Here is a 141,758-nt window from a genome sequence, read left to right as displayed (position 1 = left end):
TCCGTGCGCTCCTCTGGTTCTCCAGAAGTGGCTTAGTCATGCTGGCCACATGACCTGGAAGCTGTACGCCGGCTCCCTCGGCCAATAAAGCAAGATGAGCTCCGCAACCCCAGAGTCGGCCACGACTGGACCTAATGGTCAGGGGTCCCTTTACTCTTTACCTTTTTACAAGCCCTGCTGTCTCTCCTCACTGCAAATGGGTGGAGCAGCTGCTGGGAGTTGTAACAGAGCAGTTTTGGTGATCATTGGGCGACCTTCAAGTCTCAGCCTTGCCTACTTTACAGGGATGTTGTGCTAATAAACAGTGGCGTAGCGTGGGGGGTGCAGGGGGGGCCGGCCGCACCGGGCGCAACATCTGGGGGTTAGGGTTAGGGGCGCAAATCCACGGGTTAGGGGGCGCAAATCCACAGGTTAGGGGGTGCAAATTACTTGCCTTGCCCCGGGTGCTGACAACCCATGCTACGCCTCTGCTAATAAAGGAGGAGCACAGAATGCTCCTCCTTTACCTCTTTGGACAGGATGGGAAAATGCAATTCATAAATGATCTCCAAACCACTGCAATAAAAAAGGAAATGTGCTCTGTGAGTCCATAATTTACGAACACACACACACAAATAAAACAAAAAAAGCACCTCGGGGAAGTGCAGAGGTGCAGGGAATGTTCTTTGATATGTGAACATACAAAAGGGTAAATGAACATTGGGAAATGCTTAAAATTACAGAGTCCTATCCGTTGGGGATAATTCAGACTGAAATTTCCCCAGATATCAGAAAACGTTATTTATGTGTGCAACAACTGCGGCCTGTGTTTTGTTAATCCCAAAATGGAATATGAGTCAGGACCCAACCAAAGAAGAATCGCAACTTAAATTGACAGAATATACACAACTTGCAGACTTGGCATATAGAATAAGAGAACAAGAACGTACGTTGAAAGACGTTTGGAAAACGTTTGTTGAATATATAGAAAATAATTGTGTACAGCTGAAAACGCTGGCAGCATTAAGATAAATTCAACAGTGTAAATAAGTTTTGATGAATGCAATAATGGAAAACCGATTGAGAATAGTTTTTGTAAAATATGCAGGGATATAAGATACGTATATAAAATGGAAAGAGAGGAAGGGAAGTCACGGATATCTCAAGTATGTGAAATGTTTATCTGAAATTGTAAAACAAAATTTAATAAAAAATTTTTTTAAAAAAATAAGCGCCTGGGTTTCTTAAACGTTCTGCCTTCATCTTAATCCCGCCCGGCGAGGGGAGGGGCGTGGAGGACCAGCTTCCCTCGCGCCGCTCTGGGGAATGGATGTCCATGGTCGGGCTGGGCGGAAGCGGTGTCAGGAGACCGGAAGCGGAAGTGCGGGGCTCCATTGGTTGCCCCGGTGCTGGCATTTTTTTTTGTTCCCCCCACCTCTCCCTCCCCAAGTCCCCTCGTGATGCTTTCTCTGGATTTCTTAGACGATGTTCGGCGGATGAATAAGCGGCAGGTGCGCGCGGACGCCCGGAGGGGACGGGGTGCCGAGGGCCACGAGGGAGGAGGGAGGGAAAGAGGGAAGGGAGGGGGGAGGGAAGCGGAGCTGCAGCCCGGGAAGGGGGAGAAAAGGGAGGGGGAGGGGAGCCGCAGCCCCGATGGGGGGAGGGGTTGTGCAGCCTCGTAGGATCAAAGGCCTGAGGGGGTCGCCTTGGGGGGGGGAGGAGGATTAATTAATTTAAACCCCGCCTTTTCCCCTGACAGGGACCCAAGGCGGCTTGCAGATAAAACCAAGAAAAGCTAAGAACATAGGGGAGGCGGGGGGGGGGGGGAATAATTAAAAAAACAATTAAACATTAACAGAATCAAAACTAGACTTTGATATCCTTCCCTTCCTTAATGGCAGAACTTGGAGGCAGCAAGGAGCCACCTAATGATGGAAAAAACCTCACTGGCCGTAGATTTAGGACAGGCAGCATAGAGCCGTGGTTCTCAAACTTTGCTCACACCACACCAACTTTTTTATTCATTATAAATACAGTGGTACCTCGGGTTAAGTACTTACTTTGTTCCAGAGGTCCGTTCTTAACCTGAAACTGTTCTTAACCGGAAGCACCACTTTAGCTAATGGGGCCACCTGCTGCCACCGCGGCACAATTTCTGTTCTCATCCTGAAGCAAAGTTCTTAACCCGAGGTACTATTTTTGGGTTAGTGGAGTCTGTAACCTGAAGCGTATGTAACCCGAGGTACCCTGTACATTGGACAACACAGCTAGGATTGTCCTCGGTATCACATGGTGCTCTTGCTCTCATTTTGAAAAGATATCTGTGCACATTCTGCAAATAAAAAGAATTATTTTGATACAGTGGTACCTCGTGTTACGTACCGCCCCCCTTATGAATGCTGTGGGTTACGTGCTCCGCTAACCCAGAAGTAGATGCCCCTCATTGCGACCTTTGCCCCGGGATGTGAGCAGAACTCGCGCTCCGGCGGCGCGGCAGCAACAGGAGGCGCCATTGGAGAAAGTGCGCCTCATGTTATGGGCAGTTTCCTGTTACGAATGGACCCCCGGAACGGATTAAGTACGTAACACGGGGTACCACTATACTGTGCTAAACTACACTGAAATGTTTGAATGTTTCTTTGATTGCCCTTGAATCTTCCCACCACAACTATGAGAGCCACTGACATAGAGCATAGGAAGCTGGGAGTCAGGATTCTCATTGGTCCATCTAGCTCATTATTGTCAGTACTAACAGGCAATAAGTAGTTCTTTGAGGTCTTCAGGCAAGGAGCCTCCCCCAACCTGAAGATGCCATTGCAGATTGAATGTAGGACCTTGCGCATGCAAAGCAGGTCCTTTGCCTGTTGGATTGTGGCTTTCCCCCCTACGCAATGGGCCCTCTTCACATAGCACACGGAGCTTCCTTCTGCTAGGTTGACACCTGTATGTTTATCTAGCTCAGTGGTGTCTGATTTGACAAGCAATGGATTTCCAGAGTCTTTCAAAATGAGCTGCTCCCTGATCCTTTACGGTCTTGATTTGCAGTGAAATCCTTTTTATGATGGTGTGCACTGTCAATTAAAATTGCATGTTAGGGAGGGAGCGTACTTCAAGTCGTATGCCACTTGCTGTGTGCAAAGCAATTTTACTCAGAAGTCAGTCATGTCTAAGGTGGCAATCTTAGGAAACTTGATGTTACATGATGTGCCTCCCCTGGCTTACAGCCTGAGGCTAAACATCTTTATTTAGAAAGAAACCCCATTGATTTCAATACAGTATGTGCTTATAATTGGCCTTAGATGGCTTTGAAATGGGGTTTGGCATATATCTTCAACCTTTTCCAACCTTGAACTTACCTTTAACCAAGCATGAATTTGGGGACAGATTTCTTAATCTTTTACCAAATATTTGCATCATTGCATGGTGATAATGCTGTTGTGACCCACCTTGGATCAGACTTGCTCCCACTATGCTTAAAGGTTGGTTTGTCCAGGTAAAGGATGCTTTTTCTTTTTGCTTGGCTCAACTGGAGATTAAGAGCAAACAGATTGTAGATAAGGCTATTTGGAAGTAAGGCCTGCTGTGTTTAGTGGAGCTTGCTTCCATTTGCAAAGGATTGAAGCCATGTAATATGAACTCATGCTTGTTTATTTAGAAGTAAGTGCTATCAATTGAAAATAATTTACTTTCAAGTAAGTGTGGCTAAGATTGCAGCTTGAAGGTGTGGTGGGAAGGGGCGCTGTCATGCAACACTTGCATGAAGCAGTGTTCAGCTCCTGGACTCAAGGTGATTTGCTATCAGTAGATACAGGAAGAGTTGAGCTGTTAGCACAGAGCGCCTATAAAACCACCCAAAGCCCCAACATTCTGCTGCAAGATTGGAAGTCCATTAATTGGCCCCTGTGCAAAAACTAGCCTTCAGTATCCCCCAAGGAGACAGCAGAGCACTGAAGGGCAAGTGTGACTAACCTGTTTTGGGGCAAAGGGCCACAAAACCCGTGACTGACCCTCCAGGTCTGACGTGTGATTAGTGCAAATTGGGCATAGTCATTAAAATTCAGATCCAGTATGTTGACCTCCAGACAATATTGAGTCTCAGAATATTTAAAGCTGCCAATTTAAACCACTTTACTTGAACTGGGTTCCACTGTTTTAACAGTGCTTGAGAATTCAAATGTAATTGTATGTCCGGGCAAGCTGCTGGTTGCACTCCACTTACTCCCAAGTAGTGCTGTTGACAGTGATGGGACTTGCAGACGAAACAAGTTTGCCAACTACAGTTAGAGGAAGCAGGGTGGGCTTTTTGGAGCGGGGTTTCTCTTGAGAGAGATCTTTGTGCCTGTGTATCTTGGGCAGTGGGGTGGCTTTTGTGTTCTCAGTGCCTACCTCACCCTTGTCCCCTTCACCCCCTCCCAGCTGTATTACCAGGTGCTGAACTTTGGGATGATCGTTTCCTCAGCGCTGATGATCTGGAAGGGGCTGATGGTGGCAACGGGCAGTGAAAGCCCCATCGTGGTCGTGCTTAGGTAAAACTGTGCTGGGAATCTCTGGTTGCAGGGTGAGACCTCAAGGACTGCTGGAGCTCAGATAGCCTGGAATGGCTTGTCTGGGCTGGAGCATCTTCTGGGCATGGCCTCTGCCAACCAGCACAGACCCTTTCACCACTGCCATCTTGACAGAAGGGCCTAAGAAACCCAGAATAGCAAGAAACTGCTATTCAAACATCTGTAAAAAAGCAGGGTGCAAACCCTAAAATATTCAAAAGCCCACCACGTAGGGGGTGCGTTTCTTGGGTGACAGAGTGCAAAAAGGCCTGTCCTTTATTAAGTAAACTGTATTTTTCAAGATAGGCATTACACTTTTAATATAGGGAGGGAGAGATCGTTTGAAGAAGAGAGTAATTAGCCCTTGAGGGGAGGCATTCTAGGAATATGAACATATCTATTCATATGAAGTCAGCTCCTTGGGCTATCTAGTCCAGTGTTGTCTAGTTTAATGGACAGCAGACCACAAAGACTTCCAGTGTAATACTTTACTAGACATGCCTCCTGAGGCCCTTTTAATGGGATTGGGTTGGGCTTAAAATTGGGGCTACAGAGCAGAAAGAGACAGTAAAGCTATCCAGAGTTCTGAACTTGCATTTTGCTGTGAGGTAGGCCAGACCATCTCCACTGGTAGCCACTTGAGCTATGGGGTTTCTGATAGCTTGATTATAGTAGTAAAATAGTTGGGCTAATGCTGGCAGATCTTCATATACTCCAGGATAGATTCCCAGGGTTACCTAGGTCTTCTACAGCTGCCTTTGAAGCTGCTACTCTAATGGAGCCAGCAATGTGAATAATAAGTACTAAACTGTTACGTAAAAGGGAAAATATGGACCCACAGCTTGAGAAGAACCAAGATTCGTTTCTTGCTACCCACATACTAATGCGTATGAAATGAAAAGAAAGGCTGCCAAGAGATCAGTAGTCCAAGTCAGCTGGCAGGGAAGACTAAAAGGCACAATAAAGTGTGCAGCATCCTGGCTTCCTCAGTACAGACTGTCCTGAGAGAGCTGGTGGTGTATTTCTTTTCTGGCTCTTTTAGCTGCAAGGATAGAAGGCCTTGTGAATTTTTATCTCTCTGCCTTCTGCATGCAGTTGAGTCCACTTAATGGGTAACCTTCAGCCCTCCAGATGTTCTTGGCCTCCAGCTTCTGTGCAATGGCCAGGGATGGTGGGAGTCCTGGTCCAACAGTATCTGGACAGCACAGGTTCCCCATCCCTTCTTTAAACATTAACAGCCATGCCGTGAGATGGACTCATGGAAAAGAGTGTAACATGTCGAGGACTCCTGTAGAGCTCATTACTTCTTGGAAAAGTTCCCATTGTCAGGTGTGGCAGTACAGTAAAGGAGCTTCAGATGGGCTGGTTTTTATAAACAGGCAACTCCCCATTTGCGCAGGGGTTGCGTTCTGGGTCATAGCACGATTGTGTGAAATAGCTTCTTCTTAGTGGAACACCGATGGAAAAGCCTTTATACACCTTGTTCTGCCCCCTTTTTGTGACATTTTAGGGTCACTTCCTGGTTCAACATGATGCACGCTTGTGCGGTTGCGCACATATTGGACACACCTAAAACATTTGCTGCCTGTACTTACGATAATATGTCTATACCAGCTTTCTTTGTGATGCAGACACAAGACACATAACAACAAACAAAATGAAACAATACCCTAACAATAAAACTGATTAAAATATAAACAAAGTCCTTAAAGATGGAACCAATCCTAAAACGCTTTAATTAAAAAAACCACACACACTGAAAAGGAGCAGTCTTAGGATACCAAATATACCCATCTGAGATTGTTGTTCCACAGTATGGGGCCACTACTGAGAAGGCCATCTCTTGTGTTTCTATGAGCCAAACCTCCATCAATGGTGGGACTATAAGAAGGGCTTCAGATGCTGTGCAATTTTCTCTAAAATGTTTATACAGGAAGAAGCAGCTCTGAAGAAAACCCTGGTCTTAGACAGTAGGCCGATGTTCCCCAGTTTGGGGCCATTCAGATGTAGTTGTTTTCTGTAAGGGATGATGGGAGCTGTAGACCCAACAACATCTGGAGGGCCCCAGGTTGATGAAGATTGCAATAGCCAAATAATATTCCAAAGCTTTATCCCTAAGCTTACATCCCATATGGCTAATGGCTTGCACTATCTGCAGATCTTCTGCCAGAGCTTGAAATGAGACACCAGGAGACTCCCTCTTTGTCTTTGCTTTCCTTGTCAGAATGTCAGTATTTCCTGGCAACTGGAGGCATAACATACAGATGCACAATGCTTACAAAGTTCAGCATCTCTGCCTGCACTAGATCAATTATTGTAAAATTTGAAAGGTTAAGGATTTTGAATCACTTTGCCATTTCCCAGACATAAGTAATGACCTAGCAGTGCCTGGGATAAAATAATGCTGGTGATGGAGAGAATCAATAACAGCCCCTTACTGCAGCACATGAGGAATTAGATTCCCGGGAGTTTTCATTTGCATGCACATGAAGATTCCCGCTGTATTTCATTCTTAAAGTGATAGCTGGTATAGTTTAGTCCATTCTAGCAGTCCTGTAGCCCTTCAAAACCACCCTGGGTGATGATATCTCAGGACACAAACGCTGTGCTCATTAACCGATGGCTTTGTCTTCCAGCGGCAGTATGGAGCCTGCATTTCACAGAGGAGATCTCCTGTTCTTAACCAATCGTATCGAGGAGCCAATCAGAGTGGGCGAAATCGTGGTCTTTAGGATAGAAGGAAGGGAAATTCCAATAGTGCATCGGGTTTTGAAAATTCATGAAAAGTACGTGTGCCTTTCTGGATGGCGGTCACTGCAAAAGTCTGTTGAAATGTCGCTTTATGCTGGAATCGTTTTCCAGACAGCGGCTGCGTTCAGATGTCACATTACCATGGTTTAGAGGATAGAGAACAAGTTCTGTGCTTGTGCAATCCCTTCTCTTCTATGCTCAGTTTCATTTGTTACTTTGTGGTTTGAACAAACTGCAGCCTGCTATCGCATCTAAACCATCAAGCTGGCTTGAGCAAACCCTCTGAACCAGGAGTGCAGTCATGATTTGATCCTCATTTTGAAATTGGTTACTGATTCAGATCAGCAAATTAGTTTGGCTAAACCTGGAGTAGTTTTATTAAGTCCAGTGATTGAAGAGAAGAGGAAGCTTCTTCCTGATCCTTTAAAGATCACAAGATAAGGGTGTGTGATGTCTGAAAGTGTTTGGCTGCCTTGGAAATAACACAGGAAATAGCATTCTGTCCTTGGCTTAGTGGGGGTATTTGCAGTTCTGGAATAGCTGTGGAATCTAAACCATGGCTATTTTATGCTTCGTCACAGTTTATTGGATGAATGCTACTGTTCCGGTCCCCCTGTTGTCGTCGTCCGCTGAGTTTATTAGACTGTTTTATTCTTTTAACCCATCTTGCATCCTATGTTTATAAGAAGGCCTCTCACATCTATTCTCATAAAAGTATATATGCAGTGAGCAAATAAATTGTCTGTCTTTTTGATAGGAACTACTTTTAATGTGATCCCCTCCCCAGTTGCTTGATTCGATAACATTTTCACTGTCCTTTAGCTTTGCAACATCCCTTAAAACCTGTAGTCTGGTGGACCTGACAGAGTATCCCAATTGTGTGTGTGTGTGTGTGTGTGTGTGTGTTTGTGCAGGAGTGCATGCAACATGGCTGTCTAAGACTGAAGGTGCATAATTTATATTCTAGTTGCTTTGGGGTGTCTCATGGGAAGTGACTAATAAACAGAATGAAAATCAATAATGATAATTTTGTAGAATCTCTCCCAGAATTGCATCCCATTCATTTTCTCTCTCTGGGACAGGCATGTTTGGTTACATTTTCGACGTTTGCACACATCTGTAACCCTGTTGTGCAATGGCATCCTGTCCAGAGGAATGAGAGGCACACCAGGTTTTTTTTTTAATTAAAAAAAGTTGCTGGATTCTGCCTTGGTTGTCCTTCAGCAGCTCCTAACTCTGGTTTTTCCTCCCTAAGACAAAACGGAGACATCAAGTTCTTGACGAAGGGTGACAATAATGCTGTTGATGACAGAGGCTTGTACAAGCAAGGCCAGCACTGGCTGGAGAAGAAAGACGTGGTGGGGCGAGCAAGAGGGTAAGCTATGAGCCAGCAGGGGACGATGTGTAGCATACCTTGCATGTTCAATTTCCAGTGAAGCTGTCAGTCTTTACCTCACATTTCTTAACATTCCTCTTTGTTAAAAGTAAAAATAAACAGCACCAGAAGGGGAGGGGCTGGGGTAGAAGTTCTCCCTCAATGTGCTAACTTTTGACTTGCAGAATTTGCGGAGAGCAAGCATGCAAATGTTGCATTCCCCCACCTGCTCTCTGAAATGGTACCATTTCAGGAGTCGGCCATCTTGTTTTTCCTCCATGTGGCCAAAGCCTTGTCCTATCTATCGAATGCATCTTCAGAACCAACAGTCAACCCAATGTGTGTCTAACAGTGGCATAACCTCTTTCTTTTTAGATTTGTGCCATACATTGGAATAGTGACCATCCTTATGAACGATTACCCAAAATTTAAGGTATGATCTTCCACTCAGTTCATCTGCTGGAGAAATTATCTCCTCCCTTAGGCAGGAAGCTTTTATGTAGAAAAATTGTTAGCAGGATCTCTGCAGTTCTTCCCACTTGTGCAACAGAATTCCTTCCTCTCCTCCCCCTGTATATCCCCTAAATTGGCTCTGAGGGTTCCCCCAACCCTGTGGAGCTGGGGCGGGTGGGCGCATGGGGAGAGGAAAAGGGACAGGAAGTTCCATTGTGCAAGATGAGTGAGTCAGATACTGTCCCATCTAGAGATCCTGAGCCCCTTTTAAACAGATCAGACGGTGTGCTTTTATTTTATTTTTAATTTTTATCGGAATTTTATTTACAACATAACACAAACCCCCCACCCCACCCCCAATACACAAATCCACCCTAATTAAACGTGAACATAACAAAAATACAGAAGCTTTTCTACTAGGGATAACAGACACGGGTATAGCAAGAGAAGATCAGAAAATATTCCTCTATGCCACAGGAGTGGCAGGGATCCTAAATGCTAAAAACTGGAAAAAAGTGTTGGCTATTTGCAGTATAGTAGCGCAGAGAGCTTGCTGGGGAGACCATGCATTAAAAAGGGACTCAAAAAATAACTTAAACAAGCTTTTAATTACAAAAACAAAAACTCCATTTACACTAAATACATCAACAAACAAACATGACCCAACCACCAACCCATCCCCCAGGGTAATGGGAGAGCTAGGTGCTGCCCCTTATATACTACACCCAATTGCTGACACAACAATGATGAACCTTTACATTTAAAGAAACCATTCAACAAAAAGAAGCTGTGCCAACAAAAAAGGAATGGCAAGATAAACTGTTAGAGTATATTGAACTGGCTAGATTAGCAGAGGCAATTCGAGATCACACTAGACAAGAGTTTCAAAAGCATGGGGGGAAAGCATGGGGAAAATGCAGAGAATACTTCACAAAACAGTGCCTTAAAATACATACCTGTACTTGTTTCAGTTAATGTCTGCAGGAGACTTTGTGGATATTTATGTTATAAATGGAGAAATCTTAATAATTATTCATAAAAGAAACCGTTTATAAGAAGTAAATAAGGAGGCCAGATGCAGGATAAAGGAAGTCTTTTATTTGGTTGTTTGTATTGTTGTATGTTATGCTCACTGTATGTTATGTTCAGATCAGACAATGTGAATCTGCTTCTAATTATGTGATCACAGTGTTTGAGCATCCTCTCCGCCACCCCCTTTGCAGAGCTTGGAGCTTTGCTTAACTCTTTGGGCACGGAGTGGGGGTGAGGAAAGGCCAGAATACTTAAGGTGGGGAGGCATTGATGAGGACTTAGCATGATAGGGAAAGCCAAGGAATTGCAGCCCATCCCACACTAAGACTTGTTCTGACTTCCAAACGGATAAAGAAACTCTACATATTCTAGACGTTTTCCATTGCATCTCTTCAGGCTTGCTCCTCAAGGAGGTGAGGTGATAACCCTGTGCCTGGGATGTCCCACTTCAGATTGGGGGGTGTGTGTTACATGATTAATCCCTCCAATAAAAAATAAATCCCTGAACATAAAAAAACTAGCACAGTCAGGGTGAAGGCTAAGCTAGAACCATTTCTCCTTTGACATCTAGCGTTTTGTGGAGAGAGAGAGAGGAGCAGGGGTGGGTTTGGTCCCATCACGTAAACCCCACCTGCAGTCTGAAGGTGGTGGTATGGTCCACTGTCCAGGTATTAGTTTGCCACCTTGATGAGCATTATTATTATTATTATTATTATTATTCCACTCTATACCCACAGGTCTCAGGGGGTTCACAGGATAAAATCACAATATAAAAAACGAAATTACATAATCAAAATAAAAACAATATCCCCCCGGAAAAAAACCAACCCACATTTTTAAAGGCATTACAGTTAGGTTTTTTGTCTTGGTTTTGTTATGCTGGGATGTTGTGATTCTATGATATCTTGAAAGCCTGTCTTCCATTCTATTCTACAAATCACAATTGTGCATTCTTATACCTAAGCTGTAAGTGTGTTTGACAGCTCAAATCCTTTTTGTCTTTCCCCCCCACAGTACACTGTCCTCTTTCTACTGGGCTTGTTTGTGCTGGTGCATCGAGAGTAGCCTGCCACCCAGGGAGGCCAGCTGGAGATGCCATTTGCTCTTGAGTAGACAGTGAGGTGTGATGTATGTACATTTCACTGCTTCTTAACCAAGTTCGGTTTGGCTTTTGTTTTTGTTTTTCAACAGCCGTGTAACAGGAGAGTCGATCCCAGTATTTTGAACAGTTTGTCACATTTTAGCATTTTTGTACATCAGTGAATTTTTATATTAAAAGATTTAAGCCAAAGCATCTTGTCTTTCTGTGAGCTTATGAGTTCTCTCTTCCCTCTTGCTTGGTCACATTAAGTTAGACGGGAGCAGGGCTTTGGCGACCAGCTTAAGGGCACCACAAGTGGATGAATCCATGGGGCAAGCAGGCTGTATCCAGATCTGAATGAAACATCGTGAGGCACCCATAATCCCTATCATACCTTCTGATTTTAAAACTGTAAAAGTGTAGCAGCTTCTAAGGTCTCCTTTGAGAACTACAGGTAACAGCATCATGTACTTGACTTGGCATTTGAATAGCCATGCTTGTTTTACCTGGCACAATACAATTCTCCTCCGCCACCACCACCTTTCCTTGCGTGAAAGGCTCCAATTTTTGTGGCGGATTTTTTTTATATGTTTGCAATAACTCCCATTGGGACAACGCAGTCCCTGCTTTGTTGTTGTGGAACATTATTTGACACAGCATGCAAAAGCCAGCTGCAGTAGGAACATAAGAAGCTGAAGCACTGGCAATCTAGCTCAGTCCTGTCTCCATTCACTGCCAGCAACTCTCCAGAATTTCAGGTGGGGTTTTTCCCCCAGCCCTACCGGGAGATGCTAGAAATTAAACCTAGAGCCTTCTGCATGGAAAGCAGACGCTCTGCCACTGATCCATGAGGCATCATTAAGACAACTAGGAAATTGTTTTAAAATCTGTGCCCTGCCCCTCCCACAAGAAAGCTTCAGGATACAGTGGTACCTCGGGTTACATACGCCTCGGGTTACATACGCTTCAGGTTACAGACTCCGCTAACCCAGAAATAATACCTCAGGTTAAGAACTTTGCTTCAGGATGAGAATAGAAATCATGCGGCGGTGGTGGCGCAGCAGCAGTGGGAGGCCCCATTAGCTAAAGTGGTGCTTCAGGTTAAGAACAGTTTCAGGTTAAGAACGGACCTCCGGAACGAATTAAGTACATAACCAGAGGTACCACTGTACAGTCATACCTCGGGTTAAAGTTGCTTCAGGTAGAGTGTTTTCGGGTTGCGCTCCGCGGCGACCTGGAAGTAACGGAACACGTTACTTCTGGGTTTCGCCACATGCGCAGATGCTCAAAATGACGTCACGCGCATGCGCAGAAGTGGCGTATCGTGACATGTGCAGATGCAGGTTGCATTCTCTTCAGGATGCGAACAGGGCTCCGGAACGGATCCTGTTGGCATCCAGAGGTACCACTGTACTTGCACAGGACACAGTGAGATGTGCATGGGCAATGGTGTACAGCCTATCAAGAAGAGGTACTGAGTTCTACCACAAAAGTCAGATAAAGACAACATGGGACTCTTCATAGAAGGACCTGGTTGACACCTGCAGCAGAATAAGATGGGAGAATCTGGAGGTGCAAAGTGGGCCATACCACTTCAGATTGGGGGTGTCATTTGTGAATGCTTCCCCCTTGTGTAAAAACAAAAAAATAAGGTAACCAGACAGAAAACTGGGGAAGAAACTTCTAACCCAGCTCATGCTTAGCTTTCTATTTGCAGGGAAATGTTTAAGCAGGGCTTTTGTTCTTTAAAGAGCAGAACAGAGTACTTTGGACTCCGCTGCTTCATTGCTGCAGGGATCTGTTGGGCGTGTAGAGCAGTTCAAGTATATTGCCATCACCAATGGCAATATACTGGTGGGTGTGCAGAAAGGGCCTTAAAAGTGTGCCAGACCTTTTGGTAGAAGCAAGAAAGTCATGTCCCTGCGCAAGGATCTTGCATTCTAAAGCCGGACAAGTCTCGACATAGCAGAGGAAATGCAAAGGTGAGGGGAAACACAAAGGAACATGAGCAAATGTAACTTCACAGACTTGGGGACAAAGATGGGTTAAGCACAGCCTCTGGCGTACCTCTTTGGGGAAGGAGCCATAGCTTGGTGGTAGAATGTATGCTTTGCCTGCAGAAATTCCTAGGTTCAATCCCCGGTATTTTCAGTTTAAAAAATCATCTGGTATCAAGTGAAGAGAGAGAATGCACTGTCTGAAACTCTGGAGAGCTACCTCCAGATACAGAGGAACAGGCAGTGATTGGTTAGATCAGGGATGGAGGGACATGTTGGATTCCAACTCGACATCAACCTCATCTGGAATGGTCAGGCATGGGGGGTTGTAGTCCGCACCTGCAGGGTCAAAGGTTGCCCATATCCCTGGCCTAGATGGACAAGGAGCCTGACCTGGTACAAAACAATCTTCGGTGTTTCTAAAGCTGGGTTCTGAGACAGGACTTCAAGGAAAAGAGACGGACCCCTTGCATTCTGGAGCCTTCACTGTGCGCTACCCAGAGACTTGCTTCTCTGCGTTCTAAAGATGTGGAGGATCCCTTTCCCCCCACAGTTTCATTGATGCTGTGCTTGCATGGCAAGCTTGGGGGTGCAGAGAAGTCAGCACACAGCATGTCTGTCCCAAGCAGGGCTGCTTGTCAATTTCCATGGCATGCCGCAGTACGGAAGCCAGGTGACCAGAGGGAAGGTAGCATTGCCTTCCGTGCTACGTACACGTGATCTCTAAATGCTGTGATTTTATGCACCGAGTCGCTTTTCTCTTTGTAGCTCCCCAGTAAGAGCAGAGGGCACTTTCTCATTAGTAACTTGACTCCTGCCCCAACAGCATCACACCTCCTTTAGAAAAGGTCACCAAAGACGTGTGTGTGCCTTAGCACAATCGCATCCTCATAGCCGTGACGGCGCCACCTCCTCTGGCAGTTTCTAACATGCTGGCTTGTCGCTTGCGTGCGCATCACCAGCTAATGTGCTAATATTCCCACATCTGTCACTTTGCAGTGAATCTGGAATCCAGCCTGGCTTCAGGTTGAAACCCTTGGCGGAGTGGTATCTTTAATCTCTCCTCAGGGGTAGGGAACCTTTGGCGGCACTTCAGATGCTGCTGAACTACAACTCCCATCATCCCTGGCCATTCCCCAAGCTGGCTGGGGCTGATGGGAGTTGTGGTTTGGCAGCACCTTTTCGGGCCAAACATTCCCTACCCCTGCCTTAGGTGGTACAATTTGGAAGCAGAAAGAACGCCAGTGTGGTCCAGCAGTTAGGAGCAGTGAAGTTCAAATAACTGCTCACTGGGTCACAAAATTGGCACTTGATCAACATCGCAGCCTAACTTGCTTCATAGGCTTGCTGGGAAGATAAAATGAGGATAAAACCTTGGTACACTCTGCCCCAAAGAACTTTGAAGCCAGCCTGCAGCTGACCACCAAACATTTGATGTTGTATCTCGGACCAAGTGGGCTACTGATAAGGGCAAATCTCTTGTGTGTGCAGTTGTACCTTGGTTTTTGAACAGCTTAGTTCCCAAATGTTTTGTCTCCCAAACGTCGCAAACCCAGAAGTGACTGTTCCGGTTTGCAAACTATTTTTGGAAGCTGAACGTCTGACAGGGCTTGCTGCAGCCAATCAGAAGCCCCGATTTGGTTTTGGAATGTTTTGGAAGTCGAACGGACTTTCGGAATGGATTTCATTCGACTTCCAAGGTACAACTGTATATGTATATATAAAACAGCCCCACCCTGCAAAATGCAATGCTGCCGTCAATGCAGCCTGGTAACACCAAATTACTAGTTTTGGAGCATCTGAGACACAGAGAGAGGGAAGCTTGCAAGAACCCTACAACATAGTCTACTGTTGCTATTACATGTTGGAGGCTGAGGCTGAGAGTGGTTCACAATAACCCTAGTCTACTGCTAGAGCCTTATTGCAGATTGAAAATAAGGCAGATGAGGCTAAAAGAATAGCATACAACAACCCCGTTTGCCTAATATGTGGGCAAGTGGTGAGGAACTGGGTTTGGTTGGTGTGCCAGGTCCTCCTTCACCCTGTGGAGGTGACTTCTTTGAGGGAGCTCAACATCCATCACCTGATCTACACTGAAAGCAGAACCCACTAGCTGCACTAGGGAGTTCCCGATGGCTATGCATTTACCTGTCCACATACAATGTCCAGTATGGGGCAGGTGGGAATGGTTTTTTGGGGGAAACAGCCTTCTCTGTGTGTGTTTTATAATAGTCCTTAGATTTGCTTCCGTGCCTTTTAAAAGTACCAGAAATGTGGTCCTTTGGCTGCATCCTTTTCTTGGGCATTTGTGTGTGTGTGTCCCCTGATGCAAATGTTGCTAATCAACACCTTGTTACACTGTGTGCAGATGCTGATATTCTGCATGTAGGCAACAGCTAATTGCTGCGAAGAGAGGTGTCACCCACAAATATTGCCTAAGAATGGCACTTTTTTTTTCCCAGAAAGTAAGAAAAAAAAGCATTAAGATTCTTTTGTCCCATGGGATTTAACTGTAACGAGAAGCCTACAGCAGACTTTGCTGGCAAAGAGGCAGGGTTTGGGGAGGAGTGAAGTGAATCTTCTATCTATCTACCTCCCATCATCCTTAAGAAGCCCTGGCTGTTGCACACTTTCTCCCTCAAATATTGTTCCAGCAGCATTGTAGCCATTGCATGATGATTCTGCAATGGTAGGTAAAGCCTGTCAAAATGTGTGCAGCGCATAGGAACCACAAGTATGTTAAATGCAGGGTAAACTGTGTGTGTCAAAAGGGCCAGAGCAATCTCTAGCTGAGGCATGTAGAACTGGATCCTTAATCTTCCTCAGTCTAGGGGGGCTGACTTTGACAAATGCGCTGGGCCACCCACCTGTGACTCCTCTGAGGTCACAATGATGTCGGGTGACTACCTTTTGCAGAGCACTGTGTGTGGGTGTCTTGCAAGACCCAGCGATCAGTTCTTTCCTTGCCTGTGCTCCAAGCATTACTCTGATTTCTGCTTGCACTTGAGATGGAAGCTTCTCTTGTGATGAACTGGCAGCTACTAAATTGGGCATATTAGCTTCAGAGGTACCCTAGATACATTCTTTGCCAATGTAAATCCAAGTTCTCTGATAAGCATAAATTAAGCAGATTTTGATTCCCTTTGTATCATATAATTCTGCTTCCAAAACGCAAGCTTTGGCTGTATTTTGCTTATTATTATTTTTTTTCAGGCTTTGTATATTAAGAAATGAAAAACGAGGCTTCTGAGCTTTCTGATCATTATCGGTCCATCCCAGCATTGGAGACTGTTTAAAAGGGAAATGCAGGAGCAGATTAAATCTCCAACTACTGAAAAAATCCATCAAAATGAGTTCTAGGGACCAAGGCAATGTCCATAGCTGATCGGATCGACATTTAAAAACAGGGAGACATCAGAGCGAATGGGTAGTTCACCTTTGGCAGGCAGTGAGAGATAATACTTCAGAAATCTGAGCTGTGCTTTCACAGTTCTTAGATTCCATCAGATTTGACTGGCCCCGTGCAAAGTATTCCCAGGTGGACTCCCTCCTCTCTCAACTGGGCCCTGGGGGGCAGAACTTGCTGTGTTGACAGCATCCCAAGCTGCCCTTTGAATTTCCCACAATGCTCCAGGGTGATGCTAGAGGTCAAGGGCATTGTGGGAAATTCAAAGCATGGCTAGATCCAGCCACCTGGCACTGCTGTGAGTGCCAGACTGGGTGCAAGAGGGTTAAAAAGCATAGGGCATGCCCTGCCAGGGCAGTGGGCGTGGGCAGGTGCCCAAGGATGTCAAGTGGTGTTGCCAGCCTTGGATTAGACCATAAAGGAAACTGATTATTGCTCATAATTAAAACAAAACAACAGAAACAATGAATGACTGCTTATCATACTTGGACCGATCCTCCTGTGCTCTACAGAAAGGCACTCAACTTGTTTCATAGTCTCCCCGCATAGAACGCAGATGGAAGCCTCCTTCCAGTCTTCTCCAAATGCCAACCATACTTTCACTCACAGGTAAAGGTAAAGGGACCCCTGACCATTAGGTCCAGTCTTGGCCAACTCTGGGGTTGTGGCGCTCATCTTGCTTTACTGTCAGAGGGAGCCGGCGTACAGCTTCCGGGTCATGTGGCCCGCATGACTAAGCTGCTTCTGGCAAACCAGAGCAGCACCGTTTACCTTCCCGCTGGAGCGGTACCTATTTATCTACTTGCACTTTGACGGGCTTTCGAACTGCTAGGTTGGCAGGAGCAGGGACCAAGCAACGGGAGCTCACCCTGTTGCGGGGATTCGAACCACTGACCTTCTGATTGGCAAGTCCTAGGCTCTGTGGGTTAACCCACAGTGCCACCCGTGTCCCTTCGCTCACAGGTACAATATAAAAATATAAGAAGAGCCTGAGAGCCTGGCATTCAAATCCCCACAGCCATGAAGCTCATGGGGTGACCTTGGGCCAATCACAGCCTCTCAGCCTGACCTCCCTCGCGAGGTTGTTGTGAGGATAAAATGGGGAGAGGACCTTGCACTCCTTGGAGAAAAAGTGGGAGTAAATCAATAAAGAATTCTAATCCTGGGTCTTCTCATGTGCTCTGTAGAACGCTGACCTTTCCCAGCAGTAATGACCATCCTATTCATATAAACCTCTTGGGCAAGCAAGGGTTCGGCATGCTGTAGTTGCACAGAGACTTTCTTTTCCTCCATGCTCTGAAACAAAGTCTGATTTAACAAAGACGGGGGCATGTTTCAAGTGGTATGTAGCAGCCTTATACTGTTTCAGATCTAGATCAGAATCATCTGCACTGACTGGCAGCAGCTGTGAAGGTCTGAACTGTGGTCTTTCCTGGTCCAACCTAGAGCTAGACTAACCTGGGACCTTCTAGATGCAAAGCAAATGTCAGAGCTAAAGCCCTGCTTCTTGAACATCACTGGGCATGCAAAGCGAGACTTGCACTGAGCCAGACCATTGGTCTATTTTCCTCAGTATTACCTACATGGACTGGTGCCTTTTTGGGGATTCCAGACAGGTGTCTTTCCCAGCCCTACCTGAAGATGCCCAAAAGAACAGGAACTTTGTCCTTTTGCACACAAAATGCTGTGCTGCGGCACTTCAAACAAATCCACCCTACGTTTTTGCCACTGCATAGGATATGCCGATCTCCTGCTTCTTTTCCTCTAATACAGCCTCTTGCATCTCATCAGACATGCTTGGATGCATCCAATAATTTCCCCTGGGAATACGAGGCCGCTGCTTCCTTTGGTCAGCCTGTACTTGGTATCAGTTAATCCCAGTTCCTTAGACATATTCACTATAATCCTTTCTAGGCTCTGGCCCTGTTCACTCTAATGCCCACCTACCTCTGCAAAAAAATAATCAGCCAAATAACTCCATGCTGTAGGTGCTTCTCATTTGCCTGTACTCTGCATGCCCCGAAATCTTGGACACTAAATCCCCCCCAAAGTTGACGATCCACTGCTTGCCGAACAAGATAAAAGCATGAATAATGCAATCTTGGCTTCCTAGGTCTTCACACAGCACAGTAGGATTTTTGTTTGGTTGTTTTTGTTTTTGTTTTAAATTTAAAGCTTGTACCCAGGGAGGTCACTTCAGTGATGCTAACACAGTGGTTTGACTTCACCCCCAGAGGCACACTCCATTGTCTCCTGAGACAGACAGATGCCAACAGCAATTGTATTCAAAGTGTGTCCACACCATAGACATATGATACTGACAGTTTTGTTTTCAATTCCTTTCCTAAGGATCCCCAGTATGGAGTCTGCCCTTTCATGGTTGTGCAACCTGGGTGCTTGGCACTCTGCAGGTACAAAGGTCCCAGGTGAAGCTGGTAGTATTTCCGGTTGAAGGATCTCAGGTGGAAAGGATGGCAAAGATCTTCTGCCTGAGACCTTGGAGACCTGCTGCCAGTCCAGGCAGGCTACTGGCCTAGGCTGACCCATGGCCAGGAGGCCTCCAAAGAAACATAGATCTAGGCCTGGCATCCTCTGCGTAGGTTGCGGCTGTTGCTGCTGCAAGGCAGAATGAGAAACTAGGTGTTGTTCAACGCACCTGTAAAGCACCTGCTTTCCTCCAAAGAATTCTGGGACCTGTCGTTCCCCTCTCGTTAGGGGTAAAATTCCAGCATGATTAACAAACTACTGTTTCCAGGATTATTTGGGGGGAGGATGTGTGCTGTAAATGCAGTGGCGTAGCGTGGGTTGTCAGCACCCGGGGCAAGGCAAGTAATTTGCGCCCCCCCCCCGCTGCACTGTCCCTCCCCCAGATAGTCCCTCGCTCTCTCTCCGCACCGCACCGCATGCCTGGCACCCTCCCCTCCACAGTGGGCGGCGACCCGGCGGCTCGGATCGGATTCGCACAGCCAGCACTGCAGTGAGAGAGAGAGAGAGAGCCAGGTAGGGGCAGAGAGCTGCGAGTGCGAGCGCCCCCCCTCCCCGATTTTGCGCCCGGTGCGGCTGGCCCCCCCGCACCCCCCACGCTACGCCACTGTGTAAATGTGCATTGCATGCACTTGGATTGTATGGTGTGGACCGTAGTAATACTCACAAACCAGGGGGTTATTTCCCCCAGCCCAGCATAAAAGGTCTGCTCTCACAAGGAGGACTTTAAACATTTATTTTAACTGGGCATTGTTAACATGAAAGTGGTGGGTGGGCTGCAACAGCTTCTGGGGGGCAATCTTAAGTCACAGGTTCTCCCTTCTTCTTGAGATGGGTATTGCTTTAACCTATGTGTTAAGCCTCTGCTGCGTTTTGGGCCCCCTCAGACTCAGTCCACCCTAGAGTTCTGCCCCCAAAGTCCTGTCCTGACAGCACCTCTGCCTGGCCGTCTACATTGCAGGGGCAGCAGATCTGTGGTCCTCCCCTTCGAACAAGGCTCTTCTTCCAGCGCCTCCCTGTCCTGCCGCCAGCTTTGCCTCCTCACCTGCGCGTCTCTCTCGCCCCGGTGTCCGCGCACTGCCGTTGCTGCCGCGTCTGTCCGGAATGCCGCCCGTCCCGTCGGAGCCAGTCGGGGAGGGAGGGGCCGGGGGCGGGGCCGAGCGCCTCATTTGCATGACCCTCCCCGCCTCTATATAAAAGCGCCTCCCCGCCCTGGGCGCCCACAGCCCGCTCTGCGCTCAGCTTAGACGGCGCCGCTTAGACGGCAAGTCTCCCGCGCAGCTCTACTCACGGCCGCGCAGAAGGGGGCGCTCGCCGCGTAGCGCCTTTGCCTTTGCCCGACGGGACGGGCCCAAGCACGGAGCAGGAGACGGCAGAGACCCCGCAAGTCTCTCCTCCGCGCCGCCACCTCCAGGGTCCCTTGACTGAGGCTCCAAAGGAGACTTCTAAGCAGAGGTTCGATGGACACCTGTCATTTGGGCACATGCTGCGTCCCAGAAAGGAATTTTCCCCTGTGGTGGGTGCAGGACTCCTCGGTCGAGGTCACGGCGGGAGGAACATCTTCCCACCCGCAGCTGTCCATTTATTTATTACTGAAAACTTTTTAATTTCTTGTCACACAAGGGTCTCCAAGTGGCTGACATCGTGATATACAGTATGCCATAGAATCGTATGATACATTAATATTCCATACGACATAGTGGGAAAACAAAGACAACAAAGTCCACCCCTAAAATTAATAAAAATAATAATTAGAAAAATACTCAAACAATAAACAAAGCTATAGTCCCACCCACTAACTAGCGGAGAAACATACAAACTCAACACTGGCAACCCCCTTCTTAGTCACCCCCCTTCCAAAAAACCCACACCAATTCCTATCCAACTGTTGAGTCCCTTCCCCTCCCCAGAAGTCTGCACACAGTGTATCGAGGTGTTGATTTGCAACATTTGCATCAGGGCACCCACATGCAAATGCCCAAGAAAAGGACGCAGCTGGAAGACTACATTTCTGGTATTTTTAAAAGGCACAGAAGCTGCTGTGAATCTGCGGTTGGTGGGCCCGCATTTCGCCGCCTTGCAGAGGGAGCGGCGGCCCCAAAGGTTGAGCAGGATGACAGTCCCAGTTCCACCGGCTCTGCTGTTGTCTCCTCCTCTCCTGCTGCTGCCGGCAAGAGGTGCGGAAAACAGACGGGCCTGCCTGGGAATTTATCCTCCATGGCCACTGCTATTATCATCATTGCCATCAAGTCTCACTTTACAAATTTGTCCTTGATATACCTGCCAACTAAGTTTTCCTGCATTTGGAGTGAGCCTGAGTCCAGGAAAGCGTGGGCCACAACACATATGATTGTCTTTTTCAGTTTTATACATTTCAATAATTTTACAATCTTTTTAACATTTCAAAAGTCAACTTCCTCCCCCCTCTTTCTGCGGTTCCTTAAATTTATTTTTAATATTCTCTGCATATCCAAATTAACTTAATTTGCTCAATTATTCCTCTATATTAAATGTATACACTTTTGAAACTGCGGGTTATTACAATAATCCCGCCAATGTTCTTATCTGTTTACAGTTTGTAAATATTCCATAAACCATTTCCATTCTTTTATTAAAAGCATGTTACATTGATTTCTTGTTTTTCCCATAAGTTTCACCATTTCTGCATCTTCCATAGGTTTTTGTATCCATTCTTCTTTTGCTGGGACTTCTTCTTCTTTCCATTTTTGGGCAAGTAACAGTTTTGCCGCTGTAGTCGCATACATGAATAAATTTCTATACACTTTGGATAGTTCTGCCCCTATAATCCCCAAAAGTAAGGCTTCTGGGGTGTTTTTTTTACAAACTTAATTTTCAAACAGATGGAAGTGCAGGTTTGCGATGGGTAGGTGGGAATGGCTCAATTGCATAGAAGCAGGGTTGCCAACTTGAATAAAATATGGGGCGGGGGGGGTAAGGTAAGCCCTGCCCCGCATAATCGACGGTCATATGACATGGTGCACACACCCCATTTGAACGGCAATGCCCATCAACTTTGGGTGACCTCAACCCCTAGGAACTGGATCCCAGGCATGGAAGGTCCCGATCCCCCCAACCTGCCAGTGTTCAAGCAATGGCCATCATTTGATTGACCCTGACATGCACACGTGGTTATACTCTGAAGTAAGCCTGCTGGATTCAATGGGACTTGACTAGAGGAAAGTGCCTGGGCGCGGCCTCCTGCCCAGAATTGAGGAAGCCGCTTTGCTCGGCCAGTGCACCGGGACATCTTCTTTCGTCTGGGTTCTGCCTCGCTGGCATTTGTAGGGGAGGCTCTCGTGGCTTATTTGACGGCAGCTTTTACCACATCCTCCCATCTCCTAGGGCTACCCAATCGCTCTGCACTCTGTAGGTGCTCAGAGATACTGCCTTTCTGTTATTTCAGGTGGTTCAGGATTGACCCTGGCGTTCCAAATAGGTCTGGGAGCAGGTGGGCTCGGATCAAACGCTAATCCCTTGGATCCGTGCTTGTCCCGATTCCTTCTTCTTTTCTGCCCCCAAACCGTCCCGGGAGCAGCCAAGTGTCCCGCTGGGCCGCAAAATCGTGATAAGGCAGTTCCAGGGCGACCCCTCCCTGGGCGAGCGCTGCTAAGGTGACGCTGCCCCCGCGTCAGTCCCCGCCCCGACGGCTGGGCTATTTAAACAGCAGGAGCGCACGCGGGGCGAAGACCAGCAAAGAGGCTTGGAGGAGAGGAGCCACCTAGTGGTCAGAGGAGGCGAGACAAGGGCGTCGCGTCCGCCCGTCGAAGTCCGCTTGCTGCCCGGAAAGAGAGCCATGGCGGCGGCAGGATTCGCCAGCAGGATCCTACAAGTGGGGAGCTTGGCTTATCTGCTCCTTTTCGCCACCTTTTCTGTCTCGCCCTCGCTCGGCGGACCCATCCGGCTCCGGGAAAACCTCTGGGCTACAGGTACGACCCCTGCGTCTCCCTGCGGCGCTGGAGGGGGCGGTCTGCCAAGCGGGCAGCTTCCCAACGCAGACGGTGGGGAATGCTTGCTTGTTAATAAAGATCCTGGCAGAAAAAAGGCTGCTTGTGTGTGTGGAGAGGGGTGGGGGGGTGGGGGGGGGGACAAGAAGGACTGGAGCAGAGGCTGCAAAATTGTGCTCCTTAGCTGGGTCCGTCTTTTAGACGACATCTGAAGGCAGCCCTGTATCGGGAAGCTTTTAATGTTTAATGTTTTCATATGTGTAAAGATAATAAAGTTATGGGGCGGGCTTGGGGTGGATGGGTAGAATCTCTGTGGCCAGTTCCTTCCATCATTGAGGGCACATCTGGATTCCCTCTGTCTGAAACATCTGGAAACCAGGTTGGGGAAGGGTAGTCTAAAAGGACCTGTGGAAATGGGGGTGGGATGAGGTGAGCCTGGGGGCACTTCCTGCCACCAAGAAGCCTGTAGGTCACTCTGTGGGGTGAGAGAATGAAAATTGTATGGGATTTGGTTAGGCAGTGCCCTGCAGCCCTGTGATTCTATGGCTGAAAGTTACAGTGGTGGTGGTGATTTTTGTGCTGCATTTTAACACCGTATCCTTTAACTACAGTAAATGGCAGATCAATACTGTACATTGCTGTTTGCTTTGATTTTAAGACTTTAATGCAGTGCTGAGTTTTATTTGGGTGTGGGGTTGTTTGGAAAGCCATGCACAGAGGGTCAGGAAGCAATGCTTTCAGCAGCAAGGGAGGGGTCATCAGGTTGAAAATCCATTCTCTGTCCAGGATGGACAAATTAACAGAGCAGCAATTATTTCACCACTGGTGATGCTTGGAACTTTATTCATTTGTTTATTAATCACCTTCCACACATATGTCCCAAAGGGATGAAAAAAAAAAAAAAGGAACGAGAACAGCTAAAAACAGTTTAAAACAATGCAGGAAATAACAGATCAATTTTAAAAAAGTATTGTGAAGTAAATATCCATGGCACAGACCTGTTTGTCCAGCTGTTGGAACAAAAATGTCTTCCATTGTTTCTGGAAAGTGCAGGTATTGGGCGCCTGCTGTGCCTTGACGGGAATGCTGTTACACAGACTAACGGCAGCCACACTGACTGCCCTGCTCTGCGTTTATTTTATTTTGATTTGATTTATATACCACCCTATACCTGCAGGTCTCAGGGCAGTATCCTACCAAGCAGGATACAAACCACTCTGGAACTTGTAGGAGAAGCTCTGTCACAGACAGCAGCAATCTGCTGTGTATATAAGGGATAATGCAGTCTCTTGAGTAACCTGGTCCTGAGCTGCAGAGGGTCTTACAAGCTAGTACCAAGCCTTGAACTTGAGCTTGTATTTTTTTAAAAAAGATATTTATTAAAAGTTTTATAATTACAGAAAAAGTGTAAAAGAAAAAAGAGACAATGAAAATTTTAACAAACAATACATCAAAAATAAGGGGAAAAAAGGAAAGAAAAAGAAAAAAGAACAATACATAATAAAAAGAAAAAAAAACCACATCCAAATTCCATATCATTATCTTTCATTTACTTGTTTCCCCGACTTCCTCACACCTCCCTTTTTTGTATTCTAGTTCAAATGTTAATTCAGCAAATCCTTTCCCTCTTTCTCAATTTTTGTTCTATAAATTATCTTAACTCAATCTAACTTTAAATTTTCCACTTTAGCCCATTAACAATCAGTTTTTACTTAATTCTTTATAACATTTCTGCTAAAACCATATAACTTCATTCCAGCATTCTTCTAACATTCATTAATTTTGCAATATTTCTGTAAATATACTTTAAATTTTTTCCAATCTTCTTCCATCGACTCTTCTCCCTGGTCTCGGATTCTGCCAGTCATTTCCGCCATTTCCATATAGTCTTGAACTTGACCTTGTAGCAGGTGTGCAGCTGGTGCAAATCCCACAAAGGGCTACATGATGGCGTTAAGCAATCTGGCTGCTGCATTCAGCAGCAGCTGAAACTTCCAGACCAACCTCAATTGCACAGAGTGCATTACAGGAATCTAGTCTCCAGGTTACCAGTGCATGGACAACTGTGGTCAAGCTGTCCTGATCCAGAAACAATCATAGCTGTCCTACAAGCCAAAGTTGGGGGAAAGTACTTTAGCCACCAAGGGCACCTGCGCTTCCAGAGGCAGCTGAATCCAGGCACGGCACCAATGCGTCAGGGGCAGCAACTCAACCCAAGGCAGACTTCCTGCGTCTGGAAACCACTTTTCTAGAGACTCCAGCCTGTCAGGATGCAGACTTTATTATTCCTCACCAGGAATAATATTATTCACTGCACCCCAACATTGGTCCTGGGCCTGCTTAGCTGTTCCCAGATCAGATGTTACTGAGAAATGGGAGTTGGGTATCATCAGTGTACTGATGACGTCTTGCTCCAGATCTCCTCCTCTCTGCTCCCGATGGCCAGTGGCGTAGCATGGGGGGTGCAGGGGGGCCAGCTGCACCGGGCACAACATCTGGGGGTTAGGGTTAGGGGGTGCAAATCCACGGGTTAGGGGGCACAAATTACTTGCCTTGCCCCGGGTGCTGACAACCCACGCTACGCCACTGCTGATGGCTTCAAGTCAATGTTAAATAGCATCGGAGACAGTATAGTGCCTTACGACACCAGGGCTGCCATGGTGTGGTGGTTAAGGTAGAGGGCAGGTCACGCAATCCAAATCTCCGCCTTGATTGTTACTTAAAAGTGCTTCCTTCCTCTGAAAACTTGCATTCTGTGAAAGAGATGGCTGCAAGCTCCCTGGAAAAGTGGAAAGATGGGGTGATTTTTTTTAAAAGCGGGGCTATTTTTTTATTCATTTGTTTCTAAAGAGCACACACATGATATCCAACAAAATCCAATTTGAATAGCATATAATAAAAGGTGGGATCTGCAATAAAACGTTATTGCGTGGAGCTGTCCTTTGCAGATTTCCAGGCACTCGGTTCCATTTGCCCTGCTCAGAGGTGTATTTAGGCTCCCTTGTGCCCTTGACAAGGAGCTGTGTCGGCATGCCTCCAGCCCTGGCACCCTTGGTAAGGATGGCCCCCACTCTAAGGCAAAGTGGAGAGGCATGATTTTTGCATACACACCCCAGGCATGTGCCTTTGGCAGGGCCCAGCTTGATGAACCCTAGGTACGCCCATACCCCTGTTTGAGCCCAAATGAAGAAAACAAGTCAATGGACCAACAACAGTGGCAAGGAAGAGGATGTGGCAGTGGTGAGACCCCTTGAACCATCGTGCACAAAAGCTCTTCTTCAAAAAGAATTAAAATAAAATTGATTAAAAATTGATTAAAATTGATTAAAATAAAAGAATTAAAATTGGGCCAGCACTGTACTGACTAGAATTGGTGTCATTTCAGGGCATTTCATGGGGAAGAAGAGTATGCTGAGCTCTCCTCATGTCCAGTCTGCATTCTCAGAAAGTGCAGAGACCAACAGCACCCCCAAGGCCTTCAGAGAGGGGATGAAAGACCTGATGATGAGCGAACTTCTTAAAATACTCCTGCAAGAGAAGCTGCTGGAGGAGAACCGAGGGAAGCGTGATCCCAATGACCAGGTGAGCACCATCCTCTCTAGATGTCCTGAAGGGAACGAATGTGGTGGCTAGTGCCCAGTGGGACTGGTGGCACAGAAGACTAGGGGGCTGACAGTAGAGCCAGTGATAGGATCATAGTATGGTAGAGTTGGAAGGGACCCTAATGTGGGAATGTTCAGGGATGCAGGAGAGGATATATTGTTTGTTCAGGGATGCAGGAGAGGATATATTCCAACTTGTGTAAACAAGTTCATAATTTAGCAGAGTAACATTCCCCTTTTTAAACTCACAGCAGATACATTTGCTCAGGCTCGCTAAAGCCTCTATAATAACTGTCCTGGTATTTTCCCCTTATTCCTTTATAAAAGATAAGACACGACCCTCTTCTAAAAAAGTTTACTCACATTCTGGTCCCAGTCATATCCCAGAAGGCAGACTTAGCTTAGAAAAGTAACATACACCTGGAGACAGTCCCTTTGTAGTCTCTTGGCTGGAAGCTAAGAGAGCATCTTTGGCTAAGCACATGTTGCTTCTTCGATGCATGTAGTCAAAAAGAGAGAGATGGCTACCCTGCCGTGTGCTTTTGTTGTTACCTGCACAGGTGAGGCCATACCAACCTCTAGTCACATGCAGAGGAAGTCTGCCCAGCCCAGAAGAAAACAGGAAGTTTACCTGCTGGCTGGACAGACATTCCTCCCCATGTGTAAACATGTTCACTCTAGGAATGTTGTACTTGACAGCTCTTGTGTTTCACATCCCACACCCAAGGGTCATTTACTCCAACCCCTGCAATGCAGGAACCTCAACACGTGGCCCCCAATCCATTTTGAAGCCATACCTGACCCTGCCTAGCTTTGCAAATGTGCTAGCAATTTGATTGCTGCACCAGGTGGAGCCAGAGCCAATGGCAGGCAGAGTCAACTAATTCTAGTCTCATTTTGGAAACAGGACTGCCTGTGAAATGTGGTCCATGTTTGAGTTAGTTAACTGTGCTCAGACCATTGTGTGTCGCAGACAGTGGTTTTTTCCCCTTTAAAAGTGTTTAGGAGTACAGTGGTACCTCGGGTTAAGAACTTAATTCATTCCGGAGGTCTGTTCTTAACCTGAAACTGTTCTTAACCTGAAGCACCACTTTAGCTAATGGGGCCTCCCGCTGCCACCACTGCGCAATTTCTGTTCTCATCCTGAAGCAAAGTTCTTAACCCAAGGTAATATTTCTGGGTTAGTGGAGTCTGTAACCTGAAGCGTGTGTAACCTGAAGTGTATGTAACCTGATGTACCACTGTTTACTCAAGAAAATCACCATTTTATAGTTCAAATCAAGGAAAATAAATACAGTAAATGGACAAAAGTACAGAGATTCACAGAATGTTTAGGGGTATGCGTACCTCTGCGTGCCTCCAGAAAAAAAGCACTGGTTGCAAACACTTGTGCGATGCATTGCAGCCATCAGAGGAAACTATGTAAGGAATCTGTAGGAAAGGAATAAAGTCGGTGTCTGTATTTTATATATTAATGTCTTCTCAATGTGTTTCCCTTGGTCCTCCTCCTACTGTAGAGAGCACGCCAGCAGACCAGCATGGCAAGGATCCTGCTGGCATCAGTGGTGGTAGAGATAGCTCTGGGGAAACCCCCTCCCCTTTTCTGACACTGGGATTTAATTGCATCCCGGAGTGGGGATTTGACTGTCAGGCCAAATCCTTGCCTCTTCTAAGTTTATCAGGTGGGTGGAGTCAGTGCTTCCTAGGTTCCTCCAGCTATTTCTTGTGGGCTGGCACCAGAACCCCTCTCCCTTTAATGCAGTTTGGCTTTGTTGCACAACATCTCCTGCTTGGGCTAGAGAGCTCTCCAAGGTCCTGAACCCCACCCAGGTGCCTGATCTCAGGGATCACCAGACCCTTGCTGCTCATCGCTCTCTGGTCTAGGTAGGTTCACTACCAGAGAGGTCTTAGTGTAATAAACCCCATTTCAGTGCAACAATTTGATGTCATCTTTTTACGTGAAGGGGATGCGGGTGGTGCTGTGGGTTAAACCACAGAGCCTAGGACTTGCCGATCAGAAGGTTGGCAGTTCGAATGCCCGCGACGGGGTGAGCTCCTGTTGCTCAGTCCCTGCTCCTGCCTACCTAGCAGTTCGAAAGCACATCAAAGTTCAAGTAGATAAATAGGTACCACTCCAGCGGGAAGGTAAACGGCCTTTCCGTGCGCTGCTCTGGTTCGCCTGAAGCGGCTTAGTCATGCTGGCCACATGCCCCGGAAGCTGTACATCGGCTCCCTCGGCCGATAAAGCGAGATGAGCACCGCAACTCCAGAGTCATTCACAACTGGACCTAACGGTCAGGGGTCCCTTTACCTTTACCTATTTACCTGAAGATGTGGGTGGCGCTGTGTTCTAAACCACAGAGCCTAGGACTTGCCGATCAGTAGGTTGGCGGTTCAAATCCCCATGATGGGGTGAGCTCCCATTGCTCGGTCCCTGCTCCTGCCAACCTAGCAGTTCAAAAGCACGTTGAAGTGCAAGTAGATAAATAGGTGGGAAGCTAAACAGCATTTCCATGCACTGCTCTGGTTTGCCAGAAGTGCCTTAGTCATGCTGGCCACATGACCCGGAAGCTGTACACCGGCTCCCTCGGCCAGTAGAGCGAAATGAGTGCCGCAACCCCAGAGTTGTCCGTGACTGGACCTAATGGTCAGGGGTCCTTCTACCTTTTATTTACCTGAAGGCCTCAGAAGGGTGGCTGTCATCCTTCTAACATTGGCTGACTTACTAAACGGATGAGATCATGTCACTTCCTTCCATAAGCAGAGCAAGTCAGGGAGCCCACACAGCCCAGGAGGGGGCAAAACCCACTTTAGATGTCCAAGGTGGTGATGGAGTAGCTATACTTTTCTCTCATCAGTGGGCAAGGCCAGTTTGCTTTCTATTAGGTTGAAGTTCTATTATGTTGAAGTGTAAGCTACTGATGTCTGTGTTTTCCGTTACAGGAAATACCTTTCTTCACAAAGTACCTGGCAAAATACATTTAAATGGATGAACTGAGGAAAACACCACAGACTTGGGGGAAAGCGAGCTCCTGAAGGGCTGTTCCCAATGAAAGCATCAAGAATTGTAGTGTAAAATATCAAATTTATAACTGTAATCCTAATACTGACCTCCCCCCTTCCTCTGAAGAACCAAGTATTGACTGTATAGAAAATTCCTGGCATTTCCTTGTGCTGCAGCGGCTGGTGGAGGAGGCATGGTGAATAAATGTCTCTCTTTGCACAGGTGAGGGGATTGTTTTCAGTCCGCAGTGCATCACTGTGTGCAGCAGCAGAAAGCAAGCAGCCACAGAAGGTCTAGCTCAGAAAGGGATGGAGAACCAGATGTGATTGGGCTACAACTCTCACCATCCCCAATTATTGGCTATACTCTCTGGGACTGATAAGTGCTGCAGTCCAAGGAGATATGGAGGTTTCACATCTGCGAAAGAGAGTACTGCAGAACTTAGTCTGTTCTAAGTTGTTGACAGCTGCTGTTGACAGAATGGACTGGTCTGCAGAGGAAAGAAGGGCCATTTCTGGAGGACATGAGACACCTATTTGGGAGACAAACCCTAGCAATGGAACCATAGATGGCCCAATGACCCAGGCAGTGGGTGGTCAGATGGGTAGGTTCAGGTACCTCACCCATCTCTGCCAGTGCCTCCTCAGTCAGGGTATCTTTCATATTTCTCCTCTGCAGCCATGAAACTAGGAGTCATTGGTCTGCTTGCTGACAACAGCTTTCAGATCCCATGATGCAGTGCAAGTAAACAGATTAATTCTACACCAAATAATTCTACACTTGAATCCCTTAACCTGCACTGCAGACCTCTAATGGGTGCTTTGTGGATGTTTTCCATGCGAGATTCCAACTGCTCCCATGTGCACTTCCATATTTAAAGTAATAGGTCCTAATATTTCTTTAATAGCATATGCATCATTTGATAAGAGTTGCACTGCTTTACTGCTTGAGTAATATACAATAGGTCACAAAGTCAGTCGCCGCTTTGGTTGGCAATGCACCCCAATAGTCCTGCTCTGCATGCAGCTAAGAGACCCTCAAGGTCTCTCCTGTTTCCCAGGATGTTCTCAGGTATGGAGGGCTAATGATCACTTCTCCTTCTTCCTTCTGCTCCACCCTGGCTCAGTGTATCATAACCGAAGGCCAGAGCCATTCCCACATTTCATTCCCTTCTTATATAGGAAGCTACAGTACTGTACCTTATACCAAATCAGATCACTGGACCATCTATCTCACTAATGTCTATTGTGACTGCCAGTGGCTCTCCTAGGCTTTAGGCAGGGGGCTTTCCCAGCCCTAACTGCCAATTCCAGGGATTGAACCTGGGACCTTCTGCCTGCAAATCAGATGTACTGCTACTGAGCTGTTGGCAAACATAATAGGAAATGCCAACCATGTGTCCAAGAGACACCTTGATACCCGAGTAGTGAGGGGGAACCTGTGGCCCTCCAGATGTTGTTGGATGCCAGCTCCCATCAGCATTGTGGGCATGGTCAATAGTCAAGAGACACTGGATGTCGTAGTCTAGCATCACCTAGAGCCACACGTCCCTGCCCTACTGCTGCTCTTGAGAGATATCTGAGCCTTGGTTGGAAGTCATGCCACAGCTGCCTTGATGGCTCAGACAGAGCAGATGACCAAGCAGGAAACTTGGTTGCCCTTGATCACCCCAGATACCTCTTCTTCCCTTGGTGAACATTCCTCCTTGCCTTGTTTGAAGTGAAAATTCAGGTGCATGTGTGGAATGTAGTTGAGAACCTCTGCAGAAGATCCAGCAAAGGTTTGGGGAATCTTTGGTCCTCCGTATGTTGCTGAACTACCATTCTCATCAACCCCAGCAAGCATGCTCAAAAGCTAGGAGTTATGGGAGTCGTAGTTCAGTAACATCCAGAGAGCCAAAGCCCCCCCCCCCATTTGATCTAGCAGAAGCTGCGGTGCTTAAGGAGAAGAAATCCAAAGCAGCAGGCAAAGGCAAGGCTGTCCTGCTCTCCCATTCCAACGCTTTAGCCACAACCACTGCAGTGGTGCACATAATCTTAACGTACTTCAGAAAGCCAGGAGAGCCAACCTGGTGGCCTCCAGCCATTGTGGACTCTTAATTCCCATCAGCCTCAGGCAGCCTAGCCACTGGCCACAGATTGGGGGAGTTGTGGCCAAACACCTAGCTGGCACCAGGCTGGCTAACCCTGGTTTAAAGTAACCCAAGTCCAGTTGACCCAGCTTGACCATCAAAGGCGTAGGAAGAGGGGTGGGGGTGACATTGGGCGCACCACCCGCCCACAACTCCCAAGCCTACCCCGGGCCGCTGATGGGGGGGCGGGTGACAAAAACATTTCCACACTGGGTAGCACCTGACCTTGCTATGCCTCTGCAAACTATACATAATTGCATCAGGAATAGTACTTTATAAACCACAAGTGGAAAACTGTGGCCTTCTAAATGCTTGAACGACATATTCCATTTCCCCTGACCCTTGGGCTCTGCTGGCTAGGGCTGATAGGAGTTGGAATTCAATAATGTCAAAATGGCCACAGGCAACTCATGCTGGGTAAAAACCAGCCTTCCCCAACCTGGTGCCCTCTGTGCGTTTCAGACTACATTTTGGGGAAGGCTAGAATGAACAAAAACGCTCCAATTGAGTATCAAAACAGAAGCACTGGCGCAAATATTTCCAAGGTACAAACCTCATGATGCATCACCCAGACACATTGGCATACAACACAAATGGCTTTTACAGTTTTATTAACAAGTCAGTTTACTACACAAACACAAAATGTAACATCAACGAGCTCCGAAAGGGCCTTTCCTGGGATGTACTCACTGCTTTTGAAGTGCTACATGGAGGTTGCTGTTGAAAGAGAGCTGTGCCGAAGTCTGAGATGCTTAGGAATCAGTCAAGGTGCAAGAGGGTTCAGTTCCGCATCCTGTGTGAGTCTTGAGAGCTACTTCTGACATTCTACTTGGTGGTTTTTGTCTCCCACCAAGAGCAAAACAGCAACGCCTGCTTTATATACATTGGTTTAGGCACATTTTCCAATAAATTTTTGTTGCTCAGGTGAGGGGCTGCACAAGGGGCGGGGAATCTTTGGCCCTCCAGTTGCTGCTGAACTACAGATCTCCCACTGACCCCAGCCAGCAAGTATTCTGAGTCTTGTCCATTCACCTAACAGCACTAGCTTAACAGAACCCTTCCCTGCAGCCTGCCTCCTCTTCTGGACTCAGTTGTCCTCTGCCTGTAACTTCTCCATGCTCATCCCTTGGTTGGTGGCCATGGAGATGGACCCATCAGGGCAAAAGGGGCACTACTTCAACTGCAGTCTGCTCTCAGCTGGGTCCCCCTTTCCATCCACCTCAAGGAGCAACCACCAGCTCCCGGCCTCAGGGTTCTCTTTGGGACTCGGCATGCAGACTCCCCTGCTTCCCGCCTTACCAGTCTCACTGGGCATCAGCCACCACTGGTTGGAGGCATTACCCAAACAAAACAAGCAAAGTGCTTTCCAGTTGTTCTCCAGACTTAATAAAAACAAGGCTGCTGAACTGCAGCTGCCGAAGGCTGTGGGCAGCGAAGAAGCCCAGCTTCCAGCTCCCCCTTTTCAGGATCAGTGCATAGGACAGAGTCATTCTTCTCTGCTGGCTATGCCAGGGCAGATCACAACCAATGTCCCTGTTGGAAGAACAGGTCCGGAAGGTCCCACCACAAGCTTCGCTCTAGCTGTCCATGATGGTCAGCCTCAAATTGGCTGGCGAAGGAGCTGCCTTCGTTCGAGCATAGTGGGGGTTAATGTACACTTCTCCCAGCATCCCCTCTTCCTCCTCTTCATCCTCACACAGGTCAAAGAAGGCTTTTAGGAGGTCAGGGCAGGTATAGTGAAGCGTTATCACCACGGCTCCGATCAGGAAGCAGAGCAGCCCTGGAAAACACAGAGACGGACAGTCAGTTAGTGAACCAAAGACAGACTTTGTTGCTGGCAAGGAAGGAAGCCGGAAGGGCAGATTTGATGCATCCATGCTTGTTTTCATGCTCAGTTTAATAAAGTTGAGAGTTTGTAGAGCAGCGGGTGGGGAACCTCAGGCTCAAATGAAGTTCCTCCAGGTCTTCCATAACATCTCCCCCTAACCAGCTTTGTACCCTTCTCAAGCACTTTTGCTTGAAACTCTGATTATTATTATTATTATTTTGCTTGCCTGGATAACTTGTGCTCTTTATATGTTAATGCTTTGATCCCCAGTATTCACTTCCAATAGTTGACAGTCTATTCTTGGTAACAGTCCCCCCCCCCCAAAGATAATAAACACTGAGTTTTATGTGTCAACAGACAACCATGAATTCTCTGCAAGGATCTCCCATCCTGGGTTCTGTGCAACAATAGGGTGCCCATCCACATAACTACATGTGCAAGTAGACTCACAAGAGACCATCTGCATGGTCCATGGTGACAGCAACCAACACTGGTCCAGCGCTGCTTGTGTCATTCTCAATTCAGTGTTGGAACCGTGCACACATGCTGTAGGGTGCACAATTACTATATCATTCAGTGTGGTGCAGTGGTTAGAGTTGGACTAGGGCAGCTTGGGTCCAAAGCCCCACTTGGTGGTGAGGTTCACACCATGAAGGATGCTGCTACCCTTTGGGACTGGTAGGGTGGAAGCCAGAACATACGGCTGGCAGAGACAACTCATTAATTATGATGATGATGATGATGATGATGATTCAGGCTTTGCCCCCTCCTCTGTTATGTACTGAGTTGAATAGGATCCAAAATGCAGCAGTCTGATTGGTCCACAGGAGCCACCCAATCCAGCTCCAGGTGGAAGTGAATCCACAACCTGATTGGCCTACAGGAGAATCCCGGAATTCGCCAATCACATGGGGCCCATTGTGTAAATAATGTATATAAAGCAGCCATTCCTCCTCACCACTATGAGCTGAATAAAGAGCATGAAATCCACTCTCGACTCCGAGTATATTTCACTGGCGACGAAGGTGGGATCCCGCTGAGCTGACCGCCACACACAGCACACCCACCTGCCGCACCGCTGCCTTGCACCGTGTGGGGCACCACAGATTGAGGAGGAAAATGGCAGCAGAGCCTTCCCCTGGACTGGTCATCAATGAGAAGGCAGGCGACTGGGGTTGTTTGGGGCCAGGCAGAGGTTGCTCTGAACCCCAGCCACTGAGGAGAAGCTCAGGTTACCAGACGTCCCCATTTCCCGGGGACAGTCCCTGGATTTACAAACCAGTCCCCATCCAAAATCCATTGAAGTTGAAAAGTGTCCCTGGATTCATTGGAAAAAATCTGTGAACCTTAGGAGCAGCTCACCTGTGGCCAGCGTCAGCCAGAAGGATGCGCCATAGGCGAGCTGCAAGGAGGTGGGGCCGAACTGGATGACGCAGGAAGCACTCCTCCCGGTGGAGAAAGAGAGTAGAGCAAAGATGAGGAAGCCGCCTGTGACGAGGGTCATGTAGCCGCCATAGACGGGGACCGGCATGGAGAAGAGCATGTTAGAGACCAGCCAGGAGCAGAAGGCAACCCTGCAGGGAAGAGACAAAGCGCTCGCCATTTATCGCAGCTCAGAGGAGAAGAGACCTGCTCCACGGGCAGAAGGTCAACCGGTTTAGGGGCTGCATGGGGAGGAGAGGGTTTTCACGCTGCGGGACAGAGAAGACCCAACGCAGCATCTGCGATGGAGGGAATTCTCGGCGCAATCCATTGCGCCACAAAGTGACTGGCAACCCAAAGCTGAATGTTGGGAGATTCAGGGGGCAGGCAAAAGGGAAGGCCTTCTTCCTGGGGGCACTGTTATACAGTGGTTCCGCTCCTTCCTCCTAGGCCGTGTTCAGAAAGTGGTGGTGGGGGGGGATGAGTGTTCAGACCCCTGGGCTCTCACTTGTGGGGTGCCTCAGGGTTCTGTCCTCTCCCCCATGCTTTTCAACATCTACATGCAGCCGCTGGGAGAGATCATCAGGGGGTTTGGGCTGGGTGTTCATCAGTATGCGGATGATACCCAGCTCTACCTCTCTTTCAAATCGAAACCAGTGAAGGTGGTGAAGGTCCTGTGTGAGTGTCTGGAGGCGGTTGGAGGATGGATGGCAGCTACTGGATTGAGGTTGAATCCTGACAAGCCAGAAGTACTGTTTTGGGGGGACAGGAGGTGGGCAGGTGTGGAGGACTCCCTGGTCCTGAATGGGACAATTGTGCCCCTGAAGGACCAGGTGCGCAGCCTGGGAGTCATTTTGGACTCACAGCTGTCCTTGGAGGCACAGGTCAATTCTGTGTTCAGAGCAGCTGTCTACCAGCTCCATCCGGTACGCAGGATGAGACCCTCCCTGCCTGTGGATTGTCTCGCCAGAGTGGTGCATGCTCTGGTTATCTCCCGCTTGGACTACTGCAATGCAGTCTACATGGAGCTACCTTTGAAGGTGACCCGGAAACTGAAACTAATCCAGAATGCAGCAGCCAGACTGGTGACTGGGAGTGGCTGCCAAGACCACATAACACCGGTCTTGAAAGACCTACATTGGCTCCCAGTACGTTTCCGAGCACAATTCAAAGTGTTGGTGCTGTCCTTTAAAGCCCTAAACGGCCTCGGCCCTGTATACATGAAGGAGCATCTCCACCCCCATTGTTCTGCCTGGACACTGAGGTCCAGCGCCGAGGGCCTTCTGGCGGTTCCCTCTCTGTGAGAAGCCAAGTTACAGGGAACCAGGCAGAGGGCCTTCTCGGTAGTGGCGCCCGCCCTGTGGAACACCCTCCCATCAGATGTCAAAGAGATAAACAACTCCCTGACATTTAGAAGACATCTGAAGGCAGCCCTGTTCAGGGAAGTTTTTAATGTGTGACATTTTAATGTATTTTTAATCTTTGTTGGAGGCTGCCCAGAGTGGCTGGGGAGACCCAGCCAGATGGGTGGGGTACAAATAATAAATTATTATTATTATTAATCATGCAGTGCATGGTTAAACTATGGAACTCATTGCTGCAGGAGGCAGCAGCAACGGCCACCAACTTGGATGGTTTTGGAAGAGGACGGGCCAAATTGGAGGAGGAGGAGGAGGGGGCTCTTGATGGCTCCCAGCCACAGTGGCTATGCTGTGTCTCCATGGACAGAAGCAGTAGAGCTTCCGAATTCTGAATAGGAGCCAGTGGTGGCTTAACAGTTAGAGTGTTGGACTAGGGGCTGGCAGGATTCGAATCCGCACTCGGTCATGAAGCTCACTGGGTGACCTTGGGCCGGTCACTGCCTCTCAGCCTAACCTACCTTGCAGAGTTGATGTGGGGGTTAAATGGGGGAGGGGGAGAACTATGGAAGCCACCCAGAGCTTCACAGAGAGAAACTTGGGATATAAATGCGACAAATAATAATTTCAGTTTCTGGGAACCTCAGGAGGGGAGAGGGCTCTTGGGATTGGGGCCTGTTTGCAGGTTTCCCTCAGGCATCTGGGGTTTTCCCCAGTGAGAACAGGAGGCTGGACTAGATGGGCCAGGGGCCTGATCCTGCAGGGCCCTTCTTATGTTCTCGTGCATTATCCTGCACACCACCACCCCACTGGTGCAAAACATTTCATGGCTAAATTGACTTTAGACTTGACGCCACCTTGGAAACAGGCCTCAATTCGCAGCATCTCCACCCAAAAACTCAGCTAAGCAGCTTTTGGAAAGATCTTCTGTCTGAAGCCCTGGAAGCAGAGCCTACCAGCAAGTTGGCCTTCTTCACCCCAGTGCCCACCCCTGATGCTCCTGTGACTCCAGCACCCATCACCCCCGACCATTGGTCAGGCTGGTGGAGGCTGATGTCTGATCACTTCAAGCTCCTTTCAAAGTTCAGTGCAAAGCAGTGCTTTGAAAGGGGCTTCTGAAGACCCCCATGGGCAAAATAATGTGACTTGGTGATTGGGGGCAGGGTTCCACCCACAAGGCGATGGGGAGATAAGAGCCTGGGCTTGCTGGTCTCAAATGGTCCCCCCCCATTCCTTCTGGAGTCCCAAGATGTCTGGGGCAAGCAAGGTTGGGGGAAGGCAGTGAGGCCCCCCCCCCCCATTTAGGAGACTGGCGAGGCCCACTCACCACAGGGTGGCTGACGCATAGTGCCCTGCCATTCTGTAGAGGTGATGGAGGCCACAGGGGCTGTCCCCGGTGAACTTTTCTGCCACGTAGAGGATGGGGCTGGGCAGGCCGTGCTCCAAGCCTTCGTCAAAGTCGTTGTCGTAGTTTGCCCCAAACCACCAGGAGAAATGCTCGTTGTAGTTGATCGTTTCATTGAGCTGTTCCACGGGGCTTCCTGCGGAGGCAAGATTGGTTAGCGTCCAAGGAAGGGCTGGGTTTTTTGAAGTGGTAAGGTAAAGGTAAAGGTACCCCTGCCCGTACGGGCCAGTCTTGACAGACTCTATGGTTGTGCGCCCATCTCACTCAAAGAGGCCGGGGGCCAGCGCTGTCCGCAGACACTTCCGGGTCATGTGGCCAGCGTGACATCGCTGCTCTGGTGAGCCAGAGCCGCACACGGAAACGCCATTTACCTTCCCGCTAGTAAGCGGTCCCTATTTATCTACTTGCACCCAGGGGTGCTTTCGAACTGCTAGGTTGGCAGGCGTAGCTACGGGCAAATGAAGGCATCGTGACACCTGGGGTGGGACGTCACTACGTAGGGCACATGTGCGGCATTGCTAAATACGACGCATGCGGCGTATGTAGCGATGCCACACATGCGCTGTACATAGAGCGGTTTGCCGCCGCTCCAGTGCCATATGGACGGTGCCGGGATCCTCTGCTTGCGGCTGCAGCCGAGAATGGAGGATCCTCTACATGCAGCTGGAGCGGTGATGGAGGGATCCCAATGCCATCTGTATGGCACTGGAGCAGCGCCGGGGGCAAACTGCTATGTACAGCACATGTGCGACGTTGCTACGTACGTATGCTGTATATAGCAGTTTGTTGCCAGTGCTGGGATCCTCTGCTCATGGTTGCAGCCAAGAACGGAGGATCCTCCACATGGGGTTGCAGCAGCGTGATGGCTGCTCACACCGCCGTGGGGTGCCTTCTTGTCACCCCCCCCCCAGGCATGGCACCTGGACCTCTAAACTATGGTTATTCATGGACCTCAAGGTCCTCTGCAGGGCAGACCAGGAGAGGTGGTCCTGTAAATACTGTAGCTGGAACTGATAGGACTGTGAAATGTTGGGGCACATCCGGAAACGCGCTGTTAGGACTCCCCCCCCCCCCATGTTGGCACCCCAGACTCACCAACTAGAGTGACGTTGAGTCCTGCCAGACCGACGTGCAGCCCAATCTCTGCATGGACCTTAGCTGGGCTGAAAGACTTGTAGGTGGTGATCGCTGTTCCCTGTGCCCTCTCCCAGTCAGAGGTGAAGTGGACAGCTGCAAAGGTGAGGAAAGACTCTGTGAGTGTCGGGCGCAGGAGAGTCTTGCCCGCCCTCTTTTGGGATGGCGGTTCCCCCAGAATTTACCCCTTTAGTTCCACACGCCACCATCCTCTGCAATCACAGATTAGCAGCCAAGGTTTGCAAATGTGGGTCAGGGTCGACACCACACTTTTAAGGCACGCGGCTTCTCACAAAGAATCCTGGGAAATGGCTGTTTTACCCTGTGCAAAACTGCAATTCCCAGCACCCTGAACATACTACAGTTCCCAGGACTCTTTTTGGGGAGGGGACTTTAAATCCACAGCGTGGATGTGAGCACAAACGAAGGCCAAAGACGGAGAGGTTTGCTGAGGTCAGATGGAGAAGGGGACTCACCAACGATGACCCCTCCGATAAAAAGGCTTGCGATGACCCGGAAAAGCCAGTACAGCCTCTGCCAGCAAAAGAGAACAGAAAGTCAAAGGGGGAAAGCGGATTTGCTTTTCACTTGGGTTACAATTACATCTCCCTTCTACACGGCTCCTGCCGCCACCCAGCCCTACTTGCCATGGGGGTGGGAAGGAGGGTTTGCAAGGGGCCGGGTGGGAATGTTCCAGGGGCCATATCTAGCCCATGAACTGGTGGCTCTGCATCGCTGCTTTAAAGCAACAGTTTTGGGAGAGAGTTCAGTTTTTTAACTGAGCAGCATCAGCAGGGTCTGTGTTTCCCTGAACTAAACTCCCCCTCCCCCAGTTGCTAATTATGGTAATTAATTAAAAGCATTTCCAAACTGCTTCATATTTCAGGAAAAAAACACCACTAAGCCACGCACAGCAAGTCCAACATCCACTGAAACAGAGATACAGCCTCTAACCAATAACACAGAATAAAAACATCTAAAAGCAAATAAAGCAAGCTATCAAGAGAATTCAGACACGTAAAATGGGGTCCAATCTTAGGGATCAAGGAGGATCTGGGCAAAAAGATGCCTGAAGGAACTGACAGCTGCTGCTTCATGTATGGCAGAGTGGAGGGCATTCCACAGTCCTGGGGCAACAGCAGAAAAGCCCCACTTTGGGGGTCCCCACCCTATAATGGTTTGCAAGGTGTTCTGCAAAGTGTCGAAGGGATCTCAAAGGTCTATCCATACAGGAGCAGGCGGTCTTTAAAGTAACCCGGTCCTAAGCCACCCTGAATATGGCCCCATACCTGTTTGACAGCCAGTACAGATCCCTCTACATAGGGGTAAGATATGTGTATCTGGGTGCTGTCGACCTGTTCATCATGTCCTGGAATATAGGCAGACATGATACTGATACCTGCATTTCCCCCCACCCTTCTGTGAGTTTAAGGGGTGGGGCTCGGGGGGGGGGTGAGATCAGGAAAATGCAGCAGGGGAGAGGAGATGGTTAAACACAGCCCCCAGCAGCTTCATGACAGTAGGATGCTGAATTAAGAGTGTTGAATTAAGGCTGGACCTGGCTTCAAATCCCACTCGGCTACAAATCTCAGTCACTATCTCTCAGTCTGGTCTACTTCACAGGGCTGGGGTGAGGACAGAGCAGAGGAGAAGGGAGAGCCTTTCGCACCTGCTGCCTTGAGATCTTTGGAGGAAAGGCGGGACAGAAATGTAGTTCTAAAATCACAGTAATAATAAATACACAGCATAGTACAGTGTCTGTCTCCCCCTGGTGGTCAGACTCCTGTGAATACACCATGCCAGTTCTTTTAGGGTGGGAGACGGGGAAGGAAATGTACTCCTGAAAAGGTTGATAAAACTACCAGGATTTTATTTTTTAATGTTTCCTTTCCATTTTAAGAATGTGACATCATACCTTTGTATTCTGGCTCTAACCACTGTGGAGGCTGCCACTGAGTCTGCCTTCCCCACCGCCAGGGTGGACTTCGATAATATGGCACCCTGAGCGAGGCCAAAATTTGGCGCTTTCCTCCTAAGTATTTATTTTCACAATAATTCCTTTGGGTACAGTTGCTTTTTTATGATTCTTCTCAGCAGCTATCCGTATTACAGTGTACCTCTAGATACGAACGGGATCTGTTCCGGATCCCCGTTCGCATCATGAAGCGAATGTAACCCATGCCTGCTCCTGCGCAGGTCACCACTTCTGTGCATGTGCGTGACATCATTTTGACCATCCGCACATGCGCAAGCGCCGCAACCCAAAAGCGCTCAACCTGAAGCATATTTAACCCAAGGTATGACTATTATTAATTATTATTATTATTTATGCATTATTATTATTATTATTATTATTATTATTATGCACCCACCTCAGCTCAGCACCCTGTGTGAGAAACCTCCCGCACCACCCTAAATCCAGCACTGATCACTCCCTTTCCTTTCCTGCATAAACATTCACTCACAGTTTCATCATGCAGCTGCAAGTCTCTGTGGTTTTATGGCTTTGCACACAAAGACAGGCACACCCACACACCGCCAAATAACTGAAGATAGTTGTGCCATAGTACGGAGATGGTGCTATGCACAACAGGCTGTGAACATAGCTCCAAAGCCCTTTTCTTTTTAAATACTAATTCCTTCTAACAGCAAAGTTGGGTACCATCTCTCCTTCCTGCCACCCCTTTGCTGCCTCTCCTTTGCTCAAAATCGCAGCCTCCCGAGGCTGCTTTTCACTTAAAACGAATGCAAACGTATTGCCGTTTCATTGCAGGGATCAATAATATGCTCTTCTGAGCACAAAGGGCAACACAGGGAGCTGCCTTTCTCCAGGGGAGGAATGATCGTCAGAAGGAGTGCAGAGAGAAGAAACATCATGGTGTGCCAGTAGCAGCACAACTGAATGCAACAAAACATGTCTCTCCTGTGTTGATCTCTGGTTTGATTTCACCCCTGAAGGCTCACTCATCACAGATGGATGGCAGCAACACTCTGACCCCGCATTATCAACACCGGTTGGCAGCAGCTTCCCAGCATTTTCAGGCGTGACTCTCTCTGAGCCAAGCTAGGAGAAGCCAGGAAGCGAACCTGGGACCACCTTCTAGCAAAGCAGATAATCTACTACTAAGATTTGGTCCTCCTTCAATAACAGTACTCACCGCTCTGCCCCGAATTCCAGGAAGGATGAGCAGGAAGCTGAAGGCAATTACAAGGAAGACAATAATTACAACGATGGTATCCACATCAAAGACAAAGGGCTTCCTGGGTTGGGGGTAAAAGGGATAGATGCCATCAAAGAGCGTCATTCTGAGGCAGGATACCTGCAAGACAGAGGTGAAAGGTGAATCAAACGCTGCCCAGATCCAGACCTGCTGAGGCCTCATGTGCCTTTGGTCCCATGCGCAGATATCCTTTATGTCTCAGGTGGGCTAATTTGGCCCACCTAAAATACTGTTGCAAATCTGGGATAACAGAGTTTGGTGTGCAAAGGGCACCCATAACGGCCAGCTTTAGTGAATGTTAGAAGATAATTCATGGTAGAATTTAGATAATATTTGGGAGTGCTGAAGGGAAGATGCCTGGGAAGATAGAAGACAAAAGTCATAGAAGCAAGCAGTGGCGTAGCGTGGGTTGTCAGCACCCGGGGCAAGGCAAGTAATTTGCGCCCCCTAACCCGTGGATTTGCGCACCCTAACCCCCAGATGTTGCGCCCGGTGCGGCCGGCCCCCCTGCACCCCCCACGCTACGCCACTGGAAGCAAGTCATTAACCCTTCAGTGGAAACCATCAACCAAGCAGGCAAGCTTGGTGAGGGGAGGAGGTTGCCAAAGTGATGGGAGCAAAGGTGCATGATGTGACACAGAAAAAATGTTGTGATTTAAGAAACAGGTCTGGAGAAGGAGTGAGCAAGACAGAGGGAGGAGCTGCTTGGAGCAGCGGTTCTTGGGAAGAACGAAAGTGGGCCAGATTCCAGGCGGAGGCCAGGCAGGGAGGATCATCTTGGCAGGCAGAGACAGAGGCACAGAGATGGCAGGCAGGATGCCTTGGGCTCGGGTGCTGCACTGCTCTGGGGAATGAGCCCCTTTTGAGATGTACCGTAATACTCCGATCAGCGGTTCTCAACCTGTGGGTCCCTAGATGTTGTTGGACTACAACTCCCATCATCCCTGACCACTGGTCATGTTGGCTAGGAATGATGGGAATTGTAGTCCAACAACATCTGGGGACCCACAGGTTGAGAAACAGTGCTCCAAACTTTCTCCACAGTAGACCCAGATATAAATATGTGTACAATAAACTATATTTCTTAAAGGCACTGCTGTGCCTCGATTTCCCAATGGAAACCCCCTGGAATCCTGCGACGGCTTGGCATAGTTTGGAGGGTGGCACACAAACTTTGCAGCAATATGACGCGACTTGGAGAGATTTTGCAGAAAAGGCCAAGTGTATGTTTAACTCTTATGCCACCTTTACTCCAAAGAGCTTGAGGTGTGTCTCCCTTAAAAAACCCCAAAACAAACAAACTTAACAGCCCTGCAAGGTAGGGTAGCTGAAAAATACAAACTTCAACAGGCAGCCTGGGCAGATGGCCAGCAAGCCAAAGAAAACAGAGGTCACGCCCGTCAGTCACGGACAAAGAAGAAGGCATGGCTACTGTCCCTGCCCCAAGCCCTGCTAATAACTCCCACCTGCCCCATGGCAAAAGGTTGGGCGGCCCTTCAAATCAGCTGAGAAATGTTTGCTGACCAAGAACAGGTTTTAGCTCCATCACTGTCTGTTTCCCCAGCATCCTATAAAGTTTTTGATCATCTTCCCACGCTTTTGGAGAGGATGCCTTGGTCTGGGAAGCGCCTGGAGTTGTGAGAGTCAGTGTGATGGTTTTAACATCAGATTAGGACCTCAGACTTTGAAATAAGGAATATTATGGAGAAAGGAACTGGAAAGGTGTGTGTGTGTGTGTGTGTGTGTGTGTGTGTGTAATTGTGTGCCACATCACATAGCCCCCTCATGCTAAAAAGAAAAAGGAAAACCCAAGTTCACCTGACCTCCCTAGTCTTGAAGCACACAATAATATACAGGACACATGACAGCCGCTGTAATTTTGAGAGCTAGTTTGGGGTGATAGTTGGGCTGGAGCTGGGGAAATCAGGTTCAAGTCTCCACCCAGCTATGACAGCAACTGGCCTTAGGCAGTCACTGCCACTTGGTTTCGCCTATCTCACAGGGTTGTTGTAGTGATGAAAGACGCAACTAGAGTGGGATGAAAAAAGTAGCAATGGTCAGCTACTCAGATCTCCCACATCCTTGCTGGACATTTAAAGCACGTGTGCAGCTTCTCCCAAAGAATCCTGGAAACTGTAGTTTGATAAGGGCACTGGGATATGTAACAGTGATAAACTGCAGTTCCCAGAGTTCTTGGCGGGGGGGGGGGGGGCAGAGCTTTAAATGTACGGTGAGGACCTAACACCACACAAAAAAGTGTGTGTGTGTGCTCATTTACATCCAAGTAGCAGCGGGTCGGTGGCAGATGACAACTCGAAATTAACCCTTCCTGCTCACATCTGCTCTGTGATGCACATCTGCCCCCATCCTTCAAGTTAGCGCAGGTAGCAAACAGTCAAAATTTAAGAGGAAATCGGGCATTTTGGCGATCAGGACGCGCGACCAACGGCATTAAAAGCGGGGAGTGATATTTTTCCCCCTCTAGCCCAGCGGTAGCCAACGTGGTGCCCGCCTTCACCGCTGAACTACATCTCCCATCATACTTGACTACTTGAGGCTCAGGCGCTGATGAGAGTCCAACACCCCTTTGCCTCACCACCCTCTGGGGAAAACCCACCCGCGTCTGGAAAATCTGAGGCTGCAGACCGCGGGGGGGGGGGCGGGGGGCAGCGGTACCGCAGAATAGAGAAGCCGCTGTTTGTCCTCCGTGCCGCGGCCACGCGGAGCCCGAAACGCGCGACGCCCCACCGCGCCCTGCAGGGTTGGGCAATGGGAAATGTTCGACGGGCGGGAGCCGCTCAAGAAAAGCCGGTCGCCTTAAGAACACAAGAAGAGCCCTGCTGGGCCAGCCCAAAGGGCAGGTCCCTCTCTGCCAGGGCCAAAACAGCCGCCTGTGAGGAAGCCCTCGAGCAGGGCACGAGCGCCGCAGCGCACTCCCCAGCCCCGGGTAGGCACCGATCCTCGAGGTAATAGGGAGCCATTGCGCTTGGTAGTCCGCCGGTAAATGGGCCGGCAAGCGGTTTATAGAAAGGGAGGCGGGCTGCAGACGTATGAGGCGCGTGTCTTCCCCGACGGCAGAGCGCCGTTTTCCAAAGGAGAGGATCGGGAGGTTAAAAACACTCGGGTAAGGTACTGACGGGCACCCACTGCCCCTAAGGCTCCCTGCTGGGGCCAGAAAAAAAAGTGGGAGCGCTCTGCGCACGCTCAGAGACAAAGCCTTCCATCTCCAACGTATGGCTCGACGGGAATCCCCCCCCCCCCCCCGCGTCCCGTTTGGAGTCAAATTCACTTTTGAGAAAGGGGTCTGGCTGCCACCTTTGGAATCTCCCTGCATTAGCAGATCCCATGGCGGCTCAAACCCTCTGGTGACGGTCGGCGGGCATCTGTGAACACTAAACATCTTGCGCATCCTGTGCGCGCCCAGAGACACTCGCTTCTCTTGCCCGCGTGAGGCTGGAGGGAGTTGAGCATGAAAAACGCTTCAAAGGGATGGATTTGCTCTGTCTTACAGAATCACAGAGTTGGAGGGAACCCCCTACAATGCAGGAATTTCTCTTAGATCATACATGACAGGTGTCCATCCAACCTCTGATTAGAAGTCTCCTTTGGAGCCTCAGTCTAGGGACCCTGGAGGTGGCGGCGCGGAAGAGAGACTTGCGGGGTCTTTGCCGTCTCCTCCTCCCTGCTTGGGTCCGTCCCGTCGGGCAAAGGCGCTATGCGGGAGACTTACCGGCGTGGCTGCAGCGGCGCCGTCTAAGCTGAGCGCAGAGCAGGCTGTGGGCGCCCAGCGCTGGGCGGCGCTCTTATATAGCGGCCGGGAGGGTCGCGGGCCGGCATCATGCAAATGAGGCGCTCGGCCCCGCCCCGGCCCCTCCCTCCCCGCCCGGCTCCGACGGGACGGGCGGCATTCCGGACAGACGCATCGGCGACGGTGGTGCGCGGACACCGGGGAGAGAGAAGCGTCAGCGGCGGTGGCAAGGACGACAGCAGCAGTAGGCGCAGCGGCTCAGGTGAGGTAGACGAGGCCGGGGGCAGGACAGGAGTGTCCGGGGCGCGGGGCGAACAGCAGGGTTGGAAGGAGCGGGCGAGAGGGGGAAAGGAAGGCAGCAGGTCACCTGGGAAAAGAAGGCAGCAGGTCGCCTCCTCGTCTGCCGCGAGGATCAAGCGTAGCTCTTTTTCGTTGCCCGAAGGCAAAGATCCCGAGAAAGGAAGCCGTGGGAAGTGCGCGCTGGGAACTGTTCTTCTTAGGGAAACCTTCTTCTCCACTTCTGTGGGCTACTGAAGGTGATGGGGCCCTTTATGTGTGACATTTTAGGGCAGGCATAGGCAAACTCCAGCCCTCCAGATGTATGGGACTACAATTCCCACCATCCCTAGCTAACAGGACCAGTGATCAGGGATGATGGGAATTGTAATCCCAAACATCTGTAGGGCTGCAGTTTGCCTATGCTTGTTTTAGGGAGCAGGCTAGCAGGCTCCCATTACTTACATCATAGGAGCCTACACAAAGCAAAACACTGTTGCTGTATGTAGGTTTTATTTTATTTGTTTTTTATCTTATATGTTCAAAATGTACATCCGGTTGTTTTTTCCTTTAATTTTTTTGGGGGGCCCTAGAGAGTGGGGCCCTAAGCTATATCTTGTTTAGCTTATACGTAAATCCGGCACTGCGTCCAGCATGCACACACACAGAGGAACTTGCAGACTCTTAAGTCTTAAGGCAGTTTTATTGCCTTCTACCTACCCATTGTTACTTTGGAAGGAAAAAGAAGCATGGCTAAGTTTCACCACTGGAGGACAGAATAACAGTGCAGGCGTTTTGTATATGATGCAGTCTGGAATTTCTACCAAGTGCCTGCATTTACATGCACATCCATGCATATTAGGGATAGTCAGTGTAGGACTACAACTCCCATCAGCCCCTGCCAGCATATGCCTGCCAGCATCTGGAGGACATCACACTGGCTTTCCTTAATATTTACTCTATCTGATGCCACCCTTTGGTCTACATACTATTTCATTCAGACTTGGAATTCATTGTATATGTGCCAATCACATTTCAGGATCAACCGTGACATGTGTTGTGTGGTTCCCTTCCTGATTGCTTGGTCCAGCATGTAGCGCACTCTGACTGCTGCAGTGTAATTTTGGGGTGATTTTTGATGTGGGAAGGCCTTAGCTCAGTGGTAGAAAACATGCGCCACATGAAGAAGGTCCCAAAGACCTCTCCAAACTGAGTAAAGGGGTAGTAAAATGGCAAATGCAATTCAATACAAAAAAAGTGCAATGTGATGCATGTTGGAGCAAAAAAAATATCTTCGTTTCACATATATGCTCATGGAGCCTGAACTGGAGGTGATATACCAGGAGGAAAACCTTGGGGTCATAGTAGATAGCTCAGTGAAGATATCAACCCAATGGCCATAAAAAAAACCAAAAAACAAATTCCATGCTAGGGATCGTTAGGAAAGGAATTGAAAATAAAACTGCCAATATCATAATGCGGTTATACAAATCTATGGTGCGACCGTACTTGGAGTACTGTGTACAGTTCTGGTCTCCTCAGCTCAAAAAGAAAATTAGAGGAAAGGCAAGTTACAGGCAACATGATAAAAATAGATAACCTTATGCATGGCACGGAAAAAGTGGATAGAGAAAAGTTTTTCTCCCTCTCTCAAAATGCTAGAAATTGTGGGCATCCCATGAAGGTGGATTTTGGAAGATTTCCGACAGATAAAAGAAAGCACTTCTTCATGCAACACATAGTTAAGCTCATAGCTGTCAACTTTTCCCTTTTCTTGCGAGGAATCCTATTCGGAATAAGGGAATTTCCCTTAAAAAAAGGAAAACATTGACAGCTATGGGACTTGCTCCTGTGGTTCCAATGATAGCCACCAGCTTGATGGAGGAGAGGGGTATGAATGGCTACTAGCCATAGATCGTTGTGCTTTGCTTTCCAATGTTGTATGCAACATTGTATGCTATGGTGTACTTCCATAATTGCAGGCAGCAATGCTTCTGGGTACCAGTTGCTGGAAACCAAAGGAGGGGAGAGGCCTCTTGTGCTCAATGTTGTGCTTGCTGGTTTTCCATTGGGGTATCTGATTGGCCACTGTGGGAACAGGATGCTGGACTAATGGGCCATTGGTCAGTTCCAGCAGGCTATTCTGATGTTCTTACCTGAGTTTGCTTGCCTGCCTGAACTCTTGAGTGGTACCCAAGGTGAGGTAGCCCATGAGGTCTTCTGGCAAGTTGTGATGGATGTCGTCTTCCAGACATCCAGCTTTGCTAGTTCTTTCCACTTACTCGATGTAACACTTATAAGTACATTCAATGCTGTAAGGAGATATTTGCCTTAAGCAAGAGGTTCCACTCCGGGTGAAAACAGAAGGCTGGTGTTTTTCTAAACCCAGGATTCAAGGCCCCCCCACCCCCCCCCTTTAAATGCCTCTAACTGCATTTGCCAATCAGGTGCAATAACGTTGAAGGAATGTCCTGAATTTCTGGGATTTTTGTTTCAACACTTGCAAATGTACACACACCTTAGAATGACTCACACCTGCTGGTTATTTCAAAACATATTTATTCAACACAAATATAGTTGCTTTTTTGTGTGTGTATGTTTGTTTGTTTCTATCTACACCCTTTCAGATTCTTTTGTGAAGAGTTGTGAATGAAGGGTGTGTTGTCAGTAGCAAAAGCTGCCTCTTTTTTGCAACAGAGTTCCTTGACGTGAAACGGATGGAACTGCTTGTCTTCTGCTAGTGCGTTCACGGAACTCTTAACGTTTTGTCGTCATAGTACTGTATTTGCAAGTCTTGGAGGAGTAATAGGAAGTGCATCTATGCAGGCAGGAGTATGTTAAGATCTACCTTCAAAGTAAATGCTTTTCTTGAAAATGGAGCAAGGAAGGCCCCATCTGCACTATAAATTTTAAGCAGGATCATAAGCAGTCATAGCTTTGCCCCAATAATCCTGCAAACTGTAGTTTGTTAAGGGCGCTGAGAAATTTTAGGAGACTTATCTAACTACAGTTACCAGAATTATTTGTCGTTTAAAGTGCTGTGGTCCTGCATTAAATGTATAGTTCAGACAGCACCCAAGAGGTTATAGTCAGTGGAAGCCACTTGACCTGAAGACCCTTTTCAGAGTACAGTATGTGGGGCTCATTGGTATAGAATCCTATATACTAACAGGAAGCTCATTCTCTGAGTGAGGATTCTTAGAGTTGCCAATATGACTCCTACTAGGAACAGACACATTGAAATTAACGGGCATGACTAATATAGGTCCATTATTTTCAGTGGCTCTACTCTGAGTAAAAGTTCATTGGCTACAACCTTTATGTAGCCAAATCAGCACTTCGACACTTGCACAAGAGGGAAGTAGCGGACATACAAAACACCCTTTTTGGTGGGGGCAGGTAGAATGGAGAGAACAAAAAACATGGGGGACGAGCAATGTAATGGAGTACTTTGCAAGGGGGCATGGCTGGCTGGTTGGAATCCTGAACAGGAGCAGTCTTTGCTGTAATATTTTGTTTGAGGTTCCTCTTGCTTTGAGCATAAATATAACCCCATTTTTTTAGAGTTAAATAAATGCAAGGTGGATAGATGTCAGGACATTTACTGACTCTGGCAGCCAAAAACATAATATAGTCCCAGTGACAATATATTTGCCCAGAGCAGAGATGTAGAACTTTCTCAGCCTGAGGGCCACATTATTTTCTGGGGAACTTTCTGGGGGCCACAGACGAAAGTGGTTAGAGTAATTAATATAAATTTTACCTTTGTATAAATGGCTTGTTTCTCCGCACTGTCACACACTGTTCTCCATTCTCCATCCAGCCAAGCAAGAAACCTTGCCTGAAAGCAATGACACATTCCAGGCAGACAAAAAACAAAAAACGTGCCTGAGGAGAGTACAAAACAGGGCCCAAGAGAATGGATGTGGCCTGTGGAGAGACGATGTGGCTTGGAAGAGTCCGGGTGACCAAGCAGAGAGGCCTGGAGGGCCACATTTGGACCCAAGGACCCGGGTCAGAAGAAGTCTAGGAAGCCAAACAAAAGGAGACATAAGGGGTGGCTGAAGCATCCTTACTGGCGGTGTGGAATAGTTAGAGTGGCCAAGGGTGCTAGAAAAAGCAAAACCGTTCATATGCTGCAGTATTCACTGGAGCAGGGCGGAAATCGGTTTGTCTTGCGAAAGAAAGCACACAGATGCAAATCTAGAAAGTGCAGGCATTCATGTTGCAGTGTTGAAGTTGACCACCTAACTGGGTTCCCAGAGAAGACAGTAGAAGTTTTTAAGGAAGTTTTTAATGTGTGATGTTTTATTCTGTTTTTAATCTGTTGGCAGCCGCCCAGAGTGACGGGGGAAACCCAGCTGGATGGGTGGGGTATGAATAAATTATTATTAGTTGTAGTAGTAGTAGTAGTAGTAGTAAGGATGGATTCCTAACTTCTGTCCTCTGTGCCCGTTTGCCACACTGGCTGGGGCTGGCAGGAGTTGTGGTCCAACAATATATGGAAAGCCACAAGTTCAACCATCCCTGCACTACAGAAATGGGAAGCAATCGCTAAGCCTTTTGGCTGAGCAACCCTTTGAAAATTTAAAAGCAGCTGAAAGGAACCCCAGATCAAAGCCCTTGTGGGGTGGCCATTTGGGTGCCGAGGAGGTGGGAACCTGTGGTACACCCACTGTTGCTTAACTACAACTCCCATCATCCCTGCCCATTGGCCATGCTTGCTAGGGCTTGATGGGACTTGTAATTCAACAACATGGGGGGTGGGCGGTCAAAGGTTCCCCACTCCTGGTGCAGAGCAACTAAGGGCTGATGTCTCTATGACAGCAGTGCACCTTTGACTATTCATGTTGTTCATTTGCTGCCATCTTTATGGCATGGGAACCACAAATGGCATAGCTTTGTATACTGGAAAGTACTTTTGGGCAAGTTGGCTAGTGTCTGGGCTAGTGACAATTCTAGATTGCATTTGTTGGCTAGTAACTTTTCTGGACTTTTATCTCCTCCTTCTTTTTGAGACAGTGTTAGGACGGGTGTCATAGTGCCTCTGTCAGCTCCCACTCCTTTTACTGTCACAGCTCTTCCTCATCGGTTAAGATACCGAGCTGTGTACCCCGTGTAAGTAAATATTATCGCCTGTTTCCTTGTAGTTTGGACCTTGAAATTGGCAAGGAGATGATTGCCCAAGGCTTCTAAACTTGACCAGTAAATCTCAGCATCCCTTCCGCCCCAACCCTGCAAATATTGCTGCAATAGACTGCAAATAACCTGCACTTCCCTTTTGCAGAATGGATATGGGAAAGCCCCAGATTTTCATCTCTCTCTCTCCTCCTTCCTGCTTGGAGAGAGACTGGTTTTTCTCCTTTCTGCATTCCCTCCATCCACCACCCCTATATCTTTCTCCCACCCTCTTCTTTCCAACCACCTGACTCATCACTCAACAACCCAGTTAAGTCATAGAATCAGAGCTGGAAGGGACCCCGTGGGTCATCTATTCCAACCCCGTGCAATACAGTAGTAATAATAATTAATAATAATAATAATAATAATAATAATAATAATTTATTTGTACCCCGCCCATCTGGCTGCGTTTCCCCAGCCACTCTGGGCGGCTTCCATAGAAACCAAAAATACACTAAAATATCACACATTAAAAACTTCCCTGAACAGGGCTGCCTTCAGATGTCTTCTGAATGTCAGGTAGTTGTTTTTCTCTTTGACATCTGATGGGAGGGTGTTCCACAGGGTGAGCGCCACTACTGAGAAGGCCCTCTGCCTGGTTCCCTGTAGCTTTGCTTCTCACAATGAGGGAACTGCCAGAAGGCCCTCGGCACTGGACCTCAGTGTCCAGTAATCTCAACGAAAGCATCCATGACAGATGGCCATCCAACCCCTGCTTTAAAACCTTCAAGGAAGGAGAGTGAAAGCCTTTGTGAGCACCTTTGCACCCCTAGGTGCCTTATTGCAGATCCCATAAGGCTTTACACATAGATGGCAGGATAATGCGGTTTATTGGAAGTTATACAGAGTCTCTACTTTTATATTGCCAGAGATCCCAGGGCTGGTCAAGGCTGCTATTATGAAAAATTGTCTCCAGGTGGAGCTAAACCTCTGTTTACCACAAGAGCTGGTCAGGAAACTGCGAATTTCAAAGGGCAGCTGTGCTTTGGATTCTCACATTGTTTTTGGAAAGCATGAATTAATAGGTTTGGCCTTTACAAGTGAAATGGATTGACTTTTTTGCCCATCTGTACAGGGGTCTAGGTTTAAAAATGGGTAATTTCCACTCATCTAATGATCAGTCTGATTATCAGTGAGGGGGCATATTACATTCTGTTAAGGATGCTGAGCTTGACAGAGCCCCAAGGTTATGCCTGTTTAAGTTTTTAAACTGTGATTTTGCTGTTGTAGCCACCAAAGGTGGGGCTTGAGCTGGCCTCTGGGCTGGGGCTTAAAGGTAAAGGTAAAGGGACCCCTGACCATTAGGTCCAGTCATGGCCGACTCTGGGGTTGCGGTGCTTTTCTCGCTTTATTGGCCGAGGGAGCCGGCGTACAGCTTCCGGGTCATTTGGCCAGTATGACTGAGCTGCTTCTGACGAACCAGAACAGCGCATGGAAACGTCGTTTACCTTCCCGCCAGAGCGGTACCTATTTATCTACTTGCACTTTGACGTGCTTTCAAACTGCTAGGAGCAGGTACCAAGCAACGGGAGCTCACCCCGTCGCAGGGATTCGAACCGCCGACTTTCTAATCGGCAAGCCCTAGGCTCTGTGGTTTAATCCACTTAGTAGCTACTCCAATATAGGCACTCTCATGCCCATATAATAATAAAGTGACGCACTGTCTCATTTCTCTGACACACACCCCGCCTCATTTTGATAACTTCTTAAAGAGGACTTTTGAAAGTTGCAGGGGCTCTCAAGCTGAAACAGCATTCAAGCATGATACCACTCCAGCTGAAGTGTTCAGGGAGCTCTTTGAATTTTTTTAAAATGGGGGACGAAAAGCAAATCTTGTAAATAACAAAACACAAAACTTGCGGTGTTCTGTTTTTTGTAATAAAAACAAACCATACTGGCTACATCTCCTTTCTTCTATGGCAGTTCTATTCAAAAACTCTTGAATTGCTCTGTCTCCCCCAGCCCCCCCAAACCCCCCTTTTTAAACAGTCTGTGAAGAGAAGGATCAGACTACTTCTAGACATATCATGTCCCCCTTCCCCAAGTGGAACTCTAAAGCATTCTCAAAAACTTTGTGGGCACAAATTCATGATTGCAGATAATTGCACCCACAAGAAGTATTAGGCTCACCACACTGTCTGGTAGCAGTCACATCTACTCTCATTCGTATTCATGGTTAATTATAGGAGGAAATCTCCTGTATATAATTATTTGTAGAGGCATACTTGCATTGGCTGCATTAGATATTGGCTTAGGATCCTTTCAAAAGAGATCTTAAATTTGCTGCATAGGAGGCATGGGAAAGATGCAAATTTTCCAGCTACGTTTAAGAGTATCTGCACTCTGTCTTTGCTACTTTCTTCTAAAACTCATAGATGGTGCTCTTTTTAATAACACAATTAAAAATGGTTAGCACTTGAACATGTGTAATATGTACTGAGTGTGAAAATATATATCAGACCATGTGCTTTGCATGAGTAAGAACCCAGGTTTAAGGTAACCGGCCCTCATGGTTGCAGGAAGAAAAAGTGGAATTGCATGGTTAGTGTTTGTCAAAGGGAGCAGTGGTTCAAGTCCAAGTGTGGGGCTTATCTCCCCCCCCCCCATAGCAGTTGGCTTCCATTGCCCATCTTGAATGACCCATGCTTCCTTTCTTCCCAACAATTATTGCCCAAATATTCCAAATTCTTCAATAAGTATTGATGGTTCCACCCAAATAAATGTGCAAATGAGAAGTTTTATAGATTTTTTTCTGAATTTAAACCAGCTAAAGGAATTGGTTTCCTTCTGAGGGGCAGATTTTAGGTATTTGCAATGTATCTGCATTGCAGGGGACCAGTGCAAAAATCTGAAAAGAAAAGGGCTTAGTTGAAATGTCTAGATCTAAAATTAATGTCTCTGTCTTTGGCACTGTTTGTTTCCAGAGGGAAGCATCGCTCACTTTGTGGACGGGCAATACTACCAAGGCATCCCCTGGTGAGGTTCCACCTGAGTCATTTTATATGTTTATATGTTGCATTTATATCCCACTTTTTTCTATAAGGAACTAAAGGTTTTCCCTCTCCTTGTTTAGTCCCCACAACAACCCTGTGAGGTAGGTTAGCCTGAGAGGCAGGGCTCCCAATGAGCTTCAGGGCTAAGTGGGAATTTGAACCCTGGTCTCCAAGGTCCTAGTCCAACGCTTTAACCGCTGCACCACAAAATGGACATATGTGTATTCAGGCTTTCCAGGACTGTAAGATGCAACTCCTTTTTTATTTTTTGTCTTTCAGGAAAAACGTCCCCCAAAGAAATGTGGACTGATCTCATGACTGGAACTAAAACCTTTATTTTGGTTTGGTTTGTCCTGGCAAGTTTATGGCACTCGACTGGTAAGTCTCTCCAACTTTTCCTTGTCCAGTTAATAATTGGTTTTCCTAAAACGGATTTCCTCTTAGAGCCGTTACTTGACTGATAAGAACTTTTTTTGTTGAAGGCAAGCCTACCCAGATGTGCAATTTTATTATGTCTATTTTGTTTTAGAAATTTGTCGCTATTGTGATGCATTTCATGTCTACTTGTTTTTAATGTTCTTAAGTGTATTTCACATTGTTTTATGGAAACCGCTTAGGTTTTTTTGTTGATTTGATTGATTTAGAGGGACGCTGGTGGCGCTGTGGTCCAAACCACTGAGCCTAGGGCTTGCCGATCGGAAGGTCGGCAGTTTGAATCCCTGTGACAGGGTGAGCTCCTGTTGCTGGGTCCCTGCTCCTGCCCACCTACCAGTCCGAAAGCACATTAAAGTGCAAGTAGATAAATAGGTACCGCTCTGGAGGAAAGGTAAATGGCGTTTCCATGCGTTGCTCTGGTTTCGCCAGAAGCGGCTTAGTCATGCTGGCCACATGACCCAGAAAAACTGACTGCGGACAAACGCCGGCTCCCTCGGCTAGTAAAGCGCGAGATGAGTGCCAGAACCCCAGAGTCGTTCGCGACTCAACTTAACTGTTTACTAACTCTTGTTAGGATGGTATTGTGAGTCTTGCGGTTCACATGCAGACTTTGCTGCAGACTAGATCCAAACAGTGATCTTGTTTTTGGTGCTTTCTCAAACAGACAATGTGGCCAAGTCTTCCATTTTCTTGATCATTAACAGGTGCCCATAGCTATCAAATGATTTCCATTCCACTGGAATATAATATGTGCACTTAAGAGTCATGGCTTCCCCCAGAGAATCCTGGGAAATGGAGAATGTTAGGAATACCGAATGTTGTAAGGAGATCATTAACAAAGTACAGTCAGTTCCTATAATTTTTGGGAAGTCATGATTCTAACCCTGTGAGAAAAGGTTACAACATTTTGGGCTTTTCAGTTTACAGAGGAATGGCAAGTTAGAAGTGACATGATAGAAGTCTATAAAATTATGCATGGTGAAGAGGAAGCCGATAGATAAGTTTTACTCCCTCTTTCATCATATGAGAATCCATGTGATATCCAGTGAAGCAGAATGCTGGAAGGCTCAGGAGAGGCAAAACAAAGGACTTCTTCACATGGCATAATATAGTTAAGCTATGGCATTGACTCCCACAATTGGCAATGATGGTCACCAACTTGGACAGCCTAGGCCAGTTCATGGAGGAGAAGGCTATGTTCTAGAATGCTTCTGAAAACCAGCTGCTGGAAACCACAGGAGGAGATGGTGCCATGTCCCATGGACATCTGGTTAGTCACTGTGAGAAACGGATGCTGAACCACATGGACCACCAAACTAATCCAGCAGCCTATAGTAGCATAAAAGTACAGTGGTACCTCAGGTTAAGTACTTAATTTGGTCCGGAGGTCCGTTCTTAACCTGAAACTGTTCTTAACCTGAAGCACCACTTTAGCTAATGGGGCCTCCAGCTGCTGCTGCGCCGCCAGAGCACAATTTCTGTTCTCGTCCTGAAGCAAAGTTCCTAACCTGAAGCACTATTTCTGGGTTAGCAGAGTCTGTAACCTGAAGTGTGTGTAACCTGAAGCGTATGTAACCTGAGGTACCACTGTAGTTTAAATGTATGGTGAGCTTAGTTAAGCCATACATATATTTTCTCTTCTTTTTTTTAAAAAAAATTTAGTTTTTCAGGTTTTAAAAATGTACAGTTATCACACAACCAACATAAAAAGAGAATTCCAAAGAATCTCCTGGACTTCCCCCTTTGTGGGTCCTTATATTAACCTTTTCCTTCATCTTGTCTATTAATCCAAATCTTTTTAATCTCCATCATACCCAAAATTCAACATTAGACTACAAGTGTCATTCCAATCCTACTAATAATTTTAATTGTTTACAATGTTTTGTAAGGTAAATTATATATTTTCCCCATTCCTTATTAAAATTTTGGTCTTCCTGATTTCTTATTCTATTTTTGCCAATTCGGCATAGTCCATCAACTTAATCTGCCATTCTTCTGTGGTAGGGACAATGTCTTCTTTCCATCTGTGGGCTAGTAACATCCGAGCAGCAGTGGTCGCATACATAAATAGTATTTTCTGATCCGTTGGAATTTTGGCACCTAGAATTCCTTCGGGTTTTTTTAGAAAAGGTTATTTTGAACATATTTTTCAGTTCATTATATATCATCTCCCAGAATTCTTGTACTACCTTACATGTCCACCACATATGATAAAAGTTCCCTTCATTTTCCTTACATTTCCAGCATGTATTTCACCTGGTTTTGTACATTTTAGCTAGTTTACTAGGACTTAAATACCAACGATACATCACTTTCATATAATTTTCTTTCAATGTATAACATGCTGTAAACTTCAAATCCCAGTTCCATAGCTTCTCCCATGGTTATATATTTGAACCAGAGGGGGCTGTTGCAGAGTCCTGCCAGGTATGGCCACCATGAAGACACATTGCCAGTTCAACACATACGAAAATTTGAGCACCTTCCAAATGCCAACTCCCTAATCGGCCCTGATTTTTCATGAAAAACCGGCTGTGCTTCCAATAACTTCATTTCCTTCATGTGTGGTTTACTCTCAGGCGCCCAAAAGAATATCCACTGGGAAATTCAGCGTTACGACGGCTGGTACAACAACCTCATGTACCACAGGCACAACTCGGCAGGTGAGAGTGTCCCTGAGGTTTTCAGGCCTCCAATACTGTTGCAAATGCCATTTCTGATGCCAAGCACTGGGTCCATGTGTACGGGGAATATTGGCAAATTCTGCAAAATGGTATTATGCCGGTTCACAGATCTTTCTGCAAACGAATGGAAAATCAGGCAGGCGATCGGCATTCTCTTTTTCATTCCTCCTCACAGTCCTAAATTCACACTTTCCCCCCTCCACCGGCACCACGCTTATTGATGACGTTTCCACCACACTCATGCTTAAATAAATGGTGTGGAATAGCCACACGTCAATAAGAGAATTAATCATATCATTAAATTTGACTACAGCAAACAGCGAGTCAAACAGTGTTGTTTTGGGTGGACTGGAAACAGCCCTGCATGCAATGGGTTGAGGTGGGATATATAAGAGCCCAGGCGATCCCTGAGGTACCCTGGGTTAGGGTTCACAATGCTGCATTAAAGAGCAGGGAAGTTGTGTTCCTCCACCTGGTGCATTTCACAACTTTTTTCCTCCCAGCTGTTCACAGAAGCACATATGTGCATCAGAGTTTGGGGAGCCTGCTTCCACAGCAGGCTCACCGCTGCATCCAAGCATGTCTTAAAGGAGCAGAATCCCAGGCTCAGTTGTGGCTTCACTTTCACAAAGGGTCCAGCCGTCCATCTCCTTCCTTGTTTCTCAGGACATACTTTGCACAGCACCTAAGACACACGCTAGGGATGCGGGTGGTGCTGTGGGTTAAACCACAGAGGCTAGGGCTTGCTGATCAGAAGGTCGGCGGTTCAAATCCCCACGACGGGGTGAGCTCCCGTTGCTCGGTCCCTGCTCCTGCCAACCTAGCAGTTCGAAAGCGCGTCAAAGTGCAAGTAGATAAATAGGTACTGCTCCAGCGGGAAGGTAAACGGCGTTTCCGTGCGCTGCTCTGGTTTGCCAGAAGAGGCTTAGTCATTCTGGCCACATGACCTCAATAGGGTGTGTTGAATTTTTCAGCTTTCAGTTTCCAAAAATGACGGGTGCTAAAAGTGTATAACATCACTTGGGGAATTCAAAAGTTATTTTGGTCAAATTAATATAATTTAGTTATGCTTGGTAAGTAAAATGTCTGTAAATTCCATAGAAATAATTAGAAATGCTTTGTCCCAAGTACTTGCAGTTATATTATAATTATTTATTATTATGAATATTATTTAGCATTACTGACGTTTTCAGAAGGTAAAATTTAAATTCTTTGGTTTTCCAAAAGCAGTGTATGAGCTTCTTCATCTAACGTAGACTCACCAAGCTAAATGTTCTCCAGTCACAAAGATAGTTGCAGATTCCTCAGCCTCAGAGACATATTTTTAAGACCCCTTAACTGCAAAAATTAAGTCTTGCCCACGGCTGGCTACCGCAAGCTGACATGCTGATTTCTCACCACTAGGATCATGGTTGTCGCGGCTCCTTCCTGCGAGCTATGCGGACGGCGTCTACCAGGCCCCCCAGGAACCAAATGTCCCCAGTGCACGGAGACTCAGCCATGTGGCGGCACGAGGGGACTCTGGATCACCCTCTCAGAAGAACAGAACTGTGCTGGGCGTCTTCTTTGGTAAGCTGAGAACTCTTGAGTCATGGCCTCCATCAGCATCCATGCCACTGGGCTGCGTCTGAGGGAGGAGTGAGGCAGCAAGGCCCCCTCCATGTGTCCAACGGCCATTTGGCTCCTCCCTGATATCGTAGAATCCTAGAATTGTACAGTTGGAAGGGACTCTTCCAATCGAGTGCAACCCGCCCTACAATGGTCTTGGTCCTGTATACCTGAAGGAGCGTCTCCACCACCATCGTTCAGAGGTCCAGCTCTGAGGGCCTTCTGGTGGTTCCCTCCCTGCGAGAAGTGAGGTTACAGGGAACCAGGCAGAGGGCCTTCTTGGTAGTGGCACCCACCCTGTGGAACGCCCTCCCATCAGATGTCAAGGAAATAAGCAACTATCCTACTTTGAAAAGACATCTGAAGGCAGCCCTGTTTAGGGAAGTTTTTAATGTTTAATGCTGTATTGTGTTATTAATATTCGGTTGGGAGCAGCCCAGAGTGGCTGGGAAACACAACTAGATGGGCAGGGTATAAATAATAAATTATTATTATATAATGCAGGAATACACAACTGTCCCATACGGGGATCGAACCTGCAACCCTAACCCCTCCCAGTGTTGCTGCTTTCATGACCATTGATGATGTAGAGGCTTCCAAGAGCAGGTTCCTGAGTTTGTGCGTGTCTTCTTTCTTCCTCCTCTTTTCGTGCCATGTTTCTTAAGATTCTAAACAGCAATCATAAAGCTCAAACAGCTGGGATGGTATAAGATGCAGTAAATAAACATTTTGGCCCCTTTAGCAAATCTCCAGCAAAAGTCTTTCTTACGAAGGAATTGGCATCATTACAGGGAACAGGACTGATTTATCTGGTTTGGCCCCTCTCCAACATAGAGCACCTTTCAATCATGGAAAAAACAAAATGGATTCCTGATTTCACAACTGCCCCTAAATTCGCTTCCACTCTGGCCGTGTCTGCTCCAGACATTTACCAACCTGATGCCCTCCAGATGTTTTGGACTATAACTCCCATCAGCCCCATGCAGCATAGTGGCTGGAGCTGATGGGATATGTAGTTCAAGGCACCTGGAAGGCATCTAGTTGGGAAAGGCTGGCCTGCTCTCCTTTTCACGACACTGACATCTTGGAGAAACGAGGCGCTTGATATAGTCAAGGCCCACTTTCTACCACAAATCAGGCCTCAAATCGATGCCTGTAACTAATGGAGTAATGTGCCTAATTCTTTCAATTACAGGATTTGGGGAGGTTCTGGTCACAGAATTATAGTATTGGGGGTGAGGGATTTGCCAAGGTTTCCAGACCTTGTGACAGCAACACAGAGACTGTAATTCAAACCACAGTGTGCCCCTTTTTCTCTTCCTCTGGCTCAAACCCTTAGATCATAGGATTACCTCCAAGAGGATTACTAGGCTCTTGCATGACTGGTTTTATGTCTTATTTTAGCAATGGTCACGTTTGCCCCTCCTTGTGGATTTCTGCTCCAAACCTCAGAATTATTTGGTCACTTAGACCTACTTCCCCCTGGGTTAGTTTTTGCCAGTGTGGTCCGGGCATGTTTGGGAGCCTGGATGTTGCTAGGCATTTCTGCTGAAGGCTGAGTAATGCTTGGAGCTTAATCCCTTGGAATATGTTCAAACAAGACTGTGGATTTCTCAGAAGCCATGATGAGAGAGTAGGACGAAGAGGAAATGGGTTCTTTGACACTTCTGAGCCCCTTAGCGGTTCAGGGGGGTGGGAACCCAGGAGAAACCATTATTTCTGGCAAACCCCTAAGTTGTAGAATTCCCACTCCTCAGAGCGGTGTTGTTACCTTCCTTTATGTAGTTCCTGTCATGCGCTGAAGAGAAACACCTATTTATCTGGGCTTTTGACATTTCTGACATATATATCATAGGACCCACCCTATTCTTTTGACTAATTTGTTTTAAACCAATTTTAATATTGTATTTTTAAATTGCTGTCACTTCACTTATTGTGAAAGGTGGATAAGAAACCTAGTTTGTAATAATAACATTAGTAATAATTAATAATAATTTAACATGTTCTTACCACATTTGAACACATTTCTTATAAGCATCTCTTTTGTGTGGATACCTCTTTGGACAGTTGGATAGGTTATATTGATATTAAACATCCTTAGGTGGTGGTTGTTTTCTGCTACTTTCTTCCGTTTTCCTTTGTCAAATTTGTTATATTATTATTATTGTAGTGGTAGTAGTCGTTGTTGCTGCCGCCGCCAGTTATTTCCTTCATAATTGGCACTGGCTGAGAGCTCTTTCCAGGGTTTGTAGTACTTTCTGTCTGCTCCCATTTGGGGGAAATTGCCAAGCCTTAAAAACTGGGCTTAAAAGAGACTCAAAAAGTTTATGCACACATTATTCAACCTCACTGAAATTGATCCACTGAATAGTATCCCTTGTTACTATTGGATTGTCTATGGAATCATTGTCTGAGGAGAGGAGATTCCTCAGGAGGCAATGAGATATGATGGCATGTGGCTGGATTACACTGTGAGCAGGGCTGGCTCAAGACTTTTTGCTGCCTGAGGCAAGAAGGACAAGATGATGATGATGATTTTATTTATACCTCACACATCTGGCTGGATTTTCCCAGCCACTCTGGACGGTTTACAGCACATGAAAAATTGAAAAACATTAGACATTAAAAATATCCCAATACAGGGTTGACTCCAGGTGACTTCTAGAAGTCAGATAGTTGTTTATCTCTTTGACATCTGATGTGAGGAGAAGGCCCTCTGCCTGGTTCCCTTTAACCTCACTTCTTGCAGGGAGGGAACCGCCAGAAGGCCCTCAGAACTGGACCTCAGTGTCCAGGCTGAATGATGGGGGTGGAGATGCTCCTTCAGATATACAGGACCAAGGCAGTTTAGGGCTTTAAAGGTCAGTACCAACACTTTGAATTGTGCTCGGGAACGTACTGGGAACCAATGTAGGTCTTTCAGGAACATACTTTCTATCCAAATATGCATTCTAAAATATATTTTGATACTTTTTTGAGGTTAGTAGGGGAGAACTACATTGGCACATTTGGGGAACAGCACACTCCGGTGCAGCTTAGTCTGAGAGGTGCAGATCAGGTCAGCGTGCATTGAAACTGGCAAATATTGAAGCTTCTCTAGAGAAGCTTCTTAAGAGAAGTCGCAGCAGGTTTTTCATGGCGTGTGGTTTCAACCCCTGTGAGTTCACTAGATGTCCTGTTTCATCCACCCTCAGTTAGTTCTGTCCCTTTTGGTGTCTGCCAGGTTTCCATGTGCTCTCGGAGATTCTGGAAGCCGACAAGCCCGGCTGCCCTGCCGAGTTCCTAAACATACAGATCCCTGAAGGAGATCCTGTGTTTGACCCTGCTGGCTCAGGTGATGTTGTCCTTCCATTCCAGCGAATGCAGTGGGCTCCAGGTACAGGACAAAGCCCCAACAGGCCCCGGGAGCAGGTAAAACCCAGCTGGCTGCAAATCAGTGTATATCCCTTTGCACGTGTTTGCACAGTACATTTCGCAGGGGAAAAGGGCAAATATAGGGCGTGTATCAGAGGATTCCTGCAGTGGCAGCATTGCTGGGAGAGCAGTCAGATTCAGTCGCTAAGGGTGGTGTCTAGATGCAGAATGGAATGCTCTGCAGTGGTTTGCTCAGTTTTCTGCCCGGGATGTTTTAAAAATAAAACAGTATGCCTTTGAAAAGGGAAATGTACTAAAATGAATAAACAGAATGGGCAAATTAGGGGATGGGTTTAATATGTCCTTTTTTGCAGAGAGCAGTCCTCTGTTTGAAAGGCTATCAGCAGTGCTAGTGAGGAAGGATGGGGGAGAAATTAAATTTAGTCCACATTCAAAGGTGAACCTGCCTGCCTTTCCTAAACTACGTGAGAACCGAAATTCCAGCCATCCTTCAAAATTTGCCCTCATCCGAATTTTGCAGCTCCCCAGCTAAATAATGTGTTCAGAAATGCTTGTATGGGGGCGATGGTTGGTTGGCAACCATCTGTCTTGAGAGACAATGAAGTGCACCTCCAGGGGGTGAAGTCAAACCGCTGTGTTAGCAGCACCTCCCCGGGACACAAGCCTGAGCAGTGTGTAAGGAGATTCTGCGCTGCCCAGACACAACCCCACCCCCTCTTGGTCTCACTGATGTAGTTCAAAGGAAAGCAAAGAGACACATTGGGGGGTAAAAGTGTGAATAAAAACGCATAGACTAGTGATAACACCATGCACAAATGCATTATATTAGGGTAAATTGCTCTCCAAAAATGTGTATGTCAGGCAAAATTGCATGCAAACGGTTGTATTAGGAGAAATTCACTCTAAATTGCTGGTGTGTGTTCACAAGGACCGACGCAAATTGATATGGAAATTTGGAGTACTGAACGTAAGAATGGATAAATGCCGGGATGGAACCAGGGATCTTATGCATGCAAGGCGGATGTTCACCACTGAGCTGTGACCTTTTCCCTGTTTGCATTAGCTTATTTAAAATTTTATTAAGCAGTCCATCCAAATTTTTTTTTTTTAAAAAAAGGTTGCATTTGATGATCTTTCATCCCCTTTTGACTCCATTGACTCATTGCCTATGGAATAACCTGGCAGTATATCTATAGTACAGTCATTCTGGCAAGGGTATGATAAGCTAACTCTTCTGTCCGTTCACCACCCTGCACAAAGCTGCTTTCTTCATTGCCTCTGTGGTGCAGAATGCCTAATGGCCCCCTAGCCAAAATTTAGAAGGAACTAACCCACCTGCTCCCCCCCTCTCCCTCCCCTCTTTCACCAGCTAAATGGGGTGACAGGATGGCTCGATGGGAGTGCCATCTATGGCTCATCCCATTCCTGGAGTGATTCTCTGAGAAGTTTCTCACGAGGGAAGCTGCTCTCTGGAGAAGATGGTTTCCCAAAGCAGACAAAGGCAAACAGCTTAATGTGGAAGGCTCTGGATCCGTCCACAGGACAAAGTGGACCACAGGGACTCTATGGTAAGGAAGGTTGCCCCTTTGGGACTGGTAGGGTGAATGGCCAGGAGGACAACAGTAGGGGGCGCCAGAGGCAATGAGAGCAGATGGAGGTTGGTGGTCCAGAGCCCCGTTTGCTCTAATGAGTAATTTTGGATACAGTCTGAAGTTGAGAGCCTGTGAGAAAACAGAAATAGGGAGGGGAGAGGGTTCATCTCTTCAGGCCCTCAGCCACAGTTTTCTGCACAGGATAAAAGAAAGTTCTGGCACCTCTCAGGTGGGAGCAATTGCCATTATAAGAGAACAAGGAAGGCTTTCATGGAGAGTTCTGGCACCTCTTTTTCTAGAACAATAGCACTTATTATATTATTATTTGTGCCCTGCCCATCTGACTGGTTTGCCCCAGCCACTCTGGGCGGCTTCCAGCATATATAAAAACACAATAAAACATTAAACATTAAAAACCTCCCTAAAAGGGTTCCAGAATGTCAGTAGCAAAGAGCCCCAGTGCACAGACAGGTAGAAAATGTTGCACATCCCCTAGGGTCCTGTATCTTTTAAATGGGCGTTGGAGAATCGCTAGTTTGGAAGCGCCAGCATGGCAAATTCTGAAAGTCAAAACGGCACATCATCTGCAAAGGCAAATGCAGTGGTGCCTCGCAAGACGAAAAGAATCCGTTCCGCGAGTCTCTTCGTCTTGCGGTTTTTTTCGTCTTGCGAAGCAAGCCCATTAGCGGATTAGCACTATTAGCGCTATTACCGGTTTAGCGGCTATTAGTGGCTATTAAAGGCTTAAGGGATTAGCGGATTAGCTGCTAAAAGGCTATTAGCGGCTATTAAAGGTTTAAGGGATTAGCGGATTAGCTGCTAAAAGGCTATTAGCGGCTTAGATCAGCTGATAAGTGGCTTAGATCAGCTGTTAAGCGGCTTAGCGAACAGCTGTTAAGCGGCTTAGGGGCTTGGGAAAAAGGGGGGGGAGGGGAAAAAACCCCAGGAATTGCAAGACATTTTCGTCTTGCGAAGCAAGCCCATAGCAAATTCGTTTTGCGAAGCACCTCCAAAACGGAAAACCCTTTCATCTAGCGGGTTTTCCGTCTTGCGAGGCACCACTGTGTATATACTGTATTTTTTACTCCATAAGGCGCACCTGACCATAAGGCGCACCTAGTTTTCAGAGGGGGAAATCAAGGGGGAAAATATTACCCCCCCCCAGCTCAGGGAGCAGCGGACAGGCTGCGCACAGCCTGTCTGCTTCTCTAAGAGCTTCTTGGGGCTGCCGGGGGAAGCCCGGTTTCCTTTCCCCCCCCAGCCGCAAAGAGCAGCTCAGGGAGCAAACCTTCTCCCAGACCTTCTCCCTGCTTTTCCGGGAGGTGGGGGAATTCCCCCATCTACCGCAAAAGCCCACAGGAGCCGCGACCCTTTAAGGAGCACACGGCTCCTGCGGGCTTTTCTACGAGAAGGGACTGAAGTGACCAGTCAGTCCTTTCTCCCTCCTGGGGAAAAGCCCACAAGAGCCGCGGGGGCTTTTCCCGCCTGCCTCCCCCCTGCATTTGCTCCATAAGACGCACACACATTTCCCCTTACATTTTAGGAGGGAAAAAGTGTGTCTTATGGAGCCTAAAATACAGTAAGTGATGTCTGATAGCACATTTGCTTGTTTTTTAGGAACCAGTTTGAGAGCGGGCAATTAATAGCATACTAGTGGCAAGAGAGGGGCTTGTTCTTTTCTCCTCCAAGTCCTCTCCTTCCCCCATTTGAAGGAAGTTTAGAATTGGCTCTTTTCTCTCTATCCCCCACCCTATCCCTTCTTCTAGACTTTGGAAATGCCAAAGGTAATGCAGACCTGTTCCTTCAAGCAACTGGCATCGTCTGGTTCCGCTACCACAACGTCCTGGCAGCAAAGCTTGCCCAAGATCACCCTGATTGGTCGGATGAAGATGTTTTTCAGCACGTGCGCAAGCGGGTTATTGCCACTTACCAGGTGAGCGAGGCATGGAAGAAAGACTGTGTGGGGCCGGGGTGGCTCCCAGCAAACCTCTTTGGGCACATAAACCCCTAGACTGTCTTTTGTGTCCTCATTGTCTCTAAGCAAGGGACCATAGCTCAGTGGCAGAGCATGTGTATAATAATAATAATAATAATAATAATAATAATAATAATAATAATATTTTATTTATACCCTGCCCTTCCCGGTTCAAAAACCGGGCTCAGGGCGGCTAACAACAAATTTAAAATTGTAAAAGCAGCATAAAATACAGTATAAAAACATGAATAACAATAAAATTCCAAAATAAAAAATCAATTAGATAATCCCCAGGGCTAGCTGGCTGAATTGGTCCTACTTGGGCCAGCGAGGAGGCCAGGGGGGAATTAGATGTGGGGTCTCAGAGCGGGTGATCTTCATAAAAGGGGAGGGGGAGGTAAGAGAAGGGAAATAAAAGATCAGGCTGAATTCAAATTAAAGGCCTGGCGGAATAGCTCTGTCTTACAGGACCGGCGAAAGGAGGTTAAGTCCTGAAGGGCCCCAGTCTCATGGGACAGAGCATTCCACCAGGTTGGAGCCAACACTGAAAAGGCCCTGGCCCTGGTGGAGGATAGTCTGACTTCCTTAGGGCCCGGGACCTCTAAACTATGGTTATTCATGGACCTTAAGGTCCTCTGTGGGGCAGACCAGGAGAGGCTGTCTTGCAAATACGAGGGCCCTAAGCCACATGTTTGACATGCTGGAGATTCCAGGTCTGATTCCTGGCATCTCCAGATAGCACGATTAGGTTCCAGGTGATGGACAATACTTTCTCTTCCTAAGACCCTAGAGAAGTGGTGGGTAATCTTTTTTTCAGCCTGGGGGCTGCATTGCTTTCAGGGGCTACATGGCAGTTGTGGATAAAGGCTAGAGCCAAAAGCAGGTAGAGCAATGCATGCAGATTTTACCTGTATACAGTAAGCAAATTTCTACACACCTTGAGCCAGACAAGCAAAGGCATTCTCAGAGTTTAAAGACACATTCCAGCCAGGCAAAAACACTCAAGTAGGGTGTGAAGCAAGGGCCATGAGGGGTATGGTCTGTGGGTAAGAGGGTGTGGCTTGTGAGGTGGGTGTGGCCTAGGGAGAGTCCCAAGGGCCAGGTAGAGGCCTGGAGGGTTGCATTTTGTCCTTGGTCTTGAGCTTTTCCAACCCTGCCCTAGAGAGAGAAGCCAATTACGGTAGACAAAACTGGGCGTATGGCAGCTTCCTAAGTTGAGAGATGTTGTGGAAAATGGTATAATATAAGAGCTTATCATGGCAACCTCCCAACCCCTAAAGAAAATTCAAAAACGCAGGCAGTTGTACTGGTCCATTTTATAATATATGGACCTCCAGCTGCTAGTCATAGAATTGGAAGTCTCTGACATAATTCATGCTCATATGTCGCAAGCAATAGCAAAACTTGAAAGTCTTGTTATCACCTCATTCATTTGGCCAGAGCAAGGAGGGCCTCTCCATTACTTTGATGTTCTGGCAGATGAAGAAATGACTCCAGGTTTGGTGGTGGTGGTGGGGAGAAACAAAACTCTTAGATCTGAGATCCCATACATTCTCCTCACTCAACACCTCTGCCTATTAAGCTTTATGGACGAGTCCACACCTCAGTGGTAGCTCTTATGATTTTCAGGTGGAAGGTCTTTCTAGTCCATGACATCTAGTCCATGACATCTCCAAGCTCCTGTTTTTCTAAAGAAAGAATGATGCCAGACTATTGGTATAGCTAGCTCAGTTTTGTTCACACTGACTGGCAGCGGTTCTCCAGGTTTCAGACAGGAAGTCTCCCTGAACCCTACTTGGAGGTGCCTGGAATTGAACCCAATACCTTCTGCATGCAAAGCCTGACCCTTCCCGAAGATCTCGGACCCGTAGACCAGGAAGATCTCTGCCTGCTATTGGAAGCCTATTTTAGCATCACGTGATCTAAATAAATAAGGCTTGAACAGACCAGGGCTGGGTAGATACTGTATTTTTCCGTGTATAAGATGCCCCCATGTATAAGACGACCCCTATTTTTTTTAACCCAAAATTAAGAAATTAAGTTGTTTAGCTTTTTTGGGGGGTGGGGGAGGTCACTTCCGCCAATCACTCACCCACCTGCCCTCCACTGCTGATCGCTTGCCACAGCCACTGCCAATCGCACACCATGCTGCAGCCACCAATTGTCTGCCCGCTCACCCCCACAAACAGCCCACCTGCCCACTTGCTGCAGCCGCCAGTCACCTGCCTGCCTTGCCACAGCTGCCAATTGCCTGCCCCATTGCCACAGCCACAGCCAATCACCAGCAGGCCTTGCCGCAGCCACCAATCACCCGCCCAGTCGTCACTGCCCATCTCCTGCTTGCTGCTGCCATTAATCGCACGTCCCCCCTCAGCATTCCCTATCCATGTATAAGACGACACCCAATTTTTGCCCATTATTTAAAAGCAAAAAAGCATCGTCTTATACATGGAAAAATACGGTAACTGGTCAGTGGATTGTGGTCCATTAGGGCAAATGGGGTACTGTCCCATCGATCTTACCCAATCCCCATCTGAGTGCCCTTTTATTTACAACCAAGCAGGGGGTGGCTCTTCCTGCCATTGGCTCTGACTCCACCTGCTGTTGGTCTTCCTGTCTTCTGCCCTACCTCTCCCAGTGGGCACCAGCTACCGCAGCAGATAGTCTGACTGGGCATGGAGCAATTTCCTGTGTGTCACAGCTGCCTCTTCCTCCTTGTTTCCCTAGAACATTGTGCTCTACGAATGGCTGCCAGCCTTCGTTGGGAATGGCCCCGCTGAACCTTACACAGGTGAGGAGAAGGATTCATGGCATGTGCAAGTGGGTACCATTCAGTGGGGGTCAGTGGACTGAGCTGAGTTTGTTCTACTGTTAGTGTGTGGGGTTTGGGGAATGCATGCATATGCGTTTAAATAAATAGAAATGCACTAGAGGTTTACCCGAGCCTCTCCCGATATTTATAACCACAATTCCTTTCAGTTTTCACCTTTACAAACTTTGGCTGTTGTTTTGAACCACCACTTTCCTCTTGGAGACCTTGGTAGCAAGGAGCTAACAAGTCAAACCAAATCCAATCCAATCAATCAATAAGCAAGCATGTTAATAAACACCTTTTCTTTATTTTTCACGTTACACATTTCCATTTTAAAATTAATAATACATCCCCTTTTGTGTGGGGTGCAGTTTAGAATAATAGGGTATGTATATTAATGAATAAATATTGAGGAAAGGAATTGTAATATCAGGAATAATAAAAGGTATAAGAAGGGCTTGCTTGCATGTACAAAACAGGTAAAGGACCCCTTAATGGTTAAGTCCAGTCAAAGGCGACTATGGGGTTGTGGCGCTCATCTCGCTTTCAGGCTGAGGGAGCTGGCGTTTGTCCACAGACAGCTTTATGGATCATGTGGCCAGCAGGACTAAACTGCTTCTGGCGCAATGAAACACCATGACAGAAACCAGAGTGCATGGAAAAGCCGCTTACCTTCCTGCTACCTATTTATCTACTAGCACTGGTGTGCTTTCGAACTGCTAGGTTGGCAGAAGCTGGGACAGAGCAACAGGAGCTCACCCCATCACGGGGATTTGAACCGCTAATCTGCAAGCCCAAGAGGCTCAGTGATTTAGACCACAATAACCCAGTGACAAATAATAACTTTGTAATCAGCGAGAGAATCTGAAGCTACAATCCTATGCATTCTAACCTAGGACTTGGGAGTGCATCTCACTGAACTCAGTGGGGCTTTACTTCTGAGAAGACTGAGAATGGTTAGAAGACCACCTCACAGAGCTACAATTCTTAGAGGGGAAGTCATGAGGTAGAACAGTGTCTTAAATCTATAGTGCAGACGGAGCCTGAATTGTATTTGGGGATTCTGCATACTTCTGCACTATAAACTATACATTTCATTAACCAAACATGCACACTCTGTCCAAAAAGTGTGTTTGCACTTGACTGATCATCCATGCAGCAATGGGGCCTCATCCTGCTGTAGTTGCCATCCCTGCCCTTCATTGAGTATTGTTATTCAGAGCCATCATCTCTGTTTCAGGTTACAAGCAACATGTGGATGCTAGGATCTCACCTGAATTTGTTGTGACTACAGCACTGTTTCTGGGCACCATGGTCCCTCCTGGCGTGTACATGAGGTAGGATTCTGCCTTACTTCCAGCCTTCTTATGGACTGGCTGATACATCAGTTGGATGAGCAGACCTCTGAGACTTGGACCATGCATGTCAACTGGAGAATGGTAGCCTTGCCAGAAGACACATCTCACATGTGCAAGGTCCTAAGTTCAGTTCCTGACCACCTCCATTTCAAAGGATCTAGCAGCAGGTGGTGGGAGAGATTCTGTAGGATCACCACCAATTTGAGTAGACTCTGGAGAACCACTGCCAATCATAACAGACAGCTCTGATCCAGATAGACCAATGATCTGTCTCAATATAAGGCAGCCTTATATCTGCAAGGCCCTCTCATGTCCCAACCACCTGCCTTATCTCTGACAGTGGAGGGACATTGTAAGCCCTCTGATATTGATGCCAGTGCATGTATAGGTTTGCATGAGAGGAGGAGGTCCTTGAGATATTCTGCTACCAGGTCATGTGGGGCCTTCAAAGGTAAATAAATAAATAAACATAATAGTACTGTACCTTTTAATACCAAAAATGAGCTACCAGAGCTCATATATTTATAAAAATGTCATGGGTGCCAGCAAAAGTATTGGCATGGGCAGGGGGTAAAATAGGAAACAACTGTCACTGAAAAAAGCCCTGAATTCTATATACAAATGGGTAGTCAATGCAGATGGAATGATGCCGGAGTTACGTGCTCCAAATAGTATTTACTGGATGGCAATCTGCCTTGCTACGTTCTGAAGAGACCGCAGTTGCTGAACGCTCTTTGAAAGGAGCATGAGTGACCCTGGACAGTCCTGGTTCAAACCTCTCACTACTGTTCTCTCTTGACTTACTCACACCGTGGTAATAAGGAGAGGATTTGCCGTCCTGCCTCACAGGGTTGTTATAAGCAATATTTACGCATGAAACGCTTTTAGCTCTTAAGAAGCAATGCAATGCAATGAGCATGTGCTTATTAAAAAGTTCCCCCATCCGTCTGCTTTTGTTGATGCAGCAAGGTAATCTTAGACTCAACTTAATGGTCTTACAGAGGGCTCACTTTAGATGTTGACATGATAAGGCTGCTGTGTTCTCTTAGAATCATCGAATCATAGAGTTGGAAGAGACCACAAGGGCCATCGAGTCCAACCCCCTGCCAAGCAGGAAACACCATCAGAGCACTCCTGACATATGGTTGTCAAGCCTCTGCTTAAAGACCTCCAAAGAAGGAGACTCCACCACACTCCTTGGCAGCAAATTCCACCGTCGAACAGCTCTTACTGTCAGGAAGTTCTTCCTAATGTTTAGGTGGAATCTTCTTTCTTGTAGTTCTCTTCCTCACTCTGTTCAATGGAGCCCTGTTTGGTTTTCCCTCTCCCCCTTCTGGCTTCCCTAGGGCCCCTCCAAACATCTTTTGTTGTGCATTCACGATGTTTTGAGCTCATCATGCTATTGGGGGAGTTGTATGTGACACTACTTTCAGTACAGTTTGCACTGATGCACTATAGCTGTGTCAATAACATGTTGCACAACATACCTGGAGGGGCTCTTATGCTCATGGGTTTGGATATCATTCCTTTCCTGCTTAGAGCATCGTTTCACTTCTTTTGCTTTTCTTTCAGGAACTCAAGTTGTCACTTCCGAGAAGTGATTAACAGAGATGGCACCCGCTCCCCGGTACTCCGGTTGTGCAACAGTTATTGGAGCAGAGAGGTAGGGGGCTTGCAACTAAGCATAAATTTCTAACCAAAGGCACGTGTTACACCACTCAAACAGTGTAAATTGGTTTCTGTCGTTGGTACAGATACATCATTGGTCACTGGTAGAACATATGCTCTGCATGCAGAAAGTTCCAGGTTTAATTCCTGGCACCTCCAAGTTGAGGTGAGACTCCTGTCTAAAACCTTGGAGTGTCACTGCCAGCCAGTAATGACCAGGGATGGAGAACCTGTGGCCCTCCTGCGGTTAACAGACTACAACTCCCATCATTCCTGACAACTGTCAATGTTGGCTAGGGTTGATGGGAATCCAACAGCATTTGCAGGACCACAATTCCCTCATCTCTGGTGCAGACAATACCGAACTAGGTGGTCCAACAGTCTGCCTTGGTGCCTGGCAGCTTCCTATATCACGGGTTAAGCAGGTAACCTCAGCAAGGCATGTAGCAACTCTGGACCCAAATAATGTTTTCAGTAAGGTTGTGTTGGTCTCTATTAGCTGTGGGCCAGGCTACTGATCTAAAGATCTGAACTGGCGGCTTCCCTGCTGTGCTGCTAATCCTAGCTCAGAACTGGCAATGGGTGTAGCTTTGTGGTGAGCTGATGCTGTGTGCTGAGTCTTTTTATCTATCCTGTTCAGAATCCCAATATCAAAACGGATAAGGATGTTTCTGATCTGCTGCTGGGGATGGCTTCTCAAATTGCTGAGAAGGAAGACAACATAGTGGTTGAAGATCTCCAAGGTGGATTTTTCCTGCTTCCTTTATTCCTGCCAGTTTTTAATCCTTCTCTCTCTCCTCTCCTCTCCTCTCCTCTCCTCTCCTCTCTCTCTGTCTGTGTGTGTTTTAATTGCAAAACAATTTGATCCCTTCTACAAACCGAGAAAGGCAATAAAAAGCAAGGAATCTTTTGACCAGAATTAGTCTAGGAATAGTTACTTTTTGGGCTCAGCAAATGTGGGTTGTCATCCTAGTGCTGTCCAGATGCTGCCAGGGCTCATTTATTCCAACTTTTTTTTTTTTTTGAGAAAATATAAAGAATGGAAGACCAGGACAATCCAAACTGGTGTAGATCCCTTTGCACTCCTGTCCATTCCTCCATTATAATTACAGCCCAGGTTTTGCCTCTCTCTGCTTCCTTGTTGCAATGAAATGCAAGCAATGCATGTAATCAATTCTCTCTACATCCTTAGGCTGAAACTGGAGAGCGTGGGGACTTGGTATTGCGCTGAACTGTGAGGGATTTGCAAAACAGTGAAAGATTTCAGTGTGTTGCAAATCTCTCTGAGGCTCAGTGAAAGTGAAGGGATTTTCCACACGCAAACTTCTCTGAAAACATATGGAGCTTTGACTTCTCCCTCCTTACATAGGCGCCATGAGTGTGGTGCTGTGGGTGCTGCAGCCCCCACAACATTCCCCATGAAGGAACAGGGCACCCACAATTTTTTTGCACCGGGGGCGTTTGGGCCCGACGTCATCATGCCCAGTGGCAGAGCCTATGCGCTTGCCAAGTGCACCCCTGAGGAAGCCCAGCCCAGCCAGGCATGCTGCCCAGCTGATGAGAGGGGTGGCCAACTCCAGGGGTGATGGGCCTCTTCAGGTCTTCCAGAAGCTGCAATGGGCCCCATTGAGCCTTCCTGTGGCCGCAGTGGGCCCCATCGGGCCCTCCAGAGGCCACAACAGGCCCCCTTGAACCCTGTTAGGCCTTCTGGAGACCGCAACAGGCCTCTACCCACATGATGTCACATGTGCGCCACGCACGTGCCGTCACAGGCCCTCTCCAGGCACCCACAAAGTGGGGCGGGACCGGGTGCCTGTGCCTCCTTAAATTGGGTTAGTTTGGAAAACCACAGGACTGACCTCACTGCAAGTCACAGAAGGGAGGTGGGAATCCTTCTTCCTTGCAGTGAGCCTTAGGTTGATTTGCAAAATATTGAGACATTTCACCCTTTTTGCAAAGTTTTGGTACAACAGGGAAGTGGGGTGGAGGAACAGTTTAACTCTTTCCGCTGTTGTTCTTCTCAAATGTCCCCTCGGATCAGGTGTCCCTTACTATCAGATAGGGATGGGAGAGGAATTTGATTAAATTAAAATGTAAAGTTGAATTTACCTAATTCTCACATTGCAGAACAAAAACCCAGCTGGAACCTGGCCAGGTCCATTAATTCACCATGAACTTAGGTCCATTAGTTTCAGTGGGCCTATTATGAGTAAGGATGGCAGAGAAACTTGATTCAGTTCACATTTTGATGTATTTTTAATCTTTGTTGGAAGCCACCCAGAGTGGCTGGGGAAACCCAGCCAGATGGGCGGGGTACAAATAAATAATAATAATAATAATTATTTTAAAGCCAAGCAAACTTGATTTGCCCTTTTTTTAAAAAAAAAACAAACTAAAATTTAGCCATCCTCTAAAATTTGCTCTGCTCTGAGTTTTGCAATGGAGAGGAGGCTCAACATTAACCATGGAACCACTTTTTATTTTATTTTATTTTATTTTAATCCTTCCATCTTGATATTTTATTAAGGATTTTCTTGTTTTACAGAAGTAAGTGTAATGCCTCGTATTTTCCCCCCATGTAACATTTTTACAAATCCGTTTCATTTGTTGAGGCATTAGGGGGAGAAGAGAAAAAAAAAGAAAAAAGAAAGGGGGGGTGGAGAGAGGGAAGATGGAAGGGGGTGGGGTCGGGTGGCGGTGTTTCTATTATGTTTAATGTATGTAGAGTTTGGTGTCAGCGTTGCTTGTGTTGTTCACTTGTGTTCCTTTGGTGGTGAGAGAGGTTGGGGTTGGCCTAGGGTGTGATTGTTTGCTTGTGATTGGCTGTGGTGATCTTTGTTTTCGTGTGTGAGTGAGGTGGGTGGGTGTTTTGGATCAAGTTAGCCATATTGATTTGTATGCTGTTGGTGGATTATTGTCATTGTCCAATAATCCGTGGAACCACTTTTACATTTCCATTTACAGCTTAAAGCTGAACAGGGATGCCTTAGCACTAACTAGTTAGCACTTAGTGTTAACTAAGGAGTCCTAATGTGGAAGCAGGCCGGGTCCTTCTGGGTTCCTTCTAGAACAGATGCCCGCCTGAGCGCTCAGAGGTGCCTTGCCAAGGCTACCATTTTGCTCAATGCAGGGATTCCTCTGTGTTGCAGTGCCCTGATGGTCCTGTGTTGCACTTGTTCTCCAGATTACTGGTATGGGACCCTGAAGTACTCCCGCATGGACTTCGTAGCCCACTGGATTCATCGTGGGCGGGACCTTGGATTAACTACCTATAATAGAGCCAGGGAGTTCTTCAACCACTCCATTGCTACTAAATGGCAGGACATCCACCCAAATGAAACGGTACTCTGTCCGAGGTCTTGCAGGGGGTGGGGGCATAGATAAGCCAGGCATTAAACAGGGTGCATTTTGTCTCCTGTAAGCAGGACCATCCGTGGAGATGGAGCATTCAGTGGCGTAGCGTGGGGGGTGCAGGGGGGGCCGGCCGCACCAGGCGCAACATCTGGGGGGGGCACGCTCGCACTCACAGCTCTCTGCTCCTACCTGCTTCACTCACTCTCTCTCACTGCAGTGCTGGCTGTGCAAATCCGATCCGAGCCGCCGGGTCGCCGCCCACTGTGGAGGGGGTGGTGGTGCCAGGCATGCGGTGCAGTGCGGAGAGAGAGCGAGGGACTATCTGGGGGAGGGACAGTGCAGCGGGGGGGGGGCGCAAATTACTTGCCTTGCCCCAGGTTAGGGGGCGCAAATTACTTGCCTTGCCCCGGGTGCTGACAACCCACGTAACGCCACTGGGAGCATTTCCCCAAGTGCCTATAAGAGCAATCCTACATTTCTGTGCTGCATCCCATAGAAAATCAGACATTACCTGAGAAAATCCAGGCAGCTGAAACATTGCAGGAGAGGCAAAGCCTCACATTTTGCAGCCCTTCAACTTGGTAGAAGAGGAGCACCTTTTTGCACACATCCACTCCCGGGTTCAATCCTTGACATGATACATTTTAAGAAGCATGTATCAGATGAGAGGAAAGTTGCCTCCTTGAGTCCCTGGGGATCTGTTGCTAGTCAGAGCAGACATTGCTAGATAGAAATCCTCTGACCTACTATAAGTCAGCTTCCATGGTCCTCTTGTCACATCACTGCTCCACAGCTTTCAGGCCTGTCCATTGCCCTCTTTAAGACAGCCTTCCCTAGTCTCCAGTCCCCAGGTGTTGTTGAACTACAATTGCTATCCCCTCCCATTAGCCCTGCTATAGCCCAGCATCTGAGGGCCCAAAGTTAAGCATTAAGGTCTTTGGGAGATGTGCAAGCTCAAAAAAGCCACAGAGAAAAATGTTTTGAAGGCTTTTGTTCTTTTACTGTATGATCAGAGTGAAGCTGCTTTGGCTGACAGATTCAAAGCAGCCTCTCTCTTTCTGTGTATATGCCATACACAATTGCTTCCACCAAAGGATCCTGGGGACTGTAATTTAGCCTTCATAAAGTCCCCAGGATTCTTTGAGGGAAGTCATGTGCTTTAAATGTGCGATGTCGATACAGCCTGCCCCTCTAACTGACCAAGCAGCCTGGATAGCCTCCCACTCGTCTTGACGCAGCAACCTAACCTTGCGGCTTGTTCCCAGCTTTGCAGAGAACTTGCAGAGATGTACAGCAATGATACAGACCGCCTGGAACTGCTGCTTGGGGGCCTGTTGGAAGCTGATAGAAAGCTCTTCCGCAGCATCATTCAGGACCAGTTTCTTCGCTTACGAGATGGAGACCGGTTCTGGTTTGAAAACACCAAGAATGGGTAACAGCTAACCAACTTTTTGAAAGCATTCATAAGCATGGGGCGCATGAACAATGGGAAGGCCAGCTTGCAGAAAGAGGGAGGAAATTTCTTGCCGTTGCCACCAAGTACCAGAAACTCTAGACAGTTTCGCACCTCAATTTTACATTATATTCGTGACTCCTGGGAGCTGTAGTTTCCTCCTCACAGAGCTACAGTGTGCAGCACATTTATAACAAACCACAGTTTCCCAGGCTCTCTGGGGGAAGTCATGTGCATTTAATATTCTTTAACCATATCATGTGTATCCATACTCTGTGACAGAGGTTGGAAAGATGTGACCCCCCCCCCCCAGGTGTCATTGGACTTGAACTCTCATCATCCCCTGTCAGCAAGACCAAAAGTCAGGGATAATGGGAGTTGTAGTCCAGCAATCTGGAGGACCACAGTTTCTCTCTCCACCCTGCTCTATAATGTCTCAAATACAGCCCCCCCCCCCAGGAGTGCCGCAGATTCCCCATCCCTGGCTTTCAGATTGAGTACAGCCACTTCTCTGTCCTCCTTTCCCTCCTATTCTTGCCTCATTCTGCAAATTCACTTGCCTTCTGTCTGGGCCAAACCTGCACCCCCCCCTCCCAGGATGAGTGCAAACAAAATGTGTTGCGGTTACTGCTGTTCCTCCTCCTCCTTGCTCCTCCAGCAGTAGCAGGGCCAGGAGGCTCCAGGGATTGGCAGTGGGCCTCTTAGTAGGATATGAGCCTTTGGAAATGCTTGAAAATGCCAAGCCCCGAAGCTGTACCTGTCTAAGTCAGGGATGGGGAACTTTGTTCAGCCTGAGGGCCACATTGCCTCACGGGCAACCTTCCGGGGGCCACGTACCAGTAGTGGGCAGGGCCAGATGCAAAAGTGGGTGGAGCTTTATACCCGCCATGCAGAGGTCAGAGGTTTCTGTGCCCACAGACACACTTTGACGTATCCAGGCAAATGAGGCATTATCACAGTTCAAAGACACAGACCAGCCAGGCAAAAGCACTCCGGGAGGGTGTGGCTTTTGGAAGTGGGTGTGGTCTGTGGAGACAGACAGACAGGTCCTCCGGCACTGAGGTTCCCCAACCCTGGTCTAAAGGAATGGGCGCCCTAGAAGTTGTTGTTAAACAATGATAAATCTTCTCAGTGCAGAGGGGGCAGTGGGGCAAGCTACTCTAAAAGGAAAGGGGGAAAAGACACTGGGGCTGTAGATATGAGAGTGTTGGAAGTTCAGTGCTAATTGCTGTGTGGGAAGAATCACATTTTCACAGCAGCAGCAAATTGCAGGCTGAGTGATGGGAAAATGTATTTCTCTTGAAAGTGAGCTTGTGGAAAGATTGAACTCTCTTGACTACATAACTGCACCATCCCTGTGCAATATCTTTTTTTAAAAAAGGAAGCCAACATCGATAAGCTAATTTTCTTAAAAGTCATATATACCCAGGAGGTGCACATTGCATGATAAATTCTCCATCTCCTGTGCTGGTACAAGGAATAGTTCAATGGGGCATGGCAAGATTGTGCGCATGTTGCAAATCTGTACAAGCACAACATTTTGAATATTAGATGTAAAATGCAGACACCTGAATATTTAATCCTCGAAAGCTGCCCAAGGTTCTAGACCTTATGGGTATAAAGGCACACTTGAAAATGCAGAGCAGTGCTGACTGAAATCTCCAAAGCCATACGATTCCTTAATAGGATCTCCACTGGTTCAGGCCAGGGCTTCCATGCCCTGCATAATATTGTGATGCCCCCTACATATTGCAGAGCTTCACAAAAATTCCATGCATGCACAAACATGTTTAATTTACACAGTGTACATACATTGCATAATTCATATCTGTTGGCACAGAATTTGGATCTGAAGCTTGGGGCCATAGGGAAGGGGAAAATGGGTCACCAGTTAAAAAGGGATCATGTATCAAGTGGGCTTCTGCCCAAGACCCCACAGACGGCAACAGGCTGGCGCTTCACTTAACCCTTTTGCTGACTCCCTTTCTCAGGTTATTCTCCTCTGACGAGATTAAAGAAATTAAAAATACCACATTCCACGACATCCTGGAAGCGGTCACCGATGCAGAGTCAAAAGACATCCAGGCAGAAGTGTTTTTCTTGCATGATGGTGGGTTTTATGTTCTGGGCTGTTGACCAGTCGGTAGAGCAACCCCACAGGATCTGTTCCATAAACCTTGTCTCCTTCTCCAAATAGACCAAGACCAGAAACCATGGTTTGGTGTTGCTTCTTCAGATAATTTGGAATTAAAACTAACTACAGTTTGTCACAGTTTGGAAACAAAACAGCAAACTGTGTTGAAATGGAAAGTGAATATTTCTATGTATTCTGTTCCCTGCAGCTGTGTTAGAGAAGGGGAGATGGGATAAGCCCAGGGGTTTTTTATTTATTAAAAAAATTACATTAAGCTATGTTTGTTAGGGTTATGTCTGAATGCAACCAGAGTTTTTAACCAGACTGAATATGATCCAGATTGAAAACAATCCGCTCCCATTCAAAAGGCTTGAAGCAATTGAAATATATCAAAATTTCATTTGAAAAAAGGAATAATGTTCCAGGAGGAGATTTTGGATGGAAACCATGGTAGGGTGGGGCTTTTGGGGTTTTTTTTTTGCACCTTGTGATATTTACAGTGGAAGCATTTTTATGACATTCCATCCATCTTGCTGCAAGAGCAGCTTTATTTATTTTTATGTTAGGTGCCACAATCTCTTCAGTCCATTGTTGCAGTATGGAGTAATTTCCAGAATTTCAACACACGATCCCCTCAGTTTACCCACACCTGTAAACCCAGATCACCTGAGATGCTTTCTGTCTGCTAGAGAGATAGAGAAGCAGTGAAAATGCCATGGCCAAAGCGAGCTCCATTCCTTTTGGCCAGAGAACTTGGAGCAAGTTGGCACTTGGTCTGGATGGGAGTTGACATCAGATCAAAGCATTGCTGGAGTGGGGTGGGTCTGCGTACAAATTGCAACTACAGGGGAGGGAAATACTTGCTGCATTTATGCAATCTCCAGGAACTCTTGGGTGGCTGAGGGCCCTAGTGGTCAGTTTGGTCTAATGCCCCGGCCACTTTGTCTGTCTTCCCAGGTGCCCCATGTTCTCAGCCCCAGCAAGTGACTTCAGAACGGCTGCCTGTCTGTGTCAAGCTAACCGTACTGGATTACTTCGCAGGGAGCGTACCTGGATTTGTGATCACCATCGTTGCTCTCTGTTGCTTCCCTCTAGGTTTGTTTCAGACCAGGTTTTGCTTACTTTACATCCCAAGGAGGGGTTGGATTGGGGCCATGTCCTTAGGGGTGCCGCATTGCTATCAAAAGTTTCTGCAAAGTATGATGATGAGTCTTCCATGAGTCATTGGTACTGAGTCTAAGCTGATCTAATCAGTGGGCGACCCCAAACACTGCCAGATGATGCAGCTGTTAACCTGTACTATTTTGAGGAGAGACAGGTGTTCTTGCTGAAACTGATGCCCCACCTTTTGTGTTGCTTCTTCCAAGCACAGGTCCCTACTTTAAAGCTCTCTCTCTCTCTCGCTCTCGCTCTCGCTCTCGCTCTGCTCTGGAGCTTTCCCCATGAAAACCCACTCTTTGAAGCCGAATTGGAGCAAACAGCCATTGGGGTTTCCATTCAGTTCATTGGGCATTAAAAGGCAAATTTACCAAATTCACAATTTCCAAAACAATATTTGAACCGACGCAGTCATCCTCTGAAATTCACACTTCTCCAAATTTTGCTGTGTGGTTTTTCCAACCAAGTAACATGTGCAAACATGAACATGCTAGGATGAAAAGTGCATGTAATAAAAGCATATATTGCTGAACATAACCTATAGAAGTTCCTTATATTGGGGAAAATTGCTTTGCAAAAATGTAGGATATTAGGAAAAGCTGCCTCTCAAAATGTGTATATTTGGGGAATTTCACACTAAAATGCTGGTGAATTTTCACGAGAGCTTTTTATTAAAAATATATAATTAAATTGCAAATGTGGAGAACCAATTTTAAGATTGGAAAACTGAGAGAAACTGAAATTGCCATGTTCACCTATCTCTAGGACCAACCACCACTTTAAAAAGCACCCATGGTTTGTTTATTTATTATTTATTTCATAAAACGTATGGTTTGATCAGGAACGGGGAATATGTGTCTCCAGATGTTACTGGACCGCAACGCTCATCCTCCCTGCTGTCTGTGGCTGATGAGAGTTGTGGCCCAAAATATCTGGCGGGCACCAAGTTGGAGAAGGCTGCTTGAGGAGTTGTCCCCTGCAGGGTGCGGGCTGTGGCAGGTGCCCAACAATGCCAACCCCCAGCACGGTCATTAGCGGCAAGCAACCCTGGCAGCAAGGGCTTAGCTTCGCATCAAGGCCTGTCCCATTGGTGTCTCTGCAGTGAGTCTGTTCGTTGCCTGGATCGTTGCTGCCTTTCGGAGGAGAGCGTTCAAGAAGCTGCAGAAGAAGAAGCAAAGCCCCTCGGTGCAGGCAGAAATATCTGCAGATTCTATCCACGGTGAGGCATTTCCCAAAGCATCTGGAACCAAAGGCTCCTGCAAATGCAGAAGTAGCGGGGAAAGTCTCCCAGAATATCTTTTGTTCTTTGCTCAGCAAACAATATTATTGCTTCCTCTGTACATCTGTGCCAGGGGTGTATGGAGTGTTTGGGGAGGGCTGGTACTTCTGGTGAAGGACATGCCATGCTCCTTCTGGCGTCCCCCACCTTTGGTCCCCTGCACTTAGGTCTCACCTGTGGCTCCTGTCAGCATGTGACAGAGGCCACACCCTGGGAATGACTTTGACTGGCCAGCTAAACCAGGTGAGGGTAGCTGATGGATCTCAAACCATGTGAGTTAGGGACTTTCTCTGCATACGAAGACAGGCTCTGGTGGATTGAGTGGACGAGACCAATAATTCAGGGGTCAGCAAACTTTTTCTGCAGGGGGCCAGTCCACTGTCCCTCAGACCTTGGGGGGTGGACTATACGGGGGGGGGGGGGATGAATGAATTCCTATGTCCCACAAATAACCCAGAGGTTTGTGGCGCTCATCTCGCTTTATTGGCCGAGGGAGCCGGCGTACAGCTTCCGGGTCATGTGGCCAGCATGACTAAGCCGCTTCTTGCGAACCAGAGCAGCACACGGAAACGCCGTTTACCTTCCCGCCGGAGTGGTACCTATTTATCTACTTGCACTTTGATGTGCTTTCAAACTGCTAGGTTGGCAGGAGTAGGAGCACTTTGCCTACCTATGCAATAATTGGTCCAACAGTCAAAAGCCGGTTTCTGCACCTGCTTCAGATGGAAGTGAGGGGCAGATGGAGCTTGCCAACCTGAGAAGGTGGCCCATCCAGAAGAAGGAATGCTAAAACTATTAAAATTATTGTGCGTTTTTGGTTGTATCTGTTTCAATTTATCCCACTTGCCTCCTTGGGTCCTGCACCCAAGGCGAGAGATCAATAAATCTTTTCATTTCTCCCAGCATTTGAATGGCAAGATCCCAAGACAGACAGCTCTCTAGTCTACCTTCAGCTGCAGGAAGACAAGGGGATCAGAGTTCTGGACAGCAAGTTGGCCGTGCTGCGGAGCATCTTTCTGAAAAGCCAGCAAAAGGTGGAGACCGTCCTTTCCAACAACAAGGGCAACAAAACCTTGCTGTTGAAGATCCCCAAAGAATATGACCTGGTATGCAACTTGTACTGTGTCTGTCTGCTTGTTTACTCATTCATTAACTATATTGAAAACATTAGACTTGTTCACATGCTGCTATCTGTACCCATGGACAAGTGTTGTACAGCTCAAATGTTGTGTACACAGACTGTACGCTCCTTGGACATTGTATGTGAATAACTTTAAGAATGTGCGCAGGCCCAGATTAAGACATGCTGAAGCCCTGAGCCAGGTGTGGGGAACCTTTGGTCCTCCAGATAGCGCTGAACTGCCACTTCCATTGGGGCCAACAAGCATGCCAACAGCCCCAGGGATTATGGGAGTTGTAGTTCCACAGCATCTGGAGGGTCAAAGGTTCCCAGCACCTGCTCTAAGCTGTGTCAAGTTTAAGAGGCCCTATTCAATTGCATTACCAAAAATATGCATCATTCTAACAGAAATGGAATAGAAATACAGTGGTGCCCCGCAAGACGAATGCCCCGCAAGACGGAAAACCCGCTAGACGAAAGCGTTTTCCGTTTTGGAGGTGCTTCGCAGGACGAATTTGCTATGAGCTTGCTTTGGAAGACGAAAATGTCTTGCGATTCCTGGGGGTTTTTTTCCGCTCCCTACCCCCTTTTTCTAAGGCACTAAGCTGCTAATAGCCTTTTAGCAGCTAATCCGCTAATCCCTTAAGCCTTTAATAGCCGCTAATAGCCGCTAAACCGCTAATAGCGCTAATCCGCTAATCCGCTTGCTTCGCAAGACGAAAAAACCGGTAGACGAAGAGACTCACAGAACGGATTCTTTTCGTCTTGCGAGGCACCACTGTAATAAAAAATTATATTTGCCTTTATATACTGATACATAGATGAGGATGCAACTAAAAAACTAAAACTTTTGTCTTCCAGTAAGCATATCTGCATCTGAAATGCTTTCAAACAGAAATGCCTTCTGATTTCTTACTTAGCATATATGACTGTTGACATACAGAAAGACAATTATGCTAAACTTTAAATATAGTTTAAAGATGTATTTTGAGGTCCTTTGAAATATTTAAGCTTCAGCTTCAATCCAGCACTGAGTGTGCAGCTCAGATATTTGTGTACAGACACTGAACACTCATTAAATGTGATGTCTGTTGAAATCCTGATTTCCTATCAGCCAAAATCCCTTATTAAGCCTCAATTTAAAACAAATCAATGAACAGCAGCTGAAGCAACATTGTCCATCCATTGTTTTTAGTTGCTATGTAGAAAGATCAAAAAAGGAGATATTCCTGAGAAGGGATTTCCACAATCAGAACTTCTCCATCTCATTTATTCATAGGTGTTGCAATTTGATGGCGAGGCAGAGCGAAAGGAGTTTCTTAATCGTCTGAAGGTCTACCTTGAAAGAAATGGACTCTCTCTCCACATATCTGACATGAAGGAACAGCAGCTGCTGAAGAAGGCTGTTACCAAGGAGCAGAGAAAGGACATCCTAGATATTTTCTTCAGGCATATATTTGCCCAGGTAATCTCATAACACTAGAACTCAGGACAGACAAAAGAACACTGACTTCAGCTGGCGTACCAGGTTAATTGAATCTGGTGCCTTGGGTTGTATTCAACTAAATCCTATTCAGAGTAAACCCACTAAAAGGAATGAACCTAAGTTAGCCACTGCCATTAACTGCAATAGGTCTACTCAGAGTAGGACTAGCATTGAATACCACCCACAGTGTTCACAAACCTGGCAGCAAGGCCCTCTGAACACAGTGGGACTTGTTTCAAAGAAAGCCATGCATCGAATAACCACATGCAAATTTTGTTTTTTGGCTCTTCTTCCCTACTAAGATATAAATAGCTGCAAATGTAAACATCTGTCTCTGAGAACATGTAGAGGGCAAACAAGATAAGCGGACAGCACACACATAGTGATGATGTTATTGTGTATAATCAAGGTAATTTGCCATGTGTACGTGAAAAAGAGCCTCAATGTTTCACTGTGTTGCTCAGGCAAATGTTTCCAACTCTTTCCTTAAATAGCCCTTCTCGGGGATAGATCTGTGCATGTGCCTACCTATTTGACACAATCCTTTCAATATAGGACAGCCACTTTCAGAGTCCCACAGGGGATGTGTTCCCATCATGACTTCCTCCTCGAAAAATGCTCATCCCACCAAGAGGAGTGCATGTCAGTGACGCTGTTGGAGGTATCCAATGCTAGTCCTACTCAGAGTAGATTCCTGAAAATTAATGAAGGACTCGTGTTCACTCACTTCAATGGGTGCATTCTGGTGGTTTTTTTTTTATAATATTTATTGCTTTTTGAACAATTTAAACACTACAAATCAAGGGGGGGGGGAGAAGAACAATACAATACAAAAACACTACGTAACACTAACACATTAAACTAACAAAACCAAACAAAAACAATTTAAACAATTTAAAACACTCAAACAATTTCAATATCTTATCCTTCATTCACTTATTTCACCGACCTCCTCGCACCTCCCTTTTTGTATTCCACTTCTGTCAATTGTTTCAGCAATTCCTTTCCATCCTCCTCTGTTTTCTGTCCTATAATTATCTTAACACATTCTAACCTTATTTTACCTTTAAAATTCTATTAATTTATTTATACTTAAATCTTTACAACATTTCTACTAAAGCCGTATAACTTCATTCCAACAATCTTTTAACATTCATTAATCAATGGGTGCATTCTGTGTAGGGCTAGCACTGGGTACAATCCTATGCAAATTTGGCGTAATTCTTTTTTTTTTAAAGCCCCCCTCAAAAATGCAGAGCCTGATGAGCATGGCAAGAAGGAGCATGGTAGTTTCTTTCATTTCATTAATTTCATTTTTTTTTATCCCACCCTTCCTCCAAGGAGTTCAGAATTATGTACATCCTCCATTTTTATCCTCACAGATATACCCTGGGTGCTCAGTGAGAGCTGGAGACAGTGGCAGGCCTCAGATCTCCCCAGTGAGATTCGAACCTGCTGTCCTTTGTCTATTCCCAGCATTCTAACCCCACCTCCAAATACTGCCTCTCAAATATTGCAGTCAGCAAAAGGGTGGGGGGAAAGACAGCTAAGGCCAGCACTTCTTTTTTATATAGATAATTTTTATTAAATTTTCTGTTTTACAATTTAAAATACTCATTTTACATCCTTAAGATACCAATGACTTCCTTTCTTCTCTTTCCATGGTTCATTTTACACATCTTATATTTCTGCATATTTTACAAAAACCATACCATTCAGTATTCCATTATTGCATCCATCAAAACTTATTTACACTGTTGAATTTATCTTAATGCTGCCAGTATTTTCAGCTGCACACAATTATTTTCAATAAACGCTTTCCAATATTCTTTAAATGTAGGCTCTTCTTGTTGTCTTATTCTATATGTTAAGTCTGCAAGTTGTGCATATTCTGTCAACTTAAGTTGCCATTCTTCTTTGGTTTGGACCTTGCTTGTTTTCCATTTCAGGGCTAACAAAACATGGGCCGCAGTAGTGGCATACATAAATAACCTTTTTTGACACCTGGGTATCTGAGTCTGAATTGTTCCCAAAAGGAAGGACTCTGGGGGTTTTGGGGAAAGTACTTTTAAACATTTTTTTCAATTCATTATGGATCATTTCCCAATACTCTTTTACCCTTTTACAAGACAACCACATATGAAAGAACATTCCCTTGCACTTCTTGCCAGAAACCTTTGCCCAAGCGTGGCATGAATAAGCCATTGCTCCTTCTTCCTTACAGCAGCTTGTCCCCCAACGTGGAACTGTGTCCTTTTAATTGTTGGGGATTTCCTGCATTCTTTTTTGTTAAACATCAAATAGAGCCACTTACCGTACATAATGCTTAGATGATCCGATCAATGTTCTGAACTATGGAGATAGAAATCAAACCTTGGTTGATAAGTTATTTTGAACTAATATTTGCAGAGCGTCCCGGGTTTGTTGCAGTTCTCTTATTCCCGGGGAGCCTGAGAAGTGTTATTCCAGGAACCTCACCATGTGCTTTGTCCTTTCCAGGTTCTAGACATTGACAGATTAGACGCTGGGGAGCTCAGCTTGGAAACTTCCCAGAAAGCCAAGGAAGCGTTGAAGTGTGAGCTGAGCAGGGAGGAGTTTGCCGATGCGCTGGGGCTCAAGCCCCAGTCTGTGTTTGTGGACTCCATGTTCTCACTCGCTGACAAAGACGGCAATGGATATCTCTCCTTCCGGGAGTTCCTAGACATCTTCGTGGTCTTTATGAAAGGTGAAATTGGATATCAGCAAAAAAGTATGGGAGGGAATGGAGCCTAATCAGGGCATTCAGAATTCTACACAGGAAAACATTCCAGGTGTCCATCATGTGGACATCAAGGAACATCTCTAGTAGGAGAGACCAGCAGCCAGATGGTCAAGGGGGAATCATGTTGGTTCAGCAGGAAGTGAGTCCTGCTCAACCAACATGAGAAGCTACTGATCAGGATAATTATGGGAAGGCCATTCCCAATAAAGGCGGGAGAGAAATTTGATTCAGTTCACATTTAACAACCAGTTCCAAATGGTATGCCAACCGAAACATAGCCGTTTCTTCAAAATTCACACCTATCCAAAATTTGCAATTTGGTCCTCCAGCCAAATAATGTGTGGAAAAACCAACAGGGTAAAAGTGTGTCTAGAAATGCATATTTTAGTGAAAATAACATACAAAAATGCATTGTATCAGAGGAAATTGCTTTCTAGGAATGCATACATTAAGTGAAATTGCAATTCAAAATTGTATTCTGCACTAAAGTGCAGATAGATATTTATGAGGATTTTAAATAAAATGGCCAGCCAGCTAATGTTGGGATGTGAAGAACTGAATCTAAAGAGAGGAAACAAGGAAAACTGAGAGATCTGCGTCATCCTCATGTGTCAGGCTGCAACAATAGTCTCTCCCGCATCCTCTCACCCACCAGTTTCCTGGAACACAAATCCCCTCCCTTCAGTTATCAGTTCCTCTGAAGTTATTGTGGGGCTGGAGAATTGGGCTCTCATAAAAATTCCTTATCAAATGGGCTTTATGATAAGCATTTTTATGGTAAGTATTTTTGATGTTACTCATCTTACTCTTCCTCCACCAGGATCTCCCCAAGAGAAGTCAAAACTTATGTTCACCATGTATGATATAGATGGAAATGGCTTTCTTTCAAAGGAAGAATTCTTCAGGATGTTGAGGTATTGTCTAGTGCCGGGGAAGGGAGTCTTTTTCACCTGGAGGGCCACATTCTATTCTCCCAAGGGCCACATATCAGTGGTGGGCAGGGAAAACAGGTCAAGAAATGTAAACAGTAACTTTGTACAAAAGACCAGTTTCTCTCTACCCTCCATCCAGCCAAGCAAAGTGTGCTATCCAAATGCAAGGACACATTCCTTCTTGGCAAAAGCCCTACAGGGTGAGGAACAAGGCCAGTGACCAAGAGTGGATTCTCCAGCCCCAGTTTTGAAATTGAAATTCACACGAGGTGACAGTTTCTCCCTAGTGGATTCTGATATTCTTTTTTTAAAAAAACCAATCAATGCTCAGTACATATATGACATCTGATAGCATAAACTCTTGCAATTGAGAACAGAATGCATAATGTAAGGAAAAATGAAGCAGGTAGAGGTTGTGTTGTTAGTGACCGGAAATGCTTAGGGTGGACATCTGACTGCAAGGGTCTTAGTGAAGACTCAGATGTTCTGGACCCCTTTTCTGAACATAATTTGACTCAGTACATTTTGCATGTACCCATGCCACTTTGCCACTTTGCCCACAGCCCTTTGATTCATGGCAGCTTTTGCAACAGGCTCCTTGTTTGCTGACCGCGCTGTGTCTTCTGTTGCCTCTTAGGTCTTTCATTGAGATCTACAACAACTGCCTCTCGCGAGATCAGACTGAGAAGGTCATAGAGTCCTTGTTCAAGGAGTCAGGGTTCGAAGACAAAGAGGAGCTCACCTGGGAAGATTTTAACTACATGCTGCGGGACCACGACCAGGAGTTCCGCTTCACTCAACTCTGCGTTAAAGGTAATGGAAAAGGGAGAGCCCAGGCCTGAGCTTGCGGGGAGGGGGGGCATGGAAAGGCAAAATTAAGCAGCTGAATTGTTAGGTAAATTGGAATTTCCAGCCCTCACAATACTGGGGGAGCGTGGTTGGACTTGCAATGGAGAATCAGCCTTCCTTCTACTCCACCGGTGGGGAATCTTCTTAGCTCCACATCTCTTCCTGAAACCAACTTTGACAGGTGGGCAGGACAAACCACCTTCCGATCCCATGGCATCAATTATAACTCCCTTGTGTGGGATTGCCAAGCGCCCAACAGCCAGGTAGGTGGCTATCTGCAGGGCCGTAGCTAGAGAGTGGTGAGGTGGGCCCCCTCCAGGGGCGTAGGCAAGGGGGCCCCCACAAAATCGGCTTTAAAATATGTCCATAAATATAAATATTGATTATTGCCTTATAAGAAAAGGTTTTAAATAGAGGGTGAATTGAATGGGGGAGGGGTTTGGAGGAGAGGCGGAAAGAAGAGGCTGAGGGGGCACACTCTGGACAGTTCTGCCAGGGGTGTAAGATCACCAAGCCATGGCTCTGGCTGTCTGGCACTTGGGTTAAGCATCTCTTTACATCACCAATTTCCTGCTAGAAATGCCTCTGTGTATGTGTTCATCCACCTATAGTTACAATGCCATTGTCAGAAACAGACTATATGGACCTTTGGTCTGAGACGCAACCCTAAGAAGCTAGTGAGCTCTTTCTCTTCCCCTTATTCTGCAAAATCCTTCGTATGAACAGACATGACTTTCCTTATTCTGTCTCTCAAAGGAATTCCTGACAGATTCAGACAAAATGTGAGCAATCGAGCCTCCGTCATCGACAAGGATAGAAGCAACAAGTAAGCTCTCTGCTCAGCCACTGATCCTCTGTGAGCTGGGCTCATCTCAAGTGCGTCCGGCACTCGCTCCGCAGATACACAGCATACATTTAAAGCACATTTCCTCCTCTAAAGTATCCCAGGGACAATTACCACCACCCTCAACAAACTACAGTTACAAGGATTCTGTTTTGGGGTGTGTGTGTCAGGGATGTGCCTTAAATGTGTTTTAAAAGTATGATGTGTATTCCGTTTCTCTGCTAAGCTTTTTGCTGTGGTTATAGTTCCATTAATCAGCCCATTCCTTACAGTTAAGTGAAAGAGTAAATTCACCTACTGGTTTTGAAAGAAATTCCCACACATTGCTGCTTGACAGTGAAACTTAGCGTTGTTTATAGGGTATTCTCGTTCATGAAACATAGCTCCGGAGGGTCTTTTAACCATTTCCTCACTCTCCATTTTCCAGCTGAAATCCTTACCCTTCCGAAACAAAAAACAAAAATACCCTGCCACTTCCCCTGGTTTTTAAATGGTTGCTATGTAAGGTGTTTAAATTGGTTTGGAGGAGGAACGAAAGGTTGTGAGATGAACTTGTTTCTGCATATTTAAGGTAGTGCAGAGAGATAGGAGGAAGAGCCACGTTAAGGTTCTTTAAACGGCACTGAGTGAATTTCCACTGTGTTTCCTGGAGAGAGTGCTGAGGCCATTATGCCCTCTGGGCTACCACTGTGCCAAAGATATGTCTAACTGCAACCTGCTCATTCCTCTGAACAGTATTATTGCATGGGCTAAGCAGCAGTTAACCGGAGATCTTTGTTTCCAAAGAGTAAACGACGCTAGGCCTAAGGGCACTTCCAGACACAATGCCAATGAAAGTGCCGGGTGCTGTAAAAGGGTGTCACCCAGCATGTGATGTTATTGTCACTCCTTTAAAAAGGGTGTCACCCAGCATGCGATGTTATTGTGGTGCTAGCAGCAGCCAGCCCAGACTACCAGTCACGTAGAAAAACAACCTGATCCATAGGTCATGCATGCAAAATGACTTGGCTCCACTCGCTAGCATCTCCTTGCTTGAAACCCTGGAGAGCTGCTGCCGGTCAGTGTCGAACCAATGTGGTCTGGCTTGCTATAAGGCAGCTGTCCTATGTCTCTATTTGTTTTATTATATTTACAAATAAAATTGCATGCTGAGGAATCAAGGAAAAAAATAGTCTCAAGAGTGGAAAACATGGCATAAAACTCGCTCACATGACAGGGTAAATAAAATCATTTTAAGGCAGCATATAGAACAAAACACAGACGACCCCTGTCTAATTGATTCCGCAGTGTAGGTGCTGCTATGCTAAACACAACCGTATGGCTGCAAATCAGATGTCATAAGAAACTTCCCCAGAAACACCCTAAGAGGAATGCCTGTTCTGTTTTCCATGCAACTAGATTTTTAGCATTTTCCCATTATCAAACCCACTTTCTCTAGAAGAGCTACAGCTGTTATTCAGAAAACAAAATGCTAAAGAAGATGAGTTGTTTCTTCTGCCAGAAATGTGGCAGAATAAATAATCTGGGCATGGGAAATATTTAGGGAGGCCGGTGTTATTCACTTGCAGTGGGCAAACTTTTCCCCTCTAAGCAACCATAAAATCAAAGGGCTTGGGTCAGCTTTCTTGGTTCCAAGTCGTGTAATAGATAAGACTGTTCTCTGAAAGGCTATTATCTGCTTCCTTAAGCATCATCCTAAATCGGGAACAGCCCCTGATTCTGGAAGGAGATGCGACCTCTGGGGGAATGCCAGGGCAAAACCTGAGGAGGAGGCCAGGAAAAAAGTAAGTGCCTGATTGTATTTGTTAATAGCCTTCCAACGTGACATCTATTTAGATTAGAATTTATCATGGTGATCCCAAAACAGGCATTTTCTGCCACTGTAACTGCATTGTGGAACTCCCTTCCCTCTGCCATATGTGAAGCAGAAACCATCAGTTACATCAGATCTCATGTAGAGTCATATTTTTGTCCAGGGCCCTGTTTTTGTTTCTCTCCACTTTCTGAATTCCTGCTCTCCATATGCCTTTGAAGTGCTGTTTTATTCTGGATTTTTGTTTTAATAATATTGAGTTGTAGCCAAGTTGTAGCCAAGTTGGCACGTATCCATTTTACATGCTATTCCAGTTGCCCCAAGGGTAAGATTAGGACTGCAGCCCTGTACGCATTTACCTGGAAGTGAACCTCATTGTACTCCATTGGGCTTACTTCTGAGTAGACATCGGCTTCTTCTATGGGACCTTATGACGCACTTTTATGTTTTTATACGTGGGAGAGGAAACTTATAAAACATACATGCAGATGGCATCATTTCTTCTGAGTTGCTACTTCATTCTGCTATAGTACATAAGGGAAATAAAACAGTCCCTGGGGCAGGGGTGGGGGGTGGCAGATGTAAACATTCATATAGCATCACAGCTGATTTGCATTTTATGATTGTTCTCTGAAATGCCCAGCCTTTGTGTGCCTATAGCATCATAATATTTCCATATTCCTGTAAATGTCTTCCACCTTATCACCTCTGCCTGTGATGCAGCGCTTTGATGAGAATTGTTGTCCATTTCTGACGGACTCTCCCTTAGGCAAACACACAATGCTCATTTTATACACTGTTGAGTTTTGTTGATATCAATGACTTGTTTGCCTTGTGGTCAGCTTTTAGGCCACAGAGCAAAATCAATCCCTGGAAGGTATCCAAATATATCATTGTCTCGTCTGTGACAAAGCCTTGGCACTAACCTCAGAGGAAAGTAGTTAATGGACTTTATACCGTTGTGGTCTGAGGGCCAATGTACGTGTTGCATCAATGCTCAGCTTGGCTTTGTGTACTTAATTAAAGGACTGCAACTCCCCACATGAGCCAACCTGTACCTGGCACTTGCCATCTGAGGTGGCAACATGAGAATGGGTCTTTTTGGTGCTTCTTTGACATTTTGCTGTGTTCCTAACACAACAACAAAGTACTGTGACTCACCCTACTGTGACCAAAATTACCGTATTTTTTGCTCTCTAAGACTCACTTTTTCCCTCCTAAAAAGTAAGCGGAAATGTGTGTGCATCTTATGGAGTGAATGCAGGCTGCGCAGCTATTCAAGAAGCCAGAACAGCAAGAGGGATTGCTGCTTTCACTGCACAGCGATCCCTCTTGCTGTTCTGGCTTCTGAGATTCAGAATATTTTTTTCCCTGTTTTCCTCCTCCAAAAACTATGTGCGTCTTGTGGTCTGGTGCATCTTACAGAGCGAAAAATACGGTAGTTTATATATTTCAGCTGTGCTCAAGAACTATTTCTGCAATGTAATTGAGTTGGCAAATAAACATTTAATAATGGGGCATAATCAGTTTCTGGATTTGCTCCTTCTTGCAAACATCTTATACTGAGATTTCTGTACAGTAGTTTATTCTGGCACTACAGTCAAATGCACTGGCAAATAATTAGCATAGATTTTATTGCTGAGCAATGCTGTGTGCATAACTAGCTGTTCTGAGATTCCTAGTTAGGTTGGGTTGTCCTGATATCTTAAATCAGTGCCTTCTAAACAACACATTAGTAAATATGTTTTCAGTTCCTCAGAAGGAGGTTTACATTTTCTTATGAGACATTCTGAAGGTGTAGTAAAGTTAGGCAATTCATTTTTACTGAGGTCAGCGGTCCATGTATGTAAATAATGTCTGCTATAGATAAAACCTTCATCTGCTCTGTAGATCTTCTTTCAGCTTTTGGTTATATACATGAACTTCATAATCTTTGACAAGCTCCAAGATACTTTAAGAACAAACTTGTTGCCCATGAATGTATCAGCTTGCCTGGTTCTTTCTCTGAGGACCGCCTTTGTGTCCTCCTGCCATCTCAGGTGTGATGGAGAGCCAAATGAGATGGGTTTTCTGGTGTTGGTGGTCAAAGGTGATGGGTGTTGTGCCCCAACATCCGGAGGGCACTGGCCCCAGGATGGGCGGGGCTCTCCTAGTCAATTCATATCTTGGCAGCCTTGCAAATCCTCATATGGACCTTCACTCCCTTGTTGCAGGCTGTCCTTTCCCCAGCCCTATCTCTACACAGAGGCCCGGAGGGAGAAGTACCAGAGGAGCAAAATTCACCAGAAAGTCCAGCAGTTCAAGCGCTTCATTGAGAATTACCGTCGCCACATCATCTGCGTGGTGATATTCTCAGCCATCACGGTTGGGGTCTTTGTGGAGAGGGCATACTGTGAGTTACCAGCCTATTTAGCTCCACCAAGCCAACTGCTGCGCCCAGGACCTAGCGTGGCCAGCCAGGGCCGGAACTCCACATCCTCATTCATTGAGGAAGGAGAGATGTCTGTCTCCAGAGGAGGCAGTGAGTGGCAGCCCCAGCTAAGGATGCCACCACGTATGTATCTGCTTGCAGCACAAACTAACGCCAGACTCAAAAAAAGCGAGACCCAAGACTGCTGCAAGTAGAGCCTGTTAATTGCTAACGAGAGAAGTTTGTTGCTAAACTTCCCGGTCCTGCTTTTTAGTGGCTGCTTTGGAGATCCAGACCTATAGGGTCACAACTTTAGTTGCAGTGCTGTTGCTGTAAAATGAAGCTGAATAGCTCCACTATAACCCAGACCCCACCCCACTGGGCATGCAGTAAGAAGCAGGAGGGAAGTTCTTTCAGGGTGTGAGTATATTTGGTAACAAAACGTATTATTTAGAATGGCTTTGCATTGCCTTGCTCTTTCCCGGGAAGTAGTAAAGGGCTTGTAAGGCATGCCAGCATGTTTATAACCCCAGCCTGCTGAGAGGGGAGAATGGGAGCATGTGAGGTCCTCGTTCGTGCAGCAAACCATTTCTCCTCTGTCTCTAGATTATGGATTTGCAACGCCACCCACAGGAATTGCAGATACCACCTTTGTGGGCATCCTCATCTCTCGGGGAGCAGGAGCCAGCATCTCCTTCATGTACTCATTTATCCTGCTCACCATGTGCCGAAACCTCATCACTTTTCTGCGGGAGACCTTTTTCAATTGCTACATCCCTTTTGATTCTGCCGTGGACTTCCACCGTTGGATTGCAACCGGAGCCCTGATCTTTTCAGGTAGATTCTGAGAGGTCCCGCACACGTGTTCAAATGCCTTGCTTGGGTCGGCGAGGCACCTTATAAAATTTCCGGGGAAAAGAAATCATAACGATTAAATAATGATACGAGGAAAGTGCGTATCTACGGGACCGCCTCTCCCAGTATGCCCCACGGAGAGCCTCAAGGTCCATAAATAGCAACACCCTAGAGGTCCCGGGCCCTGAGGAAGTCAGATTAGCCTCAACCAGAGCCAGGGCCTTTTCAACACTGGCTCCAGCCTGGTGGAACGCTCTGTCTCATGAGACCAGGGCCCTGCGGGATCTGATTTCTTTCCGCAGGGCCTGTAAGACAGAGTTGTTCCGCCTGGCCTTTGGCTTGGAATCAACTTGATCCCCCCCCCCTTCCTTTTTCCTTTCTCCTTCTGTGATGGAACTCCTATTTGGGGACTTCCCTGGCTTTTTTCTGGCCCATGTAGGACCAGTCTGGAGAGTTGGCCTTGGTGTAGATTTGACGTTTTCATCCCCAAAAAGTTTTTGATTTGAGTTTCTGCTGAAATGAATCTTTTAATGTTTTAATGTTGTATTTTAATCTTGTTTTTAAGTTGTATTTTAATCAATTGTTTTATACCTGGTGTTAGCTGCCCTGAGCCCGGTTGTGGCTGGAGAGGGCAGGCTATAAATAAAATTTATCATCATCATCATCATCCATTTATCGTTGCCACGATAAAATACAATAAAAAGTACAAGAGCTAAGATCACCATTAAATACAGGAGCTGAAGACCACCAGCCAAAACACATAGAGTGACAAACGACACCTTAAAAGACCTAAGAGAAGTCCACTTACCTCCTTAGGTGGGTGGCTTTGCGGCCAGGCCTCAGGCCCCCACAGTGATCCGGCCAGGGGGCAGAGACTGGCACCCTACTTGCTGGTGCTTGGTCACACCGATGGAGCTGGGTGGGGCTGCCCTTGGGGAGTGGGTTCAGCTGGGCGGTTCCGTGGGGAATTTAAAGCATTGCCCTCTCTTGCCCCTCGCTGGATCACTGTGGCTCATGGGGCCTTGGCAAGCAATGGAAAAGTATTTGCTGAGTACCAATAGGAGAGCGATGTAGGTGCCAAGTGAGGAAACTGGGAAGCTGCTTTATAGTAAGTCAGTGTTGTCTACTCTGACTGGCAGCAGCTCTCTCATGATCAACACTGTTTTGTAACAATTCTTAAGTTTCTCATTTTTCCCATCTAAAATTCAGTTTTTCACATTTCCACAGCCACCTGCAATCTCTAAAAAATAAATAAATCCTGAAAATTCTTCATTTAGCTCTTCATTTATTTCTCCTAATGAACACATCTTGCCTGCAGTTTTGATTAATGCACACATTTTTGCAAGGAACTTGTAGTAATAGAATGCATTTTGTGTTATTTTCACGGTTATTTTTTATGCATGTTTCCACCTAATATATTCATTTAATTCATGTTTGGAGGGAAAACTGCACAATGAAATTCAGAGAAGTGCAACTTTCAAAGAGTTAGCTGTGTTTCAGTTCAAGGACTGTGAATTTGCTTTTAAAAAAAGAAAAAAAGAATGCTAACAGCCCGGAACAGATTTGAAATTGCTTTTATAATTGTTGCTGTGGATGCATTCTCTCACTGCTTTTGCACCCTGCAGTTCTGCACACCCTGGGCCATATTGTGAATGTCTACATCTTCTCAGTCACCCCTCTCAGCGTCCTGTCCTGCCTCTTCTCCAACACCTTTACAAACGATGGGTAAGTTGGGAGTGCCTTCTCGCCCATTATACATACCGTATTTTTCGCTCAATAAGATGCACCCAACCATAAGACACACCTAGTTTTTAGAGGAGGAAAACAAGAAACAAGAAAGCAATGCAAAGCAACGCAAAGCAACGCGAAGAGGCAGGAGCACTCCCGCTGCTCTCAAGAGGCTTTGCGTGGCTATCCCTGAAGCCAGGAGAGCAAGAGGGATCACTGCGCACCGATCCCTCTTGCTCTTCTGGCTTCTGGGATAGCTGCGCAGCCTGCATTCGCTCCATAAGACACACACACATTTCCCCTTACTTTTTAGGAGGGGGAAAGTGCGTCTTATAGAGCAAAAAATACGGTAATAGCTGAAGAACGCAAAGGAGAGTTGGGCAACCCAGATGGCTGGAGAAAGAACGGAAGCCATGATCTTTGAGCATTTTGTGCAGTTAGAGCTTTTTCTCACCACTGTTTTAGCATGGGAAGCCCAATACCTCTTTGGTGGATTTTGAAATATTGAACCAGTCTTTTGAATACTCCAAAAGTCATGTCTAGGCAACATTCTAAACCATGGGTAGGCAAACTAAGGCCCGGGGGCCGGATCCAGCCCAATCACCTTCTAAATCTGGCCCCTGGACTGTCTGGGAATCAGTGTGTTTTTACATGAGTAGAATGTGTGCTTTTATTTAAAATGCATCTCTGGGTTATTTGTGGGGTATAGGAATTCATTCACCCCCCCCCAAAAAAAATATAGTCTGCCCCCCCCAAGGTCTGAGGGACAGTGGACCGGACCCTGCTGGAAAAAGTTTGCTGACCCCTGTAACAGAGGCATTGAAACCAGCTGCATTGAATCGCAGTCTGCACATACCCTATTTTCACAAGATTGCTTCAACTTGGGCCCAAAGGAGAGGTCAAGATTCCTTGCTTTAAAATAATAGTACAGTGGTGCCTTGGGTTACATACACTTCAGGTTACATACGCTTCAGGTTACAGACTCCGCTAACCCAGTAATAGTACCTCGTATTAAGAATTTTGCTTCAGAATGAGAACAAAAATCACGCAGCAGTGGCACGGCAGCAGCGGGAGGCCCCATTAGCTAAAGTGGTGCTTCAGATTAATAACAGTTTCAGGTTAAGAACAGACCTCCGGAACAAATTAAGTACTTAACCAGAGGTACCACTGTAATGATGACTCATTCATGACTTCTTTCAAGGTCAGGGAGTGACAGTGGTATTCATCCTTTCCTCTGTATCCCCAGTCTGTATCACTGCACCTTCAAAACTGTTATGTTTTTCCTTTGTATAGTAAGCAATGACTTTGGGGGGAAACCGCACAGGGCAAAATCCAGGGTTCGCCTTCTCTCCTGCAGTTCCCCTCTTTTCAATGCCTTCACGTGGAGCTGCTTATTTCCAAAAACAGCAGTTAAGACAAATAAATAACACTTGGGCTGCAATCCTAATTGTCAATATCACTTTCGTTCCAGTCTGCGTTACTTGTTCTTATCAAGGCTTTACATTGTGCCGTCATTTATTTTCTTTCCAGGTCACAGTTTCCTCGCAAATATTATTGGTGGTTTTTTGAGACTGTCCCAGGTAAGGGCAGGTGGAGGTGTGGGCGCTTGGAGGGTGGGTGGGTTGCACCAGCAGGACCATAGCTGTCAACCGTCCCTTATTTGGCGGGAAACTCCCTTATCCCAGTGCCGTGTCCTGCTGCTGTCCCTTATTGATGATGTCCCTTAAATTTCCCAGGTTTCAAAGGAAGCAGCTCCTCTCCCTCCCTCCCTGCTGGCCAGGGAGGAGGGAGGCTCCAACTGTGTTGCTTGGCTGCGTTGCTCACCCAATAAGGAGTCTAAGAACGACTGGGGGGTGGAGCTTGCATGTCTTGTGCCAATCAAATCGGCCACAGTGGTTTTCCTTGCTGCATCCCCTTTGCCCTGTTGCTGCGCTGTGGGAATCACCACTTCAGGCTTCGTTTGGCTGCTGGCTGGGCTTTCTGCCTTTGGCTCAGAGGGCCTCAGAAGCTGAACATACCTGTGCCTTGAAAATCCCTTATTTTGGCTGCTGATCCCTTATTTTTGAGACCGCTAGCCCCTTATTTTCAAATCTGTAAGTTGACAGCTATGAGCAGGACCACACATGGCGGCTATCTGTTTTAACACGTGTTCATCTTTTTTTCCTTTCTCTCTCAGGCATGACTGGGGTGCTTCTTCTAGTTGTCCTCGCCATTATGTATGTCTTTGCAACTCACTATTTCCGGCGAATCAGCTTCCAGGGGTTCTGGATCACTCACCATCTCTACGTACTTCTCTATATCCTGGTAACTCACTCTGGAGCCCTGCCTCTACCCAAGTGCAATTGTAACAAAAGGCACACCCACACACCATCCGTTTAAAGCATGCACAAAGCTGCAGTTCCCAGCACCCTTAATAAACTACAGTTCCCAGGATTCTTGGGAGGAAACCGTGTGCTTTAAATGCATCGTGTGGATGTGACCAAATGTAAACAATGCACAGTGTCCGGATTTGGGGGAGATTGGCATTTGCAGTTTCTGCAATGAGGAAGCCCACATTCTCCATCCTGCTGTTGCTGGATGGATCAATGTTCTGGCTCGGCATGAGGCGGGTTTGGATGTTCATGGAGGCTTCTGGGTAGAGAAATATAGCTCTTTGCTTGTGCAAGATCCTTTGGTGCTCTGCCTGCCCACTTGAGCACAGTCGTGGAAGAAGAGGTTTTTCTTTTCTTCTCAATGCAATATAACTGAAGTGTTGGGTTACGATGTGTCCTCCAGGTTATCATCCACGGCAGCTACGCTCTGATCCAGCAGCCCCGCTTCCACATTTATTTCATTGTCCCAGCCCTTATCTATGGGGCAGACAAGCTCATCAGCCTGAGCAGGAAGAAGGTGGAAATTGCTGTTGTGAAGGCTGAACTTCTCCCATCAGGTACAACTTAGAAGTCTTCTGGTGCTGGTCCTCTCTCTGTTTAAAATACTTCCTGTCCTTGATCTATCACTAGTAACATCTAAGACAAGTGAGGAACCATTTCCAGCCCAGGAACCACATTCTGGGCAACCTTCCAAGAGTCACAGGCCAGTGGTGGGTGGGGCCAGATGCAGAAGTGGGTGGAGCAAGGAATGTAAAATAGGGTGTGTTCTTCCACAGACCACTCACAGTCCTTCATCTGGACAAGCAAGAAGCCCTGTCAGAGTTCACAGACACATTCCAGCCAGGCAGAAGCACTCCTGATTTGAAGCAGGGCCAATGAGGGGGTGTGGCCTGGAGAAGGGCGTGGCCTGGCAGAACTCCTGAGGGCTAGAGAGCTGCATTTGGCCATGGGACCTGAGGTTCCACACCCCTGATCTAAGATGACACTACCCTCCATCTCTGGTGCTAGGCTGCCATATTTGTCAGTGGCAGGAGCTGTTCTTCAAGGCAGCAGGGCTATCTTGAAGAGAGCTTTCTCAGGGGAGGGACAGGGAGGAAGGAAATGCTCCTTCTGGGCAGGAACAACTTTGACAACAGGAGCAGCTTAGGGCTCTTACTGGGCCCAGACAGGGGCAGCTCAGCCTGCTTAGCTGGGATTTGAGTGGACGGTATTGGGACCGGATATCTTTAGCTGAGATTCCAGATGACTAGATGACCCGTGGAGTTGGTCCAGTTCTATGATTCGTGCTTTAATGGCAGACATGCTCAGGCCTCTCCTTTTTCTTGGCTCAGGAGTCACTCGCCTCCAGTTCCAGAGGCCCCAGGACTTTGACTACAGGTCTGGGCAATGGGTGCGGATTGCCTGCTTATCTCTGGGGACCACTGAGTACCACCCCTTCACGTTGACCTCTGCCCCCCATGAGGACACATTGAGCCTGCACATTCGAGCAGCTGGGCCTTGGACAACTCGGCTGCGGGAGCTTTACTCCCCGGAAAGCATAGCAGAAATTGGCAAATATCCCAAGGTAAGGCTATAACGTCTCATTCTCTCCACCTCACCCACCCTAGCATAGATTTAAAGAACCGCGGTACAGAAATGTCTTCAATAGATACTTAAAAGCACTTGTGCTTTCTGGTTCCAACCACAGAATTGCTTCCTCTGCTACCAATTCAGAAAACTAAACAGGGAAGAGGAATCTGTGACCCACCAGACATTGCTAGGCTACAATTCCCATCATCCCTGACCATTGGCCACCATGGCTGGGGCTGATGGGAGTTGGAGTTCAGCAACACCTGGAGAGCCACAGGTTCCCCATTCCTGGCAAAAAGCCATCCCTCCAATACCTACCCCAAACTATTAGTTGTAGGCAGAAGTCAGCTCTTGCTAACTAGACTTAGTGGGAGTCATCCTACTCTGTCATCTGAGCAAAGGAGCAAGCCGTGCTGGCCCTCAGGCTCCCTGAGTGGGTCCCTCTTCCTCATGTCTCATGAAATGTTTATTCTGTTCTCCTCTCCTTCTGCAACCGCTGCCTTAAGAGACGAGTCTGCACCTATGCTGTTTTTCTCTCTCTTGACCATGCCACTCTTTGAATGCTAAGGCAGGGCAGGGCAGAAGGCAGAGACACCAGGGAGGAAAAGGAAATGATCTAGCGGGCACCCTTCTGGGGTGTGGGCTCAGCAGGGGCTCAATCGTGCCAAGCTCTGGTGCCAGCCTGGGAGCAAGTGAAGTTTTGTTTTCATCTCTCTCTCTCTCTCTCTCCAGCTCTACCTGGATGGACCTTTTGGAGAGGGGCACCAGGAATGGAACAAGTTTGAAGTGTCTGTGCTGGTGGGAGGAGGCATCGGGGTGACGCCCTTTGCGTCCATCCTCAAAGATCTCGTTTTCAAGTCATCAGTTGGGTCCAGGATCTTGTGCAAGAAGGTGAGGTTGAAGGAATGGAGAAATGGCTGGATTCTTGTCCTTGCTAGCCACTGAGTCAGTGTTAAGGGGCTTGGTGTGGTTCTCAAAGCATAAGATGTGTCTCCCATAGCAGTTAGCAGAAGAGATGTGAACTTTACTTTGAGACCTCTTGCACCCTTTTAAAAATATCTCTAGAGAACCTAATACAGAGCACATATGCCACCATCCTGTTCCCATAGAGGTTTTGTGGACTATATAAGTACAGTGGTCCCTCAGGTTACAGACGCTTCAGGTTACAGACTCCGCTAACCCAGAAATAGTAGCTCGGGTTAAGAACTTTGCTTCAGGATGAGAACAGAAATCATGCTCTGGTAGTGCAGCAGCAGCAGGAGGCCCCATTAGCTAAAGTGGTACCTCAGGTTAAGAAGTTTCAGGTTAAGAACGGACCTCCAGAACGAATTAAGTTCTTAACCCGAGGTACCACTGTAACAGAAAATGAGCAATCATATTTCTTACATAGTTCCCCCTGACTTTACAGCCTCTCCTTTGGAAGCCTTAAACCAACCTCCTTCAAGCTGGTACCGACCAGATATTGTAGGACTCCATTTCCCAGTATCTCCAGCCAGCATGACCAATGGTCAGAAATGATGGGAGTTGTAGTCAGCAACATCTGGAGGACACCACATTTGCTACCCCATCCGTAGAAGCTTCAGCATGCTTTCTCCTAACACGGGGTGCTTAATATTCCCACAATGAAGAACTTGTGATGTATAATCACTTGGAATTAGACCTTGAAAATTGCAGGAGTTGCAACTCTACTGAGCTTAGCTTGGTATGCACAAGCAATCACTGGGCTCGGATTAGAAGATCCAAAAGGATCACAGCAAGTGATGGTGAAATGATAATGGACGCAGAGGTCAAAGCATGAAGTTCTGACATGGCCCAGCGAGGTTTCCTGATGCAATTTAGAAGACCAAAGGAGGTCAATGACAGGCCTCTAGATTCAGCCCATGGAGTTGAAAGGATGAGAGGGGTCCAGGTGAGTGGAGAGGTTTCGATGCAAGAGCTTGGAAGGAGGAGCCCATTCAGCAGGTGCAGGTGTCGTTTCAGGGGATTTCTGATAACGGCCTGGCTCACTTTCCCCTTGTTCCCAGATCTATTTCATTTGGGTGACGCGGACCCAGCGGCAGTTTGAGTGGATGGCCGACATCATCCGAGAGGTGGAGGAGAACGATCAGTGCGATCTGGTCTCTGTGCACATCTATATCACACAGCTGGCGGAGAAGTTTGACCTGCGCACCACCATGCTGGTGAGCCCCTACATGCCAAAACTGCAGAGCAGCCAGACACATATGTGCAGAAAACCTGAGTTGACGTTGGTTCTGATTCCGCTTTAAAGAGCAGGTTTTCGCAGGGAAAGCTCAGGGCAAAATAGAAAAAAATGCTTGGACACAGTGTGTTAAAGTGGGGACATCTGCCTGGAAGGAGCAAGGCAAAAGGTTAAGTCTAGATATGCCCTAAGTTTTTTTACATATGAAGATAAAAGCAAAAGCACAACACCAGTGACCTTCCCAGTTGCTCCTGCTGTTTCTTCTGTCAGACGAGAAAAATTGTGCTGCGCACAATTGACAGATACTAGAGCTGGTGTAGCATAGTGTATACGAGACTGGCTACAATTCAGGAAATCCCTGGTTTGAATTTCTCCTTTGGCATGAATGCTATCTCAGCCTCAGTCCCCGCATTTGCAAGATAGGGAGCATAATAATAATAATAATAATAATAATAATATTAATAATAATAATGCCTACCTTAAAAGGTGGTTGTAAGGCTTGCAGTTGTGTGCAAAGTGCTTTGAACATGTGAAAGTGATATACTCTACAAGTGTTAAGTATTATTAATTAGTAGGTCCTTCTTTTATGTATAAAATTCAGTATCACTTTATTTATATTTAATAACTTTAGACATATTACCTGAGCTGTTCTGGCTGTTACCTTATTAGTTTTCCCACCAACCCACATGTCTTTTTTAAAAAAAAAAAATTCATTAGTTTATGCATGAATTTATATACCAGTTTTCACTTCCGCATAGTTTCCCTCCCTGAAGCAGTTCACAAGGATAATAAAATAGTGAGAAGAAAATAAATTTAAAACCCATAATTAACACTAAAAATAGCAGTGTCATCAGCCTCCGAGCATGAAGAAGTATGGAAAGTGTGTCTAAACAAAACAGGTTTAATGATCTTTCTGAAAATGGGAAAGGAGGGGATTAAAGAAGCCTTCCGGAAGAGGGAGTTTCCAAACCTAGGTGCAGCCACCAAGAAGACCCTGTCCTGCATTTCCAACAAGCCCACGTGAGACATTGTTGGGATTGTGCAGCAGAGCCTCCCCAAAGCTCTTAACAGGCAGGCAGAGTTGTGCTGAAGCTGGTGGTCCTTCAGATATTCTAGATACAAATTGTATATTAAATTAAACTAGTATACCCGTAGATCTCCACATCATGTTCCTGGCTACATGCCTGGATCAGAACATTGCTTGTTCTAACAAGATCTGCTTCTATGTTGGGGGATCTAGAATGACAAGGTGGTGATAATGGTGGCTGTGAGCAGTGGGTTCCTTCCCCCGACACAAGCCATACTCTGACCGTCACCGTCTCTCTTTCTAGTACATCTGCGAGCGGCACTTCCAGAAGGTCCTCAACCAGAGCTTGTTCACCGGCCTGCGCTCTGTCACCCACTTTGGGCGACCGCCATTTCTCCCTTTCTTCTGCTCACTGCAAGAGGTCCACCCTGAGGTCAGTGCTGGCAATGGGCAGAGGGCTCCTGTGGGCAGTTGTGGGATTCAGTTTTGTGCATTGTATATGAACAGACTTCATGCAACAGAGGGGATCTTATGCTAGCCAAGCGTGCTTGCTAAATGGAACACAGGAAGCTGCTGCCTCCGAGCTCAGATGTTTGCTCACTGAGATGTTTTCCCCATCATCTGCTCCCTGAGATCATTTTAAATTGGGATCCTAGGGAATGAACTGGGGACTTTTCTGCAAGCAAAGCAGGCCAGCAGCCACAGAGCTATGGCCCCTTCCTGAAAGGATGAGGAGAGCTACCACAACAAGCTTCCAAAAGAGTAATTAGCAGTGCTGCCTGTGATGTTTCATCGCTTAGCATCCCTCTGGTGCAGGGGAGAGAATTTGATCCAGCCACTGGGTCAGATTCCTATCTCTCCTGTTGTTGGGACAAAAAGCAACAATGCATTTTAGACAGTTACCTGTACCAGGGACGGCTGACGATAGACAGAAAGGGGACCTATTTTTACTCCTGTTGGTTCCTTCTTGTTGGCATATAGATCACTTCCTTCCATACTTTGACTTCTTCCTTCTTCTTCAGCCAGTCTTCCTTCTTTGTCCTAGTGTTAGGACCACTTTCCTTTAGCCTCATGACTCCAAAGTGGGTGCCTGTGAGCTTGTGCTCTGAAGTTAACTTTGTTTTATTCTTTCAAGGCCCCCGTAGGGAATTCAGTTGTGCTGTTGATCCAGCCACAACTTTCTTTGCCCCTAACCTGACCTCATGTACATGGATGTAAGCAGGCAGCATTTTCCATCCTTTCCTACATTTGTCACAATGTAGGAATTTCCCCCCTTCCACTACACTCCGGCTTCTGCTAAAACCTGCTATTCTTCTCGCTATCCGTTATGCCTGAAACTAACTCAGGGAATTACGTCATTAATAAATAAATAAATGAAAAGATAACTAGACGGGTGAGAGACCATTGAACTTGTGCCAGGATTTATTTATTTTTTTTGAACAGCACTCTCAGGTCGGATTGACCTTTATCACATAAAAAGTATGCCATGAGTTAGTTCCTTTCCTCATTGCAGTGCTCCATTTGTATGTTGTGTAAAGAAAGAAAGATCAGCTGATGCCATGGAGGTTTTACAGCATGATGTATGTCACACAGTAGCAATCGTCAGTTGAAAAGTCGGTCATGTGGAATCTATAAATCAGCTGCCTGCCTAGATGGCAAACATTGTGGGTTCTCCCTTATGTGTGTCTATCCCTGATTGAGGAAGGGATTTGCTCTTAAGGCACAGAAGCAGGGCCAGGACAACCAGGCGGTGTGTGTGTGTGTGTGTGTGGAGTTGCAGCCCTTGCTCTGCAATTGTAGCGGACGCACATCAAGCGGGTGGTTGGGTATTTATAGAAATCTGCATTTAGGAAAGTCTTCCTCTACACATGCTTCAGAATGAGATGGTAGAAACTTGAGGTGGTAGAATAAACAAAACAAAACAAAATCATGGAAGTAGAAAAGGAGACAAGGGGTCTCTCTGGACTTCCATTTCATTCCACATTTGTGATTATTTCTGCTCATGATGCTATTGGGACCACCACACACAATCCCATTTCCATTTTTGCGCCTGCAGAAGTTTTCGGGCCATCACACTGCTTCACTTCCAATCAGTGCATAGCCTGTAACTTCCTGCAAAGATTCGGTAACTTTTTATACCACAAATGTTCTGGAGCATGTCCTTTGTTATGGCCTTTCTGGACAGCAGTAATGGGATATGGTTGGGGAAGGATCGCAGGAGAAACTAAAGCAGAATAAATCACCCACTGATGCTGTATCAAGAATGTGCTGCGGGATACATCCGCAATAAAACACTCGTCTGGAGAGGGGCCCTAGGGTTTAAAAATGTCCTCTCTGCTGTTCAATGTTGGGAGAGCTGTAGCTCAGTGGTAGAGCCCTTGTTTTATATGCAAAAGGAGCAAGGTTCAATCCTCCGGTATCTGCAGTTAAAACTTGAAAGGATCAGACAACAGATGACAGGGAAAGACATTCACACTGGCGGCTGGCCTGCAGCAGTGGCGTAGCGTGGGTTGTCAGCACCCGGGGCAAGGCAAGTAATTTGCGCCCCCCCCCCCCAGATAGTCCCACGCTCTCTCTCCACACCGCACCGCACGCCTGGCACCCTCCCCTCCACAGTGGGCGGCGACCCGGCGGCTCGGATCGGATTCGCACAGCCAGCACTGCAGTGAGAGAGAGTGAGTGAGCCAGGTAGGGGCAGAGAGCTGCAAGTGCGAGCGCGAGCGCCCCAGATGTTGCCCCCGGTGCGGCCGGGCCCCCCTGCACCCCCCACGCTACGCCACTGGCCTGCAGTATGTGCAGAGAATGCCAGGCTACGTAGAGAAATAGTCCGACTTCTTATAAGGCGGCTTCCTATGATTTCTTTTGTTTTAGAACATGGGGGAGCATTTCACACTGGCGTGCCCCACGTGTGACCTCAAATGATCCAGCTCATGTCTGCAATCTCTTCTGCTTCTCCTTCTCTTTCTCCTTCTAGAGCAGGCCTCTGCCATGGATGCATTTAGGCATCACCTGGAGCTTAGAGCCTGACCCAAGAAAGTGGGACGTGGCGCTCCCCTTTTTGCGGTTCACTTATTTTGAGACATCCATTTATTTAAAGAATGCCTATTGAGATCAAGCAGGTGCCTTCCCTGTATTCTCTTTGGCACCTGCTGAAAACATTCTTGTCTAGACAAACCTACCAAGACGCTTAGGAAGTTGATGTGAATTTTAACCTATTTTACTGTTTCAACTTTTTGTATGTTTTTAACTATTGCTGTTGGATTTTCTTGTTTTAGCTTTAAGTCTTTTGAATATTGTTGTTGTTGTTATTATGACAATCAAGTGGTGTATAAATTTCATGAAATAAATACATAAAATGCTCTTCTAATGACCCGCTAGAGTGGAAGGAGCCCAAAAGTGCTGTTCGCTCGGCTATGTCTATTTCCTTTCTTTCCTCTCTTCTGCTCCTGCCCAATGTATTGGGTATTGCCTGGTGACCAAGTTCTTTTGGTTTGTTCTTTCCAGGTGAGGAAGATTGGTGTGTTCAGCTGTGGTCCTCCAGGCATGACCAAGAATGTGGAGAAAGCATGTCAGAAGATCAACAAGCGCGATCAAGCCTATTTTGTCCATCACTATGAGAACTTTTAGCCCTTTAGCAGACTGCTGTGCTTCCGGGGGCTGAATGCCCATCTCCCCAACCAGCTGTCTTCTTTCCAGTGTGCGTTGTTGGACAGTGGTTTACATTGGATTCTTACTTTTAGCACCATAAGGACAGCTGTACTTTTTATCCCTGCGTAGAATTTTAATGCCTCTGATGCCTGAGAAGTTACTGCTGCATGGACTGGAAACATAGCTCTAGCACTCGCTTGTTTGAATGTAGATGGAAAGTGATGTGACATCCTATTCATGGAGCATTAGTGCAATGGTAAACCAGTGTGAAATTGGTTTAAGGGTCGAATTTATCTTAATGCTGCCAGCTTTTTTAAGTGTACATAATTTCCCCTCGTATATTCAATAAACATTTTCCAATCTTCTCCAAACGTATGTTCTTCTTGTTCTGTTATTCTATATGTTAAGTCTGCAAGCTGCACATAATTTCATCATCTTAAGTTGCCATTCTTCTTTAGTTGGGACCTCATTCGTTTTCCATTTTGGGGGCTAACAAAACATGGGCCGCAGCAGTGGCATCCATAAATAACCTTTTATGATGGATGTAATAATGGAATACTGAATGGTTTTGTTTATGTAAAATATGCAGGGATTTATGATATGCAGAATGAACCATGGAAAGATAAGAGGGGAAGTCATTGATATTTTAAGAATGTTTAAATGAGTATTCAAAATTGTAAAACAGAAAATCATATATATATATTAATAAAATCACACACACACACACACACAGATTTAAGGGTCTAGGCTTTTTGCAAAGAACCCTAGATATTGTAACTTTGTCAGGGTGTTAGATGACTTATTTAGGAAAACTCTTCACAGGGATGGGGAATCTGTGTTGTTGTTGGACTCCAACTCCTATCAGCCCCAACAACCAGGATTTTCCATTCCCTTTGTACAACTAAAGTTCCTAAGGTGAGAACTGAAATGGTTACATAGCTTTGACCAGCTTAGGTGTCTGAACATCACCTAACTTCTTTGTTATCGCTTGTGTTTGTTTGCCTTTGTTGTGTTTAGCTGATAGCTTTCACCTTTAGAAGGAGACTTATGGTGGATAACTTAGTCAATAGCTACTACAGAAACAGTTTAGCTCTGAGGACCAGATGCTGGAGTCAAACAGCCAGTGATGTAGTGGAGTGAACTTGGGGGAGCACAACTTTGCTACAGTTCTTTTTTCTTTTTTCTTTCTGCAGAAAGTTCAACATTATGATCAGGAATACAGTAGTACCTTGCTTTACAACCATAATCCATTCTGGAGATCCAGTTGTAAACCAAAACAGGTTGTAACCCAAGGCGCGCTTTCACCAATGGGGCCTCCCCAAAAGGGGGGGGGGCTTGTAATCCCCCCAAAATGAGTTGTAATCCAAAAAAAGGAACACACGCTTCCAGGTTTGACATGGTTATAATCCAAAACGGTTGTAATCCAAAATGGTTGCAAACCAAGGTACCACTGTAATGTCTGCCAGTGTTGTAAAGTGGAAGGGTTATAATTAGAGGTGCATGAATCTGCCAGTTTTGGTTTTTCTCAATTTCCCATTCCCTCCCCCCCCCCAGCCTTAAATTCAGTTCACATTTCTGCACCCGTTTGCAATTTCTTTTTAAAGTCCTCATGAAAATTTCTCCCAACGCACACACTTTTGTCTGCAATTTTGCCTGATTATACGTATTTCTGCAAGCAATTTCCCCTAATGTACTGCATTTTCATAACTTATTTTCACTAATATGTGCATTTCTATGCACACTTCCCCCTGATACAGCTTTTCATACCCATTTTTTGTTTGGAAAACTGCACCACAAAATTCAAGGAAGTGCAAATTTCGAAGGATAGCTGTATTTAGGTTCACATATTGCTTAGGTAAGCACTAATTCCATAGGTCCACATTAAAAGTCAAATGGAACTGAGTTTCTACCCCATCCCTAGTTACAATATAGGACACGGCATATTCATTAATCAACCTGACAATAGCCTTTCCTATTAAAATACACAAACGTTCTTCACATTAAACAAATATTGGGGGGAAACACGGTTGTCCTACTTTCTGTTATATGAACAATTCATAAGGAGCCTCAACAGCATATGAAATGCCAGGCTGTGTCCTCTACATAGTACCTTATGTTTGTAGTTCTATTTCCATCCTTCCTCCATTGAACTCAGGGTGGCACACATGGGAATGACTGGGTGCAGCTCCAATAAGCTTCCAGTGACTTTACAAAATAAACCCAACCTGGATAAAATAAACACAACCTGCACGCCTATAACTCCTTGCCATTCAGACAAGTGTGATGGGCAGAATTTGGTCCTGAGAACACACCATCCCCCAAAGAGAACAACCAGCAGCACGTTCTGTACCTGACCTACAATTCCTCCTTAAAACTCAAGTTTGCATCCTCTTGAAACTCCAGTTTGTGTGAGAGCTTGTGGACATAGCTTTGGGAGCCCAGATCCAGCCTTTGGCAATGATTCTTCCATTGAGGAACCTCTGTGGCCCATCCTTTATTTCAATGAGCAAGAGCAGGCTTCCTCAACCTCGGCCCTCTAGATGTTTTAAGACTACAATTCCCAGCATCCCTGACCACTGGTCCGGCTAGCTAGGTATCATGGGAGTTGTAAGCCAAAAACGTCTGGAGGGCCGAGGTTGAGGAAGCCTGAGCAACAGCAATGCCAGGCAAGACTTGCTCCAAAATGCTGCTCTCCTCCAACGTGCCCTTAGCTGGCCTCTTCCTTGGTAAGGCCATCTGCAGAGCTGTTTCCATTGATGGATTCTTGCTGGGAGCCAGCTCACGGGACGCCTGTTGAATGGTGTATGCTTCCTCTTGGGCTGAAGCCACATTCGTAAGCCCTGGGGCTCTCTGCTGTAAGGAAGGGTTGTAATTTTCTAGACCAAAGGGCAGCTGGGCAAGTTTAGTCAGGATTCACTGAACGCTTAGTTCAGAGCAGCTCAGGGTTTAGTGACTATTTCCACAGAGCTGAACATCCTAATCCCCTCAAATCCATGGGGCTTAGATGGTTGAGGTGAGGGTGCTGGGTGCCTTTACCAATGTGGCTTAAAACATTTTGCCCTAATTGTTTTGTTCTGCTCCAACTGGTTGGCCATGCAAGCAAAAAGATCATGTTGTCAGACGCTTCCTCTGCATGGCAAATGCCTCTCTTCTACTCTCTTGGCATGTGGCTTCGGGGGTCCTCAATATGAGCTTACAGGGCCGGCCCTGCCAATAAGGCAGAGTGAAGCCACTGCCTCAGGTCGCATCCATACCATACTTTAAAAGCACATGTCTTCCCCCCAAGAATCCTGAGAACTGTCATTTGCCCCCCACAGAGCTCCAGTTCCCAGCACCCTTAACAAAGCTCTGGTCACCTGGATTAAATGTATGGTGTGGATGGTGACCAAATCTGAGCAATTTGTGTTAGGATTTGCATTAGGATTTCTGGAAGAGGTATATCCAGATTCTGCACATTCTTCAACTGGAAAACGAGTCCACTGTGAATAGCTGCTCAATTTGTTCTGGTTTGCAAAGTGTTTTGAAGAGGTGGGTTATATAACATCTGACACTTGTCCAAGTTTTTCTTGCCAGGCACTGGGCAAGGGAATGGGCCCCTCACTGGACATCACAGTGACATCAGGGCACCTTTTGAAAGAAAACATTTTTGGCTGCAGAGCAAAAGCTTTGGAAGCTCCTTTCAAAGAGCTGTTTCATATGGCACCTGAAAGCAGCTTTGCAGGCAAAGGTTGGCAGTGCCTGCAAACACCCTTTCAGCAGAGCCAGATTTTTTTTAACCTGCACCACACCTGGATGAAAAGGTTGGTAGAGGTGCAGAGACAGCTTGTAACGGCTATGCGGCTTCACTCCGTAGAAGTAGCGGTAGATTCACAGCACCGCGCCACTCACCCCGCTTCACTAGGCATCACCCAAAAAAGGGGTTCCCTATGATTAGGGGGGCGCTAATGGTGCCCGCCGAATCCCAGGTTCACAGGCTTCACCCGCCTGTGATTTTTGAGGGGTCTCCGCCTTTGCCGCGGCAGCCAGACCTGATTACTGCGGAGCGAGTTCCTCTCTGTCAGAGGAATTCCGCCATTACCGATGGCGCTAACCCGGAAGTCTCCCCTTTGGCCTATTATTGTGAGGTAATCTCAGTTTGTCTGATTAACACGGAAAACACATTTATCGGTGTCACTGTACACTTTATGACACCTCCCTTAATGAGAAAAGAACAGACTACTCACTTATTGACTTGTCTGTTAAAAAGGCTACGCTGGGCTACCCATGCTCCACATTTCTGGTTTGTAGCCTAACAAAATTTGAAAACCTGTGTCAGTGAGCCTCAGTTTCTGCCTCAGGCAGCTTTAGAAATACCCTCACTTTGGATTTTCAGCTGTCTTTTGAAGATCTTTTTGTGCCCTCAGGCCTATCCAGTAGCTATTCGTTTTAGTGATTGTTGTGTCCTGTTTTAAAAGGTTTATGACGTTGCTCTGAGGCGTTGTGAGCGGATGCCATATAACTACTTTTATGAATGACCAAGGCTTTGTCACCATTATAAATATAATTATAGTTGGCACTGATCGGCTCACCCTGACACTCTTTAACACAAAACATGAGATAAGGCATCTGCTTTGCATACAAATGGTTCCTGTTTTGATCCCTGGCATTTCCCTGAAACGCTAGAGAGCTTCTTCCAGTCAGTCCAGACCAGTAGCCTTTGACTTTCTCAGACCCAGGACCCACCTTCAACCCAAACAGGCATATGGGAGCCTTCGTACCTACGGGACCACCTCTCCTGGTATGCCCCACGGAGAGCCTCAAGGTCCATAAATAGAAACACCCTAGTGGTCCCGGGCCCTAAGGAAGTTAGATTAGCTTCAACCAGAGCCAGGGCCTTTTCAACACTGGCCCCGGCCTTGTGGAACGCTCTGCCTCATGAGACCAGGGCCCTGCAGGATCTGATTTCTTTCCGCAAGGCCTGTAAGACAGAGTTGTTCCACCTGGCCTTTGGCTTGGAATCAAATTGATTCCGTCCCCCTCTTTCTTTTTTCCTTTCTCCTCCTGTGAAGAGGCTGCATCTTAATGTTTGTTTGTTTTTTAATATTTACTTATACAACAAGGAAAAAACACACACAAAAAACCACAAATACCAAATTACACACAAATTACAAAAATAACCATAGACACATAATTTTCTTGGCAAACAATAAAACATCTATTGGTCTTAACACTAAAGACCCAACTTCCCATCTATTCCATATTTCAAATTCATACTACTTATTGCCAATACACATTTTTTTCATAATTAAACTTATTCTCAATAAATCTAATTTCTTCTATCTACCTAGCAACTATTACTGAAGTTCCTCGAATGCTGCAACAGAATTTAAACTACTATATTTATTTTTCAGATATTCTTTGAAAACCTCCCATTTAGAAACAAATTCCTGTTTTGATTTATTCTTTATTTTTTCTGATAAACCATCTAATTCGGCATATTCTGTCAGCTTTTGGATCCAATCTTGTATAGAGGGGATTTCATTACACTTCCATTTTGCTACGATCAAAACTCTTGCTGCCGCCGTCGCATATAAAAAGATACCCTTCCTCTTTTGTGGAATATCCAAATCTGTTATTCCCAGGAGGTAGGTCTCTGGTTTTTTATTGAAAGAGATCTTTAGCATTTTTTGCAGTTCTGCATGTATACTCTCCCAGAATACCTGTATTTTCCTACATATCCACCACATATGGTAGAATGTTCCTGAGTCTCCGCATCTCCAACAATTACTTGACACATTTTTATACATTTTTGAAAGTTTCCATGGTGTTAGATACCATCGATGTTGCATTTTTTGAAAGTTCTCTCTAATCGTGTAACTGTGAATTTCCAGTTGATCTTCCATAAATTTTCGCATTGGGCCATGGTTATTGAATGGCCAAAATCCTGGGACCACCTCACCATTGCCACTGTTACCCCCTCCTCGACTGTCCAGTCAAGGAGGAGTCGGTAAGTTTTGGAAAGAGTTTTTCTTTTAGAATTTACAAGATCAGATTTGAATCGGGAAATTTCTACTGAGAACCCCTTTTGTTTGTCAGATTTAAATTTTTCAAATAACTGATGGTATTGGAACCAGTCTGAAATGTCTTCTCTTATTTCCTCAATTTTTTAAAATTTTATTTGGTTATCTTCATTTTTTAGAAGTATTTTATATGTTGGCCAGCTTTCCTGAGTATTTTTCCGTTTTACTGTTATGGCTTCTACTGGAGAAGTCCACCACGGGACTTTAGGCTCCATCAGGTATTTATATTTTTCCCATACAGCAAAGAGTGACTTTCTTATTATATGGTTGGTAAATTTTTTATGAATTTTCGCTTTTCCATATATTAGGTAGGCGTGCCATCCCCAACGGTTGTCAAAACCTTCCAGGTCCAGGAGGTCCGGATCCTGCAACATGCACCAATCTTTTAGCCAGGTGAAACAGGCTGCCTCGTAGTAAAGTTTTAGGTCGGGTAGGGAAAAGCCTCCTCTCTCTTTTATGTCTATTAAGATCAGGTGTTTAATCCTAGGTTTCTTCCCTTCCCACAGGAATTTGGAAATTTCTCTTTGCCATATCTTGAGACAACCTGCTTCACCCAGTATCGGAATCATCTGAAATAAAAAGATTACTTTTGGAAGCACATTCATCTTTATAATGGAAATCCTACCCAGAAATGTTAATTTTAGTTTACTCCAGGTTACCAAGTTTTTTCTAATCTCTAACCAAGTTTTTATCCTGTAATTATCCTGAAATAAGTTTATGTTCTTGGGGGTGATCCAAATACCTAAGTATTTCGCTTTTGAAGAGATTTTCAGGCCCAATATTTTTTCTAAGTCGTCCTTTTCTTCTGTGGTTACATTTTTAACAAGCATTTTTGTTTTTGTTATATTCAGCTTAAAGCCTGCCACTTCTTCAAATTCTTTAATCAATTCCAGCACTCTTTTCAGACTTTCTTTAGGGTTTTCAGTCATAACAAGTAGATCGTCCGCGACAGCTTTAATTTTATATGTTTTGTTTCCCAGAGTGATGCCTTTAATAAGCTGATCCTTTCTTATCTGATTGTTCAAGACTTCCATCACCAAGATAAATATCAGTGGTGACAGTGGGCAGCCCTTTCTGGTTCCCTTGTTTATTTTGCACTCCTCAGTAATTCTTCCGTTGATGATCAATTTTGCATATTGTTCCGAATAGATGGCATTTATTCCTTTACAAATATTTTCTCCCAGTCCGATTTCTTCCATTAATTTTTTCATAAACTTCCAGGACACGTTATCAAAAGCTTTTTCAGTGTCTACCAACATAATAGCTGCTGGTTTATCAATTTTAATATCCAAATATTCTAATACATTAATCACACATCTAATATTGGATTGCATAAATCGTCCGGGAAGAAATCCGGTTTGATCTTTATGAATTATCTCTTTCAGCACCATTTTTAATCTATTTGCAAGAATGTCTGCAAATATCTTGTAATCGTTATTTAGCAGTGCAATGGGTCTGTAATTGGCCATGTTTGAGGCATCTGTTCCCTGTTTATGCATCTTAATGTTTTAATGTTTTATTTTAATCTTGTTTTTTTAAGTTGTATTTTAATCAACTTGTTTTTATTATTGGTTGTTAGCCGCCCTGAGCCCGGTCTTGGCTGGGGAGGGCGGGGTATAAAATTTTGTTGTTGTTGTTTCTTAATCTTTTACCATATATTGAAATGATGTTAAATGCTCCTGGTGCAACCCACCTCAGATTAGACCACCAGTGGTCTAGACCAAGATGGCCCAACTTTGCATACCAAGTGGGCCACAAGAGTTCTTCAACACAGAACCCGCGAGCCACACAGTGCCTTGTGGGGGGGAGCAAGGCCCAAATTTGAAACCCTCACGCTGCCTTCCCAAAGCTGGGCAAGTGAGGCACTGGGCGAAAGGGGATGGGCAGCAGCCTGTGTGCATCTCTTCCCCACCCCGACCACATGATCATGCATTTCCTGCATTGCTTTTGGGCCCAGATCAGGGTCAGGTTGGTCCCACATCATCCTGCATTAGTTCAGAGCCACTCTGAAGTAAGTGCTGGATCAGGCCCAGAATTGGAATGTAGGACACCCAACCCAATTACAGCACCCATCACCACTGATTATTGGCTTCTGTGTGTGTGCGTGATCAAAGATTAGGACTGCTTAGTTAAACATTTTAGCTTCTTCCTTCTCAGAAATACAGCTGAGGGTTCAAAATCAACACTGGGAGGCAAGGGTGTGTGTGTGTGTGTGTGTGTGTGTGTACGTGTGTCAACACTGAATCATATACACAGTACGTGCATTTTCTATTTGGAGATCATACCTGCGTACGGAAAATATTTTATGAAACAGCCCTAAATGTCATGATGAAGATTTTTGAATAAACATTCACAAACTTTTTATTGATAATAATCAGCTAAATCGTTTGAGGATCTATACAACTTTGTAACATGCAGAAAACAACAGTCTCAGAGAAACCAAAGACTGGAACTGAGGGAAGTCGGGTGGGTTGAGTTGGGGGGGTTTCGGGGGGGAGGGAGGAAAAAGGGGGGGGAACAAGGATGATATGTTTTTGGATAATAAGACATATTATCCAAATTGTTTTAAGACATATTATCCAAATTGTTTTAATTTTGAATAAAAAAACTTTAAAAAAAATGTCATGATGAAGATTATTCACTCTCACACATACACACAATCACAAGAAAGCTATAAAAGCGTCACACACCTTTAAGTTGCCAAGAAAGATAAACAAGAGAACAAGTATGAGTGAATTTAGAACAGTAATCTATTGAGTATTAAAGCTATCAAAGATCAAAGCAGAAGTGTAGAAGAAAACAATTAAACTAGGAAAATGAGAAATACAAAAGTTTCAGAAATCATGCAAAACTCAGAGTACAGACATACCTTGGAAGTTGAACAGCTTAGTTCCCAAACGTTTTGGCTCTCGAGCGTAGCAAACCCAGAAGTGACTGGGTTCCAGTTTGCGATTTATTTTTGGAAGCTGAACTTCTGACGGGGCTTCCACAGCTTCCAATTGGCTTCAGGAACTTCCTGCAGAAGCCGCGCTTTGGTTTTCAAATGTTTTGGAAGTCAAATGGACTTCTGGAATGGATTCTGTTCGACTTCCAAGGTACGAGTGTACTTGAGTTCCCTAGGCTCCTTTGGGAGAAAGGGTAGGATACGAATGTAATAAATAAATGTGAGGAAGACCATAATAATATATTCTCATAAGATAGAAAAAGAAATGTAGCGTATTTATTATTCCAAGATTAAGATCCATTCATTTTGATGAGTCTACTCTCAGTAACAGTTAGCTGAATACAACCCCATACATTCAAAGTATGACTCCTGAAGAATCCTGGGGACAGTGATTTATTAAGGGTGCCGAGAATTGTGGCTCTATGAAGGGCAAACTGTAGTTCCCGTGGTACCTCAGGTTACAGACGCTTCAGGTTACAGACGCTTCAGGTTACAGACTCCACTAACCCAGAAATAGTACATTGGGTTAAGAACTTTGCTTCAGGATGAGAACAGTAATCGTGCTCTGGTGGTGCGGCGGCAGCAGCGGGAGGCCCCATTAGCTAAAGTGGTGCTTCAGGTTAAGAACAGTTTCAGGTTAAGAATGGATCTCCAGCATGAATTAAGTTCTTAACCCGAGGTACCACTGTATGCTCTAACTGTATGGTGTGTATAGAAACCCAGCCAGAGATGGGTTGGGGTATAAATAATAAATTATTATTATTATTATTATTATTATTATTATTGCTGAGGGTTGGTGTAGAAGCTACCATATGAGTATAGTTGGGCTTGTGTTCCTGACACACTCCATTTCCTCTAACTGCCTTGCCAACACCTAGCTCTGATGACCCTGTACCACTTATAGCAGGGGTCAACAAAATTTTTTAGCAGTGGGCTTGTCCACTGTCCCTCAGACCTTGTGGCGGGTCAGAGAAGCAGCGCCGAGGTCCTCCTCTCCAGCCCCAGCCCCAGCTGCTGCACTTACCTTCCCAAGGGCTGCTGCTGCCACCACCACCACCGCCGCTTCTGCTTCTCATGGGTAGGCAGAGTGATCTCATTTGCTCTGCTCTCTGGCCCACAGGAGCACCAGGGCGGCGACAGCGATGGGAGGAAGAGGCTGCGCCGCAAAGCTGGAACCCACCGCAAAGCCAAGACTCCCAGCGATGTGTGCCTGGTTTACCTCAGCGCAACGAGGGGGCATCTCTGCCAATCAAACGCCACTGAGGTAAACCAGGCGTTTGAGCGGCAGAGCCACCACCGCTCAGACTCTTCCTCCCATCGCCATTGCAGCGGGTTCCAGCTTCGTGACGCCGGATTTATGAGCCCGGGGGGCCACATTTGGCCCCTGGGCCTTAGTTTGCTGACCCCTGACTTATAGGGTTTGCTAGCAAATGTAAATGTGCCATTGAATCCAAGCGCACCTTAATTTTCCCAAAGTAATTTGGCCAAAAAAGAGGTGAGCATTAGATTCAAGTAAATACCGTATATAGCAAATCAGTGCTAAATATAGACTGGGAATCATGGCTGGGGAGAATTAATGAGCCCCGCCAAGAGCACAGTTGTGATTTTACCCCATCTTACTCAATTCCACAAGGGGTGGAATTCCCCAGGCACATTTTATAGCCCTCTTCCCGCTTGATTGTGGACGGAAAGGAAACACAGAGGTCATTGCTTTACAAGAAATCATCTGTGTCTAAGACTGAAGCAGCGGTGAGTCTTGCATACATTGGGTGTGTCCCTTCCCAGGGTGAACGCTGTGCTGCGGTGCCTGGGGCAAGAGGAAAGGTTCCTGCGGGGCCAGATTTTGAAGGAGAAATGCCCTCGGAAGGGGGGCAGCAAAGCGCTTTCAGCGGAAGGGGCTGGCGTTTAACTCCTGCTCTTGTTTTCACCTGCAGAGCTCAGTCTAGGACCATGCAATTAACTTGTCCCCAGGAATTCTATGAAAACTTCAACCTACAAGCCCAGTTTTCATTTTCGTATACATTGTTCGATATCATTTTGAAGATAATTTCCCAAAGTTTCATTATCTGGCAACAGTTTTTCAAAATGGCAGAAGCGTGACATGCAAGATGATTTAGGATTTCTCTGTTTCCCCCAAATTTCAGTTAAAGGCCTCTCCAAGAAAATAGGCAATAGGTTAATGACCCTTTATTGTATTAATACTTTTGCTTTCTCATGTGGTGAGCTGAGAATGAATCTCAGTAACAAACTCAGATGAGCTCAGGACAATAAAACATACGTCGCTTGAGTGTGTTATGTTGGTCACAAAAACATACTTCTTCCTCAATCAGTGAACTCTGTGATTTAAAGCTGTTATAGAAAGGAATCACTGAATATCACACTGTTCACAGTATTAGTTAAAAGATGCCTAGAAGATCTTCTTGGGTAGAAGATTCGATCCCTTCCCGATTTTGCCTTTGAAAGTACAGTATAGAAAATATATTACCAGCAAATGCTGATAAAACGGAGGTCTCTTCCTCATTACATTCATAATTTGCATGAATAACAGTAAGGAAGATTTTTTTTGTTTGCATAGGGTGAATCACTGGTGTCTAACCCAGGTAGTTTACCATAAATGTCAAAAGCAAAGTGTGATAAGGAAGGAACACATTTTCCCTCTATTCATCAGTCTTATTTAGTTAATAGTAAAATAAATATTAGGTTGCGTTTCAGAGGTTCCCCATTCAGAATAGACTCGTTGAAATAAATTGACATAGCTAATGTACATTAATTTCAATGAGTCTAACTCCGAGCAGAACCTAGTTGGATACAGCCCATGATGACACATTTATGCTATGTAAGTTGCTCATTGTGGTGTTACGTTGGTCGCAAGAAATGCTGCATGCAAAACACATTTCAGGTATGTTATCCTCACATTTCCTTAAAGGAAAGAGGGTTTTTCGTAATAAAAATGTTATATATAGCAAGTATTTCTCTTCCTTTTACTTATTCATAATCAATATTTGGATGTGATTCTGCTACCTGCTTCTTCCCCATGCCATTTTCCTGGTCTTTTATCCATAGCGCATGCCATATAAATGAGTGGGATCTGCCACAAAAAAACCACACCCCGCTACTGTTCAGTTTTTTCATCCAACTCTGCTTTTTTTCAGGATATTCCATCCCCTCCAATATTCAATCAGCATCCATGGCCTGTCAGGTCATCACAGAACTGTTTCTTCTAATTTTTCTGTATTCTGCAAAACTTGGGAGTTCCTCTAAGCTTGCTGACACACCCCACCCCCATCTATGGATGGTCAATAGGCCTTGTGGTTTTGCCTACCTCATAGCAATTGTCACTAACCTTTGGCGGTTTAGGATTGGGCAAGCCTTAGTATTGGTTTTCAGGGGAGGTTGTCACCTCTGCCTGCCCCTCCGAGTGAAAGGGTACCCTGTTAAAGGACTCCAGGGGAGCTGCTTCTGTCCAGACGCCCAGGCTAGGACTAGGGCTGGGGCCACAGCACTCCTCCAGACAGCATCCCCTCAGGTGAGGTTCCTATTTGAGATAGGTCATAGGACTCTCCCACCTCTGAATTGACCCTGCAGGTGATACTTCTGGCAGGCAGGCAAGCTGGAAGTCACTGGTTGTACCCAATGCCTACGCCGAACCTCTTACATCTGGAATCAAGAAAGTTGTGGCCTTATTTGACCCAAATACATTGTCTTGCCTGGCTATTACTTGAAATATGGCTTGAGTTGGCTCCTATGGTTCCAGTGGATTGGGGGGAGCTGAAATGTGAGAACCTGAGGAGGGGGCCCAGTGAGCTAGAAAGTGTGCAGCTTGTCAGAAGTCTTTTTTTATTTAAGTGTATTAATTAGGAAGATTAAGGTTTTTTTTATGTACGTAAATTTGCTTTTTCTTCTTCCTGTATTTTCTTCTTTTCTTTTTTCTTAATTGTTTTTTTCTTTAATATTCTTTTTGTAGTATGAGATTGTAAATTCTTTGTATAAGTGTGTAATTTAAATTAATAAAGATTATTTTAAAAAGGAAAGAAAGAAACTGTGCAGCTGCATCCTGGGGAGCGATCAGGCAGGGTGATTGAAAAGTGTACATAAAACCAGCAATTTTTATACAAATACGTATCATAAGATGATGTTTTGTTGTCAGTTATGTTAAGTGGGCTGCATGGGATGCAACATAAGCAGTCAAGTACAACACTTCCTGTTTGCCCAGAGTGGACACAGCCAGGAGGACTTCCTGTCACACCTTGTCTGCAGCTTCCTCCCCCTGCGTGTGACCAGGTAGGTGGGCGTGACCCTGGGAGACCCCGTAAGAGGGGCTGGTCACGCAGCCATCTTCCCTTCTTTCGCCTCTTCTTCCTCTTGATGCCATGCTCTCCTGATACTGATGTATTTTGCTGGCTGCTGGCTCTCAGCCACCAGGACATGGGCTCATTCCCATATGGGATGGTCTCAAACCCTCTTCTGTAACTCAAAGTTAAAGCCTGCCTTCAGGGATCCAGCTGTGAACTGAATGTGAGTAAACTTCTATTACTTTTAAAAGAAGCTTCTTGTGTCTTTAATCTGAACAAAGCCAAATTAGATAGCTTAAGTTAATAATAATAATAATAATAATAATAATAATAATAATATATTTATACCCCACCTTTCCCGGTTAAGAAAACCGGGCTCAGGGCGGCTAACAACAAATTTAAAACACTTAATTGATGCTACAAAAACAAAAACAACACCACAGAATAAAATACTGTATAAAACGTGAATAACAATAAAATCAAAAATCAATTTAGGGGGGAAATCCATCCAATAAACATTAGATGATCACCAGGGCTAGCTGGCTAAATTAGTCCTACTTGGGCCAGCGAGGAGGCCAGGGGAGAATTAGCTGTGGGGTCCCAGAGTGGGTAATCTTCATAAAAAGGGGAGGGGGAGGGAAGGAAGGGGAATAAAAGATCAGGCTAAGTTCAAATTGAAAGCCAGGCAGAATAGTTCTGTCTTACAGGCCCTGCAGAAGGAAGTTAAATCCTGTAGGGCCCTGGTCTCATGGGACAGAGTGTTCTACCAGGTCGGAGCCATCACTGAGAAGGCCCTGGCCCTGGTGGAGGATAATCTAACTTCCTTAGGGCCCGGGACCTCTAAACTATGGTTATTCATGGACCTTAAGGTCCTCTGCGGGGCAGACCAAGGAAAGAGATTCAAATGAATCTATCAACTAGCTTCCTGCTATATATTGGGGAATGCATTCTGCTGCTGACTCGCAAGCGTAAGTTAGGAAGCATAATATTAAATCAATATATCCTCTCCTAGTATCCACAACATTCCCACAGGATGTGTCTGCACAATGCTCTTGTCAACCACTCATGTCTTCTTTTGGGATATTCGATTCCGTTCCCACTCACTCCACCCCCCCCCATGGTTTCCATTCCTTCCATCCCAATAGTCTATCACGGAACATTAGTATGTGGCTGGAGCAGAACAGGATTCTTGAGGCACTCCAGTACATAGCTAAGAACTATTACTTGTCGCAACTGCCTGAAACAGCCAGGGCAAAATTTGGAATGATGCCACAAAAATAACACTTACCTTAATCCCACCTGGCTTCCGGCTTACTTCCCACACTGCATCCTTAAGATCATCAAAAGGAACACCTGCAATTACCTGAAAACATTGTATTACATTGTGCTGCAAAACTGCTTGAAGCTGGTGATGCTGGAAGGAACCATTGTGCCATAAAGTAAACCAACCAATAAACAGATCCATCAATGAAAGCTACATAGGAATTGTTAGCATTGGGTTGGATCCAAAGCTTCCCTTCCTCTGTTGGAAGGAACCTGGCAGACTTCTAGGACTGATGCCTTGTCCACCCTCAACCTGCCATGCCCACTGCCACTTGGGACCCTCTGCTGGTGGCACTGCTGCAACCCTAGCTTACCCCTTGTGCTCATGGGGGCCCAGAAGTGTTGAGATGGGCAGTGAGATAGGGTATGATTCTAATAAACAAGGACAGCTATTCCCAATCACAGGCTGGTTCATCCTGCTTTGGGGACGGGAAATGGGCTGGCATCCTCAGGTAGCTGCCAAGGCCCCAGTGTCCTTGAGAAGGCCCAGTAACCACCAGAACCCCCTGGTACAGCTCCTCACTGATGTAGCCACTTGTTCTCTTGCCCATCCATTTGCTTGCACACCTGTTTCCTTGCTCCAGGGAGAAATGAGGATTGGACCCAGGGCAGGTAAAAGAGGACAGAGACACTACTGAATCACCTTCTCACCAACACCTGCTTGCGCGCTCATGTACCTGGTAGCTGATGGCAAATGTGGTGGCATGCAAGGAGGGGAGACCCACCCAAAAGGAGGATGTGCAACAGGGGGGAGGGCATAATATTACCAAAGATTTACTCTGGAATTGGCCCTGCATACACACTCCCCACCAGGCACACCCATACCCTACATTTAAAGCATACAACTTCCCCCAAAGAAGGCTGGGAACCATAGTTAGTTAAGGATGCTGGGAACTGTGGTCCTGTGAGGAGTAAACTACAGTTCCCAGAATTCTTTGGGTGGGAAGGAAGCCATGTGCTTCAAATGTCATTGTGGTCCTTTACTTTCAGCTTTAGTCAGCAGTGAGGAAGAGTAAGTGGAGGTGAAGCTTGGGGTTTGCAAATACCAAACAGTTTGCTTGTTGTAGGAAATGAGTCTACTTAACCCTCCTATTTAGGGACAGTGCTGACTTACTTATAGTGAACCAGTTTCGCCCAGTTTTCATACCATGGCACAATTGCAACACCAAATGCCTACGCCTACATAACTCGATCGTTGTATTTGTGCCGTATTTATTTAAAATGGATCAAATAGTCAGTCATTCATCAAGGTGGCATGGATGAGTACCAAAAGTAAAGAAAAAGGAATGACTCCCTTAAGCTGTGGTTACCCACTCAAATCACCATTCCTTTCTGCAAGGAGTTTCACTAACTTAGAAGGAATTGCACAGGACCAGTTTGTCTGAAGTGGTAGAGGCCATAATGGATCAGCTAGATTTGGGCACCATATCCAGTGCATGGCAGTAATAGAGTCCATAAACTGACTTCAACTTGATTCTTGTCACTTGGTGACTTCAAAAGCCATCACCTGGTAGTTCAGAATCCACACAGAGTCAAAGGGTTTCTGGTCTCCATTAAAAGGAAAGCCAACCAGTCTTACATCCAGAAGCTACATAAGACAGTTCTACTTATTTCAATATAATAATTACTAATGAAAACTGATATGGGCAGCTTGCAAATTCTGTGAGAAACATGGGAAGGGGGACTGGCTGGAAAAATTGACAAAGATCAATGGAATAAAATATGGACACCTTTAAAACCACCTTGGTCCACATTCAGGAGGCAAAATAATTTTACAATTGCATTGGACCCCAGTAAGGCTATCCTGTATCACACAATCTGTGTCTACACCCCAACCAGCTGCGGTAGAAAAGCAGTAGCTGGCATAATTACAAAGCAGGTAAAACTTTTGCCATTGTCTTCCTGCTTTGCTTTGCTATTGCTCCTCCCTGAAGGAAGAAGAGAGTCAGACCATCCCTGGAGAAACCTGGAGCTACGCACCACTGATCTGCTGGCCTTGGCACCAGGTAGGAGGATAAATTCCCAGGCAAGCATATCTGCGTTCTGCACCCCCACCAGGAGTTCCTCCAAGTTTTTTTTAACCCACTTCAAAGATGGTTTCCATTTCATTCTTATGTGGTTCTTCCTTCCTTTTATTTTTAAAGGAAAAACTCCATCTTGCAACATTTGCACAGAGACACTGCTGCACTAAAGCAGCCAGGTGAAAATATTGATTCAGCCCAAGTAGTCTGGCCCGACCCACCCATGAGGCAAGGTGAGGCAACTGCCTCAGGCAGCAGGATTCACAGGGGCAGCAGTTTCCCAGTTCCCAATGTAGGTATTTACTCCCCTCTTGTTCCTGGTGTAGATCTTCACTCACCCCTTCTTCCCTGGTGGGCAGCCATTTTGTGGTTTGCCTCGGGTGTCAAAATGTCTTGGGCCAGCCCTGCAAGTTGTGCTGCATACAGGTGCCCTTATTTGGAAATGAGGACACCTGTACCTCAGGAATCAGAGAAGATGAGGACATGTGGGGGAGGGAATTCAGGAAAAGGGGCAAGTAAATCCTATTAAAGTAGCCGAACATGTGGGCCTGACGCCTGTGAAAATGCCTCATGTAGAAAAATGCAGCTCATTGGAAAGACCTGATCACCAACTCCTGCTTTCCCAATTGTGGTAAAGACATTCAGTTGAAAAAGAAATCGGCTCAGTACAGCTACTTTATTTCCAAGTTACTCTCGAGTTTTAAAACAAAATAACATTTCCTAAAAATTCAAAGCAGTCAGAGTGGTTTCTCCAGTCCCTTCCAAAGACTCTGCCTATTTGCATTTCCTTTTCAAGGTACGTCAGTGAACAGAGGCAGACCAGTGGAAGACAGACTCAGTATAACATGACCCTAGCGAATGAAATATATAATTAGTGGTTTCTGCCCTAGGCCCTTGCTGAAGGCACAGGATCTTGGGTTGTCAGTTAAGTATGTGGCCACTTCACACTTCAGAATTACAGTCCAGCCTTTAATCTGGCTGCTTGCTGAAGCATGTCGACATGCCTTTCAAGCCTTTGATACAATGAGGAAGTGGCTCTCATTACAGCACTTGTGGAAAAGCAAGGGCTTAGGTAATCCCTGCAGGTTTCCAATGCAGAATATTTGAACACGAGAGATATGTTTGCACAGGGACTCTGTGCACAGGCAAAGCGCCAAACATCCCCTGCTTTTGTTTCCTAGTGGCAATAAATGGTTGAAGTCCCTGAGATGCTCCTAGAAATTTGGTTATCTATCCAATTCACACTTCCCAAAATGGTGCATCTATCCTTCAAAATTCTGTTATCTGAATTTTGCAATGCAGTTTTCCCATCAAAAAAATGTGCACAAAATGCATATATCAGTGAAAACAACGGGTGAAAATAATATTAGGGTAAATTGCTTGCAAAAATGTGTATATTAAGAGAAATGTGCACTTAAGTGCTGACCAATGTCCACAAGGACTTCCAAATATATCACAAAGTGATGCAGATATGTAGTGATCTGAACTTAAGGACTGGAAAAACTAGAAACTGAAACCGATAGATTCATCCATCCCTAGATACGCCAAGAGATATCCATCTAGGTTGGAATTACATAAGTTTTCAAGCGTAGGGCACATACAATTGCGTAATGGAGAAGGACCTCCTCTGTTACTGAAATAGTCACATTCTGGGGTAGCCTGTGTCCAGAAATGAAGTATCTGTGGAATGGAATGTAACTTTGCTACTCAAACTTCCAAAGGCCCCCAACTCTATCTCCTTCACTCATCACAGGCATTTCTTACAGAGAAAGAAGCTCAAAAGCTCACATCTAAGTCCTGTAGTAAAAGAAATATGCAAAGAAGTAACTGGTGTGTGTGTGTGTTGATGAATGGGCCATAGGGTCTGAGGCAGGATGGCTCCAAATTCCAGTCTCTGGGGAACAATAGCAGGAGTTCTACTGTCTACTGTCCTCAGTGACCAACTTCCTACTGGGCTTCCTATAGGCATCCGAGTGGTCATTGTGGAAAATAAGATTCTGGACTAGGGCTCTTCTTAGGATCTACATATGTTTATCAAAAAGAAGTTCTGACTGCTTAGGAAATGAATATAAGTGGGTGTGAAATCTGCATTAGTTGTGGGTGAGAGGGGGGAGATTAGGAGAGGAATAAGTCCATAGTGTTATCCGATAGCAGAAACATATAATCAGAGCAGTGACGTGGTACAGCTCTTTCTGGGCTGAACTATTTCAGACGACAGGTGGGTATTGCATAGTTGAGTGTTCTGCCATATGAAACAGCTCCCCAGACATACAAAGCTAGGTGGTTAGGCTAGAACCTTCCTCCTTGATATAACAGTTTTGTTTAATCAGGGAGTTTGTTATCTGGGGAACTCACACAGGCAGTGCAAAACAGAACTGCCCAGCAAAAGCTGCACTCCATGCCTGCTCTAACACCTATAATCAAATTCCTCCTACTGATTTCAGCATTTCATCAAATTGCGCTAACTTTTCTAGGTAAGAGAGCATAAGGTTTATAATTTCACTGAAATTTGTTTCCTAGGTGATGCAGTTTCAAGGCTCTGAGTGTCCTTTAGAAGCAAACTACCCTCATTGGCAGGGCAGCAGAGTGTTGCATTCTGGGTTTTTTTCAAGGATTCTGGTCGCTGGGATCACACTTCAGCATAATTTTTATCCCAAGCCCCTTCTTAGTGGCCTCAAAAGCCTCCATAGCTTTTTCCAAAGGAAAGCGATGTGTCACCAGTGGTTGGACGTTCACTTTTTTTGATGCAAGCATAGCAATTGCCATAGGCCACCTGCAAGAAAAGAGAAGGAAGGTATTTGCAAAAGCACCAAGTTTCAAGTAGCCTCTTGCGACACAAATGGAGAGACAGGAGGACAGGAGGACAGCAGCTGGTAGAGTCAAGCACTAGGACCAGCTAAACATACCATGCCATGCCATGCCATTGAATTCCCTGTTGCCTCGATGGTTTACTTGTTTTAATTTTATTCATTCTACGAAAGCTTCTATAAGAAAGTTCTGCTCAGGAATTCTAAGAGACCAAAAAAGACAATGCAGTATTCAAAGGCTGAGCCAGCCATCTTGATTCAGAATGGTGTTCAGTTGTATCCAATCAGAGATGAAAACCTCCTCCTTGATCTCGGGAACCATCATGCAGAATTTGGTGACTACATCTAAAGAGGCGTCGAAATGCACAGCCAATGGACAACTTTGCAAAATGTAAAGTAGGAGCATAGTTTGATTTCCATGGAGACATCTTAATGTCAGAGGGTCAAGTGATTAATTGTAAGAAGCAAAGGCATTCTCTAATAACAGTTCACATCATTTTTAAAGTCACTAGTTGGTTCACTATTTTCTTCTTCTCCTTTTTAACTTTGTAAGCTCAGGCACTAGATTGAATGCCTTTATAGGTGTTACCATATTTTTTTCACATTGAGCTGCATGCCACATTTGTATTAGCATTGTACAATGAATTATGTTTGGTTCCTATTCAAACTTATGTTCTCATTTTCTTCCTGCTCACACCACCATGATAGAAGAGCTACAGGAGGCATATTTCTTTAGTTATGAGATTTATTTGATGAACTAACTCCTCTCTGTTGTTCACAGTTATAAACTGAACAGACTCCTGTGGCTCTGGAATGCCAATTTTTATAAAACTGCATCTATTACTTTCACAATTTGTCTCCTGAGTTTTCATTCATATTTGTTTTAAGGTTATGCGCCGCAGGGGTCAGCAAACTTTTTCAGGAGGGGAATGGTCCACTAATCCCTTAAGACCTTGTGGGGGACCGGACTATATTTTTGGGGGGGAATGAATGAATTCCTATGCCCCACAAATAACCCAGAGATGCATTTTAAATAATAGCACACATTCTACTCATGTAAAAACACGCTGATTCCCGGACCGTCCATGGGCCGGATTTAGAAGGTGATTGGGCCAGATCCTACCCCCGGGCCTTAGTTTGCCTACCCATACTCTAGCATGACTATGGTTCCCCAATACAGCATTAGTTACAAATGCTGCATTGCCCCATCCATTATTTGTCTGCAAACCCCCAACCACAAAATGTTTTAAATATGTATGGTAGCAAGCAATGTTGCATGTAAGAATAGATAGAAGAATGAACTATAAATTAGGAGGAAATGACAATGAAAACATGGTGAGCTAGCTATTGACACAAACAAACTTCGCACCACAGTTCTGAGCGCTATGAAAAGAAACTTTCATCAGCCTTTCCTGCTCTTCAAAAGTGCATGTTTTATCACTATGAGGACCCACCACAAAAGGAACTGGAAAACCACACTTACAGATTGTACCCTAACTACTTCCATGACTAACCCCCCCCCAAACAAAAACCTAATGTGCAGGAATGCCCTTAAAGAAATAGTTTCAAATACAGTGGTACCTTGGGTTACATACGCTTCAGGTTACAGACGTCTCTAACCCGAAATAGTATTTTGGGTTAAGAACTTTGCTTCAGGATGAGAACAGAAATCGTGCTCCGGCGGCGTGGCAGCAGCAGGAGGCCCCATTAGCTAAAGTGGTGCTTCAGGTTAAGAACAGTTTCAGGTTAAGAACGGACCTCCAGAACGAATTAAGTACTTAACCTGAGGTACCACTCTAATAAAAATAAAACACGTAGCAATTTCTTCTTCCCTATGCTTCTTTAGATCATTTTTTTAAAAAATTACAGTTTTCCAAATATAAAGACATTCCAATAGAATGCATGCTCCTCATCACAGATTTGTGACAGCTATAAACCAGGGGTGGGGAAGCCATGACCCCCTAAATCCTGCTGGACTCTGTCGTTCCCAGCCAGCAGGGCCAATGGGGAGGGATGATGGAAGTTGTAGTTTAGCAAGTTCTGGGAGGCCCCCGACTCCAAGCCCATCTGCAAACTATAAAATTGCACCCAGTTTTAACACTGTGCTGTGAATAAGATCCTCATTTTCTTCTCTCTCAGCACTCTGGGCCAAATGTTTAGTGAGACACTGGAGATATGCAAGTCTATCTCATGTGTAGCTGTTAAATAACTTACAAATGGGGAAACAGCACAGAGGGAAATGGATAAAAATCTCCTTCCCTTGTATGCACTCCTGATCAAAATTCAAGAACTTTCCCCGGTGGCTGTTTAAATAACAACAACAACCAGAAGACTCTTTTACAAATGTCCAACGCTTTGGCCCTCTGTTGCTCACTGGAGGGATAAGGGTGGCTCTAAGTCTCTTACACAGATTTCACTGGCTAGCCCTATCTGAACTTGCACTGACACTGCTTAAATATTCTGCAAAGCAGTTTATGTGCTACATATTCATCCTTATGTGAGGCTCTGTGTCAAAATCTATCTTTTACAAACGAGGCAAATCTTTAAAAGGAATGGAAATGTTTTGAAGATTGTATGTTAAAATATTGTTCTAAGAAAGATATGCTACTATGCCTAGAATAAAAATGTCAAGTATATCTACAATTTGGAAAAGAGAAGAGATAAAAGAAATACAGGCTACTTCTTGAAAACACAGACATATTGGATTTAGAAGGGTTTAATAATGCATTTGGCTGGCATGCATATCTATGGTATGATAAAGTTAAAGTGCATAGAATGTTCAAAATTCATATTGTTAGAAAAGCACTGTTCAATGTCTGGATCAGATACAAAGATCTTTTGGAAAACAAAAGCCCAAGGTGGTTGTCTCCAATGGAAGCTAAGGCAGTAAAGAGACTCAATATGGAGGCAAATTGGCCGAAGTATTGGGAGATCTTAGAACAGGATGGTGACAAACTGAAATTGCAGAGTTTTGACAAACTAAAAAGTAAAGTCCGAGATTGGCTTCATTATTATCAAATAATGGAGGTATTTAAAATGGACAGAAAAATTGGCTTCCAGGTGGAAAAACCAAAATTGGAAACAGAACTATTAGAACCTAAAACAAAAATATTGTCTAGAATGTATAATTTGCTGCTGAAATGGAACACACAGGATGAGGAAGTGAAATCGGCTATGATTAAATGGGCTCAAGACGTTGGCCATAACATAATGTTTGCTGACTGGGAAAAGTTGTGGACCACTGGAATAAAGTTTACGGCATGTAATGCCTTAAGAGAGAACATAATGAAAATGATATATAGGTGGTATATGACACCAGTCAAGCTTGCAAAAATGTATCATATGCCTGATAACAAATGCTGGAAATGTAAAGAAGCAGAAGGTACCTTTTTTCACCTTTGGTGGACGTGCCCAAGGATTAAGGTTTTCTGGGAAATGATTTATAATGAACTGAAAAAAATATTTAAATACACATTTAGAAAGACCCCAGAAGCCTTTCTCCTGGGTATGGTAAACCAACAGGTTCAAGTGAAGGACAGAACTTTTTTTATGTACGCTACAACAGCAGCAAGAATACTCATCGCGCAATACTGGAAGACGCAAGATCTACCCACGCTGGAAGAATGGCAAATGAAGCTCATTGACTATATGGAACTTGCAGAAATGACTGGCAGAATCAGAGACCAGGGAGAAGAGACGGTGAAGGAAGATTGGAGGAAATTTAAAGACTCTTTACAGAAGCATTATAAAATTACGAACGTTTGAGGTTATCAGATTGAATGTAAAAGAATGTTACTATAAAAATGACAATGTTAAAGAAAGTATATTTAATAAGACATAGGGAAATGTAAGGATAAATAAGACAATAATATTAATCTGAACCAAAGATACGCCAGAGGGAAAGAGTTTACTACCAGAATATAAGACCTAGAATACAGAGTGGGAAGGCATGGGGAAGTCGCAGACCTAAGTTAATGCTGAAGAATACAATGATATAATATTTGTTTTTAATTCTTTTATTCTTATCGTTTTCATTTTTCTTTTTGTCTTTGTACAATGTATGTATTGTTTTTCTTTCGCTTTTTTCCTTTTGATGTGTTTGTCGATTTGTTCTTTTTTTTTGTTTATTGAATGTGGAAAATAAAATATTATTTAAAAAAAAAAGATAAAAGAAATACAAAGAATGATACATTTGGAGAATGCAAAGATAAAGGCGGAAATAGAGATTCAAAGAAGTTGAATTGTGGCAGAGGGAAGCTGTGGGTGGAGTATTATATAATAAGTATGTAATATTTGCTTTCAGTGTTTTTGGATTGTTTTCAATCTTTTTTTCTTTCTTTGTTGTTGTTGTTGTTTTGCTGTACCACTTACTTAACCAAAATAAATAAATAAAATTGGGGGGGGGGGATGAGGCATTCCCGTTTTCCTCCTTGCATCAGTAAAAAAAAACCCATCATCTGTATCTCTAGAAAATACTCACGTATTGCAGTATCGAAATACCCCTCGGATGTCCACCTCCCGCACAGCAGCGTTCACAATGGGCAACGTGACCATCTCAGGTCCTAGCCCCACCAGAACCAGAGTCCCTCCAGAACGTGTTGCCTGAAGACAAAAGGAGAGACCCAAAATAAATGTGCATCTCCAATCAAGGATGACATGAGAGGACTCTTTCTGCCGACTTGGGGAGAACTCTTTCTAGCCTTACAAACTGGGACAAAGTTCGAGGTGAGGATCTTAGGGCAGCTTCGTCAGGGCAAACTAGCTTGTAAGAGAAACAGAAGCAGGCAATGCATGCAATAATCTCACCCAACCTCAGGAGGTTGGGGTCCCCTGGAAAAGGGCCCTTTTTGAAGTTCTTAAATGACAGTGCTGTAAACAAAAAATTGCCCTTTTCCCTTATGGGGTATCCAAGAGCCCATATAGAGTCCTTACATAGGTTCCCTATTGGTAGGAGAGAATAACAGAGGCCAACCAGAGTATATTGAGAAGCAAAGCAGCTAGTAAGCTTGATCTTTATCGATCTGTTGCAACAGGGTGCTCCCCTCACACGCAGGAAAGGAGGAGGAACCCAGAAAAATGGGGCACAAGGCCTTATAAAGACTTTTGAAATTGCCACCCTGTAGATCAAGACCACCCTGAGAAACATCATACATACATCACGGAAGGGGTGTAACCTAAGACCACCCCTCAGATACATCATACCTACATCACAGAAAAGGCGGTCTAAAACAGAAATTTGCATGTTGTTTTTCTCCTGTCTTTGTTTATCTCCTGTCTGGCAGGTTACCTGATTGGATTGCCTGGGCAGCCTGGCAGTCTTTTGTAATGATAAATACTTAGTTCCTGGGCCAGGTCACAGGCTCACACCCTATTCAAACACAGACATACCCTTAAGACAGGATTTGTGAAGGAAAAGACAATGGGGAGGCTTTCCTACTTTGACCTCGCAGAGAAAACATTTGCTCAGTTTAGGAATCAAAATGGCTTCAGGTCGGTCTTCCTGTGCTGATCTATGTATGTGCAGTGGCGTAGCGTGGGTTGTCAGCACCCGGGGCAAGGCAAGTAATTTGCGCCCCCTAACCCGTGGATTTGCGCCCCCTAACCCTAACCCCCAGATGTTGCGCCCGGTGCAGCCGGCCCCCCCTGCACCCCCACGCTACGCCACTCTGTATGTGTGGTTATGAACATTACCATATATCTAAGACCTCGAAATTCCTATCACAACAGGCAGCTTCATCACAGACAATACATTTGTCAGATGCTATTATAAAGATCTCTCAGCATAAAAAGGATAATTTCCATGTGTGTTTTCTCTTACTTCCTCCAAAAGCAATAATCTCTACATTGCAAGGAAAAATTAATGCGTTTGAGCTAAGAGAGACTCACATATATTCCCGTCTGGATAGCGGCCTGGGCCCCCGTGCATTCCACCGTGATGTCAGGCATGCAACCAAGCGCTTGTTCCACCAGGTGGGCCACCTCCACTGGGCTCTCACTCTTTATCTGGACTGCGAAATCAGCCCCAATTTCCTTAGCCTTTTCAAGGCGGGGAGCTGATAAATCTTTAGGGGGGTTGGGAAGGCAAATAACAAAAACAATGGCAAGGATAGCATCAGAGCAGCATGCAGGTAACTGTGGATGTACACACCCCATACATTTAAAGCACATAGGTAAAGGGACCCCTGACCATTAAGTCCAGTCGTGAACGACTCTGGGGATGCATAACTCATCTCGCTTTACAGGCTGAGGGAACCGGCGTTTGTCCACTTCCACAGACAGTTTTTCCAGGTCATGTAGCCAGCATGACTAAGCTGCTTCTGGCAAAACCAGAGCAGCGCACGGAAACGCCGTTTACCTTCCCGCTGGATGGGTACCTATTTATCTACTTGCACTTTGACATGCTTTTGAACTGCTAGGTTGGCAGGAGCTGGGACCGAACAATGGGAGCTCACCCCGTTGCGGGGATTCGAACCACCAACCTTTTGATCGGCAAGCCCAAGCGGCACAGTGGTTTAACCCACAGCGCCACCCATGTTCCTTTAAAGCACATGCCTTCCCCCAAAGGAACTGGGAACTATAATTTGTTAAGGGTGCTGAGAGTTGTAGGTCTGTATTCTGGGTTTCTGAAATAAGACTTTGGTTTTTGAAGCTGGGTGAATCTTGGAAGTGGGTGAAGCGAGAGAGAGGACTGCATATGTAACTTGGACGTATGCAATGTGAAATGTGGCTGCGGCTTCTTATTCCCCCTGTTCCTTATCCTTTGGGTTGAGCAATTATTAACAAAACCCACAGTACAGAATCAAATCTGCTGATAAATTGTTCTTATCTTGTGCATATTTGAGCTTTGTACTGAAACATCATCTCACCTTTTGCTTTACAAGGTATTTTGACCCTAGCTGCATTTTCAAACCCCCCCCCCCCCACATGGGTTAATATATTTGCCAGCTTTGGATAATATTCAATGCATCTGACAAAGATGATAAGAACAACCCTCCTCAGTCAGGGAATAGGCCCACCTAATCCAGAACCCTTTTCCCACCAATGGCCGACCTTTTTTAAAGAACCACAAGACTTCTTGTAGTTGAGGCTTCAACCAAGACTTCAAATCAGTGAACTTCAATTTCATTGTTCTGCATGGGACAATGACAATAAAGATATCGTATCGTATTTCTGAGCCTCCTGCTCTCTCCTCATGAAACCAAGAACACCAAGGAATTATGCAAGAATAATCTGCAGGAATCCTGAAAAATGCTAATTGCTGCTAACTGGTCATAGTTTGTAAATTATTATTCTGAGAGTTTGACTCTTCATGTGTAGATGAGACTGGCCACTGGCTTGCCTGATTCTGGTGATATGCACAAGTAGAAAATATTGAGATAACACCAAAGTTTTAATCAAACACTTTTGCTTTTTCCACAGTCTCTGAGAACTGGGCCTAACTGTCAAGGGGCAGTTAAGCACATTACACTTCATCTTTTCCTGGCACTTGCCTTGACAACCCTAGTACTTAACGCCATGTAAACCCAGGGGACCAAAGTGAGTGTCATTACGGCACAAGGTGTCAAAGAGTTGGAAAATCTAACTTACCTGTTATCGCCACTTGTGCAGCCCCCATTGCCTTAGCAATAAGCAAAGTCACAAGTCCAATGGGTCCTGGAAGATGAGCAAAAGAAAAAAATCAGGAAGTGTTCTACTACCCTTTGACATTTGTTTCCAGGTTGGTTTACAAGATGAAGAGCTTTCCTAACACATATTATCCTAAGGATGTTGTCACGCTGCAGTTTGCGAGACTGCCAACAGGAGGCGCTGCAAACTGCACCCTGACAACAAACTGGGCCATTGCAACAGCACTGGGGGGTGAAGAGGAGGGACTCAGGTGGGTGGGCAACCCAGGCCAGCAAGCAGAGGTTTGTCGAGGTCTATGGGGTGATTTTGGTGTGGAGGATGGGGAGAGGTGGCTTTGGTGAGGAGCAAACATGGGTGGCTTGGGCAAGGGGGTTGCGGTAGTTGGGGTTAGCAAGCAAGAAAATCATGGGCGCAGCCATTAGCAAAACAAGAAAAATGGAATCTAATTTTAAAGCACAATCCAAAGGTAGGGCCTTTTCTGTTGTGGAATGCCTTCCCATGTGAATCTATGAGGCCTCATCTCTATATTGCTTCAGGTAGTTGGTGAAGACCTGGCTCTTTTAAAATTCCTTCACTTAAGGCTGTCACTAGTTCAGTTCTTTGTTTACCCTGTGCTGCTGGAATTGTTTGATCTGCTGGATATAGTTACCTTATTTATTTGATTGTAGGAAGGGATCTTTGAGGATGGTATTTGGTTTTACTGCTTTCAATACTATCTTATGTTAAGAATGGGACGCGAGTGGAGCTGTGGGTTAAACCACAGAGCCTAGGACTTGCCGATCAGAAGGTCAGCAGTTGGAGCTCCCATTGTTCAGTCCCTGCTCCTGCCCACCTAGCAGTTCGAAAGCATGTCAAAGTGCAGGTAGATAAATAGGTACCGCTCCCGCGAGAAGGTAAACGGTGTTTCTGTGCGCTGCTCTGGTTTGCCAGAAGCAGCTTAGTCATACTGGCCACATGACCCGGAAGCTGTACGCGAGCTCCCTCAGCCAGTAAAGCGAGATGAGTGTCGCAACCCCAGAGTCAGCCACGACTGGACCTAATGGTCAGGGGTCCCTTTACCTTTATGTTAAGAATAAGTGCATAAAGCAGCAATAATACAGAGCAGCTGAAATAGTTTAAAAGGCCTGGGAGAATAAAAAGCTCTTTGTCTAGGGAAAATATACAGTAGTGTTAGGTACCCAGTGAGCCTCTGTGGGAAGTCAAGATGGAGCACCACAAGCCAGAAGGCTTTCTCCCTAATTGCCACATACCTTAAGCCCATGGTATAGAGATTGAAGAGGCCCAAAAAATATGGAAGTAGAGGTTTTGGGGTAAACTCTAGATATCATTTGGGTACATTTGAGTATTTAAGCAGCAATGCTAACCATGTTTATTCAGAAGTAAGTTGAGTGAAGACAATAGGTGTCATGGACTGGATGCACAGGGGTGGTGGGAGGCGCCAGGTGGGAAACCCCCAAGGCAAGAAGCCTCAGAGCCCAGGGATTGGTGGTGGGACAACTATGAGTGGTCAGAGGGAGAGGACTGGGAGGAGGAGGTGACAGGAGCTGAAGAGGTGAGAGGGTTTAGTGAGCAGGAAGAGTCTGTGGCAGACAGAAATCATAAACAGAGGCAGAAGCTGAAGCTAAAGCAGGCGAGGGGGTCAGGGCTAAGGGGCAGAGATGAGTCCAGATGGTGAAGAGGCATGCGTGTCTCCCCCTCCTGCTGAGAGGAGGTCCCCTTCCCCCAGCCTCCCAGAAACAGGAGAGGCATGAAGAGGAGAAGTTAGTGTCACACAGGTGCAATCTCATAGATTGCTTGGGAAAAACTCTGGAGAGGAGGGGACTTAGGCAGGGAGCTTCAGTCTCATCAACCGCTTCAAGGCGGCAAAACCTACTGGAGATGAGTTGCTGTGCTCACTAGGTCTGGCCTCCGGAGTGAACTTTGCTTCCTTGAATAAAGAGTTAACTTCACTGACACAATGTGATTTATTGCTGACCTGCTCCTGGCACCTGCTCCTGACTATAAGGGTTTATACTTGGGTAAGTGGGTTTAGGACTACAACCTAAGATTAGTCTATATGCAGATGATATTGCACTTTTGTGCAAGGTCCCGTAAACAACTTTGGGAAACTTCCAAATCTTTTTAAGGAAATCTCTAGTTGCAACATAATTTTACAAAGGCTGAAACAAAGGGTTTTAATATGGATGAAATAAAAAAGGAAAGTGAACAAAATGCTAGTCAGTTCCATGGTGAGACTCTCCAGTTACATATTTAGGGATCTGGACTGCGCAAAATGTTGAAAATCTGATTGTAGTTAATCATAATGTATTTATGTAGGCAGTTAAGGAAGATGTTATGCAACTGGCATATCTGAGTATTTCCAGGACTGGGAAAATTTCAGCTCTAAAAATGAGTACTACCGAAAAAATATTATTTCTGTTTTGGCATGTTCCTTCTAAAATAATCACCAGCTGGATTCTCTGGACCAGCCCAAGGGTAGTCCGACATGAAGCACATTGCAATAGTTGAGTCTTCATGACTTGTTATGAAAAAGCTGTTTCCTGACTTGCAACATGTCCCCATGTGAGCCTCATGCACTGCCCACTGGTCTCGGAAATGGCTACTTAGCTTGGAAAAAACAAAGAACAGCAAAACAGGGTATTCCATACCAGCCCCACAAATTAAGACCTTGCTTCCCAGAGTCACTCCGGCTCTTCGGCAGGCGTGGATTCCCACAGAAAGAGGTTCGATGAGGGCACCTTCTTCATAGGTCACATTGTCTGGAAGTCTGCAGCAAGACAAGACAGAGAAACATGTCACACACAAAAATCAGAATGGTAATGGAAGAAAGTTATGATCTACCGCAGTGGTTCGCAATTGGTTGTCCGTGGACCCCAGGGCGTCCGCATAACCCACCCAGGGGGTCCGCGGCACATACCTGTAAAGTGTCTTCAGCATCCCATGGCAGGGAAGGGCAGGGGCCTGGTGTTGGGATTGTGGCCCCTGGATCTGGGGGAATGGCTGCTCAGCTCAGCCACCTTTGGTAGATGGGGGCTGCTATCTCTCCTGCCATGGCTGCAGCCCCTCCTGCAGTGGCCTTGGAGCCACCTGGGAAAAGTGAGCAGGTGGGTCGCTCCCAGAAGGGACCTTTCATACTGGCACACACCTTGGCTTTTCAAAAACAGGCAGTCAGCAGTACTTGGCTAACTGGGAACCACTGATCTACTGAATCAGAAACAGCAGTAGATAGGCAGATTCCAGAATAACAAATATCCTCCCAAGTCCATTTAGACCGAGTCAAAGTTCCCACCTCTGCTTTGAAATGTCATTCTACACTAACTTGGATTTGGACTATTAACCTTAGAACTGCTGAAGCATAGCTGTTAAGTGTCTAAAGAAAGAGCAAAATTCCTTACTGCAAATTTTGACAAACACATTGCTTGTGACCTCCCAGGTTGACCAGTGGGCCTTGAAATTCACAAGTTAGTCTACTCATCTAAGGAGGGCAGAGTTGTTGGGGGGGTTTTGGTCCCTTCGACACTGGCTAAAGCTTTGTTTTTCTGAGGAAGGAGGTGAGAAGCCATTGGGTAAGGATCCATTATCCTCCCATTCATTACCAGCTGTTAGAGGCTCTGGGAACTGCCGCTCTGAGAGGGGCACAGGGGTCTCCTAATGGTTTTCAGCACCCTTAAGAAACTACTTTGGGGGAAGCCATGACTGTTTAAAGTAGCACGATACTGCTTTAAATGTATAGTACAGATGGGACCTGAGTGAGATTAGCATAGTACCATATTTGGGGATTCCTTTACTCTAGAACTCATGATAAATATTTAGAAGACATAACTGAACTAATACAAAAATGTGTATCTATGACTGAAGACCCTTGGCAAAGAAAGGGGAACAGAAAGCCGCCACCCCCCAAAAAAGTATATTCGTGAGAACACTGTATTTTCAGCATTTATATAAATGGGATTCTCTGCATAATCCCAAAACACACAGTGCCCACCATAATTAGTAATGGCGTACAATGGTCTTGTTGAGTTGCTTCAAGTCTAAAGTGCAACATTTAAAAGAATGAACTGTCAGATATCAATGAGAGGGGCCATAAAAGCTGATAGGAATTCTTAAATATCACCTGAATTAGAACTAAAAACAAGAAACCACCTGCAAAAATCACACTCAATTTTCCCTATTCACTTGTTAGGTTAAGGTACTGTTTCCCATTTTATTTGTCACCCCAGTCATGGTATTGTATAGTCTAGATATGCAAGATCAAGACTTCTGGACCAGCAGACTTCTGGACTTCGAGATCAACAATAACAATTTGCGCAAAACCACACTCAGTGGAGAAAATCCCTTTGGCTAGCATGTGTTCCCATAGCAGGTATTTGGAACTAACTTGTAGCAAAAGTTTGCATCGTGCTTGTAATAGCGGCACAGGTTCCCATTATCAGGAGGAGTGGCACAGAAGAAGATGCTTGGAGACAGGTTGTATCGGCCAGTTTTGCAGAATTCATCCGTTTCTCGGGGAACTCCAGGCTCAATAGCCACTCGGTCACCTGGGACACATCAAGGATGCAACAAGATAAGAGACTGGACTAATTGTCATGTAAAGAGGTGACCTGTGTCTTGGAATCAGAGATCAGACTGCAACGGCCTCGGTCCAGTATATCTGAAGGAGCGTCTCCACCCCCATCGTTCTGCCCGGACACTGAGGTCCAGCGCCAAGGGCCTTCTGGCGGTTCCCTCACTGCGAGAAGCCAAGTTACAGGGAGCCAGGCAGAGAGCCTTCTCAGTAGTGGTGTCCTCCCTGTGGAATGCCCTCCCATCAGATGTCAAAGAGAACAACTACCAGACTTTTAGAAGACATCTGAAGGCAGCCCTGTTTAGGGAAGCTTTTAATGTTTGATGTTTTAGAGTATTTTAATATTTTTTTGGAAGCCGCCCAGAGTGGCTGGGGAAGCCCAGCGGGGCGGGGTATAACTAATAAATTATCATTATCATTATTATTATTATTATAGCACAAAATATATCAAAACATACTAGGAAATCACATTTTCAGACAATGCAGCTTAACATCCTAGCATCCTTAGGTGAACTCCAAGCCATTTTCACACATATTATCTCAGTAAAACTTCCAATAGCCCCTGCGCCAGGACCATTACAGTGATACCTCTGGTTATGAATTTAATTCATTCCAGAGGTCTGTTCTTAAGCTGAAACAGTTCTTATCCTGAGGCGCGCTTTAGCTAATGGGGCCTCCCGCTGCGAGCACACCTCTGACGCATGATTTCCGTTCACATCCTGGGGAAAAGTTCACAACCAGGAGCAGCCACTTCCGGATTAGCGGAGCTCGTAACCTGAAGCATTCGTAACCAGAAGTGTTCGAAACCAGAGGTACCACTGTACCTTTCTATTTCAGGTGATGTGGCTTAGATAATAATCGAATGCTTAAGGTCACCTAGTGAGTACATGGTACAAGTCAGTGAGATTTCAAGTAAGCACAGGGATGGGGAACCGATCACCCTCCAGATGTTGTTGGACTCCAACTTGCATTGGTGAACGTGGCCAATGGTCAAGGTAGATGAGAGTTGTAGTTCATCAACATCTGGAGGGCTATATGTTCTCCATTGTAATATTAAAACATTCAAATCAGGTTTCCATCAGTTCCAAACTCAGGAGGCGGATGTCTGACAAAGAGTTTCCTTTGAGGATTCCTGACATTTCATCCAAACACAAAAGTTTAGGATCAGAACTTTCCTTCTCCTAAATAGGCTACCTTCCCAGGTTGACAAGCCTCACCTGCCCCTTACTTCCCACTACAGCATGTGCAGAAACCGCCTTCTTGACCGTTGGACCCACTATTGGCCTCGTCTACTGACAGAGCCTGTTTTCGCATGCAGGGAAAGTCCCTAACTCACTGAAGGTCTGAGACCCATCAACTACCCTCACATGGTTCAACTGGCCAATCAAAGCTGTTTCCTGGGTGTGGCTGCTGTTGCATGCTGACAGCTTCCAGGAGCCACAGGTGAGAGCTGAGTGCAGGGTGGGGACCAAAGGTGGACAAATGACCCCAGGAGGAGTATGACATGTCCCCCACCAGAGGTCCTACCTCTTCCCTAACACCACATACACCCCACAAAAGACATTAATACAGTGGTGCCCTGCAAGACGAATGCCTCGCAAGACGGAAAACCCGCTAGACGAAAGGGTTTTCCGTTTTGGAGGTGCTTCGCAAAACGAATTTGCGGCTTGCTTCGCAAGACGAAAATGTCTTGCGATTCCTGGGGTTTTCCCCCCTCCCCCCCCTTTCCCCAAGCCCCTAAGCCGCTTAACAGCTGATCTAAGCCGCTAATAGCCTTTTAGCAGCTAATCCGCTAATCCCTTAAGCCTTTAATAGCCGCTAAACCGCTAATAGCGCGAATAGCGCTAATCCGCTAATGGGCTTGCTTCGCAAGACGAAAAAAACCGCAAAACGAAGAGACTCGCGGAACGGATTCTTTTCGTCTTGCGAGGCACCACTGTATATCTTAGAGATGTCACCAGCCATCAAAAAGAGGTATGTAATCACCGTAGTCACTTTGATCTGTGGATGAAGGTCTGTTTATGGTGCCACAAGCACCACACTGCATGCTGGGATTTGGTCATGTGCTTGTAGTGCTGTGGCACCATTCCTCTGGAATTCTGTTCCATTAGAAGTGAAGGCCCAACATAGTCATGCTTTCAATGTTCCATTTTTTCCCTATCTCTCTAGTCTCCCTAAATTCACCGGTTTTATTTCTGATGTTTTAAATGCTTGTTGCTTTTTATGTCTTAATACTGTTTTTTATTTTATGGAATATGTTTTATATTCTGTTCTCCACTTTTTATGCTTTTTTATTGTTTGGCTGTACTGTACTGTGCTTTGTATTCTTGTACAACACGGTCTGGTGGAGTTGCTTTTTACATGAGATTATAAGGTGCTTTGTGGAGGAAGTGCGGTATACATGTTTAAATAAAATAAAAATGAATGAATAAATGAAGGCCCCTGCTCACCTGTCTTTAATTTGGTCACTGCGGACCCCACTTTGACAACTGTTCCTGAAGCCTCATGGCCCAGCACTATGGGGTTCTTCACAACAAAATCCCCAATTCGTCCATGTGTCCAATAATGGACATCAGAGCCACAAATCCCTACAGAATGCATCTTCAAAAGCACCTCTGGGAGAGAAGAGACAAATCAGAGAGTGAAATCTCCGCAGGGAAAATCTCTTATCTGCAATGCAAATACACCAATATCAAGAAAACAGTGGACGGCTTGGAAATCACTTGGCTTTTCAATATTTGTGTTTCTAGTTATTTTCTAAGTGGAAATGTCTGGAATATTGACATTTCTTTTCTGGTTTCTTGCCAGAAGGCTCCTAGAATGTTTCAAAGATGTAATATCTAGTGCAGGCAGGTTTGAGTCATGGCTAGTTGACAGCCGTTGCCTAGATTACCTGTTTGCCATCTCACATTACCTGCTGATTCATGTATGCCCATCAATCTACCTGCTTGCTATTTTGTATCTGTTACGAGTGGTTAAGAGTTACCATTTTCTGGAGGAAAGACTTATTTCTTCAGAAGTGCTGAGTTGTCCAATGAGCAGAATGCAAAATTCACCAGGCACAGTTTAAGTGGCTATTGGTCACTTGTGACCAAATGAAGGTGACTGGACACCAGGATGGTGCCCGACATCTCCATGTCTGCTGAATGCCTGGGGATCCTTGGGTCTTGCCTATTTTCATACAGTAACAACACATCCTTTGGAATTCTATCAGTGATATTGTAGCTGGACAATCAGAACGAATTTCAGGAAC

The 141,758-nt window shown here is 45.9% G+C and overlaps 5 protein-coding genes across 10 annotated transcripts in view; 3 read left to right on the top strand and 2 right to left on the bottom strand.

The window, feature by feature from the left end:
• The first annotated feature begins 1,331 nt into the window (after positions 1-1,331).
• Positions 1,332-11,425, top strand: SEC11A (SEC11 homolog A, signal peptidase complex subunit). 2 transcript variants are annotated; one of them, XR_014504842.1, is made up of 6 exons: positions 1,332-1,490; positions 4,396-4,505; positions 7,160-7,309; positions 8,530-8,649; positions 9,025-9,617; positions 9,887-10,633. XR_014504842.1 is itself a non-coding variant. In XM_083413223.1 (6 exons), the coding sequence occupies exons 1-6, from the start codon at positions 1,440-1,442 to the stop codon at positions 11,197-11,199; spliced, it is 540 nt and encodes a 179-aa protein (XP_083269349.1). In that variant the 5' UTR covers positions 1,332-1,439; the 3' UTR covers positions 11,200-11,425. The 2 variants fall into 2 exon arrangements, 1 of the variants encoding a protein (XP_083269349.1); XM_083413223.1 differs by lacking the exon at positions 9,887-10,633 and adding an exon at positions 11,149-11,425 and having other exon boundaries at positions 9,025-9,082.
• A 9,299-nt stretch (positions 11,426-20,724) lies between these two features.
• NMB (neuromedin B) lies at positions 20,725-29,850 on the top strand. Its single transcript, XM_083413229.1, has 4 exons — positions 20,725-20,771; positions 22,527-23,049; positions 26,453-26,649; positions 29,613-29,850. Exons 2-4 carry the CDS (start codon positions 22,917-22,919, stop codon positions 29,652-29,654), a joined length of 372 nt encoding a protein of 123 aa, XP_083269355.1. The 5' UTR covers positions 20,725-20,771; positions 22,527-22,916; the 3' UTR covers positions 29,655-29,850.
• A 2,560-nt stretch (positions 29,851-32,410) lies between these two features.
• Positions 32,411-49,990, bottom strand: DUOXA2 (dual oxidase maturation factor 2). 3 transcript variants are annotated; one of them, XM_083413187.1, is made up of 7 exons: positions 49,960-49,990; positions 42,110-42,271; positions 39,428-39,485; positions 38,913-39,047; positions 37,740-37,953; positions 34,995-35,206; positions 32,411-33,584 (listed from the first exon to the last, which is right to left on the bottom strand). In XM_083413187.1, exons 2-7 carry the CDS (start codon positions 42,254-42,256, stop codon positions 33,382-33,384), a joined length of 969 nt encoding a protein of 322 aa, XP_083269313.1. In that variant the 5' UTR covers positions 42,257-42,271; positions 49,960-49,990; the 3' UTR covers positions 32,411-33,381. The 3 variants fall into 3 exon arrangements, with proteins under 3 accessions (XP_083269313.1, XP_083269312.1, XP_083269314.1); XM_083413186.1 differs by lacking the exon at positions 49,960-49,990 and adding an exon at positions 46,288-46,408; XM_083413188.1 differs by lacking the exon at positions 49,960-49,990 and adding an exon at positions 45,903-45,934.
• Positions 49,991-54,662: 4,672 nt separating this feature from the next.
• DUOX2 (dual oxidase 2) lies at positions 54,663-107,240 on the top strand. Of its 2 annotated transcripts, XM_083412947.1 has the most exons (33): positions 54,663-54,748; positions 57,385-57,468; positions 58,894-59,058; positions 62,321-62,508; positions 63,842-64,040; positions 65,831-65,997; positions 68,767-68,830; positions 70,092-70,188; positions 71,782-71,872; positions 72,518-72,620; positions 75,062-75,219; positions 76,497-76,663; positions 78,676-78,794; positions 79,776-79,913; positions 81,079-81,195; positions 82,159-82,361; positions 83,655-83,840; positions 86,361-86,586; positions 87,443-87,536; positions 88,192-88,367; positions 89,160-89,229; positions 90,936-91,031; positions 93,274-93,452; positions 94,077-94,307; positions 95,951-96,050; positions 97,584-97,633; positions 98,230-98,357; positions 98,829-98,982; positions 99,757-99,989; positions 100,727-100,885; positions 102,019-102,174; positions 103,526-103,654; positions 106,726-107,240. In XM_083412947.1, the coding sequence occupies exons 1-33, from the start codon at positions 54,670-54,672 to the stop codon at positions 106,846-106,848; spliced, it is 4,629 nt and encodes a 1,542-aa protein (XP_083269073.1). In that variant the 5' UTR covers positions 54,663-54,669; the 3' UTR covers positions 106,849-107,240. The 2 variants fall into 2 exon arrangements, with proteins under 2 accessions (XP_083269073.1, XP_083269074.1); XM_083412948.1 differs by lacking the exons at positions 54,663-54,748; positions 57,385-57,468; positions 58,894-59,058 and adding an exon at positions 59,136-60,264.
• Positions 107,241-124,165: 16,925 nt separating this feature from the next.
• Positions 124,166-141,758, bottom strand: part of SORD (sorbitol dehydrogenase) — a 24,265-nt gene continuing 6,672 nt past the window's right edge. For both annotated transcript variants that reach the window (XM_083413167.1, XM_083413168.1), the window contains 7 exons: positions 140,956-141,120; positions 138,320-138,479; positions 136,590-136,708; positions 133,903-133,968; positions 132,202-132,377; positions 130,796-130,917; positions 124,166-126,281 (listed from right to left, as the gene is read on the bottom strand). In XM_083413167.1, the coding sequence (XP_083269293.1) occupies positions 126,116-126,281; positions 130,796-130,917; positions 132,202-132,377; positions 133,903-133,968; positions 136,590-136,708; positions 138,320-138,479; positions 140,956-141,120 (974 nt within the window). In that variant the 3' untranslated portion in view covers positions 124,166-126,115. The remainder of the gene's footprint in view (positions 126,282-130,795; positions 130,918-132,201; positions 132,378-133,902; positions 133,969-136,589; positions 136,709-138,319; positions 138,480-140,955; positions 141,121-141,758) is intronic.

Source organism: Podarcis tiliguerta (assembly GCF_965153285.1).
Source record: "Podarcis tiliguerta genome assembly, chromosome: 14".
NCBI classification, from domain to species: domain Eukaryota; kingdom Metazoa; phylum Chordata; class Lepidosauria; order Squamata; family Lacertidae; genus Podarcis; species Podarcis tiliguerta.
This window is presented reverse-complemented; position numbering and strand designations above follow the sequence as displayed.

Excerpts from the sequence above, each read along its gene's own strand:
- SEC11A (XM_083413223.1), top strand. The coding sequence starts at position 1,440 with ATGCTTTCTCTGGATTTCTTAGACGATGTTCGGCGGATGAATAAGCGG. Across the intron at positions 8,650-9,024 it reads GTGGTGGGGCGAGCAAGAGG|ATTTGTGCCATACATTGGAA; the intron begins GTAAGCTATGAG and ends CTTTCTTTTTAG. Across the intron at positions 9,083-11,148 it reads ACGATTACCCAAAATTTAAG|TACACTGTCCTCTTTCTACT; the intron begins GTATGATCTTCC and ends TCCCCCCCACAG.
- NMB (XM_083413229.1), top strand. The coding sequence starts at position 22,917 with ATGGCGGCGGCAGGATTCGCCAGCAGGATCCTACAAGTGGGGAGCTTG. Across the intron at positions 23,050-26,452 it reads GGAAAACCTCTGGGCTACAG|GGCATTTCATGGGGAAGAAG; the intron begins GTACGACCCCTG and ends GTGTCATTTCAG. Across the intron at positions 26,650-29,612 it reads AGCGTGATCCCAATGACCAG|GAAATACCTTTCTTCACAAA; the intron begins GTGAGCACCATC and ends TTTCCGTTACAG.
- DUOXA2 (XM_083413187.1), bottom strand. The coding sequence starts at position 42,256 with ATGACGCTCTTTGATGGCATCTATCCCTTTTACCCCCAACCCAGGAAG. Across the intron at positions 39,486-42,109 it reads CTGGAATTCGGGGCAGAGCG|AGGCTGTACTGGCTTTTCCG; the intron begins GTGAGTACTGTT and ends TTTTGCTGGCAG. Across the intron at positions 39,048-39,427 it reads TATCGGAGGGGTCATCGTTG|CTGTCCACTTCACCTCTGAC; the intron begins GTGAGTCCCCTT and ends TCACCTTTGCAG.
- DUOX2 (XM_083412947.1), top strand. The coding sequence starts at position 54,670 with ATGTGGACTGATCTCATGACTGGAACTAAAACCTTTATTTTGGTTTGG. Across the intron at positions 82,362-83,654 it reads TCCCCAAAGAATATGACCTG|GTGTTGCAATTTGATGGCGA; the intron begins GTATGCAACTTG and ends ATTTATTCATAG. Across the intron at positions 87,537-88,191 it reads GAATTCTTCAGGATGTTGAG|GTCTTTCATTGAGATCTACA; the intron begins GTATTGTCTAGT and ends GTTGCCTCTTAG.